Source organism: Ochotona princeps, chromosome 23 (assembly GCF_030435755.1).
Source record: "Ochotona princeps isolate mOchPri1 chromosome 23, mOchPri1.hap1, whole genome shotgun sequence".
NCBI classification, from domain to species: Eukaryota; Metazoa; Chordata; class Mammalia; order Lagomorpha; family Ochotonidae; genus Ochotona; species Ochotona princeps.
Genome location: NC_080854.1, coordinates 12,279,609 through 12,404,980, shown reverse-complemented (window position 1 = coordinate 12,404,980; position 125,372 = coordinate 12,279,609). Strand labels below are relative to the sequence as shown.

Below are 125,372 nucleotides of genomic sequence, written 5' to 3'. Positions count from 1 at the left end.
CGATGGCTTGGAGTCAGCTCGCTGTGTTCTCTGAGCTCCACCCCTCGCATTTGTGGCATCCAGGGCAAAGATAAAAATGGAGGTCCACACCCCACATGTGTAAATCCTTCAGTTATGAATTGAGCCAACACAGCGGTACCTGGCATACTCAATTCTCCTGTTTCTATATCCCCACCTTCCTAATCTGCAAGGCTGAGTTCCAACTCAACTTTGCAGAGTCCTGAGTTGCCCTGTGGAAGGTGGTAACAAGGGGAAGATTAGCCTGTGCTCTGCTCTAGTTCTGTTCCCAGCCCCGACGCCCCTCCCCCTGCCCCGGTCCATGTCCAGGGACTTTGCAGACAGTCCAGTCATTCACACACCATAGGAAAACACAGTTTGGGGCCCGGTGGCGTGGTCCTCGCCTTGCATGCGCCGGGATCCCATATGGGCACCGGTTCTAATCCCAACAGCTCCACTTCCCATCCAGCTCCCTGCTTGTGGCCTGGGAAAGCTGGTGAGGATGGGCCAAAGCCTTGGGACCTTGCACACACCTGTGAGGGAGACCCAGAAGTTCCTGGCTCCTGGCTTCGGATCGGCACAGCTCCGGCTGTTGCAGCCACTTGGGGAAATGAGCCATCGGACAGAAGATCTTCCTCTCTGTCTCTCCTCCTCTCTGTATATCTGACTTTCCAATTAAAATAAATCTTAAAAGGAAACGAAAAGAAAAGAAAAGAAAAGAAAAGAAAAGAAAAGAAAAGAAAAGAAAAGAAGAGAAAAGAAAAGAAAAGGAAACAGTTTGGGCACTTCTGGAACTTATAAGTATACTCCAGTGGCACCATTGACTATGTGAAGGAGATTAGGGAAGAGGTCTGTGTGGGAAGCAGGTGTTGGGGACTGGCCCTGCTTCTGGATACTTGGAGCAGTATCTAGAAAGCAATGAGCTTGGCTCTTGGGAGTCCTGGCCCTGTGGGGAGGATGAGACTGCTTCCTGGCATCTAGGTCCTTAGGATGTTGCTGAAGAAATTCCTCTGACTTTGTGTGTGTGTGTGTTTGCTTTGAACATATTTTTAAGATGCATTTATCTGAAAGGAAAAGACCCACGTGGGCCTAGCAAATGGATGGCAGGGGCCCAAGCACTTGGACCATCTCTCACTGCTCTCCTAGTACGTTGGCTTGGAATTAGTCGTAAGTGGAGGAGCCAGAATAGGAATTAGTATCCGTATGGGATGTCAGTGATATGCTGGGGGAGGCTTAACCCACTGCACCACAAAGCCAACCCCCAGGATTTTCTTGAAGATGTTAATAAGAATGCACAAAACATTTGTACTCTCAGTGTTTACTAAGAACCACATTTTATATTTTGGGATACATCCCTCTAAAAGTTTTCTTTTAGTTACACACACATCTATGCACATTTACTTTTCTTACAAAAAAAGGATGTAGTTTACGGTTGGCTTTCCCTGCTAACAATATATGACAATTTTCCATTTCAATAAATACACGTATATGTGCATCAGCTTTCTTCATGGCTATAGAATTGTGATTTGCTCATTTATTGATAGGTAGTAAGTCCTTACAAATTTACCGTAATGAATCATTGAACCCTTTAAAATTGGACAGTAAGGTTATTCAGTTTTTGCCATTATGAAAAGGGTATGTGAATATGCATGTATGTGTGTGTGTGTGTGTGTGTACACAAATTTACATTTGTATCTTTGCTTAAATATGCTAGGAGAATAAATTCCTAGAAGTGTTATTTAACCAAGGGAATATTCCTCTTATTTATATATTTTAATTTCCTCATTTGGAAGGCAGAGAGATAAAGTTAGGAAAAGTAAGCTCCCACCTGCTGGTTCACACCCCTTACTGGGGTTAGGCTGGACCAAAATCAGAAGCTGGGAACTCAATCCAGGTCTTTTAGATGAGTGACAGGGACCCAATTATTTGTACCACCACTGGTGCTCCCCCAAATCTACATTATTAGGAAGCTGGAAACTGAATCCAGGCACTCCCAAGTGGGAAGCAGCCATCTTAATGGCTCAGTTCCATGTCTGCCCCAGAGCACAGATTTTAAAATACTGTTATAAATACAGGTTGCTTTCCAGGGAAATTATTCCAGTTGATGCACTCATTGACAGGAAGTATTGCTTCATATTTTTGCCCAAACTATGTATTTTTCTAAATTTTTTTACTTATTTGAGAGACAGACATTTAGACAGAGCACTCTTACATCTGTTTGTTTATTCCTCCGATCTCATGGGGCTGGGCCAGGTTGAAGCCAGAAGCCAAAAACTCAACCCATGTCTCTCATATAGGTGTTAGAGATCTAACTATTATAGCCACTTCCAGCTGCCTTGAAGTGTGTGCATTAGCAATAAACCAGAACTGGGAGCGGAGCCAGGACTTGAACCAAGGAAACTCCTATAGGGCTTTACTCTCCTAATTGCTGGCAACAGCTGGTGGGTGCTGGGACAGGCTAAACCACTGCTCCAAACTCAATCTGACTCACCCACATGGGTGGCAGAGGTCCAAGCACTTGAGGCCTGAGCTGTTGCCTCCCAGGGTCTGCATTAGCAGGAAGCTGGGAACAGGAACTAAGCCAAGAATTGTACTCAGGCACTCCCATGTAGGATGTGGGTGTCATGAGCGGCATCTTAAGTATTCCATCAAATGCCTCCCTTCCCATAGCTTTTAATAATGACTGATGTGAGTTGAAAAAGCCCATTGAGCTAAAGGAGTTTGAATGAACGGGACACAGGCGTTTGAGGGTGGAAATGTTGATGTCAGCTGGCAAAGCTCCTGCTCAATTCCTGGTAGGGTGAATTGAGGCCGGGGCCATGTGAGAAGAGCAGCAGATGATCTGAAATTGAGTTCTTTGGCATGGTGATGATGAGAGACCTGGGGTTTCTACCAGATGGTCCCCAAGGGAGTTAAAGAGAAGGAGTAGGAAGAGAGGGCACAGTCAGACTGTGACGTCAGAAAGCCTGGGGAGGAAGAAGGGGTGGAGAGAAAGAGATGTGGCAGCTGAGGGAAAGAATGGAGATGCGAGGAAAGAAAAGAGGTTTAAAGCCAAGTGAAGTCAGTCCTCACAAAACCTCCAGGAAAGAAATCACAAGACACATACATTATGTCCTGGATGTATTTTTGGATGCAGAGGTAGGGGACTGGCTTGGAGGCAGGTGCTTGCAGATGGCAGGTAGGCCACAAGGCAGCCCACTGTGTGCAGGGTTCCCCGTGTGGCCTAATGTTCACTGCAGTGTGGGTTCCTGAATCCAAGTCATGTGGGCTAACTCCACCTCTCTTTCTCTCTCTCTCTCTGAGGGTCAGCTCAGGAATGTGTGTCCATGAGGTGTCAGGGAGGCCTGCCGAGAGCTTGAATCGTGTCTTCCCTGATGTAAGAGGACACAGAAGCCAGATAGTCCAGGCTTCTTCCAAAAGAACTTGCTTTGGAAAGATGCAGACTCTGTGAATACCAGATAGACAGACAGTTACAGGCTGGACTGTAAAGATATCGTTAAGCCACAGAACCCACCAACTGCAAGGTCAGCCCCTACCTCTGTTCATCTGGAACATGAATCACCTTTCAGCCTCTCAGGCCAGTGCTGTGGCATAGTGAGTTAGCATGTGATACCAGCATCCCTTACTGGAACCAGTTCAGCTCCAGTTGCTCTGCTTTGGATCCAGCTCCCTGAAAATGTCCTTGGGAAAGCAGAGAAAGATGTTCCACATGTTTGGGCTCCTGCACCCACAGGGAAGATCTGGTTGGAGTTCCTGACCCCTGGCTTTTGTCTGGCCCAGTCTGGAACACTGCAGCCATTTAGGGAATGAAAGAACAGATGGAAGGTCTCACTTTCTCTCTTTCTCACCAGTTCTCTTTATTTGTTACTCTGCCTTTCTAAACAAACAAACAAATAACCGTTTAAAACAAAAATCTTTTAGGGGCTGGCGTGGTGATACAACAGGCTAATACTCTGCCTATGGTGCTAACATCCCATATGGGCTTTGGTTTGTATCCCTGCTGCTCCACCTCTGATCCAGTTCCCTACTTATGGCTTGGGAACACAGCAAGGAATGGTCCAAGTCTTCTGGACCCGCCCTCATGTGGGAAACCTGAAGGAAGCTCACGGCTTCAGCTTTGATCTGGTCCAGTTCTGGCCACGGTGGCCATTTCATGTCCCAGAGAATGCTGCATTTGCTCTCCCCTCAAGGTCTGCCCGCCCTGTTCCCTCTGCTCTCTGTGCTTCTGACTCTAACTCAACTTCAGGTCTCTGTTGGGAGCCAAGGGCTCCAGAAGGATTTCTGAGAGCGCTTGCGTCCGAGCCGGGTCCTAGCTTCCCAAACTGTGTAGAAGCTGCCTATGTGGCGCGTCCCTCCATGAAAACAGGAGCCCCACCTGTGCTGATCTCCACTACACGGGCAACGCCTGGCATGCTACCACAGGGCCTGCTCAAGGATCTCCTGAGTGAGAGAATAAAAGCAGCATTTATTCTCTTTATGCAGGTTTTCAAAAGAGTTGGTATTTTATAGGAAAGCTGAAATATGTTATAAACAGAGATCAATAAAGCAACTCTTTAATTTTTCCTAATATAAAGGTCTGAGATATAATCCCTACACCATAAAACTCATCCTTTTAAAGTATATAATGCCATGGGTTTTAGGTTGTGCAACTCTCATCTGTACCTAATTTCAAAGGCGTCTTGTCATCCCCAAAGGAAGATCTCTACTCCCATTCCCTTCTCCTCGGAGTCCACGAGAATCAACAGTCTGTTTTCTTCCTCCGTGGATTTGCTTATTCAAAAAGAAAAAAGATTTATTTATTTTTATTAGAAAGGTAGATTTACAGAGAGAAGGAGAGACAGAGAAAAAGATCTTCCTTCTGCCGATTCATTTCCCAAAAAGCTACAATGGTCAGAACTGAGCTGATCTGATGCCAGGAGACCTGAGCTTCTTCTGAGTCTCCCACCTAGGTGCAAAGCTTTGGGCCGTCCTCGACTGCTTTCCCAGGCCACAAGCAGGGAGCTGGATGGGAAGTGGAGCGTCTGGGAATGAAGTGGTGTCCATGTGGGATTCCAGCACATGAAAGGTGAGATTTACCCACTGGGCTATTATGCCAGGTGCCACGGATTTGCTTACATTAAATTCTAGATATTTACATCTCATAGAAATGGAATCATACAATATGTACCCTTTTGTGTATGGCTTCTTTGTCCTAGTCTACTATTTTCAAGGTTAGTCCAAATTTCAGCATGTTGTCAGTCCTTGACTCTAGCACCTGTTGAATAGCATTCAGTTGCATGGATACACCACGTTTTGTGTATTCATTCATCAGTTGACCATCATGTGGGCTGTTTCCACTTTGGGATCATGTTGTGGGTTTTTCCTGTTTGTTAAAGATTTAGTTATTTATTTTCTATTGGAAAGACACATTTACAGAAAGAAGGAGAGACAGAGAGCTTCCAAACTTTGGTTCACTCCCCAAGTGGCCACAACAGCCAGAGTTGAACCAATCCAAACCCAGAAGCCAGGAGCTTCCACAGGGTCTCCTATGTGAGTGCTTGGTCCCAAGGACTTGATCCATCCTGCACTGCTTTCTCAGGCCACAATAAGGGGGCTGGATGGGAAGAGGAGGAGCCAGGATGCAAACCAGCACCCATAAAGGATGCTGGCACTTGAATAGGGAGGGTTAGTCAATTGAACCACTGCACCAGTCCTGGGACAATGATGCTTAATAATACTACAAATGTGCATTACAAGATTTTCAGTGGATGGCTGGCACCATAGGTAGTAGATTAAACCTTCACCTGCAGTACCAGGATCCCATTTGGACACCAGTTGTGTCCTGGCTGCTCCAGTCCCCATCCAGCTCCCTGCCGTGGCCTGGGAAAGCAGTAGAGGATGACCCAAGACCTTGGGACCCTGCACCATATGGGAGACCCAGAAGAAGCTCCTGGCTCCTGGCTTTGGATCAGCTCAGCTCTGGCCGTTGTGGCCGCTTGGTGAACCAGTAAATGGAAGATCTGTCTCTTCTCTCTCTGTAAATCTGCTATTCAAACAAAAATAATCATTTTTTTTTTAAATAAGAGTTTCAAGAAACAAAGGTTTCAGTTCTCTTGGTAGATCAGGAATGGAATTACTTGGTAACTTGGTAGCTGTCTGATTTCCATTGTGTTACATTCTCACCAGCAATGCAGGAGGGTTCCTGCTTGTCAGGGTGCACTGGAGTCAGTTAGTTTAAGTACTCAGAATACTGACCAGGAGAAACAGAAATGGGACCATGCATATTCATATGACTAATGTATATGAATCATGGGGCCAGTGTGATGGCTCAACTAGTTAATCCTCCATCTGCAAGCACTGGCATCCCACATGCGCACCAGTTTGTGTCCTGTCCCGCTTCCCATCCAGCTCCCTGCTTATGGCCTGGGAAACCAGCAGAGGCTGGCCCAAAGCCTTTGTACCCTGCACCTACATGGGAAACCCAGAAGAAGCTCTTGGCTCCTGGCTTCAGATTGGCTCAGCTCTGGCTATGTTGGCCTTTTGGGGAGTGAACCAGCAGATAGGGGATCTTACTCTCTGTCTCTCTTTCTTGTAATTCTGCCTTTCCAAAACAAACAAGCAAGCAAAAAATAAAAACAAACAAAGCACACACACACACACACACACACACACACAATCAAAAACAAACATTTAAAAATATGAGGACAGAAAGTTTTTTGGAGCCAAGCAGCGGCGTGGCCTAGCGGTTAAAGTCCTCACCCTGAATGCTCCGGGATCCCATATGGGTGCCAGTTCTAATCCCGACAGCTCCACTTCCCATCCAGCTCCCTGCTTGTGGCCTGGGAAAGCGGTAGAGGACGGCCCAGAGCTTTGGGACCCTGCACCTGCGTGGGAGACCTGGAAGAGGTTCCTGGCTCCTGGCTTCGGATCGGCGCAGCACCGGCCGTTGAGATCACTTGGGGAGTGAATCATCGGATGGAAGATCTTCCTCTCTGTCTCTCCTCCTCTCTGTTTATCTGACTTTGTGATAAAAATAAATAAATCTTAAAAAAAGTTTTTTGGACAAATCAAGAGAAAAATGACTAATTTTGGAAGCAGAATTGATATAAACAAAGTTCTTTGTTTGTGTTAAGTGTTCATACTGATGAACAAAAGAACCTGCAGTAAATTCAAAGTTGAAAGTCACATAGCAACAGCCTTAGCTGAAGCCTAAGCCACATCCCGCTGTGGTGCACATGTGTCTGGGCCTGTTCTTGCAGTGAGCTGCCAGAAACAGCTTCTTAAGACGGATCAATATGTTTGTGAGAGAGAACTCATTTAAAGGAGCAGAGATTGAAACAGAAAGCATATTAAAGCTTCTCTAAGAGGCTCAGTGTTGAACACAAAGGACTGTCTAAACGTCTGGTCCTGCTCCCACATACTCAGGACCAAGTCCCAGAATGCTATGGTTTCCCCCTTGTGTGAAACCTGAAAATGTTCTATTCATTAACAACTGCAAGACTCCGGGTGCAAGTTAGAACTCTCTCTCTGGAACTTTCACATCCAGACACATTGCACAGAAAGGAGAACACTCATACTGATTGCTTGTCCATCCAGGCCATAAAGGGTGGTGGCAGTGACAATGGGAACCTGGGGGTCGCTGATGAACACTGGAGACAGCCTGAAATTCTGACACACACCTGTCAGTGTGGCGACGGTCTAGGTGTCTGACATGACTAAGGAAGGCTGAGGTCCTGGCATCATGGCACAATGGCTAAATTCTCACCTTGTAAGTGCCAGGACCCCATATGGGTGTCGGTTTGTATCCTTGCTGTTCCATTTCCCAGTGAGCTCCCTGCTTGTGGTCTGGGAAGGAAGTGGAGTATGGTCCTTGGGACCTGCATCCATGTAGGAAATCTGCAAGAGGCTTCTGGCTCCTGGCTTTGAATTGGCTCAGCTCCAAGAGTGTGGCCAGTTGGGGAGTGGACCAGTGGCTGGAAGAACTTTCTCTCTGTCTCTCCTTTTCTCCGTAAGTCTGAACTGCCTTTCCAATAAAAATAGATTAATCTTTGGAGAGAGAGAGAGAGACTGAGATATTGAGGACCTAGGAGCCCATAGTTACTAGTCTTGAACTTTTTAGTGGGCTCAGGAGAAACACTGGCTGGGGACTGCCAGGGGGACACTGATTGGGACTCCAGATAAAGGTTAGGAGAGAGACATGCACACTGAAATTATGTATGTTAACAATATACAGTAATCTTTTTGGTGCAGAGAAGGGAAATGCAGGCTAACCATTGATGAGATAAAATGAAAAATAACTAGATGGCCAAGGAATGAGTCAAACAAATTTGAGTTGAATGTCTAAAAGCATATTGTTCCTTTTGGGATAAATGGTGGGCCTATAAATAAATCTTTTTCCATCTCAGAAGTCTTTGTTATTGTGTAACTGATGTAACAAAGCAGCTTAGCAGCCTTTTCCCACCATAGGTTGTCGTGCTGTAATCACATTTAGGGACTTTCCATTGCTTTAGAGAATAACTTTCCCACACTGTTCCAATCCCATGATGCTTGGGGTTATAGACCCAAGAATCAATGGCAGGAAAAGTAAGCAGTTGACAGAATGTGTAGCAAGAAAATAAATGAATAAACATGAGGCAAGTGAAATTGGCTCCAAGATGCTGAGTTAATATAAAGGCATTGCGACAGAAGCTGTGAGGATGGTCACACCCTAGGGCTCTTCCTTCTCCTGAGAGAAGGGAAGGACCCAGGCAGGCTGCCTTTTCAACATCCTCAGAAGGAAATCATGCCATAACAGATTTGTCTTTCCAATGGTGTGAAACACCCTAAGTTCAGGCAAATGCTATTATTTGAAGATGTCATGAAGTATCTGTTTCTCACCTAAGGAGCTTTAAGAAAGAAACAGAGCAGCTCTCATCTGACACAGTTCTCGGTACACAGTTAGGTCTAAAACGAGCTCAGGAGGGGCACTGCTGGAGGAATACAGGTTGGCTTGGGTGAGGGCCTCATGGCGGAGGTATTCCAGTGGCAGGAACAAAGTGCAGAAGCCAAAGGTCACATGGCAAGGTAGGAAGCAAGACACTAGGGTTTGGGGTCAGGCTTGCTCTTTCTAGAACAATCTATATCTGCTGAAATGAATCTTCCCCCATTAGATCTGACTCTCCTTCCTGCAAGGTAGCATTGGTCCATTCCTGACGTTGGGGCGCTCCTACCCCCCTGAGCTCATCATTTTCCACTAGGTCCCTCCTCTCAAGGTGGCCCCTCCTTACCACTGCCACACTGTCACACTTCAGCACATGTACCTTTGGGGACAAGTCACATGTCACACTGGACTCTGTGAGGCCCCAATAACTGGAAAGTATGAAATAAGTTTGTGAGAAAATGGATTAAAAGATAAGTTTATTCTGGTGCAAAAAACCCCATTTAAAAAATATGCATGAAGAGAGCCTGGCACAGTGTCTCAGTGGTTAAATCCTTGCCTTGCATATGCTGAGATTCCCATATAAGCACTTGTTCATGTCTCAGCAGCTCTGCTTCTATACAACTCCCTACTTGTGGCCTGGAAAAACAATAGAGGATGGCCCAAGGTCTTAGAACACTGCACCCACATGGAAGACCAGAAAGAAGCTTCTAGATCCTAGCTTCAATTGGTTCAGCCGAGGCTGTTGCGCTACTTGGGGGAATGAAAAAGCAGATAGAAGATCTTTTTATTGGACAGGCAGATGTACAGAGAGGAGGAGACACAGAAAGCAAGATCTTCCGTCCTATGGTTTACTCCCCAAGCGGCCACAGCAGTTGAGCTGAGCCAATCCAAAGCCAGGAGCCAGGAGCTTCTTCCTGGTCTCCCCTGCAGGAGACCAGGGTCCCAAGGTCATCGTCGACTGCTTTCCTAGGCCACAAGCAGGGAGCTGGATGGGAGCCAGGGTTGCTGGGATTAGAACCAGCGACCATACGGGATCCCGGCACATTCAAGGTGAGGACTTTAACCACTACACTATCGCACTGGGCCCAAAAGTAAATAAATCTTAAAAACAAAAAAACCACGCATGCAGAGTTATTTTGTGAACTGTTTGAGGAGCCTCAGTACTTCGTATCCTTGGCAACTGGGTGGGGCCACATAAGTTCACAATTCCTCCAGAACATTGGATAAGTTGAGTTTTGATCTCTTGTGTACACTGGTTCTTGCCTACAATTTATACTTGAATATAGGCATTTGCTGTTTAAAAAATGGTGAGGCAGTGGGGAAGAGAGAGAGAGAGCTGTCAAGGGGATTTGGCTTGAGCCCACATCTGTAAATGTTAGGGTTGCTCCGGAGTAGCCACCCCCCAAGCTGATCCCTGCACGTTCCTCACGACTATGGCAAACGCACTTGCTGTTTCCTTCACTCGCATGGGGAATCCATCTGCTTCTGGCCCCAGCACATGGTCTTGGCCGATTTGTTACCAAGCCATGTGGCAGAAACTGAGCCAGACCCAGTTTGGTGGAATTCATCGCACCAACCCCTGGCTGACCCCCGGCACTGAACATCACAATGCACAGTGGGAGAACACGCCGGAGGCCCACAGAGGGGCCAGCTGAGATACCGGCCTGTCAAAATCTGGTGGTCTGGTCAGCACAGCTGAGATGAAGAGAGAGAGGTAGGGAGAAGTCATCCGTTCTTTTAAGGGCCAGACAACTTAGGAAAATGCCAGAGGCCTTGGAAGCCTGCTCACATTAGCACTCTGTTCTACGACCTTTGGAAACTGTGTGTCACCCTATGGAGTCCAAAACCAGCCGTGATGGATTCTTTTTTTTTTTTAAATTAATTAATTCATTTTTTGCACTTTGTATTCAAGCATTTTAAGACACTGTAGAGAGGGCTGCTAATGTTTTCCACACATCATAAATGGCACAGAACCAGGGGAGGAACAGGGACAGCCAGAGAGAATCACAGAGATGAGATGGGAAAGGATGGAAATTAGTGACATCTGTGGGTCTCATCAGTCACTGAATCCAGCAGTGCAACACGCAAGCTAAGAGCTCACAGAGTTCCGAGAGGGCCTTGCCTCCTGAGGCACCCCCGCCCACCTGCAGGTCCTGGGCTCTGCAGGCAGCCAGTGGATGTGTTTGTTCCTGCTGGTTTCAGTCCTGTCTGACCTCTTGATCGTTCACCATTTCCCAAGCCCTGAACCACTAACAGCCACATGTGGTACTATGGGACTTCACTTGTCAGTGGATCTGGAATTTGCTGCCCCCACATCTGTTCTCCAGATGATGTTGCTGACACGAGGTTTCCAGGTGTGCATGCCAGCAGCTTTAGGTTCCCTGTGTTTGAGGTTTGTTTTTTTTTTTTTCCTCGTTCCTGCTTTTTCAACAGGGGCTAGACCTTAGGTCTGAAGCTGTCTGGAAGTGCCATGCTGGCACCTGGCTCCTGCCAGCCTGCTCATGCTATGCCCCCTGCTCTTCCCACCCTTTCACCCATTGCTGGATTCCGCTAAAGTTCTACACTGATTCTGAAGAGCTGCAAACTCACAGCAAACTCGAGAAAGAACACACTGAGTAGCTATGCTCCTTTCACTCAGAGTTGCTAGTTTTGATCATCCTGTAAAGTTTTTTTTCCTCTGTGCACACGCACATATACAAACACCACAACTGTCCCTATAATGTTATTTATACATAGTTTTTTTAAATGCAGAATCCAGCCAAAGACTGCATTGTATTTAATTGTCATATCTTTTTTTCTTCTTCTATTTTGTTTTTAATTTTATGATACAGTTCTGTAGGCTCTGGGATTTCCCTTACCTCCACCCCAAATTCCCTGCCCCCAACTTATTTCACCCATATTATTACAATAGTTTAGTCCTTCATAAGCAGTCATATCTCCTTTAAGTTTTCTTTAATCTAGAATAGCTCCTTTGCTTTATTATTATTTTTACTATTATTATTTATTTGAGACACACACAGATGGATACCCAGGGCTCCATCCACTGGTTAACTCTCCGAATGCCAAATGTGACAGCCAGGGCTGGACTGAGACCAAAGCCAGGAAGTCAATTCAAGTCTCCCAACTTAGGGAACCACATCATGAACTATCACCTGCTTCTTTCCAGTGTCTGCATTAGCAGGAAGCTGGAGTCAGGAGGTGGAAATAAATCTCAGGTTTTCCAAAGTGCGACGTGGGCGTCTTCACTGACAGACCAAACACCCACCTGAGGATGATCTCATGATTAGATCCAGGCCCATAACTTCTGGCAGGAATCCCTAGGTGTGCCTTGGGTATCGGCTGTGCCCTGTGCCCACCTGCTTTCCTCTGTATCTCGCTACACAGAAACCATCCACTCCCTCCCTCCAACAGCAAGCAAAACAGTAAGGACAGCCAAGGAGCTTGTGCTAGGCAGAGCTGGGCTGGCAGGGGGCTGTCAGAGCTGCTGCCACCAGGTAAGTCTCAGAAGTCAGTCGCAAAGGACTGGCTGAAAAGGAAAACAAACATTGCCCTTGGGCTCTTCGATTTGTCACAGAAGAATTCCCAGACACAATGGGCTTTGGATTCATCAGAGTTCCTTTGTGGCTGGGCTGCAGGCAGACCCAGAGGAAACAAATGGACAGATAACACAGAAGCAACCTCTCAGAGGCTCCTTAGGCTGAAGACCCTTGAACATGACCTTCATTCTCTGGATGGAGCTTCCAACTTCAAGTGGAATGTCATGCTGAGGACTTCAGGTAGAAACAGGAAGGACTAGGAGTCAGGGCTGGACACTTGGCTGAGTACAGAGATCAGCTCAGTGCTGGCAAGGAAGTCAAGTTCCTCCTTGGGAAGGGAGCATGAGTATTGCAAGTTCAAAAGGTCAAAGTTAAGATTTGAGCCCAGGAGCCCTCGTGAATCAGAGGAGACAGTAGGGCAGGGGTCACTGCCAGGCAGGAGGCTTTTCCTGTTACCCCTATGCCTAAGCACTGTGCTTGGCACACAGGAGATGTCCAATGCTTGCTTCTGCAGGAATCAATGATTGCTTAAGTAAATAAATGAGGATGATCTTGACAGGAACGGGTTGAGCATCCAAGAGTCCTGTATCATTGGGAGAGTCTGAGAGACAGGATCAGAGAATACAGAAGGAGAAAGACTGCAAAACACAGCATTTTAAGATATGTTTGTCAAGGTGAAGCTGAGGAATGGGGTTGAATGAGAATAATTCGTCACATGTTTAGTCCTGCGTCCTTAACAGATTCTGAGACATGCAAGCCTGCATGATTATGTCACTGTGCAAACACCACAGAGTGAACCTGCACAAAGTTGCCTCCGATGTCACTGGGAGATACAAGCTTCTGAGGCTGCTTTCTTATTGACCGACACATTGTTACATGATGGTTATAACTTAGCCTCAACACACTAACTTGGGTTTTCTTTCTAAATTCACCTATGTCCTGGTTTTCTTGTGTAGTGACCCCCTTTTTTCAGTCACTGTGTAGCCAGGAACAGGACAGTGGCCCAGTCGGGCACACAAGTCTGGGAAGTTGGAAGTCGGACAAGCAGGGTAGCTTTTTCTCCCCCATGCATAAGGCAGAAACTGAAGGTAAAACACAGACTCCCTCAAAAATGAGAACACTTTGCACAGTTCACTGGAAAAGTGAAATTAAAAGATAAGGGTTATTCTACTGCAAAAATCACCTGGAAACTCAATGCACACTTTTATTTTTTTTCCCACAATATACATTTCTATAAACTTTTTTGAGGGCCTCTTGAAGGCATGGATTTTAAACAGTGTTGCTACCCAAATGAATTTATCTTTTAGTTTCATTTTCCATGAACTGTCTGAAGAATCCTTATAATGCTCCAGTTTTCAAAGCCAATGCAGCATTCCAAATTCACTCAAATATCCTCCAAGCTGGGAGAAAACCCGAAAGTAGGAAAAGAGAAATTGCATTCAAAGAAACCCAGAAAGCTCCTAATTAAGCAGTTTGAACATCAAGCTTTGGCACATTCTTAAGACCAAAAGGAGAGTCAGGGTCATGCTGAGCTGTGGACTATCTGTACTCAACATCTGGAGTGTCAGAAACTTTCAGCAAGCTCTAGTAGAGACCCCTTAGTGGATATAAGTACCAGGCGTCAGGTGATTCAGAAGAAAAATATTTTTAGTTTGAGAAGAGTGCAAGTGGTTCACCATGTCCACATTTAGAGATGAATTTAAAAGGCACAAAGAAAGGAAGTGGGCTGTCCCCGGGCCTCCTGTAACTACAGTTCAGCTCTGCTTCCTTATATAGGTTGCTTTTTTGCACACATGTGCTCAGTTTAGGTGCTCAGTTTCTAAAACTGATGGTTTTTATTTAGAGGCAAGTAAACCCCAACTTTGCTCAAATGCAGTGAAAACAATGCTGGCCAGACTCTAAAAGTATGTTATCACGGATCCTTGTTCCTTCCTTCCCCTGGTTCAGGCTTGCTACCTTCCTGGCTGAGGCCTTGGAGGAGTCTGGGTGACCTTCTCGATCCTAAGGAACCTTGCCAGTTTGCTTTTATTTCTAATGTTTTCTTTCCCTGTCTCTCTCTCTCTCTCTCTCTCTTTTTGCTAACGTGTCAGTACATCTGAGCCCTCCTGATCCCTGTTGGCTGCACGGGCCCAGCTCCAGCTCTGTCCTGTCCCGGGGCACTGCTGTCAGTAGGGTTGGATTCCTGCCCCGCCAGCACTCTGCTGTTCATGCACTGGCAGGGAGAAGAAAGCCCTGAAGCTCTCCTGGAACGACACGGTCATCACTAGCCAGAGCGCACAGGACCTTGGGGTTTGGAAAAGAATGAATGTCCTGAGAGTCTGCTTCTTGGCTTTCAGAGAGCAGGACCCCTCCCTGCTTCCCGCTCCCGGCCTCCCCAGTCCACCATGCCCTACATGTCAGAGCCCAAAGCCCAACTCATGCAAATGACAAAAGGTTAAAGGAAAGCGCCACCCTTACAGCATTTCCCTGTTCCCCGCCCTCCAGTCCCGGTTGGCAGGCTCAGGGAGGAAAAATTCTTATATTTATAGCCCTGTGGAGAGTGGGACTCAGCTTGGCAGCTTTGCAGGGCTGAGCAAATCTTGGAACACTGGGGTTGAAAGAACCCTAATGGCACGTTAAAGCAACACTTGCTTTTAGAGATGAGGAAACCCAGGCCAGAGAGGTGGTCTGGCATTGTGTTTATCTCTCACCACAATGCATATGCGTAATCCTAAATAGTCAGGACCTCAGAGTGTGTGCTTACTTACAGACAGGTTCTGGATTGAGATAATCAAATTAAAATATGATCACTGGTATGGGCCCTGACCCAGCCCACCTGGTAGACAGAGATGCATATACAGGGAAGTGCCATATGAAAAGATCCATGATCAACTACAAGCCAAGCAACAAGGCCCCCAGTAAATCCCTCCCTCACAGCCCTCAGAAGCAATCAACCTTACCAACGTTTTTTTGAACTACCATCTGTCAGAACTGTGAAACAACAAATTTCTGTTGTTTAAGACTCTTCGTGTATAGCATTATGGAAGTAAGATTGGGCTAATAGGTAGTCAGGGTCAGGTCCCTATTGGAACGAGGAGGAGTCTCCTTAATAAAAAGTGTGCAAGGACCTGGTGTGATAGCCTAACGGCTAAAGTTCTCACCTTGCATGTGCTGGGATACCATATGGGCACTAGTTCATATCCCAGCAGGCCCTGCTTCCCGTTCAGCTCCCTGCTTGTGACCTGGGAAAGCAGTCAAGGATGGCCCAAAGCCTTGGGACCCTGCACCTGTGTGAGAGACCCACCCAGAGGAGGCTCTGGGCTTAGGATCAGCTCAGCTCTGGTCTTTGTGGCCACTTGGGGAGTAAATCAACGGACAGAAGACCTTCTCTGTCTCTCTTCCTCTATGTATATCTGACTTTCCAATTAAAAAAAAAAAAAAAACTCCACTACAACCGGATTTTGGGTCTTTTTCCTCTTTTGGAGTGTTCCTTCCTGCCTGCTGTGGTGAGAAGTTTCTGCCTTAAATAAACATTGCTTTACTCATTGCTTGGCCCACTTGGGAATTCTTCATTCATCTGAGATAAGAACCAACTGAGGTCAGTGGCTTCCTTTGCACTGTTTCCCTGTAACCAGTTCTTTGTTACAGCCTGGTAAAATAACAATATACTTGGGAATCTTGGTTCTAAAATGCCAAGTAGGTTAGGTCTCCTAACTCCCTATCCAGTATTTCCTCTGGTCACATTTCTCCCAGAATAGAGGTAACATTATGAAGTTAGTTTTTGCAGAAAATAAGAGTGCTTTTCGAGAGATACAACTTGCCCAAGAATTTGACAAGCAATGTCTGATATTCTGCATGGTAGGAAGAGGCTGGAAAAATCCCTTACTCCTTTATTTATCATTGCTCCTTCAGGTAGAGCTCCTGGTGCTTGAGACTAACCCTCCCTTTGCAGTCCCAGGCTCCTGTAGTGTACACAACATAAGGACACAAAATTTGGGCTTGGCGTGATAGACTAGCAGCTAACGTCCTTGTCTTGCACACTCTGGGATCCCATATGGCTGCCAGTTCGTATCCCAGCAGCCCCGCTTCCCATCCAGCTCCCTGCTGGTGGCCTGGGAAAGCAGTTGAGGACGGCCCAAGACCTTGGGACACTGCACCCCCATGAGAGACTTGGAAGAGGCTCCAGGCTCCTACCTTCAGATTGGCTCAGCTCTGACCATTGCAGCCACTCAGGGAGTGAATCATTGGACAGAAGATCTTCCTCTCTGTCTCTCCTCCTCTCTGCATATCTGACTTTCCAATAAAAATAAAATAAATCTTTTTTAAAAAGTGTATTTAAGCAAACTTAACAAGAAAAAAATACTTGAATACATGAGTTTCAAAGACAGAACACCAGACCCAGGAACTAAATGGATCAATCCTTAACCCCCTTCTATAACACAGTGGTCCTTCTCTTGATCTATTTTACATTCTATGGTTTCAGTGACCAATGGTCAACCATGGTCTAAAAATATTACATGGAAAATTCCAGAAATAAGCCCTATAGAAAGTTTAAACTGCATCTTTTTGAGTAGTGTGAAGTCTCATGCCATACTTGTTCTGTTCTGCCTTCCAAGTGAGTTATCAGTATATCTTCCCTGTCTACACTGCCCATCCGTGTGTTACTTAGTAGCTATCTTAGTTGTCAGATCAGCTGTCAGGGTGTCCCTGTGCCTGTGTTCAAGAAATCCTGATTCTACTTAATAACTTAATAATAATGGTGTAGGGACAATGGTATTAGCAACGTGGACATGCTAAGGATACACAATAAAGTACTTTCATCGTGAAATGATGAAACATCTTTGATCTAAGGAATGAGAACAACCATGCTGAGGATGCTCAGCCTATGGTAAATTATTATTGCTGAACTCATACTGAGCCTAATTTATAAATCAGTCCTAGGCACATGTATCTAGGGGGAAATGTTGCACATCTAGGTTTCCATACTGTCTGTGGTTTCAGGCATCCATCAGGGTGCTGGAACGCATCTTCCACTGATAAGAGAGGCCCACTGAGCTGGTGAGATCCATCAACACTGATCTGCTTGGGCAGAAGGAAGATGTGTTCAGGCGGGAGATGGGCCTAAGAAGAGGTCCCTCGTGGTTCAGTATTCTGGGATGTTCAAAGCAAACTCATTTCAATGAGCGGCAGGCGGGGAGTGGGAGGAACTCCAAATTTTCATGTGTCAAAAACCACAGTCTCGTAGGAACTGACAAAATGGAAAGGATTTCGTTTTCGACAACCAGAAAAGATAAGCTAAAAAAGCAGAAGTTTCATTTCCATTTTGATGACTTTCCATAACCACTGGAGAACACAGAGTTCCTTCTTATGAGAGTTGGGCATAAGCTTCAGCTTTCTAGGCCCCCAGCTTCTGCATATGGAAAGCAAGGGTGGAACTTTTGAATCATCTCTCAGGGTCACTTTGAAGGAAGGTGGATATGAGAACAGCCTTCCCAAGACAGAACACATCAATTGCAGAGGGAAAGTCAAGACACTCAGCCTAACACAGAAAACCTGGATCCGATACAGGCAATCATATTTTGATCCTAGTTACAGTCAGAGAGGCTTCCAAAGCTCATTAGAGTCTGGAATTACTCATCCCCTGGCTTGGAAATTTCAAAGGAAAATTTCAGGAAATTTCGAAGGAAAACTTTCAAATCCACTAGCTGGGTTGCTTGGTCTTCATTAGATGTTCACTGGAGCATTTACTTCTTAAATTTAGGCTGAATTCAGCACTGGTCGAGCCAAAGCCGGCCTCTGTCCCTGAGCAAATCTTGCTGTTGTCAGTGTAGCTCTGTGTGTGTGGACTGGAGAGAATATGGCCCATTGTCCTACCAGATGCAAATTATGATCCTGATTCAACAAAAACCATCTGTGCACCACGTAGGCAAAATAACAAGAGACTACAGCCAGACTGCTCTTGGTGTCACGGCACCCTGCTCTAGCAGGAATTCATACCGTGGCCCGGGATTAGCTAGTAAACAAAGGCCCTCAAGCAGGCATGATTTATAATCTTCTGTTTTGAGGCTCACTGTAATGATAAAATTTCTCAGAATCTGCGCAGAGGGACTAAGTGGAAACAAAGGGAAAAAAGTACACTTTTATTTATATATATATGGAGCTTGTGGCTTTAATTTCTCTCTGAATCTCTGGGAAACTAGTACCAAGGGAATAGCAACATTGATAATAAAAACTCACTTTGGAATGATCTGTGGTCACTGAAGATTCTGGATGAAGGCATAGATGACTGCTATGGTTTGGGTATAGTTTGTCCCCCCACAAGTTGGGTTACCTGAAAAGGCTTGGTCCCCAGGGTAATGGGGCTGAAATAAGAGCTGGTGCTTTGGTTCAACTGGCTAATCTACCTCCAAGAACCAGTACCCTATATGGGTGCCAATTCATGTCCCAGCTGCCCCGCTTCCCATCCAGCTTCCTGCTTGTGGCCTGGGAAAGCAGAAGAGAATGGCCCAGCCTTGGGACCCTGCACCCGTGTGGGAGGAGACCAGGAAGAATCTTCTCGCTCCTGGCTCTTGGCTTCAGATTGGCTCACCTTTGGCCATTGCAGTCATTTGGAGAGTGAAGCAGTGGATGAAAAATCTTTGTCTCTTTTCTCTGTAAATCTGTCTTTCCAGTAAAAAACTTAAAAAATAGAATAAAATAAAGATCTAGAGCCAAGTAAGAAGTGTGTCTAGTTTATCAGATTCTTAATCTTTTATTAGTGTTTTTTCCTTGTTATTCTATAGCTTAATCATTTAAACTTTCATAAAGTATTTTATGTCCACTCATTCTTGTATAAGCACCTTGGACTCACTCCTCATTTATTTCCATATAGATAAATAAATCCCTTATGTAGAAAATATTCTCCCAGTTTTTCTAAATTTGTTTGTGATTTTCTTTTTTTAGATCAAAGGAGCTTAACATTTCCATGTAATCCAATCTACAAATTTTCCCCCATGGGATTTCCTCTATGGCTCTTAAATTTTTTTTCTTTTTCGCATTAAAAAATTTTTTAAAATAATGATTACATGGTTGATCAGGGTAGGAAGGATCGAGGTTTAGGGAAAACTGAGTGAATTCATTGCTTCCAAATTTGCTATTTCTTTTTCTTGTTCCTGGGGCAAGGGGAGAAACAAAGGGGAAAACCACTCACGACTTTCCACATGTCCCAATACCCAGGGTTAAGTAACCACCACCTCATATCAACCCAGAGTCTCAATGTGTACATATTCTGGTGGTTCTGTCCAAGTGGTTTGGATAGTTCTGAAATGCTGCTGATTTCACTGATCCAAGGATGATGTCACCCTCTCAATGTCCATTGGCTCCATTCACCGAGATTTTTTGCTGTCATCATTTGTTTGGGGTAGTTTTCCAGTTAGTTCTGTTCTTCTGCTATAGCACTAAACATGCTGCCATATTCTCCTTTTACAACAGGGCCTGTGTCCACTGCTCTGCCTTTTTCATTAAGTAGGGCATGTTCTTGCAGGCAAGGCCAAGTGGCTGGGCCAGGTTTTCCAAACATCACCAGATCTCCCACCCCTGAGGCTTTTGAACTCAACATCCACCTAGTAGGTGGGCCTCAGGGCCCAGGACAGGAGACCCAAGCCCTGCCGGATAACCTACCCCTGGGGCTCATAAACATGCACCTACTTGCAGTTAGGCCCCAGGACCCAGACCACACAACCTGACCCCTGCCAAACCCCCATCTCTGGGGCTCATGAACCTGGCACCCACCTGGTAGGCGGGCCTCAGGGCCCAGGCCAGGCAACCCAGCCCCACTGGATCCCCCACCCCTGGAGCTCACAAACCTGACACCCACCTAGTATGTAGGCCCTGGGACCTGGGCCAGGAGACCCAAGCCCTGCCAGATCCCTCACCCCGGCGTTCAGGAAATCAACACCCACCTGGAAGGTGGGCCCCAGGATCTGGACCAAGCTACCCACACCCCACCAGTTTCCCTCTCCCCGGGGCTCACCACACATATTCCAAGACCTGAGCCAAGCTACCTAAGCCCTGTCAGATCCCCTGTCCCTGGCATTCACATATCTGGTCCCCACTTGGCCCAGGGTGGCATGACTTGCCTCACCTCAGCGTCCACAGTCTTACTGCGCCATTGGCCTAGTCTAGTCTGCCCCCTGTTCCAGCTCCTGTTGGTGGGTGTTGTAGCCTATCACAGCCTAGCCTAATTGCTGTCCCAGTCCTAATGTAAACTGGTTGGTGTTGTGGCCTGATCTGGCTCCTGACCCATGCTCTGGTTCTCATATCTGCCAGTGGGTGTTATATGCTGGTCCAGACTGGTCTATCCCCAGACCTGACCCATATGTATGTTGGCGGGTACTGTAACCTGGCATGGTCTGGGCTGCTCCTTGCCTTGCTTCTTGTGCTCTCCTGCGGGATCTGCATCCCAATGAAGGAGTTTCCCAAGCTCGTTCCCAAGTCTCCTCCAAGTGGCAGTTCTTGCGCACACCAGAGGGTCGTTGGCTCAGTTGACTTTGTCCACCTCCTGTCCTGGTGAGAACAGTGGCCTCGCTTAACCGGCCACACCCATTCTGGTTCTTGTTATTGGCTGTTGTAGTCCAGCATTACCTGGTCCAAGACCTAGTCTGGCCTGCTTTACACCTAAACTGGCTCTCACGAATACCAGTGGGGGTTGGATTCTAGCCCAAGCTGACACTCCACTGTCACAGGGCACACCCGCGCAGGTGCAGTCTGCAGCCATATACAGCCATGCCTGCTGCACTCAATCCTACCCTCATTCTCACCAGTGGAAACCCCAACCCAACTGGGTTAGCTTCCCAGCAAGGCTTGACCCCATCTGCAGTTCTTGGGTTAGCAAGCAGAGATTGAAGTCCCACAGGGGTGAGCCCTCATTGCCCCCATAGATTCTGCTATCAGACCAACTTCTCTCCTCTTTTCCCCTCTGAACCACTTTGGTGTCAGTCTCACACATATATACACAGGTTTTTTTTTATCCATAGAGTTGAAACATTTATCTCTAATTTCTTTTATCTTTTTAAAAAAGATTTATTTATTTTTATTGGAAGGGCAGATGTATAGAGAGGAGAGACAGAGAGGAAGATCCTCCGTCTGATGGTTCACTCCCCAAGCGGCCGTAATGGCTGGAGTTGAGCCAATTCAAAGCAGGAACCTCTTCCGGGTCTCCGACGTGGGTACAGGGTCCTAAGGCTTTGGGCCATCCCCAACCGCCTTCCCAGGCCACAAGCAGGGAGCTGGATGGGAAGTGGGGCTGCTGGGATTAGAACCAGTGCCCATATGGGATCCCAGCATTAAAGGCTAGGACTTTAACCACTACGCTATCACGCCGGGCCCAGTTTCTTTTATCTTGTTTGCAGCCTGATTTTTTTTTTCAGTAAACTCCTTATTCTTATCAGGAATTTTATTCACTTCATCAAGTATTTCCTGAATGTTCACCTGTGTCTGACAAGGTGTAGTACAAGTTAGATAAAACAGGAACCAAAAAAACAGAGAGTAGAGAGATGAACAAGTAACAACAGGTAATTTCTATACAGCCACTGCGCCGCCATGCAGTCCTGAGCCTCAGACAAGTCGGTCAGGGTTGAGAGGCACTGGAACCCTTCCAGATCTTAGCTTTGTTCTCAGAGTCTCCCTGGGGTAACTTGATAAGCCCAAAGAACATATGCACCAGGTGAAATCTGATTAGCCATGTGGAATTATTCATGCTACAGCGATTAGGCAAGAAGTCATCAGAAGCAAAGGAAGCAAGACAACTAATTTTTTTTTTTTAAAGACTTGGAAAAACAACAACGACAAAAATTTCAGGTCAGAATTGAGAGTAGCAGGGCTGCCTGGATGATTTAGATTTGGTCTTTGTGCAGTACACAATGAGAGGAAACCTCAAAATGACCAGTAAATGTGGAAAAATGGAGAACAACAATCTCACTCATAAGCAAAGTGCAACCAGAACAAGATAACATTTTAAGCCTAGTAGCTCAGCAAATGTTTGGGACACAGAATTCAGGGAAATAAGCACTCTCCTACTGATAACTGGATCACAAATGAGCATAATTCTCAAGGAGACTTAAGAACCTGTCTAGCCTTTGACCTAAGAAATTTACTTCCTAGAACTTATTTCATATGTGTGACTATAGTAAAAAAATTTATATATATATATATATAAATATAAACATTTATAACAACCATAAGTTTTATATATTAGCTCTAAGAATTGGAAAAATTTTCCACAAATAAACTTTGTGTTTAGTTTTATCAAGCCACATATCCAGGACTAAATGTAAAGTGGTGGTGTCTTTGTCCTTCACAGAAAATAAAAACAAAAGCAATGAACAGATTTTTTTTTCTGTGATATTGTCCACATGAATGTTTCTCAAACTTTCAGTATCTAGTGAAGTTTGTCTGCCAATCACTGCTCAGGGGCAGAAAAAAAAAAAAAAGGATTTGATAGGAACCAGTCAGTGACAGACTTAAGAGAGTAAGTATGAGAAAGGAGAAGCTTCCAGACTTTGTGGTTACGCAGGGAGATGAGCAGACGGGGGGGCCTGACCTGGTGGCTCAGCCCCTGGAAGCTCTGGACATGCCTGACCTGACCTGAACTGAAGTTAATCTGAGGCCTGGGGGGTATAAGGCCCATGGGACAGGGCTGAGAGTGCTTTGCGAGGGCATTTTTTACTGCCATGCTTGAGGGATGGCCTCAGCAGAAAATGCATTTGGGCAGCTCATTTCTCGGCCTAGGGCTGGCTAGTCAGTGCGAACTGGCCCAGCTGGGCCTCACCTGTTAGCACCTATTAGAGATGCTAATCTGCTGATGCAGCCATCACAAAGCATGACCTGCATCTCCCTAAAAGTGATACCATTTAGGGTACTGCTGGGTAACTGGCAGAAAAGGGAGGGAAAATGCCTCCAACAGGCTACTACCGGTCTGTAAGGTGGGCACTTCCATCAGGGGCGAGCATTTGGCTCAGCACTTAAGCCCTGGTTTGAGATGTTTGCATTCCATCACAGTGCCTAGCTGAGTTTTGGTTTGGCTTCTAAACTGGCTCTTGCACCCTGGGAAGCAAAAGGTGATTCCTCAGGCAGCTGGGTGCCTGCCAACCACATGGGAGACTGGGTTCTATGCTCCTGGTTTCAGTCTGACCCAGCTCTGCTATTATGAGAATTTGGGGAGTGAACCATCTCTCCCCTTCTCTGTCCATGTCTACCTTTCAAATAAAGTGAAAATTAAAAAAATAAATTTGAATTTTTATGTCAACTTGATTCCCAGCCCATTTGACCAGGGAAAGGGATAGAAAGTTGTAGAAAGCGAAAGTGCAAAAAATTATCTAAGAGTAACTGTCAGTCAGTAGACTTCAAGCAAAGCATTTTCCCCTCCACAAAGGAGTAGGACTCATCCAGTCACTGAAGTTCTAAGGGACAAGGTGGAGGTCCCCAAGGAAGACAGAATTCTACTCACAGACAGCCTCTGAACTTGAAAGTGGGATCAGGCTGACATGTTGCCCTCTGTATCAGTTCCTTAAAATGAACCATGTGCTCTCTCTTCCCCCCACTCCACAGCTTTCATTGGTTCTGCTTCTTGGGAGGACTCCGATCACTGTAGTGAGTAAACAGCTTAAGTGACTCTGCCCATGGTTGTGCCAGTACAATGAGGAACTTTCCAGTCCCGAGTCACAGATGCCATTAACTACGTTACTCTTCTGTGCTGTGATGCCTTCCAGAGGCTTTGCCATTTCACGCCCTTCAACGTCACTGACCTGATCACACCAGGGAGGCCCCATTTCCTTCCCCAGCTCACTGCCATGCTTCTCTCTTCGTAAGCGGTAAGCTCCTCCGGAGAAGTGGTCTGGCCCAACCAATTTCATGAAGTGTTCCCAGGAATGCAACGATACAATCCTAAAACTGAGCATTGGGACAGTGTTACTAGATTAACAAAGAACTTTTACATATAGTATGTTCTATACTTTTTTTTTTTTCTTAAGATTTATTTAGTTAAAAAGCAAACTGACAGGTCTTCCATCCATTGGTTCACTCCCCAAATGGTCCCAACAGCTAGGTCAGGGCCAACCCACATTCAGAAGCCAGGATCTCCACTCTGGTCTCCCCCATGGGTGCCAGGGGCCCACACACGTGGGCCATCATCTGCTGCCTTTCCAGGAAGCTGGATTGGAACCAAAGTAGCCCACTCTTAATCAGCCATATAACAACATGGACCCCTAGTTCTAAATCCTTTGAAACAATCAGGAGTTAGGTAAGGGTTGTATTTAATTATATCATACAAATCAAGACATTATTGTTAACAACTCCAAAAGAAGAAAGGCTCATAGGTCACAGCTCCCGTCGTTTCAGCTGGCCTAGGACATAGATAGGCCTAGAAAACTGTCCTATTTTTTTCTTTTTTAAAGATTTATTTATTTTTATTGCAAAGTCAGATATACAGAGAGGAGAGGAGAGGAGAGGAGAGGAGAGGAGAGGAGAGGAAAAATCTTCCATTCTATGATTTACTCCCCAAGAGGCCACAAAGGCAGGAGTTGAGCCGATCTGAAGCCAGGAGCTCTGAGCTGCTTCTGGGTGTCCCACGTGGGTACAGAGTCCCAAGGCTTTGGGCCGTCCTCAACTGCTTTCCCAGGCCACAAGCAGGGAGCTGGATGGGAAGCGGGGTTACCGGGACTAGAACCAGCATCCATATGGGATCCGGGCACATTCAAGGCCAGGACTTTAGCTGCTAGTCTACCGTGCTGGGCCCAGAACCTGTCCTTCTGCACCTCTTCAACACTCTTTCTTACCACCCAAACATTCACCTGCCAGGTAAGCAAACCGTTTACTGGGAGATCAGAGTGCCAGTTCACATTCCAACAAGGATATTTCTTGTCTGGACGGACAGTGAGATGACAGCAAAGGGAATTTGGAGAAATGAAGATTCCTGGAAAGCCAAGATCAGGGTACAACTGAGTGAGTCATTTTCACTTTTCAAAAAAAAATTTTTTTTTTTAATTTTATTTGAATGGAAGAGCTAGAGAGAGAGAATGCTCATTCCTGGCTCACTCCCCAAATAGCTGCAAATGGCAGGAAATTGGCTGGTCCAGGCTAGGAGCCAGGAGCTTCCAGAGTCTCTGCAATGGGTGCAGGGCCCAAGTACTTGGATCATCCTGTGTTGTCTTCCCAGGCACACCAGCAGGAAGCTGAATGGGAAGTGAAGCAGCTGGAACTCAGTCCAGCACACCCATGTGGAATGTTGGCACCACAGGCAGAAGCTTAACCCACAACATCATGGTGCAAACCTCCCCCCCGCCCCCGCTTTTTGTTTTTAAAGATTTATTTTTATTGCAAAGTCAGATATACAGAGGAGAGACAGAGAGTAAGATCTTCCATCTGATGATTCACTCCCCAAGTGACTGCAATGGCCAGTGCTGTGCTGATCCGAAGGAACCAGGAACTCTCCCTCCAGGTCTCCCATGTGGGTGCAGGGTCCCAAGGCTTTGGGCCGTCATCGACTGCTTTCCCAGGCCACTAGCAGGGAGCTGATGGGAAGTGGGGCTGCCGGGATTAGAACTGGCACCCATATGGGATCCTGGCATGTTCAACGCGAGGACTTTAGCCATTAGGCCACTGTGCCGGGCCTATTCAGATAAAATTAATCATTACCTTCTCCATGTACTCACTTGCCTCTTAAAAAAAATTATTTATCTGAAAGGCAGAGTTAGAAAGGGTGGGAGGGACAGAGATTTGTCCCATCCTCTGGTTTACTCCCTAGATAGCACTGTAGCTGGTGCTGGGCCAAGTCAAAGTTAGGAATCGGGAGCTATTTCTGGGTCTCCCTCTCTCCCATGGGTGCCATGCCCAATGCTTTGGGCCATCTTCCACTGCTTTCTCAGTCATTGGATCAGATATGGAGCAGCCAAATTGGAACTGTGCCCATGTGGGGTTCTGGCACAGCAGGCAGTGGCTTAATTTGTGTGCCACTATGCTAGTCCATATGTACATCTTTTATTGTGCCACTCACACTGTATTAGCACATACCTGTCTCTTACTAGCCTGGTAGACACTGAAGGGTGAGAAGTGGGTCTTTTTCTGCATAAACATTTAACTGAGATTTACTGAAAGCAAAGCGTTGTAACATGAAGTTCCTACGGCAGCACTGTTGTGAAGAGGGTTAAACCATTGCTCTGGATGGATGCACCCGGTATCAAAGGTGTCTGGGATGGAGTTCCACTCCTGTTTCTCATCCATCTCCCAGCTACGTGTGTCTGGGAGATGGCAGATGATAGCCAAAGTACTTGGGTTCCTGCCACCCATGTCAGAAACTCGGATGGAATTCCTGGCTCTTAGCTTCAGCCTGGCTCAGAATTGGCTGCTGCAACAATCTGAAGGAGTGAACTGGTAAAGAAAAGATATCTTTCTCTGCGTTTGAAGTAAACAAAATATGAAATTACTAATCTGGCTGGAGAAATGGTATAGCAAATAATTACAATACAGTGTGATCAGTGCCATGCCTGAAATGCTAGAGAACTCAGAGAGGGCCCACCTAAGCTAGCTGGGAAGCAGTTAAGAGCGAGAATTTTTCAGCAGTTTCGTAAGATTAAAAAAAAAAAAAAGGACTTGCTGGGCTCAGAGCATTCCGCGCACAAAAGCACATGCGTTGGAGCAGGGTCAGTGTTCCATGAAAGCTAACATGGAGCAGAGCTGGACAGAAAAGACTATTATCAAAAGGGTCCTGGATACTAACCTAAGGAGTTTCGATTTTATTCTTCAGGTCCATCCAAACTTGATGACCAGAAAGGTTCTGTATGGCAGTCTGAATAAAAATGCCTGATTGCTGTCGCAGTGGGTCAGTGGAAACAAGCACCAGCGGGTTTCCTGTCATTACTTTTATCAATCAGTGAACATTAAAAGCACAACTGCTTGGGGCTGATGCTGTGGTTGATGCGTTAAGCTATCATTGGTGACACTGGTGTGCCATCTAGGTGCCTGTTGGAGTCTTGGCTGCTTGACTTCCAATCCAGTTCCCTGCTAATGTATCTGGGAAAGCAGCAGAAGATGGCTCAAGTCCTTGGGCCCCTGCACCCACACGGGAGATGTGGGAAAAGTTCCCAGCTTCAGCCTGGTTCGACCCCATTGTGGCCCTCTGGGAAGTGAACGGGCAGAGGAAGGCTGCTCTCTCTGTCTCCCTAACTCAGCCTTTCAATATAAAGAAAAGCCTAAAAAAAAAAACGAGTGATAAACGGCTTTTGTTATGGATCCTAAAAACATTGTTAGTAGTTTCAAATGACGAGAAATCAGAGATTTTTCTTTAAAAAATAACTTTTATTGCTACTGCCCAGTAAGATGTGAAACATTTACTTTACTTTAAAACCTAAAGGAATACAGATAGATAAGACAATAATAAAGAAACACTCATTAGGTTCTAGCACCCAGTTCACTTGATAATAAAAACGCCCAGATCTTTTCCACGTGCCTTTCAAAGTAAACATTTTTGATCTCCACATACTTAATCATGTTCTCTTATAAACACCTTTTTGACATTTGTGACAAATACACATCTGCATTATTTTAAACAGTCACACAGACATCTATGAGATGGATATTGCATAACTTAACCTCCTACAGTGAGACTTTGAGGTTGTTTTTAATTTTCCCATTATGAACAGAAGAGATGTACGTCTGAATGTGTGCATGCCATGCCCGCATGTACCTGCTTATTATACTAGAGTTTACCTCTGGAAATGAGTCGACGTGTGCCAGCATTAGCAGGCTTCAGTATAGATTGTCAAAACATCAGCAGTAAGTCTGCACCCAGTGTTACACCCTGCCGCTTTTGTGGCAATCTCCATTTTCCCACCCCATTATCTTTAGTACTTGCCAAGCAGAAAACAGAAGAGATCACTTTTCCTTTTCTACCGGTGAGGGATAATTTACACACCATGAAACTCCGCCAATGGCGGCTTACAATTCAATGGTCTTGCTGACGATAGAGTGCAGTCATCAGTTTCCCTTCAGGGTACTCTTCCCCTGCCTACTTCAACTCTGCCCCCCATTTCAGTCCCAGAAAATTGCTGTTTGGCTTTTTGTTTCTATAAATTTACCCTTTCTACACATTTCACACGTAAGAATCACACAATACGGAGCCTTCTGCATCTGGCTTTTTTCAATTTGTGTGATCTGAGTTTTACCTTTGTTGGCGCGCGTGTCAATCATTTCTGAATGCCTTTCCTCACCATGTTGATTTGCAGTGTTCACTCTTACAGAAGAAAGGCCCTTGCTCATTTTTTCCCTGGGGGCACCGGAGGACTTTACAGCGGAGAGCGATCATCCGTGTCGCAGGAGCTCCAGGACACTCAGGTGGCCCGGAGAAGGACTGTAGCTCGGCCCTTCTGCATCCACAGCCATCAGGGAAGTCTCCCCACCCTGGGCTGGCCTTCATCAGCCCACGGGGAGGAACTGCAACAGGGCATGCAGGAATGACTGATGGGTGATTTGAATCAACCGCTTTCCTCTCCTCAAGGAATGTCACAAACTCCTAACTTGTTTCTAAAAAAAAATTTTAAAGTTAATCCTGTAAGATTGATTTTACTTTGGCATGGTAGAAATAGATCCTTCACAGAACAAGGTCAGAGGACAGATAAATAAGTCATGGCCGGACTCCAATCATCTCCAGTTTACTGCTCCAGGACCCCTTAAGAGATCCCTCAGGCCTATGCTCTAAACTAAACAATGTTTCTGAAAATTAAACAGTGTTTTTGAACACTTTATCTCTGGAAAAGCTAAAAAAAAATTTGTTTTAAAAAAGCTTGCAAGATCCAGTTTCCAGATAAGAATTTACCCATCTAACATATCCTAGTCTGACCTGATTAACTGTTACTGAATTTGCACTTCATGCTATTTTACTAAACCTGATTTGACTTTCAGAAATAAAAGCTCAATTTTGGCAAAATCTGTGCTTTTTAGAGGCATCAGAGAAAGCTTTCTGCTTTCAACATTCCTGCACCCACTGGAGTGGCTTGCAGATGATGGATCTTAAAGCTGAAAAAGATACAAGCAGGGCTCCTCACTGGGATGGGTTCCTTCTGAATTTAAGGCCTCCAATTTGGAATGTTTTTCTATAAAGAGGAAACTCCAAAGCCCATCAGCTTCAGGCACCCCTGTAGATTTCCTCTCTCATCCATTCTAAAGGCCCTTTGTAAGCAGGTTCTTCACTTCCTGGGCTGGGTGCAAATATCCATATATTTCTACAAGCTGCTTTTCCTGATTTATCCTAGACATCTTTTTGGAAACACTGTTAACACAAATAATCTTAGAATCCATCAACTCAACATGTTGTACTCTTCCGTGACACCTTACCGTCTTTTTGTCCATATAATTTTATGTGATTATAATTCTAGGATTTAAAAAAAATTTTATCTTGATAAACATGGCTTATTTGACCAAATCCCATTTCTTAACTGCTCACCTACTCTCCTCTCTTCAAAACCTATGCGTGCAGTGGCTACATCACAGTGCTTTGCAGAAGCAGTGTCAGGAAAGGGCAAACGCCTGGTACGTTGATGCCACCTAGGGGAGCTGCCCCAGCTGCTGGTGGTCAGGAACAGAAGTGCAGGATGCTAGACTGTCAGGGCCTCAGCTGGTTTGCTCACTTCACCACTCCACGGTCAATGCTCAGCACAAGGTCTGGCATGCAGTGAGAATGTAAATATTCACTAAGTGACCAATGCTGCATAGACTGACCCGATCTGGGGGTGGTGCAGGTTGGCATGGAACAAAATCCCAGCTAATAGGAATTAACTTATTGTTTTAAAGTAGAATCCTGACTAGTGAATTAACTGATTAACTCAACAAGAATATACTGATTGCCAGTCATGACCAAACACAATTGGACCAGATTGAGAAAGCCAAAGGAGGAACAATTTGGTGGGTTCTCCCTCATCATCAGCCTGTGCTGTATTTACAGAGACATTATCATTTTTTAAACAGACACAATCTGATCTACCTTTGCACAAGGGTTAGGAAATAAAGAAAAGTGATAACGGGGGAAGACTTGAGGAAGACTGCAAATTAGAGTTCTTTACCAGCTCTCGAAGAATGACACTGAGCTAGATCTTTGTCAGAAACTAATCTACACTCATCTGAAGTGTTACACACATTCCAAATACTCAAAGAAACACTCCATTGTCCCAAAGGGATTGTCATGTTGGGATTCACTTTAAATAATGTACTGTATGCCTTTCTCTAGAATCAGTATGCTAGAAATGGCTCCTTGTTGTCCGATGACAGATAGGGGCACAAAGTCACTCAAGAAGTGTGACCTTGCAAAAGATGGGTCTCTCTTGAGTACTCCTTGACCTGTGGCCAGAGCTGGTAGTCAACAGTACTTCCCAGCAAAATTCAATTAGACAAAAATCCCAGAGTTGATATTCTCTAGAATAATTCTGATTTAATTTCTTCTCATATGAAGAGACAAATTGCATTTCAGAGAACCTCATTTAAGTTATGAGGTTCCCGGCAAAGCTGTTTTGCAATACTTGTTTACATAATCTAAGTGAAGTCGGCAGCTCGACTGTACAACTTGAGTCAGCCATGTACGCATGTTGGGAACTGATTTTTATTGTTTAGGCGTCAAGTATATTTGGATTTGGATTTGGTTTCGGACATATGAATTGGGCGAAACTGAGGTTAAAAAACAAAGCAAAACAAACAGCACCATCAGATTTTAAAACACAACAGGTCAGTGTGTTATAAAGAACACTTGCCACATGGCTATCTTCTGCTGTTATCAACATTAATGAACATTTAACATTTTTTGAATACTGATATTTAAGTAGAAGCCAACTCTTTGGAGAAAAAAAATAGGATCTTTTTATGGCTCAGTGTGTTATTAATCATTTCCCTTTAGTTTGCTATGCAAGACTCACAGAAGTGAATATTGTAGCATGCCACAAATGCAGAGAGTAACAAACAGTATGGAGAAGCAGTTACACACATCTTATCTAACTTACTTTAGATGAAATCTTCCAAAATAAAAGCAAAACCTTTTTTAACACACATGATTCCATTTGCAGGGAAACAAAGTAAATACTTAAACTTTGGACAACTAGGAGTGGTTAGTCACTGCTGCTTACAACTCAGCTCCCTTCCCAGGGCCTCCCTGACACTGGCTCTCAGCAGCCCTCAGCATACATCGCCTTGCGTCATAATGAATTATGGTGTGCAGTTCCTTTACTGGATTAAAGGTTCCTTGGCATAGCAATGTCTTATGTCGTCTCCAACGTACTGAACATTGCAGTTTACTCAGTTATTTATGAAAATGAATAAAATTAACACCCACTCGAAAAATGCTCGCAGTGAATTCCAAGTAGACACAGAAAACTCCTCCACTCCTACAGTTAGTAGCTGCATGGCATTTGGAAAATATGTGTAACATAAAAAAGGATTTTCCTTTAAGACTGTTAAAATGGACAACTGCTCCTTATTCCAATGCGTTTTTGGGGTGAATGATGAAACCAATTTTGGAATGATCAGCCCAAACTTAGTTGTATTCTGTCTTTTTGCACTTTCTCATTTCATATTAATGTGCACATATTTTTCCACGAGCTGTGTAAGAAAGAACTCTAACTAATTTTTATATTTTCCAATGTTCTCTGATATATATTAAATAAACTAAATGTAAAGCCAATAGGGTAAACCACATCAGAGTAAAAAGTAAAACAAATTTAATTAGAAAACTCCAAGAGATGAGAGTGGAGAAAGAAAGTATAAAATTCATTGTAATGTGATCTGAATGAGTTCATACCTTGTCATTCTCATGTCTGAGCCAGGACATATATAAACACACACAGGCCAAAGGAGTTGGTCTCATGAAAAGAAACATAAGGAGGCAAAATTATTTATCAAGCCTAACATAGGATAATCAAGGTTCTACATTACTAAGTCTTTTATAGAAAATAACAAAATCCATACTGTCTTTTTTTGTTTAGTAAATAACACATTCACTATCATATTCCCTTTGTTCATTAAACAAGTAAAAATACATCACATCATTGTTCCACATGTAAAAGCATTCAAATACATTATTGAAAAGAGACAAGGAGAATCCCGGCTCTAAAGCTTTCAAGACAAAGCCGGCTAGGAGGGATAGATGGGTGGGGAGCCTGGTGATCTCTGCAGGTGCTGCCAGCTCCGAGCTGAACAGGAGTCGGAGGCCAGGATGCTTCCTCTATTCATTACAGCACCTCTCCTAAGAGAAGCTAATAACTCAGGGCTCCAGACACCAAAGCAGAGTTTTCCAATTAACCTGACTTCTACAAGCAGTTTCTGCTAACACAAACTTTCAGACTATCTCCCAACAAATGTAATTTTGAGCTGCATAGTAAGCTGAAATGACATCATGTCTGAGAATGGCCTTAAGATATTTCAGCGGAAAAGAAAAAGGTATAGCAGAAGCAAATGCAGCAGTCTTATCATTACTAAACCTGTGGGTAGGGAGGGTCATCGTATTAGTCTCCCTAATCACGTGTGCTTGTCAGTTTTCATACTGAGGATTTTTAAAGAATTTTAGTAAACACAGCTTATTGTTCCTATGGGCATCTGGGTCTATGAAGAGGACAGGAGCTTTGTTCAAAGTTGGTCTTTGAATCCGGGGCTTTTCACTAGGTTTAAGAAAAAACCGATTTTACCTGCTTTTCTCAAAGGAAGGCAGGAAAAAATACAAACCTACATTCTATCTGGGTATATGGGAATCTGGAACAACACAATACATTCTTCACCTTTAGCCTAAAATTAGGGGATTCTAAAATTTTTAGGGAAGAAAAATGTATTACTGATTTTGTCCTGAGTTGGACACGGAGGCTGCATTACATGGAAGACATGATTTAGAATTTGGCTTAGTTTGTAGGTCAGAGGAAGAGAAGGATTGTTTTTTTAAAAAAGATTTATTTATTTTTATTGGAAAGGAAGATATACAGAGAGGAGGAGATAAGAGAGGAAGATCTTCCGTCCGATGGTTCACTCCTCAAGTGGCCGCAATGGCCGGTGCTGCCCAATCTAAAGCCAGGAGCCTCTCTGGGTTCCCAAGCAGGCGCAGGTCCCAGGCTTTGGGCCGTCCTCGACTGCTTTCCCAGGCCACAAGCAGGGAGCTGGATGGGAAGCAGGGCCACTGGGATTAGAACTGGCAACCACATGGGATCCCAGCGTGTGCAAGGCGAGGACTTTAACTACTATGCTATCGCACTGGGCCCGGGAGGGATTGTTACTTTTAACAATCATGTTCTCAGCTCCAAAGAGTTTTTCCTAGGCGGACTTAAATCTTCTGCCCTGATCATTACAGAACAAAGCTGATTGGGGTCGGCTTCTGGAGGTCACACTTCAAAGAGAAGGGCCCTTTCCCTGCGCTCAAGAGACCACGTTCACCCCGCAGGCCTGAGGACACACTGGGCAGACACTACACCCTCCCTGGCTACTCCTTCATCCTTTTCTCCCCTGCAGGGTCATATTTCCCTATGGGGCCTGTCAGGACAGCCTAAGTAATGCCCAGACCCAAAAAGCAAAAAAGCACAAGAACCCCTACATCTATGGGAACAATCATCCTTGTTCCTTTGCAAGATTCAGCATAAGGTCTAAAACACTATGGCACCCATACTGGGTTAGAAACAGAAGAGGAACTGAACAGCAGCAAACTCTATTTTATTTTGCACCTGACCATGAGGCCCATACTAACAGTTTTTTTTTCTTTAAATAGAGGCTCAGTTAAGAATCCACCCTCTTCACATTTGTGTCATTAAAATTCCTTTAAAAAATGAGGTATTTGGTTTACTGTCGCAAATAGCAGCGATTTGGGCAACCTGCAGAAATAGGCTAGCAAGTAAGAAAATGAGGTGAATATACGAAATATAAAACAGAAACCGGATTTGGCAATATGCTGCTGTGACACCCTGAGAGTCTTTACAATAGCCCCAATCCACCTGCCCATCTGCTATCTCTAAAAACAAACAAAGCTGAGGATGGTTTCATCCTAGGACATACATTTCTACCCAGAAAAGACAAGACCAAGAAAGAGGTGGGCAAATATGAGAAAGAAACAGATTAAGATCCTTCTTATTGCCCCGTTGCCCACTCTAATCAGAAGTATCCATTAACGAACCACTTTTCCCATGCTTTCCAGTTGTCTTAGGAAAACATTTAGAATTAGGGCAACAACAGCACTGATAAGTCAATTTATGTAGAACTGTTGTCAAGGCTTGAAGTACCACGAACGATCTTGAGAAAACAGTTGAATATTTCACATAAAAAACTGAACAATGAGGTTAGCCAGGCCCAAAATGATGATGAACATGTGAAAGATTAACTTAGGCCATGTCAGACGCTCTTCTTGGTGGAGGGAAATTATGTAGATGAGGGAGGGATATATGAAAACAAAGGCCAGGCCGCAGGCAGCTCCTGAGTACCTGCAAAACAAGAGCTTGGGGGTTAATGCTCATCTTGCATTTTGCTTTTTTCACTTTGTGACTAAGGTAAATACAGTGTAATTTCTCAATCTGATACTGCAACAGATTCAAGAACTTGGGCTTAAATGCTGTTCTCCTTGCTAACGGAACATAAGATATTACTTCCTGTTCATCTTCATAGCATCTGCTTGACAATGAATTTCATCTCTTAAATCTCTATAGTCTCTCCACAGTTAAGTGGTTGTTGGATTGATTTACTCAGAAACATCTGGAAATAGGATTCCTATATCTGATCTTTCATAAATTAGTTATACATGCTGAGCTTCTGAGGGACCATTAGCATCTGTTTGAGAATGAGAACAGATGAGTGCTTCTGTGGCATTCAGCGAGATTGTGGCGGACACACGCTTTGCTGTGCCTTTGTCTGCCTCATATGAACTTGTAGAGCCTACTGCATCAACAGAAGTCAGGCTGACAATCTCCCTTGTTTCTTTCTTAGGGAAGGGTCTCGAGTAAGGAAAAAAAATAAGATCATTCAAAACTGTAGTTTCTCATGAGAACGTGAGGTCACAACTTTCTAAAAGTAAGGAATATTAAGTAAACAGCTGTTTAAGAGCAACAGTCTTACTATTTCCTAATACAAACAACACTGAAATAAATGTTTGAGTAGAAATCAACTAAATTGAGACATTGCTTCAGCATACAAGAGGATCTTCCAGGACGGTCAAGAAATCATATTATATATATATATATATTAAAATAAATCCATTTTGGATGAGAGAGAAAGTAAATGCTAACAAAAGGAAGGATGCCTGTGGCTAAGATTATAGGATTCCTACACTCAATTCTCTACCAGGAATGAAAAAACAAAAACAAAACTGGAAGACAATGGACATTTTAAATGACCCTGGGAACTACATTTGGGTGTTGTTAGATTTACATACAAGAATTTCACACAAAAAAACCAAAGCAACAAGTACAACAGGAAATGCCTAATAATAAACATGAAGGAGTACAATTCCCTCCCAGGCAATACCTTATGATCCCTCCTATGTTTGGGTAGAAACAGGCCATGCTCACTCCAGCTCCCACAATAATCAGATTAAGGATCAGCACATGGAAAATGCTAGACGTTGAAAGTTTGGAGGAAAAGAACAAAAAGTAAATGTAAAAATAGGTATATTGCAACACCCCTATAAGAATAAAATTCATTAGCTTTAAAATGAGAATTCTTAAGCCTGACAATAGTAAAAAATAGAAAGCAACAGTATTCAATTATGATGAGATAATGAAGTAAGCCCCTTTGTGAAATTATGTAAATAGATCAAATTTTGTAGGAAAAAAAATGGCAATGTGCATCAAAGTTCATATTCTTTGATGTACAATTCCATTTGGAATATCATAAGAAAATCAAAACCATGAAAAAGGCTATTACCATAAAGACATCTGTAGAAAAATCAGAAAAATTCTCAATATGTGTAAAACAATAGCTAACTGATGGAATATATTTAAAATAGCTTAGTACACAGATGTTAAAAAAAAAACCACCCAGGCAATTCAGAATAAAGCTAGTTATATTTTTACTGCACAAGAAAATCTAAAAGCATTTTAGAAATAGCAGGAGATACATTGAAAGACTGTAGTGATAGGATTATAATTTGGCTTAATAATTCTTTTCTACAACAAATTTTCAACAAGTATTTATTTTTACTTTATAATAAAAAATAATAAGGGAAAAGTGAAGTAGATAGGTATTTTCCAAATTTATCACTTAAATCTACTTACTATTCAAAGTTTGGGAAATCATTTTGGACACAGATAATGCAGACAGTTTGTGGTCAAGAAGTAATTTTATCCCTCTCTAAAATGATTCTCAAACCACAAACTGAGGGGCTGGCATTGTGCCTGCAGTGCTGGCATCTTACATTGCTGTCAGTTCCTATCCAGCTGCTCCACTTCCTATCCAGCTCCCTGCTAAAGCACCTGGGAAAACAGTGGAAGATGGTGCACGTCCGTAGGCCCCTGCACCTATGTGAGAGCTCCTAGCTCCTGGCTTGGGGCCAGCCCAGATCAGGTTAGCATGGCCATTTGAACCGGCAATAAAAGATCTTTCTTTGCCTTTCCCTCTTTCTCTTTAACTCTGACTTTCAAATAAATAAACAAATGTATATACATACATATATATATACATAATATATATAAAAAAATGCAAATGGATACATCTAGGCAATCCTTAGACCTAAGTCATTAATTCAGTTATCAGTTCAGTTAATCCCAGATAAAGAAGACAGGCAGAATTACAAAGCAAGAAAAAAAATTTGTACAAATAAGTGGTTAATCACATAGAAATATTAGGCTTCCGTATCTTATTATTTATCTAGAAATTCCAACTTCAATGCTTCAGAGGTTTCAGACATTAGCTGGGACTTTGTTATTTCTGTATGGTAAAAGGAAACAGCTTTGTGTACTTTCCAAAGTTGTGGTATTAAAGTGTGACCACAAAGCCCAGGGTTACATAAGATCTTTCCAGGAAGTCCTTGAGATAAAAATTATTTCCTAAATAATGTAAGACATTACTTGCTTTGTAAAAGCAATGGCAGATAAAAACCCCTGTGGCCTCTTAACATTGGTCAGAACAGTTAACTGCACCTGTGTTCTACGCTATACTTTACTGCCAAATACTCTCAAAAAAGCATTATTAAAAATGCGCTTGATAAAGTGATAAAACTTATTAGCTTTCTTATATCTCACTAGTGAATAAGTAGCTTTGGGATATCTTGCATGCTCAAACTTGAGCACATAATAAGGCAAGCCTACTGCATGGTGGAATATAATGGTTGTCTTGAGGAAAGTCCTTGTGCGGTTGAGCTGGGGGCTAATGTCAGTTTTCCCTAACAAATAGTACTATTTTCATTTGAAATGCAGACAAGTTATGGTAAAATTTAAGTCTGACAGACATTTTCCTAAAATGAATGATATGTATGAGTCCATTCAAAGAAAGCAACTGGCAGTATTTGTTGTCGATAAAAAGGTTGGAGCTTTTAAATAGAAACTGGAATTTGGGGGAACTTGTCTTTGCCACTCTGAGCTTAACAGTTTTCCAGCACGTAAAGACTTTTGTGATGAAACTGGTGGTAATATTAGTGAGGTGGCTTTTGATAGTCGGGGATGAAATATGTATGTATTTGGAAGATCCACAGGATTCAGTGAACCCAAGCTTTCTCAATGATTAGACATGATGTTACAAAGTCATGCATGGGTTGAAGACCCAACTTGCAAAACAGACCAACATTTATTTTTAATGTAATCAAGTTTCAGATTTCTGATTCCTAAGTTTTGATACAGAATCAGAACAGAAAGCCCACAATTATCTGAAAATACTTTAAAAATACCATTTGTTTGTCCAACTATGTAATACATGTGAGAAAGGGTGTTATCCATGTATTTAAATGAAAACAACATGTGAATGATTGAATGCAGAAGCGGAGAAAAGAATCAAACTGTCTACCAGCTAAGCAGACATTGCCATGTTTAGAAAACAGAGCAGAAGAGTTTAGGAAGTTGATGCTTCTCCTAAAAATATTATTCATGGTTTTTATTTCTAAATAAATTAATATACATTATTGTTTTTAGTGTTAGATAATGATAGACATGATCACACAAAGCTACTGGAGACCTTCAACTTCAGGAAAATAAAGGGGTCCTGAGGCCAAACAGTACTTCCCCAAGAATGCATCTTGGGAGTATTTGTAACAGTCAGACCACAGGGTGCTGTTGTGGGGAGGAAAAAGAATAATGTAAACACAAAAGGAAAAGCCTAGATTTTTTTCCAAGACAAAAAAAAAAAACATTCTAACATTCATCATTTTGCAAAATAGAGGCAGAAAACAGGAGTAATCTGTTTAGAATTTTCTCATCTATAATTTTGCCGTATTTATTTCATTTTGGCAAATAAAACACAGCACACAGTATAAGTACCACAGGAGTCATACTTACTAAACTCCAGTTTTCTAGACCAGGAATATCAGAATTAGTTGCTGTTTCTAGCAATGTTAGTGACCTTGAAACTCATATTTACTGCTAAAATGATACACTGAGGGGACAGGTTACATCAGCTCACTTCAAACAAGAACCAAGAAAGAGCATTGGCTTAGTTGGTTATTGTAAATGTATTTCTTTTTCCACATTAAAATATTTTATTGCCAATAACAAGGACTAGGCATTTTTCACTAGGATGGACTAGTGGAGGAGGAGGAGGATAGCCTAGGATTCCTAAGAAAGCTCCAGGGAAGTTCTAAAATGGTGTCTGGGTATTTCTCTTGGATGAAGTAATTAGTTTTGAATAGATTTTTAAAAAAGGATTCGCAATTCTTTCATCATTAGTAAGCAGACTTACAAGAATAACCTAAAAGGGCTCAATATCAAATAAGGATTTAAATTTGCTATCTTCAATTCCAAACAACTGATCATTTATGTAAAAATGTACAATTCTTAAGAAACAGATGAGTATCACTGATTAGTAACTAAAACAAAAGTACTGCTTTGCATGAGCACATACTGCTCACACAGGTACTAAACATGATGAACCTCTTAGCAACATGTAGATTAATAGCTACGAAATCATCAGATAAACATGGCTGTTGTCAGAGGTGATTAAGCACACTGGAAAGGAACAGGTGTTAAACCACTCTGGGCAAGGGAGTGCCTTCTGGTTTTAAAATTCTTCGGGTGAAAAGGTCACCCATGGTCTATCCTTAGTAACCATTTTCACTAGACAATTTTTTTTTTTCCCTAGCCAAGGATCAGTCATACTGTAAACTGACCTGTTGGCACAGTCATTTGTTGCTTGGCACATCTTGCGGGTCAAGAGAAGAGCTCTTACCTAGGATAAACGTCACCGAAGATATGACCCAACAGCTGGACTCGAGCCAAGTAGCCTAGGAGCGGGTAGACCGTCATCATCTGGAACAGCAGGAATATCCTTGCAATGAAGGACAGGATGTCACTGCTGGGGAAGTTGTCTAAAAAGTTCTAATGCAAGAAACAGAATGAGGTAAGGTTAACAATCCAATTCAATACAAATTCATGGGACAGGATGTCTTCCGCTTATTTTGAAACAGCTGCTACTCAAATTGTGGTTCCCATCCACCAACTGCAGCTTAACTGTCTTCCAAGGAGGTCAGTACAGAAATCACATGTTTAGAAACTTTTGTAGAAATTTCACATTGCCATACTTTTAGTCTGTTTTACAAAAGCATCAGTCTAAAACAGACTTGACACTAAAACAACAATCTTGTTCTTCATCACAGAGAGACTGGGTAGCACTGGCCTAGGAGTTCGAAGCACAACACTCAAATCTATTTTAATATATTTAAACGGCTATCTAAATTCAGTGCCATTTTATTAGCTCTACTTTTTTCCTTTAAAGCACTTACTGCTTTCAAACACAACAGAACACATCACTGTTTACAGTCTCTCATTAAATGGCAAAGGATTTCTTTCTATGTCTTTTCATAGCCTTTTTCTTCATTTTAGTTTGATAAATTAATCACTGAGAATTTTTACTTTTTTCCTTTCAAATACAAATACCACAAATATTATTATTCTCAAAGGAGTGAGACTTACATGAAATTATTCTTATCAGGGAAAATTTCAATAAACCTTTGGCTGCCAAAGAACTTGCGGAATCAACGAAACCAAGACTAAAGTGATCATAACAGCAATAATTCAGTCCCACTTCTCTTATGAACCATTAACATTATTCTGTTAAAATAGTTTGTAATAAATAACACTGTATATTCCACTGTACTCTATTTGAGGCATGTATTGTGACTACAAAAAGCAATCTGAGCTCCCAGGTCCAGGAACTCAGCAGTGGAGAATCTGGAAGTTGAAATACACTCATATAGGATACTGCTAGCTACACACTTAGGAACATAAGAGCAATCACACAGAGAGGACACACAGTGCCTTACCTGCTCAATACAATCTTTGGATAATGGTGGGGAAGGAAATGAAGCAAAAACCAGAGCTCCAATATAGAGATACGTTAACGTCACCAGCATGTAAGCAATGCACAGATCCCTTACCTGTGAACACAGAAAACAATCCACAATACTGAAGGAGTCTGCAGTGAGTCTATTTGAATAGGCTAAATAAGAAGCCTAAGAAATACAAGTTTATTTTCTTACTTTGTATATGTGTTTATTGTCTAGGCATCCAATCTGTTCACAGAATGTAGTTATAACAAAATCCACATTCTTTTACAAATAGTCTGCCAATTAAAAAAAAAAACAACTAGCTTGCAGTTTATAGACATCTTGGCAGATGTGTGAAGTGAATATAAACAGTGGCTTAATGCAATCAAAATTCTGACTTAATTTTTCAAAAGGTAATCTTTTTACCCAACTATAAAATATTTGTAGTAGTAAAACAAAACATCAGCAAGAAAATAAGTATAAGCCACCTACTGCTTGCTTTGCAAAATTTAAAAAAATTCTTCCTGTAGTAAATTAACTTCTTTCATCAAAGCACATGTAGACCACAAGAGTGGGACATGTTAAAATATATTTAATAAAAAAAGAAAGACAGCTAAAGAGCAGACAACAAGTCGGTATTAAAGACAAGCTTAACAAACCTAAACAAACCTAAACAATAAATAAAAAGGAAATAGAAAGACAGCTGTTCAAACAGCTGCAAAATGTTCTTACTAGAGTCAGCAAACAAAAGCAGAACATAAAGTGGACTGCTTTCTTCTGTTGCTGTTCCCACCCTCCCAATTCCATGCAAAGCGAAAGAACTCCAAGCTATTTAACGCAGCCAGCTGTCAGATCCAAACAGAACAGATTCCACTGCTTACAAATCATCTCCCTCACCACTGCAGTTACAGCCAAACAATGCAGCATAGCTCAATTATGGCAATAAGCCTATTCATTTTTCATCTGAAACATAAATTATTTTGAAAGCTAGGAAAACAGATTAGACAAAAATTATACACAACTTTTTTTTAAGGTTGATAAAACAATGAAGGAACTAGACAGTACTAGAAGGTATTTCTGATTTGGGGGACAACTTTCTGCCTTGAAATAGGATAAAATAGCAGTGTTTTATAATCTTGCATATACATCTATTTAAGAAGCAAATAATTAGCTATGAGAAATTTTAGTGTCAGTTTTAGGTTGATGATCTGTTTGAAAATAAACTGAGACTTCACACCCTAAATCAGACGATGGTAAGGGCTATGGAACCAGAGGCTTATGAAGACTGGCTCAATCCCTCCTCACGAGGTTCTTCTTGTTTATATATAGAGTTGAGGAGAGAGGATGATCCAATGTCCAGGGAAGGGATTTCAAAACCTTTCCTCTTTAGGTCATGCAGCTCCAGGGCCAGTGGCAGGCTTAACAATCAGCTCTAGAGTGCCTCATGTTCTCGCGTAGGATGAATGGAAAGGAGCCAGGAAATGTCCATTTTCATATCAAAGGGCAACAGACTCTCATGATGATATTTGAAAGTCATTCCACTCTCAACCTATTCACTCTATGCCACCCAGGAACAGAGGATGCCTTGTTTAAAGAAAAAAAAACTTAGACAAAATCACCAGGCTAGAAGACAGCTGTACAGAAAGAAGGCAGTCCCCATCCCATGACATCTTAGGCTTACATGCCACAGGACCACATTATTTGGGTCTGACTTCCTGCAAAGAAGAATACCTTAGCACAGGCTAGTGAAAATGTGATAAAGACATAAAGCCCACAGGCTTACTGGGTATGACTTACAGTAGGAGCTTCTCCTCCTCTTCCTTTCCTGTCCTATGGCACTTTTTATGTCACTCTTACTGCACCTTTTATGGTGTGCAGTGAATGCCATTCATTTTTATTATAAAAGTAACCCAGGGGCTGGTGCTGGGCTATGGGGCATTAAGCACGTGACAACTCAACAGGTGAGGGAGTACCACACAGATGGAAAGCCCAAGCTGAGTTCTGGGCTTTTGTCCTTGGAACAGCACAACCCTAAGTTTTGCTGATGTTTGAGCAGTATCCTAGAAGACAGAAGATCTTTCTGTCTTTCAAGTAAATAAATACATAAATAAATAAAAGGACTTGCAGTTGCAAATTGTAAGACCTTAGCCAAGACGATGGAGAGCTGCTGATTAGGCTCCAGTACACTGTATCCCAGTTAAGAGACAATAATAATGGGCGGGAAAATTAAAGTAACACACAAGTGAGCAAGTAGAGAAAAGAGAAACACTAAAATCAGAAAAGCTCTGTTGTATACACTCTAACATAACAATCAGTTAAGCTGGGTCAGAGTGGCCTGCTTTCATCTGAAAATATGCTAATGAACAGGATTACTGCTTTTATTATAAAGGCAGCTGAAGTGTAGCATGTGATGGCAAACATGCCACCTGAAAACAGCATGTACACATGAGATTTGCTATTCTCTGGCTCAAATCCAAGACATCACTGTACAGGCCTATAGATTAGGTCTCCTGTAAGCTCATTTCATGGGGAAAGGTTTCCAGAGCAGTACTATCTTTTAGAAGACATGAGTCAAATTTATATGTATATAATATATAAATTAATATATACATAAACACAAGTGACAGTATGAATTTATACTACGTTAAAAAAAAAAACACAACACAATGATGAGGTAACTTACTCCGTTTTGGGATCAAGCAATGGCTGGGAGGGTGGGTGGGGGGGAGCAAGGACAGTTAGAATGTCAACTCAAAATGAGAACTGGGTTCATACCAGGGCCAGGAGGGGATCTGGGAGTCACATTCTGTTTGTCAAGTATAGTTTATTATTTGTTCCATGTTCCTTTCATAGTGAAAATACTACCCACAGGAGCATTTACTAACAAAAACAATAGAAACTGACCACATAGTCCTACCCCAAACATTCACATAAAAACTTCTGTTGGTGTACAGCCAAGTGATCTACAGTTATGCACATGAAGATGGAAAAAGTATTACATTAAAATGCTAGGCACCTCAAAATTGTTAAAGAATCACCTAGAGTCATGTGATTAAATAAAGACAAAATGACATAAATTCAACCAATCAATGAACAAAATAACACTGAACAAATCCTGGTTCAAACACAATGAGGAAATATAAAGAGGTCAATTCACATAATCAAAAAGGCAACAGAAACCACAGGATCTGATGCTAAATAGGGAGCTGGATGCTACTGAGTCCCCTTATATTAAGTTTTTTGGTAACTGATGCCTTACTATAGAAAAGAAATGGTACCCATTCTAGTTATATTAGCCATGAAGAAATACTGGCTGAGATTAAAAAAAAATTAAACTGAACTTATACACCTGGAAAGTGTGATCACTGTACTTTTTCTGGAACCTTGTTATTCTTTCTGTATAGGCATAGTTGGTGTGAACAGAAGAGAAGGAAGCCTTTTCTACTCTTTGGCTTTCACTTTTCAAAGCTTTGTTTACTGAACTTCGAATGACTAACCCAATATCAACATTCTACCTGTGCTCTGCATTTCAATTGTAACATTTTGATTCCTTGAATTTGATGTAATCATCCTATGATGGTGGTTAAGTTTCTATTCTCTTGTTATTTATTTTCTACTTGTCTCACTTCTTCAATCTCTTTTCCTTCTCTTGAATCAGATTTTTTTAAAAAAGAAAATGATAACATTTTACTATCAGCTGGTTTGCTATACCCTCTTTACTTTTTGAGTGGTTGCTGCGGAAGGGATTAACAATGGCCCATATGCCAAATATGGTTTACCACTTGTTTTGGTTAATGAACTTTTTTTAAAAACACGCCACCACCCTTTGTTTACTTATTGTCTATGGTTGATTTTGTGAACACAGCAGAATTGAGCAGTTTTAACAAAGACCATATGGTTTGTAAAGCCTAAAATATTTGTCACAAGAATTTTTTTAGAAGTAGTTTGCTGACCAGTTTAAACTGCTTTATAGTTTAAACTGAAATTTTAAAACTATGCAACACATTCCTAATTGTACTAAAAAAATTAAGAAACTCAAATACAGAAATAAAAAAAATCTATTCTCAAGATGTAAAAGTCAATTACTCAGATGATCACTCACATTGTTTTCTTGGTTCTTGTTGTTCTTCAAGAGTGTGATAATACAATTATGAATAAAGAAAGCAAGGGTAAGCACACCCGTCAGCTGTGGAAACTGAAATCTTATCTCTAGGAGAAAAAGAGACAAAAATAAAAGGTAAAATTGACAATTAGAAAATAAACAGCAGTCAATGAATCAGCAGCTGAAAATCTGATTGCTAAAATTCGGCTAGCTCTGCTGTAACTCTGTCTTCCAAATAAAAATAACATCACCTTTTTTTGTTTCTTTTAAAAATAGCATCCAGAGAGAATTTTATCTGTTTTTTTTTAAAGATTTATTATTATTGGAAAGCCAGATATAGAGAGTAGAGGAGAGATAGAAAGGAAGATCCTCCATCCAATGATTCACTCCCCAAGTGAGCCACAACGGGCCGGTGCGCACTGATCCGAAGCCAGGAACCAGGAACCTCTTCCAGTTCTCCCACGCGGGTGCAGGGTCCCAAAGCATTGGGCCATCCTCGACTGCTTTCCCAGGCCACAAGCAGGGAGCTGGATGGGAAGTGGAGCTGCCGGGATTAGAACTGGGGCCCATATGGGATCCCGGGGCTTTCAAGGCAAGGACTTTTAGCCACTAGGCCACGGTGCCGGGCCCAATTTTATCTGTTTTTAAAAATCTGTATATTGGGCTGCTTCTGAGAGAGGACCCACCTGGCTCAGCCATTGCTGCCCTGTGAATTTTCTTCACTACAGCAGCCCTCTGAAGGACGCCCAACTCCTTAGAAGCTAGAAAGTAGTATATGATCTATGATTTTTTAAAACTAGATTTCTGGGGGCATTAAAAGTTATTCCAGAAGAAGCATTAAGAAATAAATACACAGAAAACCAATTGTACAGCAAAGGAGATTGCATTTTTACTGAGCAATTCTATTGTATTTTTTTCCATTTAAAACACAGATGTGGAGAATCAAGATGGCAGAATAGGGTAAGGATACATTTAAACAGACAGAGAAACATTAGCCAATGTGAAGCAGAGAGGACACATTTCAGGAAACAGGAGAGGACGGACGACAGCAGAGGGGCACTTGGAGACTGACAGACACAGGAAAGTAGCGAAAACAACAGTGGTGTTGTAGTGACTGATTCTCCAGAGGCATTCAGCAAAGTGGCAATCTGAATTGCACCAGCAGCCAGAACTCCACCAGCAATAAGGTGGGAAGGGGTTCACCACGAGCTCAGGAGGTGAACCCTGACAAAGAACTGTCCGTCCTGCTGTTCTGTTTGATTTGACCAGGAGCAGAGACAGAGCAGCAGGTTCCAGATGGGAGGTGTTGGACCAGGGTAGATTTCACAGCCCAGTCAGCCCTCCCAAGAGCCAAATTGGGCGCCATTTTGTATAGAGAGGCAAAGGCCATACACAGTACTGCACATGCACTGGGCTGGGAGTGAATTCATTTCTGGCTCCGTGAATTGCAACAACATGGCATCCCATAGGTTCCACCCAAGATAGGTCCAAGTAGCCCTCAGACCTGATAGCCAACAGGTTCTGGCAAGATCAGCACCACCAACAACCTAGCTATATAGGACACCTGGTATCTCCCTAATCCTGGGAACTGCTCTAACAGGAAGTGGGAGAAAGGTTGTATAGACAATGGTGCAGCCTCAAAAGAGTATCACAGGAAGTGGAAAGTGCAGAGTCAGTAGCTGGGGCTAAGGAGACCATGGTGGAACTTGCTGGAAGGAGTGGCAGAAGTGGCTGCAAACAAAGAGCTGTGTGCCAACTGCAACAAGTAAAATCAAACTGTGGGAGACATAGCTTAGAAACCTGCCTCAAGGAAAAGAATCTGATAACCAGAAGTACAATGACCAAGAGCAAAAGAAGAGACAAAGGCCCAGTGAATACTACTGAAGACTCACCTGCAAAAGAGTAAAATCCTTTGCCAACCTCACAGTTAACTGAGGAAGACATAAAAAAAAAATTGGGGATACACAATTCAAAACATTTGTTATAAAGCGTCTTATCAACAATGAGAAGCACATAAAGCAGGCATTCAAGGAATTCAAGGAATATGTCACACTGGAAATGAATCAAATGAAAGCTGACATATCAGAAATGAAGAATACAGTGTAGCAAATTAAAAGTACAGTGGAGTCTCCAAAATAGAAAGGAGGCAGAAGAGAGAATCTCAGAATTGAAAGATATTTTCTGTCACCAGAAGAAAACAAAAAGCTGGAAGCAGAGCTGGGTCAAGGTAAAAAAAAAGTATTCAAGAATTGAAAGACACTATTAAAAGGCCAAATATAAGAGTTATGGGAGGGAGTCCCAGAAGTTGCAGAAAGAGAAGCTTGGATTAAAGATGCATTCAATGAAATAATAACGGAAAATTTCCCTAATCTAGAGAAAGTTAGGAAACAACATCCAGGAGGGGCACAGAACTCTCAATAGGGTTGTCCAAAGACCATTTTCACCATGACACATGATCATCAAGCTCTCTTCAATTGACCATAAAGAAAAGATCCTTAAATGTGCACATGAAAAAAAATCAACTGACATATAAAGGAAAGCCAATTAAATCCACAGGAGATCTCTTACAAGAAACTCTACAGGCCAGAAGAGAATAGAGCAACATATGCCAGATTTTTAAAAACTTTTTCCATTTTTTAAATTATATTTTTGACAATCATTACATAGTTAATTAGGGTAAAAAGGTTCAAGGCATATGCCATATTCTAAAAGCAAAAAATTGTCAGCCCAGGATAACATACCCAGCAAAGCTTTCTTTGTCTTTGAAAATGAAATAAAATTCTTCCACAGTAAAGAAAATTAAAAGAACATGCCTCTTCCAAACCTGCCCTACAAAGGATACTTAAAGATGTTCTCTTGACAAAGAACAGGAATAGCACCCACCAAAACCAAAGGCAAATGTGAAGAACATCCCAGTAAAGTAACAACAGAAGACTAAATGAACAACCCATTGCTAAAATGACAGGACCAAATTACCACCCATTCATATTAACCCTGTTTGAAATTGCCTTAAACTTATCATTCAAATGTCATAGATTAGTAGACTGGGTTAAAAAAACAAAACCCATCTATTTGTTACCTAAGGAGACATATCTCACCAAGAATATCAGTGGAAACTATATTTCAAGGATTTTTAAAATTTAGTTTCCTCTCTTCAGAACATTGTCTTCCTCACTGAATTCTTCACTGACCCATGGAGCATATAGTAATATCATTTTTTTAAAAAAGATTTATTTATTTTTGTTGCAAAGTTAGATATACAGAGAGGAGGAGAGACAGAGAGGAAGATCTTCTGTCTGATGATTCATTACTTAAGTGACCGCAACGGCCAGTGCTGTGCTGATCTGAAGCCAGGAGCCAGGAACTTCCTCCAGGTCTCCCAGGCGGGTACAGGGACTGCTTTCACAGGCCATAAGCAGGGAACTGGATGGGAAGTGGAGTGCCGGGATTAGAACCAGTGCCCATATGGGACCCTGGTGTGTTCAAGGCGAGGACTTTAGCCACTAGGCCACCCACCAGGTCCAGTATCATTTTCTTTAAGCTGGTTCTTGATTTTCTTTTTCATTTTTCCGTGACACATTAGTCATTCATTAGCACGTTATTTAACTTCATGGTGTTTCTAATTTCTTGTTTTCTTCTGTTGTTGATTCTCTTTTGTGGTTTTTCATTTAAGGGGATGTACAGTAACTCTGTAATGGAGACTACCATATCCAGTAGCATGTTATTTAACTTCATGGCATTGTGAATTTCTATTTTTCGTTCTTTTGTTTTTTTGTATTGTGGCTTTTCATTTAAGGGAATGTATAATAACTGTGTAATAGAGACTATCATATCCAGATGTGAGGATACAATGCAGTATGCATCACTACTTCCAGATCAAAGATGGACTCCCAATGAAACTGTTAACTATAACTTGACAACAGGATGCTGAACCCTTTGCTATTATCCATGCCCCCAATGAAGGACATATGACCATCATTATACTATAGTAATAATATAGGGGAATCCGAGGGGGGACGGAGAGGGACCTTGGGCTGAGGGTAGGGGAAATTTCAGGGTCTAGGGAACTGTATTATTAAATGATATAAATAATAATAATAATAATAATAATAATAGGTAAAAAATTTTGTTTGTTGGGGCTCAACACAATGGCTCAGTTTCCAAACCCTCAACTTGCATGTGTCAGGATCCTATAGGGGTGCTGGTTTGTGTCCTGGTTGCTCCACTCTCCATCCAGCTCCCTGTTTTTGGCCTGGGAAAGCAGTAAAGAACAGCTCAAAGTCTTGGGTTCCTACACCCACATGGGAGACCCAGAAGAATCTCCTGGCTCCTGGCTTTGGACTAGCTCAGTTTCTGCCACTAGTGGCCATTTGGAAAAGAAACAGAGGATGGAAGATCTTTCTCTCTGTACATCTGCTTTTCCATACTGAATCAAGTCCTTGCTTCTCTGCTTCTGATCTTGTTTCCTGGTAATGGTTGCCCTGGGATGCAGCATGTTACTGCTCAAGCATGTGATCCCTGCTATCCTCTTGGGAGGCCTGGACTGAGTTTGGAGCTCTTCGCTTCAGCCTTGCCCAGCCCCAGCTGTGGAAGCATTCTGAACCAACAGACAGAAGATCTCTTTCTGTCTATTTCTCTTTCTGATTTTCAAATAAAACGAGGGAAGAAACAGATAACTGTACCAAGAAACAGAGTAGATGGATATCCACAAAAAATCATAAAAGATAAAACTCTGATTTCTTTTAAAGTATTCATTTATTCATATTTTCTAAAATCTTCAATGGCCATGTAAAAAAATTAATTATCTATTTGAAAGGCATTACTGTATTACTATAGACAGAGGGAGAGACAAAGAGAATCTTTCATTTGCTGGTGTATTACCCAAATAGCTACAACAGCAAAGAATAAGCCAGGCCAAAGCCAGGAGTCAGCACTCTATCTGGGCCTCCCACATGGATAGCAGAGGCCCAAACTGGGCCATCGTCCACTGCTTTCCCAGGCACACTATCAGTAAGCTAGATAAGAGTGGCACAGTTAGGACATAAGCCAGTGACATATGCAATGCCAGTATCGCAGGTGGGTTGTCTAACATGCTATGCCACAATGGCTTCGATGATGTTTCTCATTTATTCTCATCTACTTGAAAACACAGAGTGACACAGAGAGAAGAAGAATGCAAGATGATATTTCAACTTCTGGTTAACTCCCCCATTTCTGCAACAATCAGGACTGGGAGCCAGAAACTCCATCCTAGCTACAATGCTTAGACTTAATTTTTCATCATAAATACAAAGCTAATTTAAAGTAAGAATAATGAAAATAACATTTTAAGAACCAAAGGAACTTTTGAGGCTCTGCAAAGCAAGATTATATATATGTGTGTGTGTGTGTGTGTGTTTATGTGAAATAAGATCATAATTTACTTGAAAATATTGCTGGGTCTATGAACAAGAGGGGGCAAAGTAGGGAACAACCCACCTGTGTAAAAAGTAGGGAAAGTAGAGGCAGGCAATGCAGTGCAGCAAGATCACTTGCTGCTTGGGACGCACATATCTGATCCTGCAGTGCCTGGCTCCAGGTCCTGCTGCTCGGCACGTCCCACCCAGTCACCTGTTACACAGCCGGGAGACAGCAGATGATGGCCCTGGTAATTGAGTCCCTGCTGTCCCAGTGGAAGACTGGGAATTGCTCCCCCATGTTGCTTTATTGATGAGATGCACAAAAGTTTAAGGAATATAGATAAATAAGTAGACAATTTCTGCAAAAGAAATAAACTTTGAATTGCTTTCACAGACAACAATTCAGATGAAAGCTTACAACCTGATGGAAAACTAGAATATACTTTTTTTTGGTCTGATTTTAGAGCTAGTGTTTCATTATTAATTGTTTCCAGTTCTCTTTCTAACATAATATAGTGAAGGGTCAGTTCAACATTTTTTACTTTCCTACTTTTACTTAAGAAAGAGCTTAATACTTTAAATTGTTTTTTTTTTTTTTTTTTTTTTTTTTTAAGATTTATTCCATTTTTATTACAAAGTCAGATATACTGAGAGGAGGAGAGACAGAGAGGAAGTGGAGCCGCCGGGATTAGAACCAGCGGCCATATGGGATCAAGGCGAGGACCTTAGCCACCAGGCCACTCTGCCAAGCCCAATACTTTAAATTGTTAAATGTGAGTTCAAATTCCAGCACATCTGAAAAAAAAAAAAAAGATTGATTTGAAATTCAGGGCAACAGAGAGACCAACAGAGAACCATCTGCTGGTTGGTTCTCCAAATATCTGCATTAGCTAGCGCTGGGCAGAGCCAAAGCCGGGAGCCCAAAACTCAATGTCCATCTTCTACATGAGGGGTACTCATCTACTTGAGTTATCAGCTGCTGCCTCCAGGGTGCACAGTAGTAGGAAGCCGGGCCCAAGCACATAAGCAGGGACTTGACCCAGGCATCCCAGCAGAGATGCAGGTGTCTTGAGTGGTACCTTAAACTACTATGCCGGGCTCGGCGGCATGGCCTAGGGGCTAAGGTCCTTGCCTTGATCCCATATGGCCGCTGGTTCTAATCCCAGCAGCTCCACTTCCTCTCTATCTCTCCTCCTCTCAGTATATCTGACTTTGTAATGAAAATAAAATAAATCTTTAAAAAAAAAAAAACTACTATGCCAAATGCCTGTTCCTAAAAGTAGCATATCTAACTGGAAAAAAAGCACTAAAACAAACAAACCCCACACATTGTTAATATCTTCCTGCAATGACCTGTTTAGAAACTTGTTAGAAAACAAAGGTTCTCATTCACAAAAGCAAAGGAAACAGAAGTTTGGCGTATGAATTAAAGTTATCATTAATGTACCAAAGTCTAACAGCCGTGAAGGTATACTGCTCTGCTCTCAGTGAGAACCCAGTGCAAGCAGCGTGGGTAGAAGAGGACAGCTTTCCACTGCAAATCCTCTGGGGTCTACTACCCTATACGAGCAGAGGTGACGGTCTCCCGGGACAGCTCCAGTGACAGTGGAGCACAGCGCCATGCCAAGATCAACCCTGTACTCCTTGGCAATGTTTGCACCAGAGAACTCACAACAGCGCGGCCAACACCTTCTGAGTCTATTCTGCAGAGCTCACTCCACTTCAGTGTCTTACTTCCTGGAGGATCTGAACTGACACGGCTGGCATTGGAAGTGGTCTGAGAAAGCAGAAAATGAGGTGGAATTTGGGTCCTGCACCACTCATCATCCAGTTTTCAATTATCTAAGCATATTCCTAAGCTCTGAGAGTGTTTATGTGAAACTTTATGAAGGCTACTTCAAAAAGTCTGAGAAAAATATGGAATTACAGATTTGACACAAAGACTTCTTAAATCCATGTACAGTTTTCCCATCAAATGCATTCTCTGTGAAGTTTCTGAGGACCGCTTTTATGGGTTTGCTATAGTCACGTCTTTCCCCTAGTTCAGATCATCCCACATAAGGCAGGAAGCAGCTGCTTTCAGAATTCTTCCAGCTTAAAATAGAAGGCTCCTCCTGGTCTGCCCTTTGCCATTCTAGCCTTATCTCCTATCACTCTCCCTACCACTATTAGTTCACTCTAGCCATTCCAATTCTTGTCATTTCCTAAGAGGGTCATTTTATCTCACGCCTTACTTGCTGTTTAAACATTCAACTCCTTGGACCAATACTCTACGTAGCAATCTCCTCTTGGCTCTTAAATATACTCCCCTTTGAGACTCTTTTCTCTGGCTCATATTCTTAGAGCAAATTTCTCTGTGCTGCTTTGTCTCTTGTCTATATCTTTGTATTAGAACTGTTTTGTTCCTTTTGTGAACCCTGAGAATTGGTATCCTTATAAAATATTTGTCTAGTGAACATATAAAAATTCTGTATATATATATATGGGGCATATACAGTATTTTAAATGTCTACTTTATAAATTGTTGAAATCAGTATAAGACAGGCATTATGGCACAGCCAGTTAAGTCACTGCTCACGGTGCCAGCAACTGAAAGACTGCTAATTTGAGTTCCAATTTCTCTACCTCCAGTCCAGCTCCCTGCTAATGTACTTGGTGGACCCCTGCAGATGAAATTCCAAGCCCCCATCTTTGGCATGCACTATCTCTAGACCCTGCATTTAGGAAGTAAACCAGTGGATGAATGGAAGATCTGTCTGTCTCTCCCTGTGGCACTATGCCTTTCAAACAAATCAATTAACCAATAAATAAATACAACAACTCTTTAAAAAATTTATTATTTCTTTGTGAAAATACCCCAAATATTTTCTTCATGCTTCTTCAAGACACATAGTACACCTTCCTATGTAAAGTCACTCTACTGTACAAAATGACATTAGCATTTATTTCTCCTAAGCGTATGGTACTCTCAATTAACTGCCCGCTGATTAACTTTACCTCTCCCTTCCTTCCCCAGAGGCTAGCAACCAATATTCTATACCAATTTTTATGAGATCAACTCTTCTGATTCTAACATGAGATCATGAAGCATTTGATTCTCCGTGCTTGCCTTATTTCACTTAACCTAATGAGCAATAGCATTCACATGGCCACAAATGACAGCATTTTATCCTTTTTCATGGCTGAGTAGTTTCCTAACATGTGTGTGCATGTATGTGTGTCTGCACCAGAACATTTTCTTTATCCTGTATTATAGTTGTTAATTCACAAACCTGTTTTACTGTTCTACTTGGCTCCCAGAGGGGAGTGGGTCATACCTTACAAGACATTTTCAAACATATGATCGGGGCACTCATTTTCAGAACAAAGGGCTTTTGATCATGGAAGTACTCAAAACTCTATTTTATATCTTACAGTAACTTTACTTCTTGCTAAGATCGATTTTTAAAAGATTTATGTATTTTTTATTGGAAAGGCAGATTTACAGGGAGGAGATACAGAGAGAGAATGACTTTCTGTTTGTTGGCTGCAATGGGCAGAGCTGAGCCGATCCGAAGTCAGGAGCCTGGGGCCTCTTCCAGGTCTCCTGAGGTTTTGAACCATCTTGCACTGCTTTCCCAGGTCACAAACAGGGAGCTGGATGAGAAGTGGAACAGCTAGGACACAAACCAGTGCCCGTATTGGATCCCCGTGGTTGCAAGGTGAGGATTTAGCCACTAGGTCACTGCGCCAGACCCCAAGCTCTATTATTTCTAGCAAACTCTTTTCAACTTAGCTAATCTTTTCTGTTTCTCAGAAAAATCAACCTTTATTAGCACTAAGACACTTGAAGAAGCAATTTGTTGATTCTTTTCTGATTAAGGCAAATAATACTACTGCTAGGTTTCTAAATTGCAAAATTAGAGTGAATAAATATCCAGATTTCTCCAATTAACCAAAAAGAACTCTTCGGAACAGATTTCTTTAAAACCTGAGATTTTTAAAGTGTGACTGAAACATAATTCATACCTATTTCACCTATTTACAGTATACAATTAGGTTTAGCATATTCACAAAAATATTACAAAATCAGGTTACATTACATGGATGTTCCATATTTAATTAATCATTCATCAGTGAGAGACACTGGGTGTGTTCACTTTTTGGATACTACACATAATGTTGCTAAGAAATTTCATGTCCAAATATTTGTGGGGAAAATATGACATTTGAAAGAGAAGAGTCACTTATTTCATGAGCACTGCATAATAAATTACACTTTTTGTCACAAAATGGTTTTTTAAAAGTCCCAAACATCTGATCATCTTCAAACCATTTACTTTACACCTCTGAAGAGGCAAGCTAAGAACAGATGGGATGGGCACTGCAGTGTGGCAGGTAAAGCCATGGCTGCAATGCAAGTGTCCCCTTTGGGTGCTGGGTCTGTGCTCCAGCTGCTCCACTTCTTCTTCTTCTTCTTTTTTTTTTTAAGATTTTTTAATTTTATTGGAAAGGTGGGTAAACAGAGAGGAGGAGAAACAGAGAGGAAGATCTTCCATCTGCTGATTCAATTCCCAAGTGGCCGCAATGGCCGGTGCTGCGCCGATCTGAAGCCAGGAGTCAGGAACTTCTTTCCAGGTCTCCCACGTGGGTGCAGGATCCCAAGGCTTTGGGCTGTCCTCGACTGCTTTCCCAGGCCACAAGCAGGGAGCTGGATGGGAAGTGGAGCTGCCAGGATTAGAACAAGTGCCCATATGGGATCCTGGCGTGTTCCAGGTGAGGATCTTAACCATTACGCTATCGTGCTGGGCCCTCCAGTTCTGATCTAGCTTCTTGCTATGATCTGGGAAAGCCCGAGTACTTATGGCCCTGCAACCCATGCTGTAGACCCAGATGAGGTTCCTGCCATCTACCTGGCTCAGCCCTGGCTGCTCAGCTCATCTGGGGAGTGAAGCAGGGGATGGAACCTCTCCCTTTCCCTTTCTGTCTTTCTCTGCCTTCTCTTTGTAACTCTGATTTCCAAATAAATGAATAAAAAACCAAGCAAGCAAACTGGTGGGAAGAAGTGAACTGCAAACATGAATCTGACAAAGGGCTTGTATTAAGAATGTAAAAAGAACTTCTATAAATCAATAATAAATAACCAATGAAATTTTAAAAAAGACAAGGGTTATTTCACACGAGAAAATTCAGATGGCCAATTAACATATGAAAAGGAGCTGACTTCATGAGGCAGCAAAGAAATGCATATTAAAACTGCAATGCTATCTGAGAGTTGACATGAAGAACACAAACTTAAAAGATGAAAAGAAAACACAAATACTGGTGAGGACAGTGAGCAACTAGAACTCTCACACACCACTAGTGGAAAGGCAAACTGGCAACCATTATGGACAGTTATCACTCTGTACCCGTTAAACCAGCAAGTCCACTGCTTTCTTTATGCTTAAGAAAAGTCACATGATCACCAGAAGCTCTGTCTGAAAATGCAGAATATGGTGAAGGTATCTGGCCTAGCGGTTAAGACATCTGCTTCTCACATCAGAGTGCATGGGATCAGTCCCCGCCTCCAGCCTCAGGCCAGTGCAAACGCTGGGACACAGCAGGGATGGTTCAAAGTGACTGGGTCCTTGCCACCCACGGGGGAGACATGGATTCAGTTCCCAGCTCCAGGTTTTGGCCTTGGTCCACCTTGGCCACTGCAGGTATCTGGGGAGTACAACAGCGGATAAGAGCCCTCCTCTCTTCTTCCTTTGTCTACCCAGTAAGTATTTTTGTTTTTAAATGAGGAGTGTCCTACAATAAACATAGTAAAAACTGGAGATTATTGAACTGTCCTTTAACAGTAAATACAAATAGACTGTGGTAGTTATGTAGTAACACCAGTGAGAATGAGTGAACCCCAAACACACAACATGGGGTAATACCACAGCATAATGATGACTCCAAGAAAACAGACCCAAAATAATACACACTGCAAATTCCATATATATTGTGCTTAAAAACCAGGCAAAATTAACTTTGGGTATAATGAGTCAGAACAGTGGTTACCACTGTGGGAGATAGTAACCATAGAAGGCAGAAGAGACACGGAGTGTTAATAATTTCTGACTTTGACTTGAGTGCTATCTTTATAGTGTGGTCATTTTGTGAAAATTAATCAGGCTGAACACTTAAGAGTTTTACACATAAAAATTTTACTCATTTATTTTGCAAAGTAGAGCCAGTGAGAGACAGAAGGCTTCAATCGGCTGGTTCCCACTCAAATGCCTGCAACACTCAAGCCATCACCTAGAGTCATCACCTGCTGTCTTTTTTTTTTTTTTTTTAAGATTTATTTATTTTCATTGGAAAGGCAGATATACAGAGAGGAAGATCTTCCGTCCGATGGTTCACTCCCTGGCTGGAGCTGAGCCAATCTGAAGTCAGCAGCCTCTTCTGGGTCTCCCACGCGGGTGTAGGGTCCCAAAGGTTTGGGCCGTCCTCGACTGCTTTCCCAGGCCACAAGCAGGGAGCTGGATGGGAAGTGGAGCTGCCAGGATTAGAACTGGCATCCATATGGGATCCCAGTGTCTTCAAGGTGAGGGCTTTAACCGCTAAGCTGTCACGCTGGGCCCATCACCTGCTGTCTTTTGGGGAACACATTAGCAAGACACTGGAACTGGGAGCAGGGTCCTGAATCCAGGCACTCCAAAATGGAAGGTGGGCATCCCAATCAGTGTCTTCACTACTGGGCCAAAGGTCCATCCAAGAGGTGTACATAACATTTCTTTTCCTAACAAAAAGTGAACAAAACCACTTCTTTCTCGGTAAAAAAAATTTTTTCTGGTGACAGAATTTAATATGGCTTTTAAATTCAGAAAACACTGGGGCTGGCATTGTGGTACAGTGGGTAAAGTTGCTACCTAGGAAACATGGTGTCCCATGTTGGCACTGGTTCGAGCTCCAGCTGCTACACTTCCAATTTAGCTCCCTGTTATTGACCTGGGAAAAGCAGCAGAAAATGACGCAGTGTTTGGGTCCCTGCCACCCACAAGGGAGACCTACCTGAAACTCCTGGTTCCTGGCTTCAGCCTGGCCCAGGGCTGGTCACTGTGCTCCTCTGGGGAGTGAATTTATACAAGGAAGATGTCTCTCTCTATCTTTCTATAACTCTTTCAAATTAAATAAAATAAACCTTTAAAAATAATTAAATGGAAAAACCCTGACATAAGCCTGTAAAAATCAGTGTCTGGGGGCCCGGTATGGTAGCCTAGTAGTTCAAGTCCTCGCCTTGCACGTGCCGGGATCTCATATGGGTGTCGGTTCTAATCCCGCAGCCCTGCTTCCCATCCATCTCTCTGCTTGTTACCCAGGAAAGTAGGGAGAATGGCCCAAAGCCTTGGGACCCTGCACCTGTGTGGGAGACCCAGAAGAAGCTTCTGGCTTCTGCCTTCGGATCGGCTCAGCTCCGGCCATTGCAGGTCACTTGGGGAGTGAATCAGTAGATGGAAGATCTTCCTCTCTGTCTCTCCTACCCTCTGGATATCTGACTTTATGATAAAAATAAATAAATATTTTTTTAAAAAGTCAGTGTCTGAAGTTTCCCTTCATTCAATTTTAAGGCACTTAATGGTTTGCCACTTTAAAATAAAAATTTTAAATTTTATTTTAAATATTTATTTATTCATATTAAAAGGCAAATTTATGGAGAGAAGGAGAAACAAAGAGAAATATTTTTCATCTGCTGGTTCATGCCCCAAATGGCTGTAATGGCCAGAGCTGAGCCAATCTGAAGCCAGAAGCCTGCACCTAGTGTCCCATATGGGTGCAGGGCCCCCCAAATTCGGACCATCCTCTACTGCTTTCCCAAGTCACAAGTAGGGAGCTGGATGGGAAGTGGAGCAGCTGGGACACAAACCAGTGCCCATATAGGACTGGAGACACTTGCAAGGGGAAGGGTTAACTAATTGAGCCCTTGTGTCGATCCCTCCCAATCTTTTTTTTTTATATATATATTTATTTATTTGAAAACAGAGTTACAGAGAGAGACAGAGACAGATGGAGAGAGATCAATCTCCTTAAATGTCCACAACAGCCGGAGCTGGGCCACTGACTGTGATAAAGACTTATCTTCATTTTGAAAGGGATGGAAAACCATCAGAGGCTTTTGTGGGTTTTGTTTTATTTATTTCTTGGAAAAATTTATTCATTTGAAATGTAAAATTACACAGAGAGTGGTTTCCATGTTCTGTTTTACTCCCCAAATGGCCACAATAGTTGGGACTGGGCCTGGCTGAAGCCAGGAGTTCACCCAGGTCTCTCATATAGGTGCAGGGTCCAAGCACTTACTCCACTGCTTTCCCACGCCATTAGCAGGGAGCCACACTGGAAGTGGGGCAGGTGGTTCTCCAATTAGTGCCCTTATGGGATTCTGGCATTACAGGAGCTGGCTTTTACATGCAATGGCACAGGCCAGTTCCATGTATTCTGTTTAAAAAGAAATAAATAACCTGCCCAGTCAAGAACAGATTATAATGGAAGAAACAATAAGACTTGTTATGAGGCTATTACAATAATCTGGGTGAAAGATTAGTAACTTGACATCATTCTTTTGGTACAAAGAGTAAGAAAATCTCAATCTGCAGAGATGTTCTTCAGACTGTTTGAATGTGGTTAAGTAGAGAAAATGAACACTCCAGATGACTGTTTTTGGCTCAAGCAACTGGAAAATTGGCATTCTCTAAGACGAGAATGGGAAAAGGGTAAGGAGAGTAAGCAGATTGGTGGAAGGAAGTGAACAAGGAAGGAAACAAGGACTTGTTTTCTGTCAATTTAAGTTTGACTACTCCACAGGCATGTTCCCAGGGCTGCTAGCAGGCAGCCAAGGGTGAGAGCTGGACTTACTGGTTACAGTAGAGTGACAGAGGCAAAAGTCTGATGAATATATTCAAAGCAAAATGGGAAAACATGGAGACAGTAAACATACACAACTCCTAAGTTTTTATGGGGAGGCAATAACTAGGAGGGAGAGTGGGCTCACAGGAGTTTTCCCCTTTTAGACTGGGGTATGATTCAGGAGAAAGAAGGGAAAACTGTCAAAGTCAAGTCCTTCAGTAAGCAAGAAAACTTAAATGAAATGTACAAGTAGAGGTTTTCGCATTATTCTTCCAATTAAGAAATCAGAGCCATGACGCAGAAAACTGATTTGATCAACTGATGAGAGTCCTCACTGGGACAGTAGAGTCACACCTCCAAAGTTCTGATTCTTAATCAGCCTTTACTGAGCAAGACTTAACCATATGCTTTCATTCTCTTTCTTTCTGGAGGAATGCATCATAACATAGTAACTAATTTAAGGAAAATACATACTAACACAAGTACAAGTCTCTTATTTAGATATGAGACAAAGTGAAATAAATTACTTTCCTCTTTAAAAATATTTTATTTTCTGCTTTCTAAATAACTATTTACTTTTCCCTTATATATACTTCTAGTGGCTTATCACAGCAGAAACTTATTTGAAAATTGGTCTGATGAGAGAGAAACAGAAACACAGATACATATGTGTTTCCTAAGTGGGTGGTAGGGACCCACGTACCAGGGCCATCATCTTATTGCTTTTCCAGATGCATCGGTGGGCAGCTGGATGGAAACTGGAGTGACTGGGACATGAATCAATACTCTGATATGGGAAGCAATCTAATGTGACACAACGCTCACTCCAGCAGAAACTTTTATCACTAAGCTATTACAAAATGCCATGGACTTAATTTTAGAAAACATTATCCTTGATTATTTTTATCTATCAGTGGAAAAATTCAAGTTGCCATTTTTATCAGTGTTTAATTTTAAATGCAGTCTTGGAAACCAGGTTGCATTTTAACTTTCAATACTTTCTTTATCCTAAAGTTATACTGACTTTTCAGTCTTTGTGGGCTTCTAATGAAAATGAGAAATTAAAGTTGATATAGCCAAATGTTCTGAAGACAAGGAGTCATGAAACTTGCAATGATGTGCCCATTAACTTCAAACATCTGGAAAATCTAGGCATGTCATAACAAGAGGGGTGGTAGACAACTACAGATTTCAGAAAAGTAACAGCAGATACTGAGCAGACTTCAAATTCCAGACTGTCTGAACTGACAGTTACAGAAAAAAAAGGAAGCAGCTTTTATAAACCAACAATGCAATTAGGAGCTATTTTCTCATTGTTTGTTTTTAGGATGTTAGTATAACAATTACCTCCTCTTTGGATTCCCATCTAATCTAATCTAATCTAACTAATCTAATCTAATCTAATCTACTCACTGTACTTCTGATTCATTGCTTCATGATGCTTTTATCATTTTCAAAGTATTTCAGGTTCACATGAAACAAGAAATGGCTAAGTAACAATCATAACCTAAAAAGGAGGATGGAAAGGACACCAACATTTTGCTTAATCTGAACAACGTTTTTAAGCAGCAAGATCTACATGTATTACTGGCCATGTTCTAAATCCGAAATTCTAGGAGTAGTATGTCCTCAGAAAAGTCTGGAGGAGTTCTTGATTTTTCCAACTTGCAGTGCCCCTTAAAAGAACTGAAATTCCCAAGTAGAAATAAAAAGGCCTCTCGTTACTTTAACTGCAAGAAACCCAGAGTAATCTTTGCTACAGCACTGTTTCTGGTTTAACAGCATTCATAAAAAGTTTAGCATAACAATACCATTACTTGTATTAGAATAACAAACAACTACATATTAAAAAATCACATCATTGTTATTTATCAACCCTTTACTTTGCAAAAACAGCTCACCTGGTACAAAAAAATCTGTTGACACAAACCAATGAAATTCCAAATGAAATCCCAAGCGAATAGCCTTGAATGTGACAAGGAAAATCAAATACAGAACAGATACTGTGCCTGTGAGAAAGAAAAATCAGAAATTTTATCACTTTTGGAATACCATTTTAAAGTAAAACCTTGCTTCTACTTTTCAGTAAAGAGTGAAAATTACGGACCTTCAATGATTATCAACAATAAAAAATATCTGGGATCTAAACAACAGAAACAAGGGGCCAGTGCTGTGCCACGGAAGCTTAAGCTACTTCCCATGCCAGCACTCTGTTATTGGAACAATGGTTTGAGTCGCACCTACTCTGCTTCCAATCTAGATTTCTGCTACTGCACATGGGAAGTCAGTGGAGGATGACCCAGGTGCTTGGGCCACTGTCAACGCCCACAGGAGACAAGGATGGAATTCCTGGCTCCTGGCTTCAGCCTGGCTAAGACCTGGCTGTATTCAGTTGGGGAATAAATCAGTGGATGGAAGATTCTTTCCCTCTCTGTGTCTGTCTTTCAAATAAATGTTAAACAACAATGACAACAACAACAAAAAGAAGAATCATCATTAAGCTACATGAATTATAGAAAGCAAAAGCAAAACCATGTATTAGGTTTAGCTTGGAAAAGCCTGTCCCTATAACTGAGATAAGCAAATAAAGGAAGGGAGTCTACTTCTGGGGCCCAGGCCTAACTGCTCATGCTCCCAATTTGATTAAATGCTACCACTGCCTGGACCTGACAGGTCAAGGCCACTGAGAGAGGAAAGGAAGAGCCAGAGTGAGCCTCGGCTAAGGCAATGGCTGACATCCATTGAGGCAAACAGGCATGAAACTAACAGCACAGCCTATCCAATCAGCTATTTCCTAGGCAAAACATGAACAGTAACACATTTTCCAACCATGGCAAACTTGTAAATGTCACTACAATAGAGGACAGATACCAGGAAAAGTAAAGAGGTTATGGTCTCAGCTGTTGCAAACGTTTGGGGGGTGAACCAGTAGCTGGGAGCTTGTTTGGTCTTTCTCTTTGCAACTCAAATGAACTAAACATCAAGAAAGCCAACACTGAAAGATAAAATATATATATTGGGATGGCACCATGCTGCTAAGGTTAGGCCTCTGTCTACAGTGCTGTGTCCCATATTGGTACCAGGTTGGGTCCCAGCTGCACCACTTTTGGTCCAGCTCCTTAACATGCCTGGGAAAGCAACAAAAGATGGCCCAAGTGGTTGGGCCCCTGTACCCATGTGGGAGTCCCAGAAGAAATTCCTGGATCCTAGACCAGCCCATTATAGCCATCTGGGAAGTGAACTAATAGATGCACGATCTGTCTGTCTCTCCTTCTCTTTCTGTAACTCTGCCATACAAATAAGAATAAGTGAATCTTTAAAAAATAAACATACATAATACAAAAAAAATGAATTAGCTTCAGGCTATGTATAGATGGCCTGGAATTAGTAGGAAACTGGAATTACAGATGGAATCAAGACATGATCTCAGGCATTCTGATATGGACTGTGGGTAACCTGCCACTGGCATCCCATATCAAACTCCAGTTGTTTCACTTTTGATCCAGCTTCCTGCTGGCATCATAGGCAGGAGCTTAACTCTATGCCACAATACTGATCCTAATAACCCCAATTTCAGAGTTTTTTTCTGGCAGTGTGGAGAGATTATTTTGCTCAATGAATTGTGTCCAGTTGCCATCAAGTCAAGAACCTTAGGAAAGCCTTTAGATGGTAATTCCTCTAGAGAAGTTGTAGTTGTAAAAGTAAGGAAAAGAATCTAGGAAAACGGCAAAAGAAAATACCCTTAAGGGGCTGGGCAATAATCAACCTGTTTGGAGGTCTCATGACTGTTTTGCCCAATTGAGCAAAACCTCCTGTATGTTTATTCGCTTTTCAAAGATTTGCTGCACTGGAAAGTTGGCAAGGAAATCAGGAAACCACAAATGAGCTATATAAGCTTGACTGTGGGTTTGGAGATTAGCTGATTCAGAATGTATGAACGCAAGGAGCCAAAGATTATATAACTCTTTGGTCTGTGTGTGTCTATGGCAGCTTAGAGTGACTCCTGCTCTGAGACAAAAAGCCACAGAGAACTATCTTTACCTCCTCTTTCAGTCACACAGATAACCAAAGACATCTCCTGGTTCACTGATGTGATGTAACCTAAGTATTTTATACTGTAGACTGCCTAACACAAGATCAGATCTAGCGGGAGAGGTGAAATTCTATGGTTTATTTGGAATTATCAACTCTTCATCAATGATATTATTGTTTCTGCTTTAGTTAACAAGATTTAGGCTTTCACCAGGTGTTCCTTTAGTTATCTTAAGTGGCATCAAAACATTTGTTTAAGGGTGGGCATCTGGCACCATGGTTAAGATGTTGCCTGGGACACCTGCCTCCTGTGTCGGAGTGCTGGGGTCTGAGTCCTGCTTCTGCCTCCTGTTGAAGTGCATTCTGGGAGGCAGCAGGAGACAGTTCATGTAGCTGCATCTCCACCACTCACGTGGGGAAACCCAGACTGAACTCCTGGCTCCCAGCTTCAACTTGACCCAGTCCCTGCTGTCGCACACATTTGGGAACCAAACCAGAGGACAGACAGCACCTACCTGTTTCTCTTCTGCCTTTCAAGCAAGCAAAACAAATAAAATTAAAACCCAAATCAACCATTTCCTTAGTGATTTTTGAAACACAGGGCTCCTAGAAAGATGTCTGTTCTTTAAGGAAGCAATAGTGTTGTAAGGCAGGAAATCACTGAGGAAGAGGAAAAGAGCAGAAGAAACCCACGAGCCACAGAATGACCTCCCAGATTCAAAGTCAGACAACAATCATGCATAACACTCTTCAAAATATTCTGTAACTTCCCCTTTTAAGTTCTAATGTTTTCAATCGTTAAAATCAAGAATTTCTGTAATATTTGTTTGGATCTCTCCCCCTAAAATTAGTTTACTTTCTCAAAGTTGCTTAGTAATGTTAGAAGTGGAGACCAAATAAATCACAATGCAAAAGGAGAGGCAGGGTTTGAATGGTCACCTGCATTTTTTCCTGTACCAAACTCCATAAAAAATAACTAATGACAAGAAAGAACCCTATGAGTGAATAAGTGAAACACAGATGAGTAGGCCTGGAAGGTAACTTCCTGTCAAGCCAGACATTATTTCCACACAACCCCCCATCTACTCTGCTCCACACAGAGGCTCCACAATTCACTGTCCCATCTTACCTAGAATATTAAATTTTGAAAAAAATGAAGGAGATTTGAAATTGAGCAATGGCAGGAGGAGCCCTATCAGATAAAAGGGCACTGTCTTAGATTTATTCCACCACTTTTCAAATTGCTGAACTTCCGTGTCATTGGTATAGAAGATAGAGTTGTTGTCAGGATGGTCACCATTCCTGGCACTTGGACAGATAACTGCAAATAGAAAGGTACAAGGTTAGTAAAAACCACAAAGACTCTCCCCAGACACTGATGCTTGCTCTACCCATCTCAACTTCTAATATAAGGACCAAGTTTCACCTCTTTGGAATGAGAATTGTATTTAGGTATAGTACAAATATTTCATGCAAAACCAAAAAAAAAAAAATGGTGAGAGCATCTTAGGAAGTTTTGTAGTACATCCTTAGCCTCTACCAGACACCAAAAATGTGCCACTGGGGCAGGCGCAATGGTGCTGTTGGCTAATTCTACACCTGCAAACATTGCCATTCCAGATGGGCGACTGTTTGTGTCCCAGCTGCTCCATTTCCCAAACAGCTCCTTGACTGTGGTCTGGGAAGCAGCAGAGAATAGCTTAATACCTTGGGACCCTGCACCCAAAAGACCTGGAAAAAGTTGTTGGCTTCAATAGGCAGCTCTGACCATTGTAGTCATTCGGGGAGTGAATTAGTGGGTGGAAGATCTTTCTCTATCTCTCCTTCTCTCTATAAATCTGTCTTTCCAAAAACAAAAAAATCTTAAAAGTGCCACAAATATCCTTTGGTTCCACTGCCAGAGAAAAAATAATAGGCTGAATGGTAGTCTTATTTATACAAAATGCAAGAAATACCGGATGAAGCATCTTTCTCTTCACCTCTCTTTCTCTCTGTAAGTTCCAATAAAAATGAATGAATCTTTAAAAAGTTGCAAGAAACAGCACACACAGCAACTGTGAGTTGTACTAACAGTCCATAACAAATGAAAACAGCAGGGTTCTTTTAATAATAAACAAAATTTACTGATCTGGAATAAATAGAAAGACCAAAACATAACCACTGATTAAAACATTGAATTTTCAATCCTAGGAATGTAAAATAATTCTGAAAGTATATCACACTTGATAGAAGTTGAAGCATCCAGATGACATCCAGGGAACTGGGAAATCAGTAAAATGTATTTTTCTTAACATTTAACAAGTGGCAACTTCTTGTGTTATCAGAACACATACTATTCTCAATTAATTTCTAATTTGACAATAATCATCTCTGTGAAGAGCTTGTAAGACTGGTGGAAAATACAGTGAGCAGCTTTCATACATTATCACTTGTCAAAAAAAAAGGAAAATTGTTAGTCTTATTTTAATTTCATCAAATGTCCATATAAATGTATATTTATATACTTTTACCTATTTGAAAGAGTGACAGAGATAGAGAAGGAGGAAAGAGAGACAGACACACAGAAACACACATAAAGAGATCTTCCCCAAGTACCTGCAACAGCTTGGGCTGAGCCGGGTTAAAGCCAGGAGCCAGGAACTCCATCTGGGTCTCAAACATGGGTGGCAGGGGCCCTACAACATCAGCTGCTGCCTCCCGGGATACACTAGCAGGATGAAGGATCAGCAGAGTAGCTAGGACTCAAGCTGACACTATGAGACATGGGTGTCCCAAGCGGCAGCCAAACCTACTGTGCTGAACACCCATCCCTATCCATTACTTTGTATATTACAAAGCTAAACATTTTATTTTCTTTCTCTTTTAGTCAGCATTTTAATATGTACTTTTTCTTCTATGCTCTGGACAGAAGTAAATTAACTTGAAATTTTCTTGTGTTAATTACAATGTATAAGAACACAGGTAATGGAAGTAAAATGAATAATACATCTCAACTCTACCACTTAACAGGTATCTTTGGACAAGCCAATTGCTCCATGCTTTCTAAAGTGGAATTAACACTGTGTCCCTTATAGAGTTGTCATAAAACATTCAGAACCATGCCTGAATGCAGTAAGATTTTCAAAATGTTAGCTATAAGTTTTTATATTTTACTAAGATGGATAGTATCATATTGTAATTACCATTTTGCTGAAAATAAATATTGTAAAGATACATTAGAAGTGCTGCTATTTGGGGTAGGCATTCAGCCTAGTGGTGAAGACACCCATATCTCAAACTGGAATTCTTAGCATGCAGTTCCAGTTCTGCTCCTGACTCCAGCTTCCTCCAGATGTGCACCGTGGGAGGCAGAAAGTCGCTGATGGCTCAAGTCGTTGGTCCCTTCAACCCAGGAGGGAGATGAAAAATGAAACCCCAGCTCCGGGCTTTCACCTCCACAAGACCTGGCTGCTGCAGGAACCTGGTTGAGTTTTTCAGTGGATAGAAGCTCTGTCCATCTGTCTGTCTTCTCTCTTTCAATATATTTTTTCAAAGTGCTGGTAACAACATAAGATACTACCACACAAAGTAAATGGGTTTTGCTGATGGTGTTCACCAAAGCATTAGTTATATTTATGACCTTAGTGATATTAACAACCTTAAAACTTGTACTGTTTATGATTCAGTTCCTTATTGGAGAGGAAATTCTATTAGATATAAACTAATTCCATTAACTGGTATTAGAATAGCTACAACAGTTTTTTATCTTAAGACAATGATGCTATTTGGTCCATTGCTAAGCGACAGAGTACAAGAGATCTTAGCATGATAAGTCTAATTCGGAAGTATGTATGTGTGCATCCCCAAGAATAAAGGCTGGTACTTCACTCCTTTATTTTCTAGTATTAATGAGACTGGCTCATCAGGTTTAACTAAGGAGCAAAGTAAGACACTGAGTAGCAGACACTGGAATGTATGCTTCATGAAAGGAACACTTTTGCCTGTTTATTATTACATACGCAGAGCTCAGCACAGTTCATGACACATAACAAGCTTAATAAACAGATGTTAGAACTGCCCTCTTGAAGCCTGAGCATAATGATTTTATTTAATTACTCACTTAAAATATGATCATAAATTCCACCTTAAATAAATTCTTTTTTCAACAAGGTGGGGGATAAAAAAACTAACTTTTAAATCACTTACCAAGGTCACTACTGTTGGTTGTTAGCATAGTGTCTGTGTCATTAATGTGATGAACAAAATCTAAAAATTAAGGTGAGAAAACAGTTTAGCACAAAGAGAGATACTAACACTATCACACTAGAAAGGGTCTTATTTATAAAAATCTTTTAATATCTATTATCTAATTATATTATTTGGTATACTGAACCAAGACTACCTCATCATTACCAGCCTCACCTTCTATGGTTTTCCTCCCTTTTGGGAATGATAAATGTCATGGGTTTCACGGTGCCATTGTGAAACATTTTTACAATGAAATTAAAAGCAATCTATCCATAAAGCTGAATTAATGAATTAACAGTAGTGAATGAAAGAATGGGTAGAGAAGGTATTATCCCTGGTAGGCTGAGGATGTTTGATACTGAAGTTTTATAATTTTATGCAGAATTAATAAATTGCTTGTGAAATTTAAAAGAGGTGGTACAAGAAGACAACCTAAATTTTAGGGTCATAAAATTAAGTTAAAATCTTTACTGTATGCTTTTCAATACTGAATAAAAAGGCAGTGTATTTGCTCTTGGTGTTTATAATCATGCAGTTACTTGGCAACGAATGCCAACATTGCTGGCAACTACCAAAGGCTAGGAAGAGGCAAGGCAGGATTCTTCCTCAGAGCCCTCAGAAGCCACTGGGACCCCAGGACACTTCGGTCTTGGACTTCTAATCTCTGTCAACTGTGACAGAATGTATTTTGTTGTTTTATGCTGCCAATTTATGGTAATTTGTTTCAGTAGCCCTAAGAAATTAATCCACCAAGGATCAAACACTAGAGAGAAAAATCATAGGTCAATATCTCATGTGGTAAGATGCAATGAATGAATTCTACTCCTCCAAAAAGCAAACTCAGTCTAGTAAGGAACTTTAAAAAAAAAAAAAAAAAAAAAAAGAGCGTCACAATGAATAAACTAATTTACATTTACTTTAAAATGTAAGAATGGTTTATATGTTACAAAATGTGCACACTTAATTTACCACATTAATTTAATGGAAGAAAAACAATGATTAAACATGAGGCACCAATAAATGCTTGATAAAACCCAACACCCAATTATAAAAACGCTTAACAAAGTAACAGGCAGAATAACATAGAAATAATGCAACCATGATAGAATGTGAAGACTTTACATTAAAGCTCATGTACTAGGGAGTACACTGGTATGTTTATCAACTTCTATATCTTTTTGGTAATTTAAGATATTTCCTGATGTTTTACACAATAAAAATGCTTAGTAAAAAAGAAATTAAAATGCTAACGTTAGAGTTTAAAATAAAAATAGAATTCCTCGCCTGCCACTAAAAAGGGAAATTAGCTTTTGTGATTATTTTAAAAATTATTTAAAATTTGGTTATTATGAAAATCTATATCTTGAATATACAGGTTTATTTAAATCCAGCTACACACAGGACAACTTTAGGTCTAAGTTATCAGGGAAAAAAAAGTAATCTTATCTGGTAGTAAATATATTTTATCCAAATTAAGAATTTTATAAAATGATGTGAAATTCTAAGATTCTCTTTCAAGAAGCTTGGTTTGGGTACATTACAACTGTAGAATATATATATTCAACACACAAATGCTATTCTACTATTTCCTAGTTTTAGATCATGTGTTGAAAATTTAACTGGATATTTTTTCTTTTCTTTGGAGTCTATGCATCAAATTCATTACCAATAAACACCAATGACCTTTATATACTTCTCAGTGATAGTACTAAAATTTTGTGAAATTATGTTCAAAACATCTGAATCACAGAAATGTTTTATATTAGACATTTTGATTATTGTTAAAGAATTAATATTTGGAAATGAACATGCAGATTATTTTTGACATCACAACTACAGAAAGCCAACTGAATCAAGTACATTATTCAGGATCAATAGTGTTCCCTTTTTCTCCCTTGCTTTATTTATCCCACTCCTAAATCCGAAGGCCGACATGAAAACATTACAATCGTAACTGTATTTGAAGGTTTAAAGCATCTGATAGGGAATACTTACTATAAATAAATTTTCCAGTATTAAAAAGAAAGTTAGACATAAGCACCCAGTAAACTATCATTGCTCCAATGAGGGACACCAAGGAGAAGATGAGACTCGACCACTGCCCAAAGGAGCCAAAATAGTATCTGCAGACATCGGTATATTCCCAGGTAGCGGTACCCAGCGAGGCTAGAGACAAGCAAACAGAAAAATGAAACCAGGTGTTGGGCATGTATTCCATATTCATCATCTGCATTCCCCAAATTAACTGAAAGTATTTTGCAACATATTATGAGTACTCTATCAGTTGATATTAGAACACACCATGATATAATAGCAATTTAAATGCACAAAATACAGAAAAGAGAAATGTAGACTAACAAAAATAGTGTAGATGATCTAAGAAACATATTTCAGCATCACAACGTTTTAGAACAAAAGTGATAAACCAATGGTAGACAAACTCATCAGTAATGGACAGAAAACGTCACCCAACATTTCACATATTCAGACAACAACATGGAGACAAGCTTTCTTCAGTCTCCTGTTATGCCACATGCCAAATCAAATTTCAGATAAATGAATTAAGAATTATAAAATTCAATAACAAAAGAATCAAAAAACATAATGTAAAAATAGGACATGAAGGGTTATCCTTCAGAAATTACAATGAAAACACAGACAAAAACAAGCTCTTACATTATGAAAACTGTTGAAATAGTGGGAAAGGAATTTATAAGAAACAACAAAGCTAAGACTCATACTGTGAAAGGAGTTTAGCAGATTATCAAGATTACAGCTTACCAAGGTACTTGCAGATAAACGGGAAAAGGATATGAATAAACAACACAGCTTAAAACACATACCAGTTAAAGTAGAACAAACTGAAGATGGAAATACATCTAATAACAGAAAATTAAAAAAAAAAAGTCTGAACTATTCACAGCTGATGACACTAATTATTAGTATATTCTAATATAACTTATACTCATAGAAATTTAGTTTAATAAAAGATTACAGAAAATATATAAAAATATTTTTAGAAGAGTATAATTTCCAATAGCAAGAAAGAGGCTAGTGCTGTGGTATAGTGTATTAAGCCACTACCTGCAGGGCCAGCATTCCACATGGGTGCTGGTTTGAGGCTCAGCTGCTCCACTTCCAATCCAGCTCCTTGCTAATGTGCCTGGGAAAGCAGCGCAGGATGGCCTAAGTGCTTGGGTCCCTGTTCCCACATGGGAGGCCAAGAAGAAGCTCCTGGCTTTGTTTAATTCAGCCCTCGCCACTGTGGACTCTTGGGTAGTGAACCAGCAGACACAATATCTCTCTCTCTCTTTATCTCTCCCCCTCCCTCCGTCTCTGTCATTTGAATAAACAAATCTTAAAAATAAAAATAACAGGAACTAGACATTGACTTAAACATAAAATGATACAGAAATAATTAAGGAAAAGCAATGGAACCATAGTGTGCAATTGTACACAATCACTAAAACATAAAAATGGTTAATGCAGAAACAAAATATACTAAATGATGAAGTAGAAGACAAATTACTACAATATTGTAACTTCATAAAACATGTATAAATGATAGGGATTTACATGGAAAACACAAATGAATAAAAATATTTGCTATTATAGAGTGAGGCATTTAAAACTGTCATGCTTTATATATCAGTGTCCAGTAAGATTAAGAATACAGATAAGTATGGCCTATAAATGTGATTTTGTCAAAGGATAATTTTTAGCTTGTTGTTCTATAATCCTACACTCTGAACTGCTTTGAGAGAATTGCTATATTTGATGAATATATGGAAACTATGATCTCTGGAGCAAATATGGCAGCTATTTTATATCGAAAACAAAGTAAGGATGTAGTGTGAGAAGTTGAGATACCAGAAATGATAAGTTACAACTAAAGAACATAAGGATAATATCACTAAGCATTGCTTCACACTCTTCCATTTTCACCCTGGGGACAAGAGAAAAGTACATGTGCATCCCCTGAGTGGTGCCCCATGGAAGCATGAGCACAGTACTGCTCCGTCATCACTCTCACAGATGTGCTGCAGCGCTGCCAGCTTCCCACACAGGAATGAGGGTTTGAGCCCTGGTTCCTCTGCTTGCAACTCAGTTCCCTCCTAATGCTCCTGGAAAGGCAGCTGATGATGACTCAACTGCCTGTGCCCCTGCCACCCAAGAGGGAGATCTGGACCCAGCTTCTGGCTCCTGGCTTCTACCTGGCTCAGCCCTGTCACAGTTTGTGGGGAGTGAACCAAACAACAGGAGAGCTCTGTCTCTGTTTCTCTTTCTGTTGCTCTGCCTTTCAAATAGATACATCTTTAAAAACCAGGTAAAAATGTTTACTTTAATGAAGTTACTTTAAAGTCATCTTATAAATGCTCAATGAAGACTGAGTATTAAGGGACACAGAATAATTATATCTACACAGTATAGAATGTTTCAATGATAACTATATCCTTAATTAGAAAGTAAGTAACTAATCAACTAATGTTTTAAGCAAAAGGTTTCACTATAACCTTTAAGCAAGGTCTTTACAGATCTGGTTTCCCCAAGAATTAATCTGAATATGGATCCACCTTCTGAATAATTTTCTAACATTACTATCACTATTTATCAGTAAACTTTCTGATGATGATGCATAACCCTGAGACATATTTCTTCTTAAAAACTTTTTGATCTTCTGTACTGGCTAGAAACATTTCCTCAATGGCTAGGTTTTATGCATAATTTCTAAGATTTTTTTCCAAGCTTTTTAGTTTCATTTTATATAAAGTTTATTTATTTTCATCAAAAAGATTTACAGAGAAAAGGAGAGACAGACAGAAAGATCTTTCATCCGCTGGCTCACACCCCAAATGGCTGCAACAGCCAGAGCTGCGCCTTTAAGCCAAAAGCCAGGAGCCAGGAGCACCTTCCAGGCCTCCCATGCAGGTACAGAGTCCCAAGGCTTTGGGTCATTCTCTACCACTTTCTCAGGCCACAGTCAGGGAGCTAGATGGGAAGCAAGTGGGGCAGCCGGGATATGAATCAGTGCCTATGTGGGATGTGGGTGCATGCGAAGTTGAGAATTTAGCCACTAGACTATTGTGCTGGACCCCTTATGGTTTTATTTTCCATATTTAAGTCTTTAAATAATCTGGAATACATTTTTGCATAAAGTATTAGGATATTTTTCCCCAAATGGATAACAAGTTACATAGGCACCTAACATTACATAATATATTAGGTTATTCTATAATGTATTAGGTTTATATATTATGTAATATTCCATTCTGGTCGTCTATTTGGTTACTACTAACCATAGCACTTTTCTATTTTATTACAGTGTCTTTGCAGTATGTTTTAATAACTGCTAAAACTTATTCCAACATACTCTTTCCCCCGCCCCCTATAATTTGCTTTGCTCTACTTGGGCATTCATTTGTCCATGATAACTTCACAGTTAAACCCAAGTCCAAACTGAACTTTCACTGAAATTACACTGAATTTATGTATCTCACATTTTCATGTTAAATTTTCTGAAGAACATAGTATTTTTTTCCCACTTACTCAGATATTGTATATTGTCATTAGATGTAATTTACCTTTTTCTTCAGGGACACACCTTGTCTTCTTAGTAAATTTGCTTCTAAGAGTCCCTTACAGTTTATTATTACTGTTTACAGTTGAGCAGAGTAATTTTAATTATCTATAGATCTGGTTGTTGACTCTTCACATTACCTGCACTAACTTTCAAATTATCTTACTAATTCTAACAATATTAGGTGACACAAAGACATCATCTGTAATTAAATTCTTTTGACAATTTTTTTTGTGCTGTATTTGAGAACATCTCCAGAAGACTGTAAATAATTATAGGCACTACCATGTTTCCTTGACATGTATGGAAATGACGTTAGCTCTAGTTTGGTCAGATATTTTAATATGTTTAATATGTGTTGCTTTTAATCACGAACACATGGTAAGTCTTGTTTTCTCACTCTGGAATTTTTATTAAAGCAAGAACTTTGGAATCCAAATCACATTTTCTTGCTATCAGTGCTGTTCCATTAAAAACAACTGATACTCTGAACCATTCCACAGTAAACAATCGCAAACTTAAAGAAAGGAATGCCTCACAATTTCGAGCTTTGTTAAAAATTTTTTTCCCAGGATCTCTAAAACATCAATTTGTTTTTATATTTCACTATTTTTTATGCTGTTTTACAGTGGTAAGTAATCCAGGCCTAGCATTATGCTTGCTAGATGGCTCATTCGCCTTAGTACCTAACATTCACAGTTTCCTTTCCTTTCTAAAGTACAGTTTAGATTTTGCATTTAATTTCTCATAATATTTAAGTTCATGATGAGTTCTTAACTCCATTCTTTGTATCCACCAATACAATTATGGAAACTTCCATTTGTTAATGCAGTGAATCATTCCATGCTTACTGATAATTAAACATTCTTGTATTATAGAATAAACCTTATTTTAGATGTAGGATATCAAGTGCCACCCTCCCATATAGGCACTAGTTCATGTCTTGGATGCTCCACTTCCCATCCAGCTTCCTCCTTGTGACTTGGGAAAGCAAAGGAGGATGGCCCAAAGCCTTGGGACCCTGCATCACATGGGAGACCTAGAAAAAGCTTCTGGCTTCAGATCAGTTCAACTCCTGCTGTTGCAGCCCTTTGGTGAGTCATCCAGAGGACGATCTTTCTCTCTGTCTTTCCTTCTCCCTATACATCTGCTTTTCCAATAAACATGAATAAAAGAAAAAAAAAGGCCAAATGTGACTGAACTTTCAAGAACTCTTTAAATATCACATAGCAAATATGTATCCTATCTAGTTCAGTATTTCTTAAAATGAAGACATAGCCTCCACTGAATCCTCTGCAGAACTGTTAAAGAACAGATAGCTCCCTTGGTACTTAAAACTTTTCCACATCTTACAAAAGAAACACAACCCTAACATGAATCCTGACAGTATCAAAAAAGAGAAAATATATAGATGGAAAATTTCTCTATAAAACATTTTCAGCGACAGATTTTTTAGAAGACGTGTTTTCTCTCTTTGAGGGAGAGTTGAGAGGTCTTCCATCTGCTGGTTTACTCCCCAAATGGCCACAACGGCCTGAGTTGGGCTGCTCTGAAGCTGAGAAGCAGGAGTCTCTTTGGTGTCTCCCACCTGGGAGCAGGGGCCCAAGCTCCTGGTCATTTTTTGCTGTTTTCCCAGGTCCATTAACAGGCAGCTGGGTCAGAAGTGGAGCAGCCAGAGCTCAAACCAGTACCCATGTGGGACCAAGCACAACAGACAGAGAATTAGCTCGCTATACCACAGCACTGGCCTAGGAAAAATTTCTTTTAAGATAGATTTATTTACTTATTTGTCAAGTAGAGTGACAGAGAAAGAGATCTTTCATCTGCCTGCTGGTTTCACTCCCCTAAGTGGCTGCAACAGCCAAGAATGATCTAGGCTAAAACCAGAAGCCACGAGCTCCACCCAGGTCTCCCACATGGTGGCAAGGGCCCATGGAGTTGGGCCATCTTGATCTGCCCTCCCAGGCATGTTAGTAGAAAGCTGAATTGCAAATGAAACAGCAAAGATATGGACTGGTACTTCAATATGGAATTGCTTCTATTTCTTTTTAAGATTCATTTATTTATTATTGGAAAGTCACATTTACAGAAAGGAGGAGAAATAGAGAGGAATATCTTCTGTCTGATGATTCACTCCCAAAGTGGCTGCAACGGCTGGAGCTGCACCAATCTGAAGCCAGGAACCAGGAGTTTCTTCTGGGTCTCCCAAGCGGGTGCAGGATCCCAAGACTTTGGCCCATGCTCAACTGGTTTCCCAGGCCACAAGCAGGGAGCTGGATGGGAAGCTAGGCTGCTGGGATACAAACAGCATCCATATGGGATCCTGGCGCTTGTAGGATCAGGACTTTAGCACTTAGGATACTGTACCAGGCTCCAGGATCGCCAGGATTGTCCAGGCAGCCCCTAATGTGAGCATTCGATGCAGCAGTTTAAACCCTTCTTGGGGTATCTGCATCACTTATCTGAGTGCCTGAGTTTGAGTTCTTGCTCTGCTTCCTGCTAGTGGACACTGTGGGAGGTAACCGCAGCGGTTCGACGTGTTGGATGCCTGGACGGAGCTCCCTGCTCCTGGCTGCGGCCTGGTCCACATCTGACTCTTGAGGGCATTTGGAATGTGAGCCAGCAAGAAATCTCTGTGTTTGTTTCTCTTCTCTCTGCCTTTTTTTTTTTTTTTTTTTTTTTTAAGATTTGCTTATTTTAATTGGAAAGGTAGAATTTTCAGAGAGAAGGAGAGACAAAGATCTTCCACCCTCTGGTTCACTCCCCAAATGGCCTCAACAGCTGGAGATGAGCCAATCCAAAGCCTGAAGCCAGGAACTTCTTCCGGGTCTCCCACTCTGGTGCAAGGTCCCACGGCTTTGGGCTGTCTTCTACTGTTTTCCCAGGTCACAAGCAGGGAGGTGGAGGGGAAGTAGAGCAGCCAGGACATGGACTGGTCCTATATGAGATGGTGGTATTTGCAAGGGGAGGATTAGCCAATAGAGCCATAGTGCTGGGCTTATATTTTGTTTTTACAAACCAACATTTTTTAAGTCTCTTTTGTTATTTAGAAACCAGAATGAATTTTACCTCCATACTTTTGACTAACATTATATTTGTTTAATATGAAGAAGGAAATTTCTTAATAAAGACAGAAAATCCTGGAGGTAAAGCCTAGTTGGTTGATTAATCCTTAATGAAATGTCTCTCTATTTATGTCCCAAACTCCAAACTGTCTCAAAAGCACCTAAAAAAAAAAAATACATTTCCCTGATGTAGAATTTATAGAGATGAGGAGAGGTACTGTGTTCATAAAACTTTAAGAATCCACTATAAAAGATGAGCTTATATTTTTATATATTTCTAGTTAAAATGTCTACTTTCAAGAGATTCCAACACTTAGGTCTTTTGGTATGGTTAGGTCAAAACAAGTCATCATGAACTTACAACAAAGCATCAAATTCTCAGTTTAGCTCTGGCAAAGATGTTATTATAAAAACACAGCGTTTTTCTTTTCTTATGAAAACAAGTACCAGTGTGAACACATTCTGCAAAGAATTCGCAGATTCTGAACTTTAAAAATGGCGACTACTGAACAGATCAGCTCAGTTGAAAGCAGAAAATTAGAGAAATAAATCTTCAGCTACATATTAGACAGCTGACACTGACGTGGCACACACACAATGATTCTGCCCCAAGGAAGTACTTATTAATACCCATATCACTAATCTATTTCCACTCTGTCAAATTCTTACATATCATAGTCCGTGATTTCACTACTCTGTAGCAGCAATAAAGTGTTAAAACACCCATCAGTATGATGACACACATTCCAGTAGTAAATCCAGCCTGTTTAAAAACAAAAACAGAGCACAACACATATCATCATGTAAGAAAAAAAGCACACAGCAATCCATATTATGTTATTCTAACAAGCAACAGAAAACTAAACATAATCACCTCCCCCCTTTAATCTTACATAGACTTATTAAGATCTGTTTTAAAAGTTATAACATAAGAAGAAAAAAAAATCAGGCAAAAAGCATGCCAAAAAAGTATATTACCTGTTTTATGCCCCAAGGAATACTTAGTATAGATGTTCCCATCATGGTATTCCAAATCATAAAACTGCAAATACAAAGTAGTTAGTGGTAAAAATAATGGAGCTTGATTCTTCAGATGTTTTAACTACGGCAAAAAGTCAAACAACCAGTAATTTTCATTTACATACAGTTTAAATCATGTTTCACAAAGCAGTTATACTCACATGGTTACTAAACTGGTGTTTTTACCATGTCCTTCAGAGTAGCTTTGAAGTTTATAAGCTGATCCTAAGGGACTGTATACATAACACTCTTCTGGAGCTGGAACTACATGATCAGGGGCAATCTGGTAAAAAAAAAAAAAAAAGCAGCAGAATTTGCAGCATCACCACACGTGCAAATAGAGTACTTTCAATACATTGGAACACTTGACTCCAGATAGTTCTAAGAATTAGGAATAAACAGCATGAATCCCTGACTAGTGAATTCACACATTCAAGTACGGTGAGAGATCTAAGAGCAAGAGTTTAAAAGCCATTAACACAACAAACTGCCCTGATAAGAGAATGAATTCTTAGAATACGCAACTGTCAAAATATTTTTCTCTACAGTTCATGAAAAAGGAAGAACGCCAGCAAAGGTTCTAGTTAGAAAAGACTATGGCTTTAGGTGAAGGGAATTTCAAGATTGAAGTGATCACTGAATTCCTGTGGAAGGGTGGTTTTAGAAGTTTTGGGGAGGCTAGATCATGTCTGTTTCAGGCAGGAGAAAACCAATACAGCTTACAAAGCAAACTTAGAAAAATGAAGTTGGAAGTTATTTGGAACAGGATTAGAAGATAAGGAGATACAAAGAAAACCGAAACACTGGATCCCACGGGGGCAGTAGACTAGGGTACCACTTTCCATCCTGAGTGGCCCTATGACTCACACAGGGATCTTGTTCACATTCCAGTTTTGATTCAGTAACTACAGAGCGAAGCCCAAGATACGACATTTCTATCAAGCATTTAGTAATATTGACGTGCTGGCCAGTGCGGGTCATATTTTTGTTGGTTAAGTATCAGGAAGATGTTGATAGTCAAATAGTTCTCTTCCCTTCTTTTTCCTATATTAGAATAAATAAGAACACTGGGGAGCATATTGTGGCCCCGTAGGATACCCACATAGCATACCGGAAGCCAGTTCCAGTTCTGGCTCCTCTGTTTCCGACCCACGTCTCTGCTAACATATTCTAGGAGTCAGGCTTGAGCTCAAGCTGATTTTGTGAGCTTGAGCCTGGCTCAGCCATAGCTGCTGTAGGCTTGTGGGTCGGGGCGATAAACCAACAGATGAAACATCTCTCCAAAAGATCACACTCCCTCTCTGTTACTCTGCATTCCAAGTAGATGAAAATAATAAACTTTTTGGACGAGTTTAGCTAGATGAACATCTGAGATTTGTGTTGCATAATGTTCTTCCCTTAAAAATCTTTTAAGAAAAACAATTTGAGCGTATTCATAAATGGAAGCAGACTGTACAAATATATTTGTAAAAATAGTTCTATCACACTGCTAATTTTAGACCAGTGTTTATATATACATATACATATATATACATATACATATATATAATTGTCATCTCAATGACAATTAACAAAAGGGATTCAACTTGGTGCACAATGCACAGGTAAACAATGTGCATTCACGTCTGGACTTGCTCAGATGAGAGTACAGAGTTTCTAGAAGGTCTGAAGTAGACCATGAGACACTCGATCCCCTCTGTTCCCCACAGTGTTTAGATGGCTTTGTAACGGAACTAAGACTTTACCACAACTACTAATACAATGGCACACAGAGGAAACAAAAGACAAAACAACTGGGAAATAACAACCCTGTCCAGCATATTTTTGAAGTCTCAACTTTGGCATGCTCATATGATGGGCATAATAATGTACTTATTAAAGATAGAATTATGTATAGTCCCTTCCTCTTGAAGTGTAAAATATTAGTTAACAGAATACAATGTCAAGCTGTATGTAACTTTCCCCCTTAGAGTAAACAATACTAAGTGACATATTAGGACTGGCCTAGGAGTGCGTATTGGAAGATAACATTCACCAGCCGCCTGTCCCTCCAGGTAGCCTGTAATGAGACAGGAGAGAGAGAGACTAAAGGCCAACCAATCGGCAACAAACACTGAGCCAAGAAAATGGGCCTAAGAAGGGACCCTGTCAGACAATCGCTCGTAACTCATAGAAGGACGAGACAGGACAAGACACTTTTAAGTGCTCCAAGCTTGAGCCCAGCCCAAGAGAGCCCAGCATGCTCTGAAGCCACTCAGGACTCAGAGAGGACTGCCTCAGCCTCCCTCCTTTTATTCCCTCCAAGGAACACAGAGTAAATGAGGTAGCCTCCGGGTGGGTTCTCTGAGACTAAGAGGCTCAAGTGGCCAGGGCTGAGTGTGTGTGAATAAAGCAGAAATACTGAGAGGCACAAAGATACAGTCTCCTTAACTGTGCTTAAAGCAACTGACGCACTCGCAAAAGGAGATATTAGTACTTCTGGTAGTTATGATGAGGGTTAAATGGAACAGCTTTGCTCCATTTCCTTTCTCCCCTTTTATTAACATCTATCTTAAAGGACACTTTTATCCCCTCAGAATGTTTCTGTGATTATTTGAGTTTTCAGGTTTTCTAGCACCACAGATGCAATAATTTTCATTAGCTACAAAATTACTTATACATATCTGTTTTCCTAAAACAAAATCACACAGATTTTAGAAGCGTAATGTTCAACAAACTATGACCCATGATCAACTTACAGTCTTTTTTCTAAAAATTTTTTTCTAACAGTTATAAAACAAAATGAACCAAGGTGGGCATCGTGGTATTAATGGATTAAGCCACTGCCTCCAGTGCCAGCATCCAATATGGGCACCAGTTTGAGTCCTTGCTGTTCCACTTCTAATCCAGCTCCCTGCTAATGTGCCTGATAAAGTAGAAGCAGACAGCCCATGTCCCCAGCTCCTATACCTAGTTGGGAGATCTGGATGAAGCCCCTGGTGCAACACCTGCTATTCTGACTATCTGGGGAGTGAACCAATGGATAGAAGATTTCTCTACCTCCCCTCATCCTCCTGTGACTTTACATTTCACATAAATAAATCTTTTTTTTTTAAAAAAAAAGCTACCTCCCCAAACACCTAAGAGTATATGCATGTACACATCCCAGTTGCCCACTTCTGTAGCAAATATTTATGAATACTCTTCCCTTGTAACTTCAGACTTTAGAACTGAACAGAGTAAGATAATTCTTATTTATGTTTTTAATCAATGATCCATCTGATGCTAAAAAAGTTGAGTTCTTGGGATTTGGGATTAGAACTTAATCCAAAAACATGTCTAGCCTGCTGTCAGCAGAGCGTGTCCCAAGCATCCTCATGCTAGGCTGGGCACGCATGAACCAGCCTGACATGCATGGTGTGAGCTAATCACCATCTTTGACTTTACAGAATACTGTCTTTGGAATATTGCCCGCAAAAAGCTAAATTACTGGGAGTTACCCTGGCGTATGTTGCTCACTGCAACTGACCCCTAGACAATTAGTAATGCTTTGCCTCTTACCAGTGCCTTGTCTGCAGGAGTGGAGAGCCGGCTGTAGTAATGAATCCTCTTGTTCATCGCAGAGGCATGGTCGCTAACCCTCTGAATGACATCATTCACATTGACGATGTTTGTGGGCTCTATATAGAAAGGCCTAAAGAAGAGAAGATACACTTGACAAAAACATTCAGACAAAAATTCTGGAAGTCAGCCACTGAAGAAAACAACTTCTTGTCCCTTCATTACAAATGGGATGCACAAAGACAGGGCATTCAACCTCTCACTTCGGTGGGAAAAGAAAATGTTACAAAGGAAGTGTTATTCTAGTCACTTTTGTCTCTTCAGACTTTTGCTTTAAACATACTTTTATTCCTTTTTTTAATCCTAAGGAATTTAGCAATAGAGGGACATAACAGAAAGGGCTTAAATCAGTTATTAAAAGAAATATAGCAAAGGAAAAAAAATCCAGCAGCTGTCACTTTCCAACAATGAAACTTAAACACAGACAGCTTTGAATAGTCTTCCAGAAAGCTTTTGGCACTAAAGCAGAGAAATCACAGAAAAAAAAAAAAAAAGTCCTTCTGTTAAAGAATTCTTAAGGGCCAGAATGACTTCCTATGACAAACAGTTCATGTCCTAAAAGTTAGAGATCTCAACCATCTCCCTTGTGAGAATTATTCAAAATAGCATCAAATGGGACACAGGACATTAGGAAGGCTTTGTCTTCTCTTGGGTTTCAGTACCTATATTCATGTATACACTGCTTCCTAAGACTGTAGCTTCATCAACGGTAGGCTCTGGTTGTCAATCCTCATTTTCAGTTACCAACCTCCTTCAGTTCTTCCTGTAATTCTTTCATTTGCTTTTTAAGCTTCCAGTAATATACTATCCCAATGGAAAGACCAGGCAGGTTTGCACAAGAGACTGCGGTCCTCTGCTGGCTCTCATACCCTTTGAAGCCACCCCAATCTATGGGTAATTTCCCATTTCAGATCATACACAGTTCTTTTTTTTTTTTTTTTTAAGATTTTTATTATTATTGGAAAGCCGGATATACAGAGAGGAGGAGAGACAGAGAGGAAGGTCTTCTATCCGATGTTTCACTCCCCAAGTGAGCCGCAACGGGCCGGTGCGCGCCAATCCGAAGCTGGGAACCAGGAACCTCTTCCGGGTCTCCCACGCGGGTGCAGGGTCCCAAAGCCTTGGGCCGTCCTCAACTGCTTTTCCAGGCCACAAGCAGTGAGCTGGATGGGAAGTGGAGCTGCCGGGATTAGAACCAGCGCCCATATGGGATCCCAGGGCTTTCAAGGCGAGGACTTTAGCCGCTAGGCCACGCCGCCGGGCTCCAGATCATACATAGTTCTAAACAACAAACAAACCAACCATTTATGATGGGTTCCATATAGCTCTTGCACACTTAGGGCTTTGAAAGAAGCTTTAACGATATTAAGGTATGGCAATCATTTTTGGAGACACTGTTAATCTAATCTTTTGGGAAGGACTTAGAAAACCAAGTGGCTGAAAATTTAATTTCTGCTGTTTTCCAAACTAGCTCCATGATATTCAATAACTGGTAGCACAGATCTTAAATCTAGCCTTGACTCTGTAGTTAGCATACAGAATCTGAGTCTTTTGGTTATATTCTCTACCACAATAGCTAAATATGGTACATACTGTCTAGTTTAACTCAACAAATATATAAGTAGTGCAATTACAACAGCAAATATGGGGACAGACTTACTATACATACTAAGCATATCACTGCTAAATGCATTACATGGTGTCAACATACTGGGAGAGGACATAATGAAAATGAATGGATCAGAGACTGAATGAATGATCCTTACGTATAAATCTGGTAGCCTAATATAACTGCCAATCTTCCCAAAGCATTAGGATGTCACACCTAATATGTATTTTTACTGTGACATTCAGTGGTACAAAAAAACAAAAGAGAAATGTGAAAGTATTTATATTTGGGAGATGTTTTAATCATACCTGGGACCATATTCTACAGGGCATTCTCACTTGGCAAGAAGAGCAAATAACAAAACTCCAGATAGAAATACAACATTAGTGCCAACATAAGACAGAAATTGCAGTTAACCATGGATTACTGAGACTACTACAACAATATTGAGAGAAAGAGATGTAGATGTTCTACTTTTAAGTTTTTTACTCTCAAAGCCAATGGTGTTACTATCAACCACTAAGTTGGTCTGAAGCCCTGCTGAGAAGCAGTCCAGGAAGTGGTAAATATCCCTGCTCCTGTTCTCTCACAGAAGTGTTAACTGTACCAGTTTAGCTGGCAGGGAGAACAGAATGCTCTGAAAGATTTTCTTTTCCAACAGTTTTCATCAAGATGCTGAGTGCCTGTTCAAACAAATATTTTGGAATCTTTTCAAAACAGATTCTCTTCAAAAATATACAACTCAGCATATTTTAACTAAAGTATTAGAAACATATGCTTCAAGTTTGAAAGAACAAAATATAACATTTCCAAATTGAACTTTAGTTGGATCTTGCCTTAAAATAGTTTTTAAATTAGATATACATAAGACTATACCATATTGTATAGAGGACAATATTTATAAAAAAAAAAAAAGACTTGAAACTTGGGCTATTTTCTTTTGAATACATTTTCACCTGACCAACCCTTATCAATGTCACTTCCCACCTGATACTTAGTTTAACTATGTACATCGAAAGTAAAGAAATCATAGTTGTCTCATATACTGCAAGAAAAAATTCTTTTAATATTTTAAGTAAAATTTATAGTATATTTTAAGATGTGATTCAGATATCAGTTTTTCGTTTAATATACTTATTCACAGAGAAATCTTGTTTCTACCTAACACCTCTAATAAGTTTCACTCCTTGAATTCCTTAAAAAAAATTTGGCTTTTAAATCTATCTCCACCCTTCTACAAACCAGTTATGCTTCTGTGAAGTTTAATAATAATTCCATGACTCTTAAGAAGGTTTATATGCAACATGGAGATCCTGGATTAAAAGTGTTCATTTATTCACAGGTCTATGAAAGCTGAGGCACTCACTCAGACACCTGACAGGTGGAGGTAGTTTGTTAAAAAATGAAATGGGAATTGGCATTAAAAAAAAATCTCATGCAAATAAACATTCAAAATAATGAAGCCACTGTACTTGCGTGTCTACCTTCTGGTAAAACACTCTGCCAATGCCAGGCAACTTTTCAAAGAAGATGACAGAAGAGAAGTTAACCAAGCCACCGTACCTACAAATTCCTCGCTGTTATTAGAAAAATGTTGGTCATCTCTGGATTACTGACATGTTTCTCATTACCTCTGACAGCTGCAAAATGTTTTCTTTCAACAACAACAAAACTCCTGCTCTACACCGTAACTTTAATTACTGTTGTCAAAAGTTGATCCTATTTAAGTTCTTCTCTTTCCATCCTGACTATTCTGCAGTGGTTACCAAATTTATGCAACAGAAATTCAAGTACCAACCAAACATGGGTACAATGGGTTGCGTTTAAACAGTAAGACACAGACCTTCTGTAATCAGCTAGAGGAGACAGGTAAATAAGAACTTCTCTTCAAAGAGAAATGAGCACCTAAGGGAGGAAGAGAAAGTGGAGAGTGTGCGTGATGCTGGAGTGAGGGCAGGGGTCAGGGGCAGTGCAGCGGAGGAAGTGAACAAACACTTGCCAGATCTCTCAGCAAGTTACAGGAGGAATCTCAGGGGCTAGAAAGAAGTTAAATCTGGGCAAAAGCAGGCAAGAAATCATGTTTGAGGGGGCTGGTGTGGTGGCATACGAGCTAATCCTCCGTCTCTGGTGCTGGCATCCCATATGGGCATCAGTTCACGCCCAGGATGTTCCACATCTAATCCAATTCCTTCTTCATGTCCTGGGAAAGCAGTAGAGGACGGCTCAAGTTCTTGGGCTCCTGCAGCCACGTGAGAGACCCAGAAGAGGCTCCAGGTGTCTGGCTTTGGACTTCTTTTCAAAATATCTCATACTTTAAAATCCAAGTTTTAAAATCTTTCAGATGTAATTTTCACTGCTGTTCTGAGGACAAAAATAATTTCTTTTTTATGGCTGTACAGTGATCAGTAACAGAAAAAAAAGGGTTTACATTTCAAAAAAATAAACATTTGCTTATTTGAAAGTCAGGGTTACAGAGAAAGAGAGAAGAGAGAGAGAGGGAAGAGAAGAAGACTTCCCATCTGCTAATTCAATCCCCACAGGATGGCCAGGCCAGCACCAGCTTTGCCCAGGTCCCTCCTGTGGAGGGCAGGGCCCGAGCCCTGGGGTCACCTTCTGATGCTTTCCCAGGTTTTTTGGCAGGGAGTTGGATTGGAAATAGAGCAGCTGCAATTAGACTGTTGCCCATGAGTGTATTTTTAAAGAATTATTATCAAAATGGTGCAGTAGCCTAGCGGCTAAAGTCCTCATCTTCCATGCACCTGGATCCCATATAGGTGCCAGTTATAATCCCTCACTCCTCTTCCCATTCAGCTCCCTTCTTGTGGCCTGGAAAAACAGTCGCGTGAATCAAGAGGGAGTGAATCATCAGACGGAAGATCTTCCTCTCTGTTTCTCCTCCTCTCAGTATGTCCGGCTTTCCAGCAGCTCCACCTCCCATCCAGCTCCCTGCTTGTGGCCTGGGAAAGCAGTCAAGGATGGGCCAAAGCCTTGTGACCCTGCATCTGCATGGGAGACCTGGAGGAGGTTCTTGGCTTCTGGCTTTGGATCAGAGCAGCACCGGCCATTGCGGTCACTTAGGGAGTGAATCATCGGACGGAAGATCTTCCTCTGTCTCTCCTCCTCTCTGTGTATCTGACTTTGTAATAAAAATAAATAAATTTTAAAAAAAGAATTCTTACTTTTTTTTAAGATTTATTTTTATTGGAAAGGCGGACATACTGAGAGGAGGAGAAACAGAGAGGAAGATCTTCAGTCTGATGATTCACTCCCCAAACAGCCACAAAGGCCAGAGCTGAGCCAATCCGAAGCCAGGAGCCAGGAGCTCTTCCGGGTCTCCCACGCGGGTGCAGGGTCCCAAGGCTTTGGGCTGTCCTCGACTGCTTTCCCAGCCCACAAGCAGGGAGCGGGGTGGGAAGTGGGGCTGCCAGGATTAGAACCGGCACCCATATGGGATCCCAGCGCATGCAAGGTGAGGACTTTAACCACTACGCTATCACACCAGGCACCCCCCCAATTATTACCAACACTAACGTGAGACTTAAGAATTACATACATACAAAGGGACATTTCATTCAAGTTAAGATGTTCGATGCACCTGTAAGTTAAGCAAATACTAATTAAAAGTTTTAAGTTTTTCTCTAGGTTCACATAAACAGTAATACCACCCCCCAAATCCCACATTCAATTTCATCATCTTCTTTTTTTTTTTTAAATAAAGATTTATTTTTATTTTTAATGGAAGGCGCATTTACACAGAGAAGGAGGGACAAAGATCTTCCATCCACTGGTTCACTCCCCAAAGGACTGCAATGACCAGAGCTAAGCTGATCTAAAGCCAGAAGCTTCTTCCTGGTCTCCCACACAGGTGCAGGGTCCCAAGGCTTTGGGCCATCCTCTACTGCTTTCCCAGGCCACAAGCAGGGAGCTGGAAGTAGAGCAGCTAAGACATGAACTGGCATCCACATGGAATGCTGGTGCCTGCAGGCAGAGAATTAGCCAGTTGGGCCATTGCGCCAGCTCCATAATTCAACTTCTGTTTACCAATTCCAAATTGGAAATAACAAGTGACCTGACACAAAGGAAGATTAGAAATGTGGCAAAAATTCCCAAGAGGACATAGTTCTTCTAGCAGCTCCTTTCATCCATTTTATGAGAATGCCAAAATAAACTGTCTCAATTTGCTTAAACGCAGTAAGAGCACTAAGTTAAAATTTTGAAATAAAGAGTTTGCCTTAATTGTAAGAGAGGACTTCATCCTGCAATACCATGAAAAATGTTACTTTCCTTTCACAAACCTACCAAAACAATTTCTGGAAAAGAAATAAATTTCCAGTTTCGTAACCTAACGAAGGGAGGGTGAACAGGAATGGAGAGGATAAAAAAAAATTCCAGGCTACTACTTTAACTACAATTGCTCTTTCTAAAAAACTATAAAGGCAGGCCCGAAGTGGTGGCCTAGTAGCTTAATTCCTCGCCTGGAATGTGCTGGGATCCCATATGGGTGCCGGTTCTAATCCTAGCTGCCCCACTTCCCACCCAGCTCCCTGCTTGTGGCCTGGGAAAGCAGTCGAGGACGGCCCAAAGCCTTGGGATCCTGCACCCGCGTGGGAGACCTGGAAGAGCTCCTGGCTCCTGGCTTTGGATTAGCTCAGCTCCAGTTGTTGCAGCCGTTTGGGGAGTGAATCATCAGACGGAAGATCTTCCTCTCTGTCTCTCCTCCTCTCTGTATATCTGATTTTGCAATAAAAATAAATTTTAAAAAAACTATAAAGGCAATGAAAAATGTACTAAATATAGATGAAATATAAACCTCACATTTTACATACATGCGATGCAGCATATGAATTATTAAATTTTTTCTTCACCTTACTTCAATTATCAAGGAACTGAAAACATAAGAATAAAACATAACTACTCTTCTTTAAATAAATCACCAAAACGCAAGAGGTTCTGGGACCAGCATGCGGTGCAGTGGGCTAGGCAGCTGCCCATGCCGCCAGCATCCCACGTGGGTGCTGGTTTGAGTCTAGGCAGTTTCACTTTGATCCAGCACTCTGCTCATGCCCCTAGGAAGGGAGCAGAAGATGGTCCAAGTCCTTGGGCTCCTGTCACCCACAAGACCCAGCTGCAGCTCCTGGCTCCTGGCCTTCGCCTGGACCAGCCCCAGCCACTGTGGCCTTTTAGGAGTTGAACCTGAAGATGGAAGAGCTCTCTTTGCTTCTCCCTTTCTCTCTGTAATTCCGCCATTCAAATAAATAAAGAAAGAAATATTTAAAAAGAAAATGAAAGAGAGGTTCTTATTCCTTCCCTCTAACATAATACCAGAGTTTGAATGTGTGCCCTCCAAAATTCAGGTGTTGCCAATAGGGTGGTGTTAGGAGGTGAGGCTCTTTCAAGAGGTGAGCAGCCGGCAAGGGCTCCTCTCTCATGGCAAGGAGCTCTGTGCAGCATCGAGCTACATGCTCTTAAACTCTGCCGCCCTGGGAAGATGTTGCAAGGCAGTCCTCAACAGACCAGAGGTGGGAGCTCGACCTTTCCCTTCCAGCCTCCAGGACAGTGAGGAAGTGAGTGAATTTCTGTTCTTTATAAGCCTCATGGTGTCAGGTATGTCATTACAGTAACACAAAATGGACTAAGACTTTAAAAAAATTTTTTTTAAACATATAAGAAAGACAGTTACAGGAAGAGAGGGAAAGACACAGATCTTCCATCTGTGGTTTCACTTTCCTACTGACTGGGACTGTGCCAGCCAACGCCAGGAGCTTTTACTAGGTCTCCCATGTGGTACAGGGGTCCAATGCTTGGGCCATCCTTTGGGGCTTTTCCCAGGCACATTAGTAGAGATGCTGGGCTGCTGACGTCACAGGTGTTGGCTTATCTTGCTATGCCACAGCACTAGCCCCAGACTAAGACAGTTAAGAGATTCTACCTCAAAAGCCTTAGTAATCTCATTATGGCTTTCAAGAAAAGCATACAGTAGAAAAGAACTTCTGCTTTCCCACAGGGAAGACAGTGTAAAAGTGGTCTACACACACTGGCCATTTAGGTGACAATGGCTGTATTTTCAACCTAGATGGCAATTATCAGAGCAGCGTGGGCAGAATCCACTACTAGTTGCATGGCGTGTTATTCGGCAAACCAATCCCAGAACAACAGCGCAAACTGGTGAAGGCTGGAGTCCAGCATGAAACCTGCCCTGCCAACTGGCTCCTATCAACTAACATTCATAGTCAAAAAAGAAAACAAGCAATATTAGCAAGGGTATGTTGAAATAGGAAGTTTCACACATTGCTGGCTGGAGTGTAAAGCTGGTATAGCTTCCTAGAAAGTAATTTAGTTATATATATCAGGAGCCTTAATTGTGTTGGCATCTTTTGTTCTAATAATTGTGCTTTTGAGAGCCTATTAACAGATGAGACGTAAGTTATAGAAGAAAAATTATGTAAAACTATTAATCATTATTTAAATTATAATCAACTTAATATTCAAATGTATCAATTTTAAATTACAGACATTTAAATAACATGTATTTTTTATGATGTTTAGAAAGAGTCCTCCTAATACAGAAAAATTCTTCGACCAATTTCTTTCTTTTGGTGATATTCTAGTGATTTTTAAAAAAAAATACTTTCATTTCATTTTATCAGAGACAGAGATCTTCCATCCACAGATTTCTTCTCCAAGTGCGTGCAATGCTGGCGTTGGACCAGGCTGAAGCCAGGAGCCAGAAACTCAATCTGGGTCTACTACGTGGCTGGCAGGGACTCAAGTACTTGAGCCATCGCACTGCCCCTAGGGTTTATATTAGCAGGAAGCTAAAACCAGATGTGGAACCAGGGTCAAACCCAAGCATTCTGATGTGGGATGTGAGCATCACACACAGTGCTTTCAGCATTGTACCAACTGTCCACCACAGCATTTTAGTGATTCCTCAAGGTAATTTTTATTGTAAATCTTTGCTTCTCTTTGAGGTCTGGTACTTACCCTTATTATGTTTAGTCTCACTCTCAACTCCTAGGGTTTATGATGGTTAAAGTATTAGGAAGCCCCTACCAAAACATTGTTGACTTCAGTGGAATGAGGTTTGAGAGTGCAGAGATTGTTTTTACTATCCAAAGAATCATTCTGAATACAGTAACTCGGATAGGGGACTGGTGCTGTGGTACAGCCTGTGATGGCAACATCCTATATTGGGGTGTGATTTGAGTCCCCCACTACTCTGCTTCCAGAACAGCATCTTAAAAATCAGCCTGGAATACAGTAAAAGATGGCCCAGGTACCTGGGTCCCTGGAACCCATGTGGGAGACCTGAGGGAGTGAATGAATGAATGGAAGATTCTCTCTCTCTCTCTCTCTCTCTCGGCTGCTGCTACAGCTCTGCCTTCCAAATAAATAAATAAATAAATAAATCTTAAGACAAAAACAATAATTTTGAGCATGCATCTTGACAAGAAGTAACTGTGGAGGTGGAATAAAATTCAGGTGAGTAGGCCTTGCTTTTTTAACTTCTCCAGAAATAAGGCGAGAGGTTTTCCTATGGGTCGCAGCAGCAGGAAATGCCAGTCCCTGAGGCGAGGCACACCACCTTACGCATCAGGATTGGGCGGACAAACGCCCCAAAGAGGCAAATCTGGGCTCATGGCCTGTTTTGTTTTGAATAAGGTTTAATTGAAACACAGTTAGACCCATACAATTTAGTATTGTCTATGGTTCTTTCACTCCAAAATGGCTAAGAAGAGCCTCTAAATCCACAAGGTGTAGAATAGCTACTATTTGGTGAAAGAAGAAAAGAAAAGAAAAGAAAAGAAAAGAAAAGAAAAGAAAAGGAAAGAAAAGAAAAGAAAAGAAAAGAGAAGAGAAGAGAAGAGAAAAGAGAAAAGAAAAGAGATCTAAACTCCTGTCTGGATCACTGAAGACCCACCAGGGACTGAGGGTTGTGGGGCAGAAGCTTCCATGCCCCCTTTCCCGACGGGCAGAGGGGAAGAGCAGAGGTCCTTCCGAGCCTACCAGATGGATTTATGTTAGCAAGTATGAAAAAGGGTTTTTCTCAAAGTGTAGGCAACCGGATGTCCCCAGGCTTCATCCAGCTTAATCCCTTGCACAATCTACTTCCTACATATTAAAAACAAAAGCATAAAAAAGAAACTTTGACCGAGGCCAAGACAGTGACCACAACAAATGTTCTTACACAGAACAGGCCCTGAGTGGAAGCAGAAGGCCAGCCAGGTACTCCATCATCAGTGCTACCAATGGTCTCATTCCACTCCTGGCTGAAGTTAACCAGAACCTACGGCAGGGACCAGGTCAGTTCAGAACCTCTTAAAATATCATTTCAAAAAACCTAACTACAAAAAGAAAGAAAAAAAATCATTTGGGATAGGCAGGTCTAACTGTTAAGACATCTGTATTCCACATTGGAGCACCTGGTTGGAAAACTGGCTCAAGCTCTTGACTTCCACTTCCGGTAGATGCAGACCCTGGGAGGCAAAGTGAGGGTCCAGCAGCTGGATCCTCATACCCAGGTGAAACTTCAATTACACTGCCATCTCCTGGTTGTACTTGGCTAGCCTTGGTACGTCCAGCCTTGGCAAGTGCCAACCCTCTGGGCATTCATGTAATGTACCAGTGCATGGAGCCTCTCTTAGTCTCTCTCTCTCTTTCTAAATAATAATAATAATAATAATAATAATAGAGGACCTACAAGAGCAAAAGTGATACAAAATTTTTAAAGAAAATGATCTATCCTAGATTATAGAGATACTGTATTTTTGAATAACATTGTTCTCACTAGAAAAGTGGTACCTTGATAATACTGAACATAGAATAGAAGTTGCTGAAGAAAACAGAATAACCCATTAGAAATAATCACTGGTTAAAAAGAGAGAGAGAGAAATAACATTTGGGCACACTTTTTGACACGCAAATGCACATACGACATCCGTTTTCCTTATGGCTAAACGTACAAAAAGCAAAAACACATAATGTGTATTTTTCAGGTTAACTGCTTTTGCCAACGCTATCTTAGTGAGATTCTTTTTTATTCTTTTCTGTACCTGTAGCTTGTTCATTTTTATGGCTGTATTTTCACTATGTAGAAATACAACAATCTACCATTGGTGGTGTCTGCATTGTTTGCATTTTGGAACTCTCATAAATAAATTGTAACTTATATTTCTGTACTTCTTTAAGTGAAATGTGTACATGGTTTTACAGCTAACGAATTAAGGATATGTTCTACAGATAACATATTCTGCTAGATAATTACCAACTCTTTTCCAGGGTGTACTAATTGACACTAATTCAAGCATTGTTGAAGCTTTCATTGTTCCTCATTCTAGTCAACATTTCATACCTTAGGAGAAAAACAACAACAACAACAACAACAAATTTGGGCCCAGCGCAATAGCTTGGTGGCTAAAAGTCTTTGCCTTGTATGCCCAGGGATCCCATATGGATGCTGGTTTGTGTCCTGGCCGCTCTAATTCTCAACTAGCTCTCAGCTTGTGGCCTGAAAAAGTAGTGGAGAATGGCCCAAAGCTTTGGTACCCTAAACCATGTGGGAGACCCAGAAGAAGCTCCGGGCTCCTGGCATCAGATCTGTTCAGCTCTGGCCGTTGCAGCCACTTGGGGAGTGAACCAGCGGATCCTTCCCTCTGTTTCTCCTTCTCCAATACTAAGCTTTTTGTTTTGTTTTAATATTTATTTTTATTGGAAAGGCAGATTTACAGAGAAAGGAAGGATCAGAAGATCTTTTATCTGTTGGTTCACTCCCCAAGTGGCCACAACGGCCAGAGCTGAGCCAATTTGAAGCCAGGAGCCAGAAGCTTCTTCCAGGTCTTTCACACGGGTGCAGGGTCCCAAGGCTTTGGGCCATCCTTGACTGCTTTCCCAGCCACAGGCAGGGAGCTGGAAGGAAAGTGGAGCAGTGGGGACACGAACCAGCACCTATATGGGATTCCAGCTCATGCAAGGCAAGGACTTTAGCCGCTTCGGGCCCTTACATCAGAGTCTTTGGATGGATTCTCAGCTCTACTTCTGATTTCAGTGCCTGCTAGTGTCCCTCAGAAAGGCTGTGTGTGACGGTTTAGTACCTAGATTCCTGACACCCACATGGGAAACTCCCATTGAGTCCCAGAATCCTGGCTTTGGTCTGGCATGGCTCTGGAGGTTATGGGCATTTCAGGAATAAACCAGCAGAGCGGAGTGCACTTTCCTCGTTTTCCTCGCAAATTGTCAAAGAAGCATTATGTAACAGATTTGGGGCATAATCTCAGAATAGGACTTTCAAAAAGGGAGAAGTCAAAAGGCATAGTTTTATTGTGACTTTTAATATCAACTCCTCAAGGCTGAGCTACAGTCAATCACTAGGTTTTAACAAAAACTTTGTATTTCAGGTGCTTCCATTAATTTAATCTTCAGTTTTAAGTTTATTAAGTATCAAATCTCTTGTTACACATTTGTGATCAATTTCACTGCTTTTGCATTACTATTATATCATCCTGCTAAAGCCCTTTTTGACTAAATGTATACTTACGTGTGTTATAATATTGAGCAGCTGGAAAAAGATGCTAACTTAGCCCTTTATATGCTCTTTCAGCTTTGGACTGGGCCCAAATGAGCATCAGCAAAATCCAACTAGTAGGCCTCTTTCTTCAGGCCACTCCAGACATTTTAAAGGAGAGAAAGAAGATGAAGCACAACTCCCAAGTAGGTCAATCAACAGTAAAATCAGATGGAATGGACAGATTTAAGAAAGAGAGGCCACAGGCAAGCAGAAGTGTACATGGTGGGGGAAGTCAGGCAAGCAAAGACACCAGCAAAGAGAGGCAGAGGGAAAACATACAAAAACAAAGAATCTGAGGGAATAAAGGGGTGGGATTAGCGATGAGATTCCAGTCTAACCAAGTCCATACTTGGACTTCTAGCAGCTCTAACCCCAAAGCCTGGGTTGTTCTCTTTAACCATCTAGTGCAGTCTCCCTGGAGAGAAATAATAAAGAGGGAAAGAGGAGGGTCCAGGTGGAGAAGAGGAGGAGGGGGAACGGAGTAAAGAAAAGCAAGCATGACAAAGGTATAGAACAGTCAGCAAGTTGGCCATCAGATCCGTGCCACTGACAAAGGGTATAAAGATGCCTATTCCTTTAACACCAACAGTAACTTTCTGAAAATAAAATTTATAGGGGTGGCATTGTGGCTTAGCATGTCGAGCCACTGCCTGCAAGGCCAGCATCCCTCATGTGTGCTGTTTCAAATCCTAGCTGTTCCATTTCCAACTCAATTCCTGCTAATGCGTCTGGGAAGGTAGTGGATGACAGACCAAGTTCTTGGGCCCCTGTCACCCATGTTGGAGACCCAGATGAGGTTCCTGGCTTGAGTCTTCCAGCTTCAGTCTGGTACAGCTTTGGCTGTTGCAATCAGTTGGGAAGCAGATGGAAGAACTTGCACGCAAACACTGTGTGTATGTTTCTCTCTGCTATTCTGCCTTCTAACTAAATCCTTAAATTTAAGAGGTGTCATATCTAATATTCCTAACAACACCAGAAATGCTACCTCTGTTAGAAATACCTCGACTCTAGTAACTTACTAGAACACGTGAAATGTTATCAGAAGCATCTTGAACCCCAGCTTAGGATTTCTACTTCCAGCAGGCTCCGCCTTAAAATGTAAATGGCCCTGGGCAGGTAACTAGAACTCTGCCACACCAGGTTTTTGTTTTCTTCTGTTCTAAAATGCACACTGGTGAATAAGGGCAGAAGGGAAGAATGGTTTACAAGGTATTGCTAGTTGATTAAGCCTGACCGAACCCCTGTCCTGGGCGGCAGTGAGCACAAGACTCCGTGGAAAGCAGAAGAGAAAACAGAGGCAGAAGGAGAATGAAAATATAGGGGAAAGCACCCAGATTGACTCTTTCACAATTTGGCTGCAGGCTGTCTGGAATGGTCAGTTCCTCCCAGCATAGCCCCAGGGCAGCAGCACAGCGTGATGCAATCCTGAATACCAGCAGCTCCCTCTCTGGTTCCCAGAACATCTGGGAACAGTGGGATAACAATCTTTTAGACTGGTCCTTGCCAGCAAGATATATCAAATACAACATGAGGAACTTGGAACTTTTCTGTCCTTTTTGTCTCTACCCAAGTACCGCAATCCCACCCCAATCGAGATGAAAAGCTGTCGGGGAGGGAACAGTGTGCAGCATAAAACTCAGTCATCTAAATGGCTATGATATGTATCTTTCCAAAATTAATGACAAGTTCCCTCCTCCAGGCCTCCATTCCACTAACACGATAAGCAGGTTGAGAGACTATCTCTAAAGTAGTTATTAAAATTCCTGTATTTGGGACTGGTGCTCTGGAGAAGCAGGTTAGCCACTGCCTATGAAACCAGCATTTCACATGGGTGCCGGTTCATGTCCTGGCTCCTCCACTTCCAATCTAGCTCTTTGCTAATGTGCCTGGGAAAGCAGCAGAGAAAGGTTTAAGTGCTTGGGGCCCTGCATCCATAGGGGAGAACTGAAAGCAGCTCCTGGCTCCTGAATCTGGCCAGGCCCAGCCTCAGCTGTTTTTAGGTACTTGGGCAGTGAAGCAAACAGATGGAAGATTTCTCTCTCTGTAACTCTGCCCTTCAGACAAATAAACCTTAAAAAAAAAAATTCTTCTGTTCGAATGAATATATGGTTTTGATCGCCACTTAGTGGAAGAGAGAGAAAGCAAAAGCTAAACTGGGCATAAATAATCTAAAAGTATCAGGCCCGGCGGCGTGGCCTAGCGGCTAAAGTCCTCGCCTTGAATGCCCTGGGATCCCATATGGACGCTGGTTCTAATCCCGGCAGCTCCACTTCCCATCCAGCTCCCTGCTTGTGGCCTGGGAAAGCAGTCGAGGACGGCCCAAAGATTTGGGACCCTGCACCCGCGTGGGAGACCTGGAAGAGGTTCCTGGTTCCCGGCTTCGGATCGGCGCGCATCGGCCGTTGCGGCTCACTTGGGGAGTGAATCATCGGACGGAAGATCTTCCTCTCTGTCTCTCCTCCTCTCTGTATATCCGGCTTTCCAATAATAATAAATCTTTAAAAAAAATAAATAAATAAAAGTATCAAACGTTGCTTTCTATATTCTCACAGAGTTGCTCAAAGTGCAATGTTACATAAGACAATCTTAGGTAGCACAAATTATGTTAGCTAGTTAGTACTGAAATGACATTAAACTATGTCATTAACTTTAATTTTGAAACATAAACAGATTTGAAGAGGCAATTCTGTTACACAATGGTCCAGAGATCAGTAGTCATAGTGACTAAAGTTTGGGAAATAGTCGTCTAAGATTTTTTTTTTAATGGAAGATATTTTTCACTCAGTCTGTATCATGGTTTATTTATATATGAACTTATCCATATATCTTTATTATTACGAAGCCCCAGGGTGGCAGGAACCTAACTACTTGGCTGTCACCTGTTGCCTCCAAAGGTTCACATTGGCAGGAAGCTAGATTAGAAGTGGAGAAAGGACCTGATCCCAGACACCTCAACATCAGACACAGGAATTACAGGTTGTGGCTGAAACCAACACACCACCAGGCCCTTCCCCTATTTTATTATTTATCTGAGGCAGAGGATGGGTAACCAGGAAGAGAACCCACATCTGTTGGTTCACTCCTCCAGATGCCTGTGAAGTCGGCCCCAGGCTGATGCTCAGAAAGAAAGCTACTCTACGTTTCCCATGTGGATCCAATCATCTATTGCCTCGCAGGGAGAACCAGGGCAGCAAGCTGAACTGGGAGTGAAGCTGGGAGATGAGCCCAGGCACTCTGAGATAAGGGCTTCCCAATCAGAACCTTACACACCATGCGAAACACCCTCCCTAGTGCTCCATTTGGACAGAAACAACAATTTTTTAAACCACACCTTTTTCCTCCATTAGTTTTGATCACCAAATCAGCATGCAGTCCTACTAAATTCCTATAAATACGTGCTTACCTGTGTAGCTATGCCATGACGGTAGGTTATTGGCTTCTCTCCATTTTGATAAGTTTCATTATAGAAAATATATTTATATTTAATTCACTCCGTTAAATTTTCAGAGAACTGTTGAATCCCTGCCAACCTACTGCAATGGAATGTATTTTACTGTCCTATGTTCTATTGTCACAGTGGTTGATTATTTACCATAGAATTCAGAGGTTTCAAGGAAACCCCGGGCACTCAGTCACCATTCACTGGTGCTTATATATATATATATAGGTATATGGAATATAAGAGTGAAAGTCACAAGATTCATTTCACTATCTTTTCTGATATCACTATAAATAATGCATTTCACACTGTCATCTCTATCTTGCAAAAACAATTTAAAAGCCAAATATCGTGAAAATGGAACAGAATGATCAAGATCAATTAAAATCAGTCCTCTTTTTCCTCCTGCCCTGGGACCCAGCATGAGTCTCCACACGATTAGGATCCTGCTGGAGATAGAGCTAAGCCGCTGCCTGCGGTTCGAGTCCTGGCAGTTCGACTTCCAATGCCAGCTCCCTGCTAATATGTCCATGGAAGCAGCAGAAGAAGATGGCCCAAATATGTGGGCCCTGGTCACCCACGTCAGAGACCCAGAGATGGAGTTCCTGGCTCTGGCCTTGGCCTGGTTCAGCCCCAGCCACTGTGGCCATTTGGAGAGTGAATCAGTGGATGGAAGATCTCTCTTCTCCCTCTCTCTCTTCACTCTGCCTTCCAAATAAAATGAATTTTGAAAAGGAAAGGAAATAGCAGGGGGGTGCTGAATAATTGTTGGTGAGTAATTAACAGAATTTTCCAGATCATCCTACCTAGGCACACAGTTTCTCTCGAAGGGACAACCACTCTTACAGTTTTCTGTTGATCCCAGCCTTCACGTATAGATGAATAGTTATATGTAATATGCTGATTTGCTGCAATCCAAATGTGGCACACTGTACCTACACTGCTCTGCATTTCACTTTTTTATAACTTAAGTTGAAAACTTGCTCCAATTGCGATACGTAATAAAGCCACCTCCTTCTTTTTAACAAATGAAAAATATTTCATTATATGAATGTGCCATAATTTATTTATCCAGTCCTGTAAGAAAAGACCTTTTGGTTGCTTTCAATTCCCACTATTATAAAAAAAAGTAAATGTTGCCTTAAACTACTTCATATATTTATATATCAATTGATACTGTGAATTAATGCTTAAATATGAGATTGCTATTCGTATAAACTTGAGAATTGCCTACTGGCCTTCTGTGGGGGAATCACATTAAACTTATGGATTAAAATTGAAAAGGCATGGCATCTTTATTTTAGATTATTCCCACTGACAGTAGAATGCACCCTCTTCTTCATAGGACTCTTTACGGATTCAGTTCCGCACATGTCAACATGTCTGCGGAAGGTGCGTCTCACAGTCCTGAACATCCTGATCACCACCACCAACTCGCAGGATGACAGTTCCTCTTCCTGGTGGCCTGACAAGTCACTGACAGCCATGAGCATGCCAACTTAGTAAGGCCCATTGGAGAAATAGGAATCATGCTATTAGGAAGACTTTTGTGACACCTGCTGGTAAGATCAGGAAAGTGCAAGCATCACCACTGGATCTGGATGGAAACTGTGGACCACTGCCTAATCAGTGCTCCTTACAAAACACGATTCTGTGTGTTATTTGGAGGACAGGGGAGTGGAGGGATGTAAACTGCCTTTACAACAGCACAACAGAACTGTGATACAAAAAACAAATAAATTCAAAAATTCACCAAATAAATGCAGCACAAAACTTCTAAGTCCTAAGAGATCACTGCCTAAGGGGTAATACGAGTTTTTCTGCCTTACACTTTTAAAGAATGCAATCAGTATCATCTCAGATTCCATGAAATTTTCTAGGTCTCATTTTATGTTTCTCACACGCATTTTTAAAGTTTATCTCACAGAGATTTTGCACATTCTAAGCTATTTCTAACTATTTTATTTTTTGTTCCATTATATTTTCTCATTGGAAAATTATTTTGGCCTATTTTGTAAAATGTTACTTACGGAATTCTCGATCCGTAATTTCTCAAGGGATTCGTTCTTTCTTTCTTTTAAAGATTCACCCATTTTCAATGGAAAGTCAGATTTACAGAGAGAGAGAGAGAGACAGAGAAAAAGATATTCCATCTGCTGGCTCTTTCCCCAAGTGGCCGCAACAGCTGGAGCTGAGCCAATTCGAAGCCAGAGCCAGGAGCCTCCTCTAGGTCTCCCATGGTCGCCCATATGGGATCCCGGGGCGTTCAAGGCGAGAACTTTACCCTCTAGGCCATGCCGCCGGGCCCAAAAAATAAATAAATCTTAAAAAAAAGTCAAATAAAGATCCTAGTGCAGTAGCCTAGTGCCTAAAGTGTTCACCTTGTCCCTGTTGGGATTCCACATGGGAACTGGTTCTAATCCTAGTAGCCCCACTTCCCATCCAGCTCCCTGCTTGTGGCCTGGGAAAGCAGTCGAGAATGGCCCAAAGCCTTGGGACCCTGCACCTACATGGGAGACCCAGAAGAGCTCCTGGTCCTTGCTTTGGATCAGCTCAGCTCCGACCATTGAGGCCACCTGGGGAATGCCTCAACGAATGGAAGATATCCTGTCTCTCTTCCTGTCTCACTTGACTTTCCAATAAAAATAAATCTTTAAAAAGAAAAAATATCAAATAAAAATGAGGAAATAGTATTCTTGTTTATGCTTGGTCCCAAACACACATACTTACATAAATACACATCCAGTAGGAAACTGGATACTCTATAATCAAATCTATACATGCTTGGTTACAGTCAGTTCTATTCTAGCCATTAAAAACTGTAATTATAAAATGAGTGTTTTAGGCACTTACCTTTTAGACTTTAGGTCTGAAGAATCAAATTGGATGTTCATAGGTCCAGGCTGTACTTCAGGTTCTCCTTCGGATGTGAGAAGATGCCTGGAATCACTATCCATCTTGGCCATGTTGTTCAGAGGCTAAGCACTGAAAAATCAGAAAATACAAACCCTTTCATTGAATTCCAAAGCATTTTACTGTTCATAAGGAAAACAACCGACTGTGCCATATCACTCAGTGTCTGTGATGCAGTATCTGAGACCTGGCTGTTCCACTTCCGATTCAGCTCCCCGTTAACCAGCCTGAGAAGAAAATGGGCTGAGTACCTGCAGCCCCTGCAGCTCCCCTGGCAAATTCAACTGGAGTTCCAAGTCCTGGTTTTGGCCTAGCCATCGCAGCCGTTTCAGGGATACACAAGCAGATGGAAGGTATCTCTCTCTCCCTCCACTCTCTGTAACTCTGCATTTCAAATAATAAATCTAAAAACAAATAGGTGGGATGAATAGGAACCACAGGATAAATAAGATTTTCTTTCTTTCTTAAAATTAGACTATGCAGCCTGCTCTTGCTAGTTCACCAGTGGTTTTTACTATGCTAAGGACACTGGCTATTTCTGTCTTTAGCTTTCTTGATCCGTCAGGAATACCAGTCAAAAAGAACTCTCTCTCCTTCTTGATAACCAGGCTCACTGGGTGTCCAGACCCCTGCTTCACTGGTCCCTCCTCCTCCTCTCTTTCCTTTGCTGTCTGCTCCTCATCCCTTAAATCTCTTTGAAGCTAGAGTTCCAGTGTTTGGTCTTGGTCTTCTCCATCTGCCACCCATCTCTGAAAAATCTTACCTAACCCTCGTGGTTTTAATACCACCATTTGTGCCTAATACAAAGCTACTGGACAAAAATTCCCACTTAATTACAATTTTTAAATTAGTACCTCAGTCACACTAGCTGCATTTGACTTGCTCAATAGCCACATGTGGTTAGTTGGCTATAACATTAGACAGCTGTTGTCATAAAGCACTGTGGAAAATTCTACTGATTTATTTTTTTCCTTTTTTTAAAATTTATTTATTATTTTTAATTCATTAATTACATTGTATTATGTGACACAGTTTCATAGGTACTTGGGTTCTCCCCACCCCTCCCCAAACCCTCCCACCATGGTGGATTCCTCCGCCTTGTTGCATAACCACAGTTCAAGTTCAGTTGAGATTCCCCCATTGCAAGCAAAGTCTACTGATTTAGACAAAGGTAACTTCCATGGTAATACTTCTAACCTAAATTTCAGACTTGCATGTCTGCTTACCAATATATATATATGTATATATATAACAGACCCATCATGTCCATTTTTTACAAAAAATTTTCTGTTCCCAAAGTATCCATTACTGTCTTGATTTCACCTGATGAAATCACTATCCATCTAGCTGCTCAGAAAACAATTCTTAGGATCACCCAAGGCTTCTTTTTCTCAATTTACAACTAGTCCACTTGCAAATCTCATTGGTTTTTTCTTCAAATATATTCAAAATTTTACCCTTATCATTTCTTAGCAAAATTACAACCTATTTCTGATGGTGTTTCCTGATTCCACTCCTGTGTTTTTATAGACTACTTTCTGAACAATGAGGGGGTAATAGGGAACTTGTCCTCACTCATGAAGTTGTTGGGGAAGGTGCTACTGATCCCCAGTGGGTAGAGATCACTGATGCTGCTAAACGCACACTACAAACAGCAGCCTTCTATTACAAACAGGTATCCAGACCAAAATGTGAATAGCTCTGAAGCTAAGAAATTCTACTCCCCCAGCTGTAGGCAACAGCTGTATCTAGGTGTGTTGTACCTAGGCAAGTGTTACACTGCTGGGAGAAAAGCAGCTAATAGCTGGCAGCATCCTGGGCCTGGTTAAAGCCAAATTTGTGTTACCTACACCAGTGTGCCTGCACACAGTTGCCTATTCTATTATTATTATTATTATTATTTTAATTTAAAGACAAGTGGGCCCAGTCACTGGTACACCAGCAGACAGGGTCTAGGGACCCTGGTGTGACTGTGCATGGGCACTAGGTAGACAGGCATGGCTCCAGACTGGCACAGCACACCATGGGAGGACCAGGCTTGGGGATCTGCATACTTGCAGGCATTCGGGGGTGAGGGGTGTGTGGATGACTCAAGAAAGTGAGTCTGGAGATGTTTGGGAGGAAAGACTGCTGAAGGAGAACGAGACAGGTGAGGAGTGACTTCTGGGAGACTTCCACCAACCAGGCCATTGCATTTGCAGGTAAATGAGGGAGCTGAGACTGAGGGTTTAGAGGAGGAAAACCAAAGGACCTTTTGGGGCTAAACCAATATACCTATCCACATGGGAGACCTGAGCTGGGATTATTGGTACCAACCCTGTCTACCAGGGCCCATAAAAGCCATGGCTGGAAGGCCTGCCTGACAGGGCTCAACCATAGTACTTGCCAGTGAATGTCGGGACAGGGTGTGGACCATGTTAGGTTGGGCGATGACACCCACCAGTACAAGAGAACTGGGGCTGGGAGTAGATTCTGTAGGGATTGTGGGCTTGTCCTGTGGGACTGCCATATCAGCTGATTAGTTTGAAGTCTGGCATAATCATGGAACTTACCAACACTCATGGGTACTGGGGCTGGGAACAGGCCTGGCTGGCATATCCAAGAATTGGGCATAGGGTGGGCCTAGCCACAACATCCACCAGCACACACAAAGGCCGATACGGTGGGACAGATTGTGCTGGGTAAGGGTCTAACACCCACTGGCACACTGAGATCTGGGTCTGGGAGTGGGCTTGGTGGGGGAACTTGGGCAACTCCCCTGATGGACCAGTGCTCCTACCTGTGAGCACACGAGTCAGGGCTAGGTGTTGGTCAGGCTAGGCAGGGCTGCTTCACTTGTTGGCAGATGTGTGGGTTGGCTCTGGGTAGGGAGTAGTAGCAGGGCCAGAGCAAACTATAGCACACTGGGCATGTACAGGACCCAAGCTGGAGTTCGGGTCATACTTGGCTAGGTTAGGCTATCATCCCTACCAGTTTGCATGAAAGCCAAAGGTGGGTAGGCTAGGAAGAGCTAGGCTGCAGCAACCACCAATGAGAGTTGGGACTAGGGGCAGGCCAGGCCAGGCCAGTCTGCAACAACTAATGGCAAAGATCAAGCTGGGTGATGGGTTATGCCGGGCTGGATCAGAGCAAACACAGCATACACAAGATCTGTGGCTGGGAGACAGCTTAATTGGGGAGCTAAGGGGATGCCCTGGTTGGGCTGCAGTTCCCACTGGGGAGTGAGAACCAATATGGGGGTGGCAATCTGGGTTGGACATGGCTGCAGTATACCTTGGCATGGGTGTGGGCAGGTTCTGGGATATGCCAGACTAGGCTAAGCTCTAGTACCTGCTGGCATGCATGTGGGTTGGGTCTGGGGGCAGGCCAGCCTGGGCCAATTCATAACACCCACTGGCAGATACAAAAACCAGAATGAGGTGCAGGAAAGGCCAGGTTGAGCCACAACAACCTGGGGAATGGCTGGGCTGGCTAGGCTGCAACAACCATCAGCATGAGCTAGAAATGGGGGTAGACTTGGCCAGGCCAGACGACAGCACTGGCTGGCAAATGCTGAGGTGAGGCAGGCTGTGCCAGATTGGGCTGCAGCTCCCACTAACACATGTGAGACTGTGGGGGTTAAGAGCTGGGAGGATGTGGTTGATACGAGCCTGGTAGGGGGACAACTGGGGGTTCCCCTCTGGGCCACTGTTCCCCCTGGTGAGTGTGAGAACTGGGACAGGAACTATTTTTTTTTCAAGATATTTGTAGACATTTAAGGTGCAGAACATTTTTTGGGGGGGGGGGTGTGCAGGAAAATCCCCAACACCATGGTGAGGAGTAACTAATCTTTGTGTCCCACCCAGCGAAGCATGAGCCAATCCACGCCAGTTCTTTCCTGTCAGATTTCAAGCTCTACTTTCTGTTGTTTGTCTATTTATTTTAGGTTTTTTTAGTTTGTATGATTGTTTGTTTGCTGTGAGGGGTTTTCGAAGCCATCCCGATGGTCATTGCGAGGGAGGGCGGGGGTCCAGAAGTGGAGCCAGGCTCCACCTGTATATTGTAATATTAGTGTAATCTCTAACAACCTGTATCCAATGCAATAAGATAACGCGATATAATCTATAAACTAACAATTAATGTCAGAATACTTAAGATCTACATCGAAAAACTGTAAAACCTACTATACCCTCAATATGCTATGTTAATCTGTAATGGGGAGGGCGTGCAGGAAAATCTTTCAGGACCATAAAAAGAGTGAGAAAAAAGTACAATATAGCCTATCAAGATCAAATCTGGTAATTTATAGACAACAGACTCAAAGCGGCACAAAACAACAATAAAACTACTATGCCAATGCATGAGGGGGGAATCGGGTGTGATCCTGACAACCTCTTAACAGGAGGTCATGTGCATGGAGCAGGGGGGCACTCCAGAGTGGAGCAGGTGGTAAGGAGGAAGCTTGGATCCCAACCATGAAGACTCCCAGACCTTCACCACAAACTATTAATACGAGCAACAAGGACTATATCCCAACTGCCAAGGAGGCCACAGGGAATTGGATGCCCTCGGAGGCCGAGTACTCTGAGGTCACCCACCCCCAACTGGAGCTTCTGCAGGGGATGGCAGAAGTCCAAACACTACCGCGCAGAAACCAACGTCATCGGAAAGACAACCAGAAGCCCTGAGCAGTCCGCAGAAACAGAAGAACAATAAATGTCCTTTGGGACCAGGGAGGAGAGCTTTCTCTGGTCCGAGAGCCTGGCTCCACCTCTGGGACAGGAACTATTGACCTGCATTTAAACTGGGTTAAAGGAAGAACCAGGCTGGGCTAACTGACTGTACCCACTGGTACATGCATAGGCCAGAGTAAGAGCAGGCCTTTTGGGCTTTGCTGCAGCATCAGCTAGCAAGTGCTGGGACTGGGGGCAAATCCTGTCAAGCTAGACTGCAGAACCACATGGAGAGTGCAAGATATGGGACTGGGAGTGTACCTAGTAGGGAATCTGTGGGCACCTCTCTGATCAGTTGCAACTTTCACTGGTGAGCATAAGAACCAGAGCTGGGGGCAGGCCTGGCTAGACTTGCAGTGGTACCTGCTAGCATGAGTGTGGGTTAGTTGAGTTGAGCTAGGCTTCAATGCTAGCTCATGTACAAGAGCCGAATGGGATGTGGACAGACTGGATCAATCTGCTGCACATACTGGCAAGTACAGGAACCAGGTCTGGGAGCAGGCCTAGTGGGAGCTACTGGGGGTTGCTCCGACTAGGCTACAGTTCCTGCTGGTGTAAGTGAGGGCCGAGCATGTAGTGGGCAGGGCTGTGCTGGGCTGGACCATCCACTGGTTTATTAAGAGATGGGGCTGGATACAGAACTGACCCAGCAATTGCAACAGCCAGTGTGTATAGGCCAATGTGGGTTACAGGTTGAGCCAGACCCTGTACTCGAAAGCACACACAAGAGTAGGGTCTAGGATCTTCAGACGAGATTTGGACTGGACTCAGAACTCCAACCATGGGGAGAATCAGGGATCTGTGGTCTGACTGTGGAGTACAGCTGTCAGAACTGGGTCTCCTCAGTAGTTTATATGAACACTGAATGGATATCCAGATGTACACAGACGATATGGCAGTTCATCGGAGGTACCACAGCAGAGGAAGGGGGGCAAAACAAATGGGTCAAATACCCCAGCCAAACATTGACGGCAAATACTTGGGCAAATGGAGACTCTAAGCTGGACTATGTCAGCCAATGAAACTTGGAAGGATTTTCTCATCCTTAGATCAGTGAGATTGATAGCATTTCAGAACTACTGAAACCATTTGAGCAGAACGCTTGGTGCATGCTTCACACTGGGGACCCTAGGATGACACTGGGTGTTCGTTCCCCATCCCTGGATACTGAGGTGGTTGGGAGGCTGGGTGTAGCTTCTCCCATTATCTCTCCCTCCCCCCAGATAGAGGAAGAATAAAAGCACAATTTGGAAACAGTGGTCTCATCCACTTTCCCCTAATCCTCCACTCTTCCTACCCTAATCAGCTATGTTATCACCATCAAAAATAAAATTAATAATAAAAAGAAAAAAATGTTCAAGCCAAATGGAATCACTTTTTTTTAATTTATGCAGACTCCTGAGTTTCCCCTTTCCTCTTTTAAAGCTTATTTATTTACTTTTTTTATTTACTTGCAAGACAGAGCCACCAATCTTCCATCCTCTGGCTCACTCTCCAAATGCCCATGACAGCCACGGCTGGGTCAACCTGCAGCCAGGGTCCCCCTTGTGGATGGCAGGAGTTCTGGAGCCTCACAGTAGGTGCTGCAGCCCAGCCTGCACTCCCATTAGTAGGAAGCTGCATCAGAAGCTTGGAACAAGCATTCTAAGATTGAATTACTTGACAAGTAGAGTCAAAGAGAGAGATGGGAAAAGGGAGAAGGTAAGAAGGAAGGGGAGAGGCAGACGGAGAAGAGAGAGAGAGGGAATAGAGAGGGAGAGAACGAGCGAGCGAGAGAGAGATCTTCCATCTGCTGCCTCACTCCCCAGATGGCTGCATTAGCCAGGAGGCTGCAGCTCCATCTGGGCTTCCCATACTTGGGACATCTTCTGCAGCCTTAGCAGGACGCTAGATTGCAAGTACAACCACCTGGACTCCAGCTGGTGTCCCCACATGAGATTGTGGCATTGCAGGCAGAGGTTGCAACACAATGCTGGCCCCTGAACCAGCATTCTCATATGGAATCTGACTGTCCCAAATAGTGGCTTAACCCACTCCTTACCCCACTTTTAAGTGAAAAATTGTTCAGTAAGGAACAGCTAGACAAACATTAACATGGCACTGATTATGTGACACAGATGTTGCTAATATGTTCTATGCTCAAAATACATGTATTTTCTGTCTTATGTTCTTTCCTTTCCATTTCCTGCTCCATTACTCTGCTTTTCTACCTAGCATTTAAACCAATCGAAACTGTCATTAACCTAGTCCCGCTGGACACAAATAACATAAAAGGTTAAAAGTAGTTTCTTATGATTATAGTGTTTCAAAAAAGTAAAACCAAATACTACCATTTCCAAACAAGAAGGCCTTCATCTATCTCATAAAGAGTAAAAAGGTAAAAATGATTAGCCACTTCAAAATGGGACAAGTAAAATATTGAGTAATGGTCAACTCTGAGCAATATATTCATCTAACAAATTCTCAGCTCAATGAAGCACTGGGAAAAACAGAAAAGAATTCGTCTATAAGATTTATTTTATTTTTATTGGAAAGTTAGATATACAGAGAGGAGGAGAGACAGAGAGGAAGATTTTCCATCCACTGATTCACTCCCCAAGCAGCTGCAACAGCTGGAGCTGTGCTGATCCAAAGCAAGGAGGCAGGAGCTTCTTCCGGGTCTCCCATGTGGGTGCAGGGTCCCAAGGCTTTGAACCATGCTTGACTGCTTTCCCAGGCCACAAGCAGGGAGCTGGATGGGAACCGGGGTCCATATGGGATCCTGGTATGTGCAAGGCGAGGACTTTAGCCACTAGGCTACTGTGCCACACATACCCTCCAAATTTTCTTTTTAAATGTATTTGAGAGATAGAGAGACAAAGATGCAGATAGGAATAGAGGCTGGCAGGAAGACAGAGTGGGAGCACTCCTACCCACTGTTTACTCCCAAATATTCCATGGAGATGGCACTGCGGTGGGGTGAAGGCAGGAGCAAGACATTCAATCCAGGTCTTCCATGTGGGTGTCAGAAGTTCAGTTACCTGAGGTATCCCTCCTGTTCACAGGATTCTACTTTAGCAGGAAGCTAGAAGCAGGAGATGGAGCTGGTGATGCAACACAGCTACCCCAGTGTGGGATGTGGACCTTCTCATCAACATGTTAATCATTAGGCCAAATGCTCACTCCAAAAAGAGTTTTTAAAAAGGTATAGTCTCAGGCTGGCATTGTGGTGTAGCAGGCCTGTGTCACTGGCATCCCGTATGAGGTAATGATGGGTGCCCAAGCTGCCCCACTTCTGACCCAGCTCCCTGCTGATGGCCTAGGAAAAGCAGTGGAGGATGGTCCAAGTACCTGAGTGATTGCTACCCATACAGGAGAGCTGGATGAAGCGCCTGGCTTTGGCCTGGCTAAGTCTTGGTCACTGCAGCCATGTGGCAAGTGAACCAGCAGATGGAAACTCTAACTCCCTCTGTTAACTCCTTCAAATAAGTAAATAAATAAACAATTTCTAAAAGGGAAAAATGATTTCTTAGTAAGTAAAATATTTTATACAAAAATACTGACAACAACATATTTAAAAATAAACGTGGCATAGCAGAGGTCTTGAAAGTTAGAATCAACATTCTCTAGACAATTATATTTTGGATTGACTGTGCTGTAACTATACAGAATTTTAAAACATTGCTTCAGTTTAAAGGATTAATAGTTTAGGGATGGAAGAGATGATTGCAAAGAAGCTAGGATTCTTTTATCATAAGGAATAACAGGCTGCTTCTCAACAAAAGAAAAAAATAATGACAAGAAAAAGAATAACAAAGAACGTTAGAAAAATCTATTAAGGCAAATCAAACTCACAAAATTTTAGCATATATTTAAAATTTATTTGAATGATGGGGCAGAGAGGGGAGGGAGACTGCACTGTCATCCTCTGGTTCGCTCTCATCAGCTAAAATTTGGCCACGGTTGAAGTCAAGAGTCAGAAACTCAATCCAGGTCTGCCATGTGGCTGGCAAGAACCAGTCACCTGACCACCACCACTGTTCCTCAGGGTCTGAAGTGGCAGGAAGCTGAAGTTAGGAACCTGAGCTGGGCACCAAATCCAGGAACTGTAAGTATCCCAATCAACATCTCAGCCACCAAGCTAACTTCAATTCATACGTGAAAGTGCTTAAAATTACAAGAAACACCATCAAACTCTATTTTAAGAATATGTTATTATTGTGAATGTGATGAAACTAAGCTTAATGAAATGAATGAAATGTTATACTGTGAAGAGAAAATATTCTTAGTTGTTAAGAAATGCTAGAAAACGGGCCAGCCTTGTAGTGCAACAGGTTAAGTCAGTGCCTGTGACACTGGCGTTCCAACTGGGTGCTGGTTCTCATCCTGGCTGTTCCACTTCCCATCCACCTGCTTGTTAATACTCTGGGAACTCAGAAGATGGTCTAAATGTCTGGGCCTCTGGCAGCCGCATGGGGGACCTAGAAGAAGCTCCTGGCTTCAGCCTGGCACAGTCCTGGCTGCTACAGCTATTTGGGAAATGAAGCAGTACATGGAAGATCTCTCCCTCTCTTTCTATAACTCTGCCTTTGAAAAGATGATTCAACCTTAAAAAAAAATACTAGTGAAATATTTTACTATTGACAGGTAGGCAGAACATTACTGCCACGAAATCTCCAAGTACTGATTTTATTTTAAAGATTTATTTTTATTGGAAAGGCAGATATACAGAGAGGAGGAGAGACAGAAAGATTTTCTGTCTTATGGTTCACTCCTCAAGAGGCTGTAAAGGCCGGAGCTAAGCCAATCTGAAGCCAGGAGCCAGGAGCTTCTGCTGGGTCTCCCACGTGGGTGCAAGATCCCAAGGTTCTGATCTGTCCTCCACTGCCTTCCCAGGCCACAAGCAGGGAGGTGAAAGGGAAATGGAGCAGCTGGGACACATAACTGGCTCCAATATGGAAATCTGGAACATGCACTGCGAGGATTAGCCATTCGGCCGTTGTGCTGGACCCCAGGAACTGATTTTTAAAATACCTCCAGAAAGAAATGCCAATGCATTGTTTGAATTCCATATGCAATTAATTTTGGATACAGGCTGTAATGGTTCTATTCTTTTTTTTTTAAAGATTTATTCAGTTTATTACAAAGTCAGATATACAGAGAGAAGGAGAGACAGAGAGGAAAATCTTCTGTCCAATGATTCACTCCCCAAGTGAGCCGCAACAGGCCGATGCGCGCCGATCCGAAGCCGGGAACCTGGAACCTGGAACCTCTTCCAGGTCTCCCACACGGGTGCAGGATCCCAATGCATTGGGCCGTCCTCGACAGCTTTCCAAGGCCACAAGCAGGGAGCTGGATGGGAAGTGGAGCTGCCGGGATTAGAACCAGCGCCCATATGGGATCCCGGGGCATTCAAGGCGAGGACTTTAGGCCACGCCGCCGGGCCCGTAATGGTTCTATTCTACAGAGTGCGGTGGGTTGCTAGGTCAGGTGGATCTGCCTGCAACCTGCATCTTGGCTCTGCCATTTACTTTCTGTGTGACTTTAGGCAACTTACTCAGCTACCTAGAACTCACCAGTTTAGGGGAATAAAAGTACAAGTCCTACAGGATTGAAGTTGTTTGTTTTTTTTTTTTTAAGACTTATTTATTTTTGAGAGTTGCAGAGAGAGACAGAGAGATACAGAAGCAAGGAGCTCCATTCAAGTCTCCAAGGTGGGTAGCAGGGACACAAACAGGCCAGAAAACAAGACATGAACCACAGTCTACAAGGTGATGACTGTGGGCCTGGTTTTGCAGGCAGCGACATAAACCATCATGTCACAAGGCTGGCCCCAACACTTAAGATTTAAATGAGGAGCCAATGTTGTGGCACAGTGTATTAAGACACAACTTGCAAAGCCGGCATCTCTGAAGCACCAGTTCCAGTTCAGGCTGTTCTGCTTCTGACCCAGCAGCTAACATGCCTACAAAAGCAGCAGAATATGCCACAAACCTGGGAAACTCAGAGGGAGTTTCTGGTTCCTGATTTCAACCAGGCACACAACCACTGAGACCATCTGGAGAGTGAACCAGCAAATGGAAGCTCTATCTCTGTCTCTCCCTCTCTGTCACTCTGCCTTTCAAAAACAAGGAAAATACATCTTTTAAAAAAAAACTGAGATAATGCATGCAATGTGGCTGGCAAGCAGAGAATGCTCAGTATCATTTTATTATGCTTTTTATTTTTTTAATATTTACTTATTTTTATTTGAAAGGCAGATTGACAGACAGAAGGAGAGACAGAGAGATCTTCCATCCATTAGTTCACTCTCCAGATGGCCGCAATGACCAGAGCTGAGCCAATCCAAAGCCAGGAGTCAGGAGCTTCTCCTGGGTTTCCCATGTGGGTTTAGGGATCTAAGCACTTCACTGTTTTTCCAGGCACATTAGCTGGATTGAAGCAAAACAGCCAGAACTTGAACTAGTGTTCATATGGGATGCCAGCACCACAGTCAGAGGATTAGTTTGCTATGCCACTGTGCTGGCCCCACAGTTGGCTTTTTAAAAGGCTATAGAAAAATTGTTTATTGGCTTATCTCAAAGGGCCTGAATAAAACCAGCTGCCATATCTATGCGCCTCCAGTATAAAAGGAGTAAAATCCAGTGAGGTAACAAAAAAAAAAGGGTGACTTTCATAAACTTAACCATCACAAACAGAATAGTCTAAGCAGAATTCATTTCTGCAGAGGAGAATTCGGTGTCACTGGAGGAAAACTTAAAGAAAAAAATCAATAGAATGGTAGCAGGAGTTGGAACTAAAATTTATTTATTTAATGTTTATTATATAATTTCAATGAATCCTTGGAATTTGGAAAATTGATATTATTTTCATAGAACCTGAAAGGAAAAGCAATTAAAGCTCTGATAGGAAATTTGTACTGGATCACTTAGCTAATAAAACTACACCTGATACCAGAACTATGTTATTTTGATCCCCAAAGTTATTTCTGCTAAACTCTGATATCTATTTTAAAGTTAGGAGGTGGACCTATCAGCTCAGACAAGGTTAGGACAGCGTGTCCCACGGCACAGTGCCTGGATCTCATGTTAGGCTCCACTCCTGGTTCTTGCTTCCTGCTAGTATGGACTCCAGGAAACAGCCGGGATTGCTCAAGTAATTGCACTCCTGCCACTCACATGGGAGATCCGAGCTGCGTTTCCAGCTCTTACCTTTGGCCAGGCTATTTGAAAGACAAGAGAATCTTCATGAAAAACCAGCTCTTCCTTTTTCCACAGTTGTAAGTAAAAAGACAATCACTGTCTATGATAGCAAATGGACTTAGCTCTTTGAAACACAGCTGGGACTAAAATGAAGGAAAATGCATGTCTGGATATCTGGACTGCAAGCTAAATTCAATAAACTTATTTTTCTTTAAGCAAACTTCTTTGCTCAAGACTAGATATTTCTCTAGCCAGCACCAACCCTTCTAGAGGAAGTGAAATTGGAGAAAAAACAACAGTCAGGTCAGAGTAGCAAAAAGACAGCTCCTTAAAAAATGGCAGAAAAACAGGGCCTTGTTTCCCCCACTCATTTATAAACATATGCAAGTTAGCAGTTTTGGTTCCTAAACTACAGAGAGCATGTGGTTAAGAGAAAGCAGGGGCCCACCCCCTTTATCTTTCGAAGGGTAATACTTTAACTAAAGACTGAATGCTAGGAAAAAGAAGAAATCTAGAAAGATCCTTGGATTTCCGTCAGGCTTATTAAAAACTGATAATCAAGGTTATAGATTACCTAATCTTATGCATTTTGTCACAGAAGCACAAAGGTCCCAATAGGGAATCCAACATCTTGACATGATAATTTTATTCCAAAAGTTATTATCTATACTCAAGTTCCAATCTCCATAAAAAGGACATAGAAAGAAACCAAAGGAAGCCAGTGTGACACTGTTTTAACAAGGTATTGTGATTATCAGGGCATCTCCAAGATGGTCAGTCCTTTCCATACTAAACTCAGAAAACTTCCTATCACAATTCTTCGCCGAAGCAACTCTACAGTATCTACACTAAGAGACTAGCATCAGTAGCTAGCTGTGAACCAATAAGCATGACCTCAGACCCACTGGTATCAGCATTTGTACATTCTTTCTCAGAGGCTTAGAATCAGTTTTACCTATTAGGTCAGCATATGTTACAAGCTTTTAGATACTACATTTATATTCTGTTTGCTGGGCCAGCAACTGACAAATTTTTGTCTATAAAGGGCCAGATGATAAATATTTTAGGCTTTACAGGTCATACAGGCTCTGCACGACTCAGCTCTAACTTTGGCATAAAAGGTAACATAAAAGTGTCTATGGATGTGTTGTAATAAAACTTTATAAGATGATAATATATCCAACAGGTAAAATTCAGTCATAGTTCATGCAGCTTTGTATTATACCAATGTAAAAGTAAACGGAACCATTCCATAAAAAGATATCCAGTGGAACCAGCATCACCCCATATGCATGTGTTTCTTCCTAAGTCTGGAACTGCTATAAAGTCCAGGATAGCAAATTCACTTAAATTCCCTGAATCATTCACTGTTTAGCCATCAGGCACTACAATGCTTCAATTCTGTCATGACAGAACATGCGTCCACATTTGTCCCACCCACCTTCCCCCTAGGCCTCCACCCTCCCCATCCTAATCAATGGTTCTAATGAGTGTGCATCCTTGTCAATTATGCAATCAACATAAAAAATATTTTTAAAAAGAACATGCTTCCCATATAATCGATCAATGCTCCAAAAGATGTTGACTTGGACGATACCGGAGAACAATGTGGTTCAACAATGACATTTACCAGTGAAAGCAATCCTACAGTACTGAAGAACCTCTCTGCCTATGCCAGGAATTTGAACCATTCTCAAGATCAGCTCACGTTATTAAGAAAGAAAGAACATCAGCCAAGAACAGAAATTTCAGTATTTTATAAAATGTAGGTTTGATAAGAATTAACCTTTCGGGGTCAGCACTATGACAAAGCAGCTGAAGTCCCCACCTGCTACGCAAGAATCTTATGTAGGTGATGGTTTGTACCTGCACTGCTCCACTTACAATCCAATTTCCTGCTAAGGGCCTAAGAAAAGTAGCAGAAGATGGCGCAAGTGTTTAGGCCCCTCCCCCAGCTTAGGAGATCCAACAAAGTTCCTAGTTCTCAGCTTTGGCCTGGCAGCTCTGGCTGTTGCAGCTGTTTGGGGAGTGAATCAACAGATGCAAGATTTCTAACTTTGATGTCCAAATAAACTTCATAAATAATTAACCTCTTTGGGTGGGCATTGTAGTGTAACAGGCTAAATCTCAGCCTGTGGTATCCTTTGTGGACACCAGTTCTAGTCCTGTCTACTCCAATTCCTATCCAACTCCCTGCTTGAGGCTTGGGAATGCAGAGGAGGATGGTCCAAAGCCTCGGGACCCTGCACTCACGTGGACGATCTGGAAGAAACTTCTGGCTCCCAGCTTTGGACAGGACCAGTTCTGGCCACTTTTGGGGAGTGAACCAGTGGGTGGAAGATCTCTGTCTCTTCCTCGCACTTTCTCTCTGCAACACTGACTTTCAAGTAAAATAAACAAATCTTTAAAATAAAATTCACCTCTCCCCAAGAGTGGAGGATCTGAGGGGCTCAGGTCACCTGGCCTGGGTCTTGGGGCCCACCTGTGAGGTGAGTGCAGGGTTCGTGAGCCCCAAGGGCCGGGGGTTCTGGCAGGGCTCCAGGACCCTGGCTTAGGTCCTGGGGCCCTCCTGCTAGGTGGGTGCCAGGTTCATGAGCCCCGGGGTGGAGGATCCGGTGGGCTAGGGTCAACTCTCCCTGGTCCTGGGGCCTGCCTGCATGGTGGGTGCCAGTTTCGTGAGCCCCAGGGCGGAGGATCCAGAGGGATTCAGGTCCCCTGGCCCAGGTCCTGGGGCCTGCCTGTGAGGTGAGTGCCAGATTCATGGGTCCTGGGGGCAGGGGATCTGGCAGGGCCAGGACCTGAGCCCTGGTCCTTGGACCTGCCTGCAAGCGAAAAAGGCAGAGCAGTGGATGCAGAACCTTACGCACACGGAGAGTAAGGCAGCCCATTTGGTACCATCGCAGAGGAAGGAGAACGGAGCAAATTGGACAACTACCCTAGCAAATGAGGACAGCAAAAATGTGGGTGAAGGAGACTTGAGGTCGACTCTATCAGCCAATGGACATTGGGAGGGTTGCCTCAGCCTTGGATCAGCAAAACCGACAGCATTTCAAAACTATTAGAACCACTTGGTCAGAACCCTCAGAACACACACTACAACGGGACCCTGGGTTGATACTGGGTGGCAGTTCCCCATCCCTGGGTACTATGACATTTGGGGGGCTGGGTGTGGCTTCCCCCTTTCTCTCTCAGAGATAAGAAGAAATAGAGAATTTGGAAACAATGAAAAGAAAAAGCAACATTAAACCTTTTTGGGATATGTCGCTAGGATGCATTATTTTAAATTTCATATTGGGAACTTTGCCTCCCACTCCTTGTGCTTTTTTTTCATAGCATCTGTAGCCTATTTCAAAAGTGGGAATGAAAAATAAACTCCTTTCATGCCCTTTACAAGAAAAAAAAAAAGAAAGAAAATTCACCTCTTAATGAGCTCTTAAACTTTTATGTCCACATGTCCTTTCAAAAAATACCATATATTATTTCAACTTGTAATCCAAGTGGGTACTCCCACACCTTAGATGTTTACTCTTCATTATTAATGTTCAGCAAATTATAAAATAACAATTATCAGCATTATTTTGATAATGCATACTGCATATCTTAGAGCATTTCAGATTGTGTTCAAAATCTAAGATCACCTGTTCTCAAAATTGTACTACGCTTTATTTTCTTAGAGGGAAAAGGTAAACTTTATTGTCTTAGAGGCAACAAAAGTGTTGGTGACACCTCTGCTACTAACCTTTCATCTCAGTAGGAAGTTTGTAGCTATTTATGAGGCAGAAAGCTTGCCCTTCCAGTTATGGCAAGAGCTACTTGGGTCTCCTGAGAGGTTTTTAAAAAGCTCTCTTAGTGATTCCGTGTTATCCTGCCCTTGTCGAGAGAGACAGTGAGAGAGAGAGAGAGAGAGAGAGAGAGAAGAAGAAGAAGGAGGAGGAGGAGGAGGAGGAGGAGGAGGAGGAGGAGGAGGAGGAGGAGGAGGAGGAGGAGGAAGAAGAAGAGGGAATGCTTGGAAGCTCACAGGTCTCCCGACCCCAGCAATGGAAATGCATGGTCCGGGTGTTCTGGGAATTTTACCTCAGTTAGTCTGGCCAACAAGGTTTCCTAGTGGCGAGCAGCTTTTTCCAACCCAGAGCCCCTCAATTTTTTTTTTCCAACGTGCTCCTTCCACGTCTAGAACTCTGACAGCCAAGACACGGCCATTCTCAGGACCCCCACTCCCGCTGCGGAAAGTGCCGCGGCTCGACAGCCGGAGTTCCCACCCGGTCTTTCACCTCTTCTATTTCCTCCCTACAAGAGGGAGGGAAGGACGCTAGCGGGGGCGTGCAGGGGTTCTCTGCTAACCCTGCCTTTTCCTCTAAGGCTCCGGCATACACAAAATTCCATCACCCGTCGCATTCCCTGGTCCCCGAGGGATGCCTAAACTTTCGCCATCCTCCAGCCGCGTGAGGAGAGCGTGCAGCCTCCAAGATCCCCACAGTTGGCCTCACTGGTTCCCACCCTAAACCCCTCAAACGCGACCGTTCAGAGGCGATGCACCAAAGAACTTTCCCATTGACAGCCGGCATCCCCGCAAGCCCAACCTTCCCTCCCTGCCTCCTCTCCCTGGTTCCCTTCACACCCTTCTGAAAGGCGAGTTTGCAAGACGAGGGAATGGGCTCTACCTGAGCAGGCCGAGCCGTCGGTCTCCGAGAACCTCGTGAGAAGATGAGGGACCCTCTTCTGAAATCCTCACAATTTGCGCCTCAGGATTCCTCGTCCCCAAAACAGGAAGAGACGACAGCCTTGGCCGCGAGGGCCGACGGGGAATGGAGTTCTGGATGCACCATGCCTTCAGCCCCTGTCCATCTTCCCTCCACCGAGGACTACAACTCCCAGAAGGCTCTGCCACAACCAGCCCCGCCTCACCGCGGAGCCCCGCCCTCCCGGAGATCGGAAGGCGGGGCAGCCGGCGCGTGCGGGCGTGCCGGTTCTGTGAGTCCTGCAGCCTTCCCACTGCAGGAGGTCCCAAAGTATTTAGGAGTGTCTCAATCTCCAGCGGGCCTATTAACTGCATGAGCCACGTGAGAGAACGCGACCTAGCACACCCCTAGGGGGCTGATGTCCAAACTCCCTCTTCTAGAGCTTTCTAGGTTTTTGCGCCGCAGTCTGGTCACTTGCTGGGACCCTGTAGACACGCAGAGAAGTTGGATTGGCGTGCACCGCGCACACACATATATACAAGAGTTGTTGGGTTACCACGCCATCTCCCTCCTCTGTCAATGCGTTATCAAAGTTGAAGGTAAGTCGCCGAAAATCGCATTAACACCCCCTAACTCTTTCGTGCAGAGGAAGCAAGTGGTTTAAAAACAAACAAAAAGCTATGTATTGCAATGGGATAAAGACCGGAAATCTTAAGATTCAAATTTAACAAATAGCTGTCAGTGACTGCCTAGCTCTTCTGCAGCATTTTCCACACGTAGCAAAGAGTATATCTATATTTTATAAAGAAACGGTCTAGAGATTAAAAATGGCTTGCCCAAGGCCGGTCGTTTTGAAGATACAGAATATCTAGAGTCCAAACTAAGGTCTTATGTGCAAGCTGTGCTTTTTCATTTTTAAAGATTTATTTTTTTCTTCTAAATTTTTTTTTAAATTTTATGGTACAATTTCATAGGGTCTGGGATTTTCTCCATATTATTACAATACTACAGTCCTTCATAAGCAGTTAAAAGTCTATCATTCTTATTTAAGTGTGCCCCACCATTGCTGGTACAGACAATGTCATATAGTCCAGCATCCCATTGCCTAGACATGTCCAACAGTTTCATTGGGAGTCCATGTTTGATGTGGAAGCAGGAATGCATACTGCTTGTATCTTCACATCTGGATATGACAATCTCTATTAGGTCATTACTATACATTCCCTTAAACGAGAAGCATGAAACAAAGTCAACAACAGGTATGAAGTTAAAGCAAAAACTTTACAGCACCATGGAGCCAAAACATGTGTCACTGAATAACCAACACGTGGGTGAAGAAAAGAAAACACAAAAGCCTCCTGGGTAAAATGATGCCACCATGCTACCCATGAGCCAGTGATAAATTTGATAAGAGAAAAGAAACTATTTGAAAGAAATGCAAATGAAAACAAAAACATCAAAACGCATGGGTTGCAGCAAAAATAGTATGGAAAGCGTTATTGATCTTACAGCTTGCATGACAGCTGCTTTATATCAAAGAGAACATATGGTATTTGTCCTTTGGGGATTGACTTATTACACTGAGCATAATGGTCTCTAGTTGGAACCATCTAGTTGCATATGGTATGACTTCATTCTTTGTAATGGCTGAGTAGTATTCCACGGACTAGATGTACCACAGTTTCTTTGATCACTCCTCTTTGGACGAGCATCTGGATTGTTTCCATGTCTTTGCTTTTGTAGATTGTGCTGCCGTGAATGTAGGATTACAGATCCCCTTCTCATATGCAATTTTCATTTCCTTTGGCTGTATTCCTTGGAGTGGAATGGGTGGGTCATATGGTAGGTTTGTTCAGAGTTCTCTAAGCATTGTCTATACTGATTTCCACAGTGGTTGTACTAGCCTACACTCCCACTAGCAGTGAAGGAGGGTACCTTTCTCCCCACATCCATGCCAGCAGGTGTTGTTAGTAGAATTCTGAACATAGGCCAACCTCACTGGAGTTAGGTGAAACCTCAGTGTGGTTTTCATTTGTATCTCCCTGGTGGCTAGGGAGCCTGAGCATCTTTTCATATGTCGGTTAGCTATTTGAATCTGTTTTTTGAAAAATGTCTCTTTGTTTCCTTCACCCATTTCTTCACAGGGGTTTTTGTTTGTTTTGTTTTACTATCCATGGGTTTCTGAAACTCTTTGTAAATCCTGGATATTAGTCCCCTATCAGTTTTATAGTGTGCAAAGATTTTCACCCAATTTGTTGGTTGTTTCTTCACTTTGATAATTGTTTCCATTGCTTTATAGGTACAAAGGCTTTTTAGTTTGATGCAGTCCCATGTTCATTTTGTCTTTGACTGCCTGTGCTTTGGAGTCTTTCTCAAGAAGTCTTTTCCCATACCTAAACCCCATTAAACACTGCCAGTAGTGTTGAGGGCTTGACCAAAAACAAGGCAAACAGTAGACTGAATGTTGACTTGAATGGAGATAAAAGTGATTTTGCTGATTGTGCCCTTACTTACAAATGTGCAATTGCTCTTTGCTCTTGCTTTCAAAGTACATTCTCATGATAGCTTCAGTAAAAGCAAAATTTTCCTTCTCTGCATTCCATGTTCAGATAATTTTAAGCTAACGACATGAAAGCAAAAAACGATAGTGAACTTTAAAACTCTGTTCTTCCACAAAAGCAATGAATAAACTGACAAAACAACCAGAATGACCTAAACTGTGAAGCTGATTAGAAAAAAAAAAAAAACAAAAACTAACAAACTTGGGAATACTAAATGAAGAAAATGAATAAAAAGATTGCTGAGGTCTGGGCACAGGTTAAGCCACAGCCTGTAGTACTTGCATCCTGGTTCAAGTCTGGCTGTTCCATTTCCCATCCACTCTGCTAACGCTCCTGAGTGAACAAACAGTGGAAGAGGGCCTAAATACTTGGGCCTCTACACCCATGTGGGAAGCCTGGAAGAAGCTCCTGGCCCCTGGCCCCGACCCTGGCAGTTGCAGCTATTTGAGGGGGTGAAACAGCAAATGGCCTCTGTCTCACCCCACTCTCTCTTTAACCCTGCTTTCAAGTCAATAAACTCTTAAAAATCCCTCCCCCCCATACTGTTGAGCTTTGGTAAGATAGCTCTGTGATCATCTCCCATTCCTCAGGATGCTGACCCAAAGGACAGCAGCCTGCATCCTGATATAGGTTATTGGCACCAGAAAAGCCATGCAGACTTACTCTCAAGCAGGAATATCTTTGTGGGCAGGGGGTGGAGGAGGAGGCAAAGGAGGAGGGGCACAATAGCTCAATAACTAAATACTCACCTTGCAAGTACCAGTATCTGGGCACCACTTCGTTTCCTGGCTGTTCCATTTTCCACCTAGCTCTCTGCTTGTGTCCTGGGAAAGCAGTTGAGGATGGCCCAAAGTCTTGGGACCCTGCACAGATGCGTGAGACATGGAAGAAGCTCCTGGCTCCTGGATTCGGATTGGCTCAGCTCCAGCCATGTAAATAGGAGATCTTTCTTTCTCTCTCTCTCTCTCTCTCTCTCTCTCTCTCTCTCTCTCTTTGTCTTTCTCTCTCTCTCTCTCTCTCTCTCTCTCTCGCCCTCTTTATCTCTGTAAATCTGACTGCCTTTCCAGTAAAAATAAATAATAATAAAAAGAATATCTGTGTGTCTTGACCTTGTTGGTGGTTTTGGAGGAACGACTGACTTGCTTTAATTTGTTTTTTTTCCTTTGTTTTAAAAATTGAGTTAGAGATGTGGGGAGAAGAAGAGAGATCCTGCCTCTGCTGGTTCATTACCCAAATGTCTGAATGAAGCAAATATTCTGTCCTGGAACTCATTGCTTGTCTCGCATGTGAGTGGCAGGGGTCCAAGTGCTTGGACATTTTAGAATACAATCTGGATTAATCAAAATTCTTCTAAATCCTCCGATCTAGAATTTATACCTCTTCCACAGTTTAATCCCCCAATCCTTGTTGACGTCTATGAAAATGTAAACCTTTTACCAAATATTTCAATGTAGTCTATTCTGATAATAGCTGAATAAGATTCTAGCACACTGATTCCCTCTGATTATAATGATGAATTCTTTGCCTCTGCACAGCATACCAAAAATACTCCCTGTTGGCACCAGAGGATAAATTAAAACAGCCAGGTGTTGGAAGACAGATGACATTTAGGAAAGGGAAACAGCACTGGCTGTTTTCCCATTTTCACAGATTTTAGCCCTAGTCTGCTAAAATCTGGCCTGAAAAACAGAAGACAGAGTTTAGGACAATCACAAGCACTTTAATGTAGGGGGAATATTATACATGATAGACAGGAGGATCCCCCAAGTTTATGCCTAAACTCTACCCAATTTCTTCCTGACCTATAAATGTTATGCATGTGGAAGAAACACGAGGTAGCCCAGTTAAACACAAGAGATCCAAGCTGCTGTTTTAGCCACCCCCCAAGAGCAAAGCTTTTAAACTCTAACTTCTGTATGAGTCTGTTTTTGGTTGCTATAACAAAACATGTAAGGCAGAGTAATGTAAACATAAAAGAGATTTACTTATCTCACAAGTTCAGAGGCAGGAAGTCCAGAATCAAGTGGCCCCATCCATTTTGCCCCCAGTGACGGCCTCTGGCCATATCACAACAGAGCAGATGACATCCTGGTCTCATATGTGGGCATGAGGGCTCAAGGTCTTGAGCTATTTTCCACTGCTTTCTTAGGCACATTAGCAGGGAGCTGGATCAGAAGTGGAGCAGGTTGGACAAGAACCAGAGCACATATGGGATGACAGTAGTGCAGGCAGAGGCTTAGCCTACTATTCCATGGTGTGAACCCTCAAGTATCCGTTTTTAAAAGAAGTTTCTCTTAATGTTTTCAATCATTTCATCATTTAAGCAGCCATTACTGATCATCTGCTGTCACAATCATGGCATGTTTAGTGTCTGAGAGCCCATAGGTCAAAAGAATTACCTAAAATTTCTTTTTTAAAAAAGATTTATTTATTTTTGTTGGAAAATCAGATTTACAGAGAGAAGGAGAGACAGGGAGAAAGATCTTCTGTCTGCTAGTTCAGTCAACAAAGTGGGGCTGAGCTGATCCAAAGCCAGGAACCAGGAGTGTCTTCCAGGTCTCCCATGTTGGTGCAGGATCCCAAGGCTTTGAACCATTCTCCACTGCTTTCCCAGGCCATGAGCAGGATGCTGGATGGGAAGGGAGCAACCAGGACACGAACGGGCTCCCTTATGGGATGCTGGCACTTGCAGAGAGAGGATTAGCCAACTGAGCTATTGCACTAGTCCCTTCCTAAAATTTCTCTAAATTGCATGTTATATCTGTACTTATGTCTTAGTGACTTAGTAGCCATTATAACTTATTCAGAAACAGTGAAAGAAGCCATATTTTAAAATTTTTAGTCTTAAGTAAACTCAGTTTACTGATGGGATATGTTCATCTGCTGGATGTTATATAACTTTTCAACCTCACTATCCACATTTCCCTTTCCTTTTCCTTGGATTTACATAGCACTTTCTTAAGATCATAGCAATGGGGCCTGGCACGGTGGCCTAGTGGCTAAAGTACTCTCCTTGAACGTGCCAGGATCCCAGATGGGTGCTGGTTCTAATCCCTGTGGCCCCACTTCCCATCTAGCTACCTGCTTGTGGACTGGGAAAGCAGTGGAGGACGGCCCAAGCCTTGGGATTATTCACCCGCGTGGGAGACCCGGAAGAGGCTCCTGGCTCCCGGCTTCAGATCGGCGCAGTACCGGCTGTTGCGGTTACTTGGGGAGTGAATCATCGGACAAAAGATCTTTCTCTCTGTCTTTCCTTCTCTCTGTATATCTGACTTTGCAAAAAAAATAAGCAAACCTTAAAAAATTTGCCCTCAGAATTAAAAAAGATCATCATAATGGCTTAAACTTAAGTTCACAAAGAAATATTATTTAAGGGGCCCGGCACCGTGGCCTAGCAGCTAAAGTCCTTGCCTGAATGTGCCAGGATCCCATATGGGCGCCGGCTCTAATCCCTGTGGCCCGCATCCCATCAACTCCCTGCTTGTGGCCTGGGAAAGCAGTTGAGGACGGCCCAAAGCCTTGGGATCCTGCATCCGCATGGGAGACCTGGAAGAAGTTCCTGAATCCTGGCTTCAGATTGGACAGCACCGGCCGTTGCAGTCACTTGGGGAGTGAATCATCGGACGGAAGATCTTCCTCTCTGTGTCTCTCTGTATATCTGAGTTTGCAAAAAAAAAAATATAATAAATCTTTAAAAAATGTTATTTAAGAAAATGTAGCTTGATTTAATTTCAAAACGTTGAGTGATCTCAAGCTTCACTTCCTACCCAGCCCCCTACTAATGCTCCTAGGAAAGCACTCAGTGGAAAATGACCCAAGTACTTGGGCCCCTCCAACCTCCTGGGAGATCTGGGAGAAGCTTCCGGCTTTTGGTTTGGGCCTGGCCCAGCTCTGGCTACCTCAGTGATTTAGGGAATGAACCAGTGGAGGAAAGATGTTTCTTTCTGTTTCTCTCAATCTCCCTCTGTATCTGTCTTTTCTCTGTTTCTCTGTGTGTCTTGTTCTCTGTCACTCTGCCTCGTGAATGAATAAATCAATATTATTTTTAAAATATACTGTTGAAAGATAGGGCTCACAATGTCCTTTTTTTTTTTTTTTTTTTTTTTTTTTTTTTTTTTGTATTTATGCGGGTTCCCAGCCACCTTCTGTGACCACCTCACCTATACTTCAATTTTAGTTTATACACAACATATAACATTCAAAACATAACATGTTATACATAACATCATATCATCTTAAATTAAGGCAAACATGTGGTATTTAACCTTTTGGGATTGGCTCATTTCCCTTAGCATTATGGTTTCCAGTTTGGCCCATTTGGCCACAAAGAACTGCATTTTGTTTTTTTTAATAGCTGAGTAGTATTCCATGGAGTAGATGAACCATAGCTTTCTTATCCATCCTCTTTTGATGGGCATTTTGGTTGTTTCCATGTTTTTGCAATTATTGATTGTGCTGCTATGAACATAGGAGTACATGTTGGTTTCTCATAGAACAAGTGTTCTGGATATATTCCTAGGAGTGCTATTGCTGGATCATACGGTATGTTGAATTTGAGTTGTTTGAATATTCTCCATACTGATTTCCATAGAGGCTGTACCAGCCTGCAGCCCCACCAGCAGTGGAGTAGGGTTCCCTTTTCCCCGCAACCTCGCCAACAAGTGTCGTTGGTGCTTTTATTCATGTGGGCCAGTCTTACTGGCGTTAGGTGGTACCTCATTGATGTTTTAATTTGGATTTCCCTTATTGCCAGGGAACTTGAGCATTTTTTCATATGTTTATTTGCCATTTGGGTTTGTTCCTTTGTGAAGTGTTTGCCCATTTCCCGTGCCCATTTCTTGAGTGGGTTGTTTGTTTTGACATTTTGGTTGTTTTGTAGCTCTTTGTATATTCTGGATATTAGCCCTCTATCACCTATGTCGTGTGCGAAGATCTTCTCCCATTCTGTGGGTTGCCTTTTTACTTTGTTGATTGTTTCTCTAGCTGTACAGAAGCTTCTTAGTTTGATGAGGTCCCAATTGTTTATTTTGGTCTTGATTTCTACTGCATCTGGAGTCTTTTTTAGGAAGTGAGGGCCTACCCCTAAGTGTTCCAGTGTGTTTCCAACATTTTCTTCCAAAAGTTTGAAGGTTTCTGGATGTAGGTTTAGATCTGTTATCCATTTAGATCTGATCTTAGTGTATGGTGAGAGATGTGGATCTATTTTTTTGTTTCTGCAGGCTATCAACCAGTTGTCCTTTTTAAAAAATATTATTTGAAAGACAGAGTGACACAGAGAGAGGAAAGATGGAGATCTGTCTTCTGGTTCACTCCAGAAGGTCTTTCCAGCAGCATCAGTAGGAAGTGGATTGGAAGCAGAGTAGTCGGGCCTTGAACCGGTACTCATGTGGGGCGCTGATGTCACAGGCGATGGATGAACAAAAATCTGTTCGAAAATCAATGGTGGAGAATGTTTCCTAAATGTTTTTACAGGAATATATTCATTGCAGAAGATCTGTCCATTTCCCATACTTTAAGAATTATCTGGGAGAAGGCAGGTAGCCTAGCAGTCAGGGAACCTGCATCCTATTAATAGAGTACTGGGTTCAATTCCCAGCTCTAGCTCCAGTTCTGGACACCAGTTAATGCAGACTCTGGAAGGCAACAGCTTAATTATCTAGCTCCCTACCACCCACAAGGGAGAACTATATTGAGTTCCTGCCTTCTGGCTTTGGCTCAACTCCAGGGCCAGCTGTTGCAGGTACTTGGGAGTGAACACCATATGGGAACCATTTATTTCTCTGTCCTCACATGACTAAAACCTAGTTGGTTGTCATTGTAGATACCTGATTTCATATACTGTTCCTATTGCTGACTAAACATTTTTTCCATGGTATCAACATTTTTACAATTCAAACTGCATGAGAGCGTCCTGGATATAAATCCACAGCATCGTGGCAGGTGTGATGGCGTATAGGTTAGCCCTCTGCCTGTGGCACTGGCATCCCATATGGTTCTAGATGATTCTAGCCCCAGCTGCTCTACTTCTGATCCAGCTTCCTGATGGCTTGGGAAAGCAGTGGAGCATGGCCTAAGGTCTTTGTGTCCCTATGACTGTGTAGGAGACCTGGAAGAAACTCCTGGCTCATTTAGACTGGCCCGGCTCTGGCCATTGTGGCCATTTGGGGAGTGAAGCAGCAATGAAAATTAGGTTTTTAAGTGAAGTTACTTCAAATGACAGTTATGTTAAAATGTTGTCTTTTATACAGGGTTTACCTTGAGAACAGCCTGGCAAAGTTAAGTGCTAATGAATCCTTACCCATTCTGGGTGGTGAATCTGAATTGGTGGTTCTAGGAATGGAAAGGGTGTGGAAAACCCAAGTGTATAAAGTGTCTTATCCTTTATTGCCCGAGAATCACATATTGTGCTGGGATTTAAAACTCAGAGAAGTAAAACCAGTGGAAACTAAAATCTAGGGTTTTGAACAGTCTGTTGTCATGCCCTTGGCAGGGATGAGGAAAGTACTGATGAATTCCCCTCTTTTGTGGGTGGCGGTGGGGAGGCACAGAATATCTGATGGGCAGGACATTAAGCATTGAAATGTCCTCGGTGGGTGTACTAAGGGGTGATATAATCAGGTGTGCCCACAAACCCAGGCCTTGATGGCCCACCTACACCAGTTTCCTCCTTCCTTCTGGGTTACATAGGTTATTGGCATCCCCAAGAGATAGAGCTCCGATTCACTCTAAATTTCTTTTCGACAGCCTGAGCTCGACCAGCGGGATGGAGTTTCATCCTCCCTCCTCTAACTCGGGAGGCAAAGTGAATGCGCCACCTCTACAAGCTCCAGCTGTACATTGAGGCCCCTGGAATCCCCGGATGTGTAAAATGTCCACACCTCAGAAATTCACAACCAGAGCGACCAAGTGTAGGTAAAAGGGGAAGAGAAAGCACGAGGGGAAGGAGGGAGGGCGCCATTTCCCTCCTCTTTCATCTTCTGCTTTAA

The 125,372-nt window shown here is 42.2% G+C and overlaps 1 protein-coding gene across 3 annotated transcripts; it reads right to left on the bottom strand.

Moving 5' to 3' along the window:
- Nucleotides 1–34,625: 34,625 nt before the first annotated feature.
- SLC38A9 (solute carrier family 38 member 9) lies at nt 34,626–115,966 on the bottom strand. Of its 3 annotated transcripts, XM_004583703.4 has the most exons (15): nt 115,808–115,966; nt 99,194–99,325; nt 80,669–80,801; nt 77,290–77,411; nt 77,087–77,150; nt 76,778–76,871; nt 69,461–69,631; nt 67,424–67,483; nt 64,368–64,559; nt 61,108–61,215; nt 44,952–45,058; nt 40,847–40,960; nt 39,754–39,902; nt 35,908–35,997; nt 34,626–34,871 (listed from the first exon to the last, which is right to left on the bottom strand). In XM_004583703.4, exons 2-15 carry the CDS (start codon nt 99,304–99,306, stop codon nt 34,706–34,708), a joined length of 1,683 nt encoding a protein of 560 aa, XP_004583760.2. In that variant the 5' UTR covers nt 99,307–99,325; nt 115,808–115,966; the 3' UTR covers nt 34,626–34,705. The 3 variants fall into 3 exon arrangements, with proteins under 3 accessions (XP_004583760.2, XP_058536022.1, XP_004583761.2); XM_058680039.1 differs by lacking the exon at nt 69,461–69,631; XM_004583704.2 differs by lacking the exons at nt 99,194–99,325; nt 115,808–115,966 and adding an exon at nt 96,305–96,585.
- Between the last annotated feature and the right edge of the window lie 9,406 nt (nt 115,967–125,372).

What these genes read in the sequence shown, in the direction of transcription:
- SLC38A9 (XM_004583703.4), bottom strand. Translation starts at nt 99,306, where the DNA reads ATGGCCAAGATGGATAGTGATTCCAGGCATCTTCTCACATCCGAAGGA. An exon ending in TTCGGTGACGTTTATCCTAG is followed by an intron (nt 35,998 to 39,753) that starts GTAAGAGCTCTT and finishes TTCAACGTCTAG; the next exon opens with CATTTTCCATGTGCTGATCC. An exon ending in AACATAGGAGGGATCATAAG is followed by an intron (nt 34,872 to 35,907) that starts GTATTGCCTGGG and finishes CTTGTTTTGCAG; the next exon opens with GTACTCAGGAGCTGCCTGCG.